The 133049-nt window shown below is 37.8% G+C and overlaps 1 protein-coding gene across 4 annotated transcripts; it reads right to left on the reverse strand.

Annotated features, from left to right (window-relative positions):
- Positions 1–42316: 42316 nt before the first annotated feature.
- On the reverse strand, positions 42317–109348 carry ABCA8 (ATP binding cassette subfamily A member 8). Of its 4 annotated transcripts, XM_046676180.1 has the most exons (39): positions 109205–109348; positions 102305–102406; positions 100989–101193; positions 97676–97840; positions 93006–93109; positions 92120–92346; positions 90345–90486; positions 89841–90026; positions 88701–88848; positions 85721–85889; positions 83867–83925; positions 83046–83156; positions 82073–82248; positions 81489–81608; positions 81112–81250; positions 80169–80259; positions 77055–77194; positions 73327–73446; positions 68309–68507; positions 66803–66969; positions 64769–64902; positions 64094–64231; positions 61405–61512; positions 57293–57466; positions 56978–57091; positions 54967–55086; positions 53694–53759; positions 53151–53242; positions 51936–52056; positions 51168–51285; positions 50372–50463; positions 48310–48470; positions 47766–47841; positions 47599–47693; positions 46540–46659; positions 46186–46326; positions 44716–44795; positions 43347–43402; positions 42317–43216 (listed from the first exon to the last, which is right to left on the reverse strand). In XM_046676180.1, exons 2-39 carry the CDS (start codon positions 102398–102400, stop codon positions 43118–43120), a joined length of 4869 nt encoding a protein of 1622 aa, XP_046532136.1. In that variant the 5' UTR covers positions 102401–102406; positions 109205–109348; the 3' UTR covers positions 42317–43117. The 4 variants fall into 4 exon arrangements, 2 of the variants coding, with proteins under 2 accessions (XP_046532136.1, XP_046532137.1); XM_046676181.1 differs by lacking the exon at positions 53694–53759; XR_006890663.1 differs by lacking the exon at positions 44716–44795 and having other exon boundaries at positions 43143–43216.
- Between the last annotated feature and the right edge of the window lie 23701 nt (positions 109349–133049).

Below are 133049 nucleotides of genomic sequence, written 5' to 3' on the forward strand. Positions count from 1 at the left end.
AATTCCAGCTGTGAGTATGTGTAGCTGCAGCCATGATTTTGATGCCAACTGCGAGGGGTCAGAATCTCATTCTAACAAACCCCAAGGAACTCTTAAATTATCATGACGGCTTTTCTATATAGAATTCTGAAGCTTCAGATTATGTTCCAGTGAGGGTGTCATTGACCAAGATGGACACATCTTTTAGGCAGACAGAGATTTTGGCTGTAATGGCATTTGGTTAATGGAATGTGGCTTGCAGAGATCTTGCAACATCGAGTCTTGGGACTGAAGATGGATAATGCGATGACAGGATCAGTTAATGGCCCACTTTGGGGGAGGAAAGCACGCTTTCCTCCAGAGAGTGTCTGTCTGTACTCCATGGACATACCAGACTCAAAAAAATGCTAAAAATTCCATCATTTCCACAAAGGGAATTCAGACATTAAAATGAGTGGCATTTAGAGGTTTTATTTTTGCTCAGCAATGGATAAGCTGGGTTTTTTTCACCTTAATTAAAAGTCAGGCTCTGTAGAGCTTTCATGGGGGTCCCTCAATTTTTGAACTACCTCTCCTCTCTTAGATTTGATAAATGTTAATTATCCAAAGATTTAATTAGGATCAATATTTGTGACGAGCTCCCTCCATCTCTCCTGATAAAAGAATTGTCACTGGAGAAAAGTTAATATGTGAGGCCTCCTTGTCCTTGGGGTTCAGAACAAAAGGTCCCACACAGACAGATCCTTTGAATAGGTTAAGGGGTTATTGCTGCTCTGAGCTGCTGTGTTTTGTATGAAACAAGCGTGAATTGTCCTGGCCCATGTGAGAGTCTGGAATGGAATTTAGTGTCACCCCTCAGGGAGATAGGAGTTGGATTTCCATGTAATGAAGATTGCCCATCTGTGACCAAATGCCAGTTCTAAGGATGCAGCCTTCCTAGAGAAGGGACTGGTTGTTCCCTTGGCATGAATAAAGCCCATGCTGTGTTTGCGTGGCATCGTGTGCCAGTTTCCAGCAGCACTGAGGGGACTTGAGCATACCACCGTAGGACGGTATCCAAGACACCAGTGGCCAGCGTTGTGTGACCATTCTGTGAGCACGGTGGCTTTAAACACTGGGTGGAAAAGGTACAGCAGAATGCGGAGCCAGGGATATTTTTCACATAAAGCAAAGGAAGCTCCTGTCCCTCTGAGACTTGTCCCTTTGGCATGGATACTTTTTTTCTATTCTGTTTATCCTGCTCACTTATTTGCTCATTGCAAGTGGTTTAAGGACAATAAACATCTGAGTGGAATTTATTCTGATTACAGTATTGAATTCCTGCTAGAAAACACAGAATTACAGCTTCAATAAACTCCTGCTGCGGAGTAAGTACTCATTATCTTTATTCAAGGTACCGTAAGACACCAGGTCCTGGTGTGCACACACGAATGCAGGAGGTCGCCCCTGCCATTTGACACTGAAAGCAGCAGGAATAACAGTTCTATTCTCCAGCTGAGTATAAACATAATAGCAATTTGCACTAAAATGTACATTTACCCCTTCAAGCCCCTGCCCCAGCAGGTGAGGTTACTAAAGAAACAAACGTGCTCTGAACATGTAGCACATTATTTTAGAAAAAGGATCCTCACAGATGCAAATGTAAACACAGACCCATACTGTGGCTGAGACAAAGTGAATCCTCATTGTACCCACTAGCATCTTTCCCCCAGGGATGCATGCAGTACCAAAATCTCCTTTCCAGCCTGTTTGAAAAACAAAGCCCAAGACCTATTCTTTGCTGATCATATTAGATCTTAAATCCTGACTACCATTGATTTTTAACACACAGCTCAGAGGTAGTCACGTTATCTTCATGCAAGTCTTTTTTTTTATGCTTTGGAATTTTATATTCCATGCTAGAATTCACTGCTCTAATGCCACATGGGGCTAGGTTTAATGTTTACAATCTGTCCACCTTACTACATACAGCTTGAAATGCTTTCCTCTCTTGTTTTGTTCTATTTTTCTCCATTTAACTCAAATGGATTTATGAAATTAAATCAAAGCAAATTAAAGGCACCTGACAATGAAAAAATACATTTGAGGCAGTCAGCAAGCAGTAATGTCTATGATGGTATGTCAGTAGCAATGAGGTTTCCACAGTAAAACCTTTAAGTGTCCACGGATTGCCATGAATTGTTCTTCAAATTTTGGGTGATGATGCTGGTGATATTTTCACTAACATTTATTGAGTGCCTACCAGGAGGCAAATACATACTAATAATAGGCTTTCTGGTTTTTCTTTCACTTAACTGTGATTCAATTATACGGTAGGTACTCTTATCAGCCATATATTCCACATGAGGAGACTGAGGCTGGACAGCTACAGGGACTTGAGCTAAATTGTCCAGGGAGTAAATGACTGGGCCAGGTAGCCTGACATGAGGGCCTGACCTCTTAACCACTGATTCCTTAGGCGTTTATCTTACTCTATAGTTTATAAAATGCTCTCTTCTCTTACTATGCACTTCACGAAAGATGATGTTTGGCATTTTGTAAGCAAATATTGGTGACCAGAAACCACATAAGTATTTACCATTTAAACAATTACAGAAAATGAATCATTCCAATAAGCTGTTAACAGACCTCTAGATGAGTTTCATCTGTGAAGGACTGTGGCTAATGACAGAACTCCTTGCCAGGTCCTCCTGCAGCACATGGGTAAAGTACATAAGTCTGTGCCAACATTCTGCAGCTGCCTTTGCCTGGATGGCAGGATACCAGAACTGGACTGAAGCTCATGAATGTGAAAGCAACATTGGCTTGTTAATGTTTTCTGGAACTTAAAGTCATTCAATGGCAATTGCATTTGAGGATGTGAGTGGGCAGACTAGGTTAGGTTAATCTTTGGCTCCATGTTCGGAAGTATGTCTTTCTTCCTTCCCTTTATTTTTTTAAAAGCATAGTGGAAACTTTTGGAGCCAAACGGCCCTCTATTCATCTCCAGCTCAGGCACTTATGAGCTGTCTACTTTCCTTCTTTGAGCCTTAGTTTTCTCATTTGCAAAACTTGGAATTACTCAACCACCTCACTAAGCCATCAAAGAATAGGACAGGACAGTTCCTGGTGTATTAGTTGTGTTTCTTACTTCTGCTTTTCCTAAAAAACACTTTCTTGATGGGAATTCTAAATAGCATACCCATTTCTTTCAAAAGAGGACCATTTAATTAAACATCTACTGAGCATCCACTGAGTGTCAGACAATGGAGTTATGGAGAATGCAATAGTCAACTGAGAGGGACACAGGAATCAGAGTAGCTCAGATCATGTCCCCAGCGTGCAAAGTGCAGTGGGAGCCCAGAGGATGGGGTTGAACCGTGCCTGAGGGATCATGGATGCCTCTTCCAGTGTGAATCATGGAGAATGGGCTGCTGTTGGCAGAAGGATGAGAAGAAGATGAGGATAAGAGAGAAGAGGCATCCAGGTGAAGGGGACCGGCGTGAGCAAATACCCAGAGGTGTGAAGCAGTACGTTGTGTGCCGGGAACTATGGTGGCTGGAGATGCACATTATTGTCACATTCCTACAACACTATGAAAGTGCTACCCCCATAGCAAATAATGCCAAAATATGATCATACAATACAGACAAATGAGTAGGCAGCACCCAAAGGTGGATCTTCAGCCAAAAGAGAGGGTATGGAGAATGAAGATAGACTTCATCAGAGAGAAATAAGCAGAGTATACATGAAGTTGAACATTAGGTTTGAGACATACAAGTTTGCCAGCAATGGGAACTGACACCAGGCCAAAGAGCACCCCATTAGGGTAGCCACGATGGTGCCCAGTAAATCAAGTTTCATCATCTCAAGTTGCATGTCTAGTCTTTAATGTAGCGTTCCAACATGAGGATTAGCTCATCTTGAGGCTAAGTGTCAGCTGTGAAGTCCCGGAACTTGGCGTAAGCAAACAGGTTTAAAGTGGACCCGTAAAGATCCTAATGCCTGCCCCAGGGAGGCCAAGGAGGTTGCAGAGCCAGCCCTACTACAAGCTGGTACTCCTAATGAGAGGGGGAAGCTTCCTATCATTGGCCGTGTGGGGAATGCAGGGTTTGTGGTGAGGGTCTTTTCCTTATTCTCTCCCCTCATTAAAGCAAGAATGGCAGAGGGTCGCCAAGAGAATCTTCAGTAAAGAAGAGGAGATGGGAAGATGCTGGTGAGGAGTGAGTACCCGCATTCCATTCCCTAATTGGATTTCTGCTTAGACACTGTATTTGCTGATCTATTCCTGGCAAGGAGAGAATTGGAGAGAGCTGGCAGGTAGGGGGAGGCGTGAGAGAGGAGCATCTGCACTCCCATCCATGTCGTGTCAAATACGCACAGAGTTTCTGTGGGTCATGTGGTGGGCCACGAAGGAAGGTAACTGGATTTGCACCATCTTGACTCCTCAAAGGCTTGTCCTCGTGAAGAGGGATCACCAGCAGCATGAGGCTGTGGATTCACTGCTCAAGGCAGAAGTTGGGTTGCAAGTTACATCTCGTACGTTAGGGAACTGGGCAATGGGGAGAGTCCTACACGGAACTCACTTAGGTTTCAAAAGAGATCCAGCTTTTGAAAACCTGCCTCTCAGACAGCAATGAGGGACAATGTTGGCAAGAGATGCATCCACAGTCAACCGAATGAGGTCTATAGCAGCAGTTGTTTAAGTAAAGACACTTATGCCCATCCATCTCGGTCCTTCCCTTCCCAAGCATTGAGTAGTCAAAATCCTAGTTCTGTTCTGTGTTTGGGTTTGAGGATTTTAAAGCTTGTAAAAGGAAAGGATAGATGACTGGAGGAGTTCATATTCAAAGATGGGAATAAGTTCGACAAGGATGAAGGACTGGAAATGGGACTCTCATGTCAGACCCCATGCACCACCGTATGGTACAGCCTGGGACACTCACTGTGGGTTGAGTCAGGACGAATTTGTCCTGATGTGCCCGGAACTTTCCCATTTTTAAATCTCAAAGTCCTATGTCCTTGGAACACCCTCAGTCTTGGGCAATCCTGGACGGTTGATCGCCCAATTTGTCAGCAATCCTAGAGTGACCCCTGCCAGAGACAGCTTTACCACTCCGAGTCTGACATCTTCTATGGCTCAAAACGGGCCAAAGACATCAGCTTATATAACAATAGCATGTGGGCCACTGGACTCTACACTGCAAAATGCATAATTAAGAAGTGAGAGGAAGTACTTTTTGGCTATTTATCTCTAAAGTTTAAAAACGTATCAACAGCTGCAGGAAATCAGGAACTAATACCAAACATCACATGTGCCTAAAATGTCCAGGCTAGAAGAAATGTCTAAAATTCTAAGTTCAACAGAGAGACCCTGTGACCAGAAGCAAGGCAGGTGGACTCATTTGCAGTCGCTGGGCGGTTTCTTGAACTAGTCCTCATTTGATAAGTAAGACATTTCATTTGTTGCCTTGTGATTAATATTTTTGAGACTCAAATGAGGCCTTGAACAATACTAAATGTTCTGTGAAGCAAGAGGAACGCCAATAGCTTCTGACTTTTTTTCTCTCCTTTCTTCTTCATTTCAAAACAAACATGTTGATTTTGCTCCAAGATTAAAAGCAGATGACTGAGTAATGTGAGAGGAGGGAAACATAAAAATATCAGGAGAAAATGAATGAGTAATTGTCAGGCAGCGAGGGGCAAAGGGGGTGAGAGAACAAATAACGAAGCCTAACTCTGCAGGACGTTAATTTACAAACATCGTTTATATTTTTTTGCACACAGAGTTAGAAGGAGAAAGGGAAGAAAAGTGGGTGAAGAAAAGGTAAAAGCAGAGAGAAAGAGCCTCAATAAAGTATCTAGCGCCCCGTCTCTCTGGAATTTAAATATATGGTAGTTGGGACAATCAGAGCCCAAATAGGAACAAGGGGCAAGCCAAAATGCTTTTCCCACATGCCACGTTGTTATCAATAATAGTAAGTGGCTGATTTTGTGTCGTTATTTCCATTAACATTGTAAACAGAAGGCTTTCGTTTTAAAAAATAGAAGGTTTTGAGGGTTGTGTATTTCCCTTGTTCGTAGTTCATAGGCCACTGGACAAATTTATCTGCCTGAGAAATCTTGAAGGAAAACAAAAATTTTAGCTGTACTCTTTGCCATCTTCTTTTCTTTCATAAACTAGACTTGAAAAGAAAATGACAACATACGTGTCTTGGGCTTGGAGCACGTTCTTGGGCTTGGAGCACGTTCTATAGTGACACCTGAGGCTGTCCACTCTATTTCATCTTTCCGCCTCTCCAGACTTTACTTAAACTCATCACACTAAGAAAAACATAATAAGTCAAAGTTACAAAGGGCAGCTGTTCCACAGATCTAGTCCTGTTGCTGGACAGAGCATGCTGGGAAAACCGTGTTTCGGCATCTTTACCACTTCCCCAAACGGTAGACATTGGGTAACACCCTTAGGTCCTCAGGGCTGTGATCTTGTTATGGGTTCTGCTGCAGGTGATGTTAGCCACATTCTGCCTTCCTACAACTGAGTATTCTATTGTTCTCTACTACATTAGCTGACTAATGCTATATTCCAAGATGAAATCAAAGTCAACCTTTAAATTCCATGCCAAAGGAAGAAATAACTTAATTCCAGGGTTGTTTCTGGAAATAAAGCTTTCTTTTGGTAATCTTGATGTGTCTCAGGGTTTCTGACAGTGAGCGTTGGAATAAAAAGGACATCAAAAGAGTATTACTAGATTTAAGAATACGTGATTGGATTAAAAGTTTATTTTTTTCTAAAATTTTTAAAAAAGAAAGACAAATGAGTAACTTCCACAACGGCCTTTCCACAGTAAGATATAATATTGAGTGCTTTTTAAAAAATAAAACTTCTTTCTCTCTTTGAGAGTAAAATTTAAGCACATGCATTATTGATTTATGTTTTGGAAGACAGCATATGTCCATGCCCCAGAGCTTCTTTCTTCCTCAGATGGAAATTCCTTCTCCTGAGTAGTTCTTGAGTACAGTGTGGGTCATTATGGATTCTGGCTGCAAAAGAGTACAGAACAGTCCAGTAAAAATATGTTAAAAAATGTACTAGCCAACATAATAGTTCCCTGTCCTTTGTTTCCAAGTCACTCAGAATGACCAGAAGGCCAGAGCCTGGATCTCTACCCAACATGTTATCTGATTCATAGATGAGATCCTAATGTTAAAAGTTTGCAGTGCTTAGCTCAAAAATGAAGACCCCACTGATGTGCTTGGAAAAGTCTTGGAGGTAAAAATGCTCCATGGCATTTAAAAAAAAGATTCAAGTGACAAATGCAACAAAAAGAAGAAACATGAATAATCCCGTTCTAAGCCACTTGCCTTTGGGTGGATTTGAGTGAGGGTCATGGAGCCCCTGGGCTGGCAATGCGTTGTTTGATAAGTTTCAGGGCTTTGCAAACAAGTCAGCATCAAGCTATGACTCAATGCACAGTGAATTATTTAGAACCTTTAGAATTGGAGACTAACCGCCAGGAGACTAGTCCATATTTGCAACCAAGTGGCCAGGCCATCCAAACAGCACAGAACCACAGCTTCCACCACCAATGTGGGACATTCCATTTAATACAAGGGGACCACCACCCCAAGAATTTGCCTGTGTTCTTTCCTAGGGCTTACATAATTCAAGCTTCTATGCAGGGCAGGGGGCGTTATCCTGCATCATTTTATTTAAGTTGAGGACTTTTTCTTCTTTGAATGTGCAGAGCAGCCGAAGAGAGCACAAATGCTTAAGGTTGACAGAAGAGGGAGCACTTGAAACTTTGTCATTACAAAACCCATGGTTTTCCCTTTATATAATAAGCCTTTGTCTATTTTTCAAAACCAGCTCTTTCTACAGCTGCACGTAGAACCAGATGTTCTCGCTGGGAGCTTTGGACCTAGAAAGCCCTCTGAGGCCCCAAGCGCATGTTGTTTCCAGAACGCCCACCTACTCTCTCCCTTTCCATATTGTTTACACTGAACAATCCATTATTCTTACCACCATGCAACGTGGAAGTCTGTGTAGTTTCTTCAGGCTAGAAAAAATAAACACGAGCAAGCTAGAAATAAGACCATGGAGGTAGGTGAAGCTGATAAATCCAAAAGCAAGAAAAGAAACAACCTAGGAAGAAGCTGGAGAAAAAGATGGAGGAAGTGTTTACACTTTGTGAAGATAATTGGCCGAAAAGTTAAAAAACAAAACACAAAATAGAACCCCCAAACCCTAACTATTATGTATTTTATTTCCATTATCTTCAACATTAGATTTGATGGGCTTTATTTGTCCATCAAGGCAACTTATTTTCATCTTGTAGGTGCAAACTGAAAGGGAAAATGAGGCAATGAAGGACCCAGGTCTCAGCTCATGCATCTTTACTACTAGGTTGAGCCACACGAAATCGCCAATATTTGACTGTTTCTGACCTACAGAAATGGTAATTTCATATGGTTCTACCAAATATACTTATGAATGAGACAAGATTGGGTACAGATTAGTCCCATATGTCACAAATTGATCCCAACCAGTTTTGTTATTACAGTGATCAACTTCTTTCTGGTAAATATCATAATGAAGGCTGTGTTTTGGTCTCCGGACCAAATCTGCCCTATCTTGTATGGCATATGAGCTGAGTGATTTTTATATATTTAATGGTTGTAGAAAAAAAAGACTATGCAACTGAGACCACGTGTGGCCTGAAACGCCTAAAATATTTATGATCTGACCCTTTACAGAAAAAGTGTGTGACCAATAGAGTCCCCAGGAGAACCCAGTACACACACGGCTTTATTTTATCTTGTTTTGCCTTATTTTTTGCTCTTATGATAATCACAACCTGATATCTATTGAGAACTAACCATGTGTCAGGCACCATTCTAACAACCTGTGTATTAATCTATTTAATCCTAACGAAACACTCTCAGTAGGTACTATTCTTATCCCCATGTTACACAGCTGGGAAAAGCTGGAATGGTGGATTTGAACCCAAGGACTCAACTCTGCTGATGTAAAATGTAATACGATTTCCTTCTCCTGGGGTGGTTTCAGACTTTGGTCACCTCTCATTCTGACAAACTACATGCTAGTGGTTTGTAAAGTGGGAGCTATGGAAGGGAGAGAAATTAATTTACTAAGCAAATGAAGTATTTTTATTCTTTTGAATTTCTGTTGCTCTGCCAAAGTATTTTATTTAGTGTTTAATTCAGCCATTGAACAAATATTTATTAGATGAATGTCTTAGGTATTTGGGAGTTTTAGGCTGTTTCGATCCTCATTGCATCAAGAAAACAAAGTTAAAAGCAAAAAACAAAAAGAAAGAAAATCAAGAGGTTAGGAAAGTGGTTATCTTAGGTAACTCCTTACTCCCGGAGGATGGTTAGGAGTCTTCTCATTACGTATTCTGGTAATTAATGGATCATTTAATGCATTCAGTTAGCATTAACCTGCCTTTAGCCTACTTCTGTGTGTACTTTCCAAAAAGGATGAGAGAGTAAGCACATGAGCCATCCAAAGAACTATTGGATGAGATCTGGATGAATTAAACATGATAATCAGGAGGCCTCTCAGATACCTTTTGCTGGACCCATAGTCAACCTGGAACTTTGCCAGTATGAGATTTTAGATAGAAGGGAGTGGCTGAGTTATGTTTGGAACATGATCAAAATGTTGTACTTTCTTCTAATATTTTTATAATTTGTGTTTTTTTGTGTGTATAGTTTTGTAAGGAATCTGGGGTTTTTATTTCTGAAAAAGTGGGAGGTAGAAATCTATACTTACATTCCCAACAATTTTTGAAATGGAACTCTTCAAGACAATTTCTCAAGCACCATTTATTAACCATTCTATCTTTTCCTGACAAAAAAAATACTCATATTTGTGTAGAAATAAGAAAGAGAATGTTCATAACACTTGCATTTATAATAAGAAAATATAGAACTTAATTTAAATGTCTATCACTATTGATAACCGAAAAGAGCAGCTTTACAAGGCAAAATGAATTTTTAAAGAAAAAGAGGCTTTTACTTAGAATTGCAATTCTAGGAACACAGATCTGAGGGAAAAACTCAGATGTGCCCCCCCTACCCCCGCCCCGAGGCAGAAGAGGCAGGTGGTTATGAAGGCAAAGGCCACAAGTCTGCGTAAGCTGTTTTGAACAATTAATGATTGGTTCTGGCCTAGGGCCAGATAGCCTGTCAGCGAATGACTGGCCCTTAGATTGTCTCTAAACAGCCTGTGTGCCCTGGAAAGAAGAAGTGCTCCAGCTGTGTTCCAGGATGCAGTCAGCAGTTCCAGGAAGCCTAGTGTCTGCAGAAGCATCATCCACGCAGGCGTCTTACTTCCTCAATGGTTTCTGGCCTAGTTCCATGAGCTGTGGCTGGAGTGACCCCATGACATCAGCCCCCTGGTCATCTCTGGCCTCAGTCATTTTTCTTTAACACTACTTAGATGTGTTTTCCTTGTATATATACTGCTTTGTCTCTGCAAAGGGTTTTGAATCTGTACCTTGATACTTTAATCAATTTGAGAGAATTCTCTGCTTGTCTTTCTTCAGATACTGTTTCTGCTTCATTCAGTCACTCTTTGCCTTCTGGGATTCCAATTATATGTATGTTAGACCGTTTGACTACATCACATGTATTTCTTGTGCTCTATTCCGTCTTTCTTTTTTTCTTTCTTTTTGTGCTTAGTTTGGATATTTTCTGACGAGTTGTCTGTGAGTTCACTAGTTCTGTTTTCTTCTGTTTCTAATCTGTTGTTAAACACATGCAATGAGTTATTAATTTCAGATATTATATTTTTTATTCATAAAATATTTGATTTTAAAAATAAATCCCAATTCTTTGTATAGTTGTCTACCTTACTTATCTATTCTTTATTTTCTTTTCCAGTTTAGGATGGATATTAAGGTCCTTGTCTGCTAACTTCAGTATCTCAATTTCCTGAGGTTCCAGTTCACTTGTCAGCTATTTCTCTTAGTTTATAGTCAACTGATTCTCTTTTATCATTGACTGGATGATAAATTATAGGGGTTCTGCAAGATTTTTCCCTTCAAAGAGGGAATTTTCTTTTGGTAGCACATAGAGAACCAGCAGTTCACCTTGATCATGAGCTTTGCAACAGCTTATCTACTTAAGTTTTGCCTTTCTGGTTTTCAACAGAAAGTGCAAGGTGTTCACTTTAAGTTGGCAGACTTTGCAAGTATAGGATAGCTGCTGAAATATCTGTCAGCAATTTAGCCCCCCTCTGCTGTTTTTCACTAGGTTTCTTGGAGTTTCAGTCCACACATAGGCAGTATAGGTTTATACCAACTATTTCAGGTGTATTTGTGTGCATAAGTTGGGATTCACAGTTTGTAGTTCTCTCCTCTCCAGGATTAATTTCCAGCCACTATTGAAACCATGAACTCTGAGCTCCATCTGCTAAATTCAGTATGACTGCTACTTTCTGCTTAGGCTCTATTCCCAGAATTGGAAAGTATTGGAAATTTCCCTTAGGAGAGAAGCTGGATAAATATGGAGCTTGCTTAGTGTGTGTCCCTTCTTTCAAGGGTTATATCCTATCCAATTTTTGTGTGCTTTGGTTGTTCTCCACTGCCTTTGAATATTATCCCCCAAGTTTTATAGTTGTTATCATCAGGAGGGTCACTCTGACATAAAGCTATTTTGTCATGATTGGAACTGGCACACACCTCCTTGGATTTAAGTTGTGCATTGCATTCAGAAGAGCAAGACAGGACTTTAAAATTTGACATGATAAATTATGTAATGATTCATATAAATAAGGAAAATTACTATATTTTGTGTTGGAATAAGCTTCAGATTCCCAAGTGGATTCCATTTGCGTATGTATGAAAGGCTGAAAAGCATATGGCTTGTGGACTTTTGATTCCTGTGGCAGGAAAGAGCACTACAGGGCAGCAACCTGTCCCTAGTACAGTCTGTGTGTATTTGTAAGAGAGAATGTTGACACTTAAAAGCTGCCTTCAAATCTGCAGGCATAACACTTTTGTAATCCTCATCCTGTTGGAATGTGTTTCCAGCAAGTGCTTGCCAAGAAGCTTGAGTCAGATTCTCAGAAGACTGAGATATTTGATGCCACCCAGGTGGCTGGAAGTAGAAAGCACATTATTTCTCTATTAGCACAGGGCCATTGAACGGGAAACTTCTAGAAGCATTCTGGAATTGGAAGTCCATGGATATTTTAAAAATTAGACCAAAAGATGGCACTCTTTGAAAATTCAGCTTGGCAAATGACAGGAAAAAATACAGAAAGGTGTTCTTTATGTCAATTCCAGAAATTTAATGCAGAGTTGGGAAAAGAGTAGCATTTTAGTAATGACCTTAAATGACATCTTGCTGGTTTGAGGGATTTTCGTTGTTGTTGAATTGTTTTCAGTTTTGAAAACAAATCTTGAAAACAAAGAAATTGGCAAAGAAATCTCGTGTACTTTCTGGGAAAGTTGGAGACATTTTACAATGTTCTAAAGAAAGTTTCAGACAAAGCTTTTTTTGTTGATGTAAATAACGGATGGAATCAGAGGTGCTTTTTTTCATTCTTTCTTTACTAGGTAAGAATAGCTACTGGCCAAAGAGGCAGGAAGTAAAATAAGGCTCTCAGCCCTGAGACATCCTGCACCAATGTTATATGTAGGTGTAATTGACCCTCTAATACCTAGCATTAAGGCTAATTAGTTCTTCCCATCATGAACCAAGAGTGCCCAGTATAAGAATTTAATTAAAATCCTGCTATGTTTAGAAGTTGTAACATGTGGGAATATCTTTTACTATAACCCAGATGGTATTCATATTCTGCATCCATATCTTGAAAGTATGATAGGTCTAAAACACAGGAACACAAAATTTAACATTTGCTTGGGTTGCTATTATAGATAATTGGAAAATTCCTTTCTGTTTTCCACATTTCCATATTCCTAGCCTTAAGGATGCTCTTGGTTGACTTGAGATGATTTCTCATGAAAGAGTCTCATCTATTAGGGCACTTCTGCCTCTCCAACCATTTTTCTGGGGCCCAAGATAAAACAAAAAATTTAATATGCTGCTCCCAAATTTTGGGAACCCACCATCTCAGCTTATAGTCTTTAGAACTCCTTCTCTGTTCTAGGAATCCCCCTGGCTTTGCTTGGAATATTATCAGCATACTGAGAAAGAGAATCTTAGTTTCACTATTATTCCTTCTCCAAATTAATTCCTGTCCCTTGACCCATATACCTATATTTGTTTGTTGTCAGGAAGCAAAGATTTATTTGCTCATGGCCTGCGGTATGTGTTGTTGAGATAGATGGGAGCAAGATATCTTATGAAGAAAGCAAAATGGAAGAGATCGGGCAGATACTTGGTCATTGATTCCAAGGACAAGGATAAGAAAACAAATGCTGTGAAATAAAAGAAAGTTCAAAGTTGAGAGTGGAAGGCAGAGCTTGGAGGAATTCTCTGGACTCTAGGAACATTTTATAGATTTTTATAAGTTGCCTGGTGCCTTACATACAGGGAGGAAGTTCTCAAGGGCTATTGTCTGGCTTGAGGTGGGAAGGTTAGAGTGGTGACAAGATCAGTTCATGTCCATATTTTACCACAGGTTTATTGTAAAGACAGAATTTGATGGACAATAGGATGAGGAATACATTTTTTTCTTTCCCATGAATATCAGGCAATTTTCTGAGTCTCTGGTTACTGTCTAACCATTTCCAACTATTTTTGCTCAGATATCAAAAGAGTTCAGTTGTCCATCCTTGAGACTTACAGTTTATCATTCACTCCACAGTGAGAATGCCCCTTTCAAGATATATGCCAGCATGACCCTTCAGTGACTCTCCACCCCACTCCAAGTACAACTCAACGTGCTTACAAGTGCATTATCCTCCTGCAATTTCTCTGACTTTATCTTCTACATTTCTCTCAACAGCTCCATTTCAGTGCCACTGGCCATCTTTTTGTTACTTGCACACGCCAGGCATGCACCCATGACAGCAGCTTTCCCTGGCCCTTGTTTCTTCTGCCTGGAAGATTTTTCCATATGGTTAATTTCCTCACCTTCTTCAAGTCTTGGCCCAGATCACACTTGATGAGGTCTACTCTAAGCACTCCACTTAAAAGACCCATTTACTCTCTCTTTGCCCTTCATTCTCAATCCTCCTTACTCTGCTTCACGGTTTCCCTTCATACATTTCTCACTGTGCAAGACAACATGAGTGGAGCCATATTAAAGTAGAGCCGGAGAAGCCATTTCAGAGGAACTGCCTTGCATGTCCTGTTTTCTTTATCTTCCAAACTGGACCAAACCACCAACATTTCAAGAAATCAGTAAGGACAAGAATATCCTATTTGTACGGATGGATAAAACTGCACTTTGCTGATGACTGAATCTCAAGCCCATCAATGAAGTATGAACCTAGCCTTACTTCATCTAGCACCAATGAACTCTCCTTTAATACAACTCACCTCATGCTCCTTTATCTCTCATAAAAACCCTGAACAGCTCTCCTATAATCAGAACGTATTTTGGGTTTCTACCCAAATATGTGTCTCCCAGATTACAATTATAATTGCCCAAATAAATATCTGCTGTTTAAATTGTAGTGATTTTTTCCTCCATCAACATCATCATCTAAGTTACCCTTTACCTAGTATGCTTATTATTAATTGACTGAAATAATTAAAAAATGATAGCAATAATTATTGTTTGTTCCATTGGAAGGAATCATTTTAGGTGAAGGGATAACTTACTTTGAAGTTTATGTCTTTTTGACTATTTACAAGAGGGTAAAGGGTCCGAATTGTTTTACATAACAGATAAACAGGAAAGACAGTTTCTGAGTGGCCAGAGTCTGCCTATAGTGAAAAACAGAACATTACTGTGGGAGCTGGAGAGAACAGTGACTCTCAAACTTGAGCAAGTGAGTGTATTTTGGCCCAGGAGAGAAAATCATTATCTAGTTTTGAACTGAAAATGAGCTTAGAGATAATACTGTGATATCTGAATTTTAAAAATCAAGAGATCAACATGTTCCATCCTCTGCAGTCACATGAAGCAATATGCATGTTTGTTCCAACAGCAGGGGCCTCTGGGACCAATCTCCTGGGTTGGAATTCTGGCTCTGTTTTCACAAACTGTGTATATGGATGCTGTTGGTACCCACCTTGATCTCTTCTTCTCTGAGCTAGTGTGCTCATCTCCCAACGACTGTAAGTTTTATTTGCTACTGGCTCACAGCCTCACAGCCACTCTCTTCTCCCAAGAATTATCTTTGGCCAAATGAGAGCCACCTCCACCCACCTGGGACAGCTAGCAAGCAGTGAGCAACTGACGAGGTACAAAAGACCAGCACGCTTGCCTCAGAGGGCACCAAGTCTGAGAGCAATTCATTCTCCAGAGCTCCTCTTGGAGGAGGCTAAACCTGTTCTCCAGCCTAGACCACTCCTCGCGTAGTTTTCCCCGCTTCTCTGTGCGTCTTCCCTTGCTCCCTGTAGAGAGTTTAGCTAAGCTACTCCATGGTATTGATGGCTTGGCATCCATTTTGTTTTGTTTGGCCAAGAAGCTGATACTAGCCCCCTCATGCAAATGTATACCCTAGATAACAGCCTGCAGAATCACGAGCAAATGTGACTTCCTGATACAACTTCCCCACCAGCTCTGTCGTGATCAAGTCTCCCCTGCCTTCCCCTTGTGAAGCTTACCTCAACCTCTCTTACTTTGTTTGAATTCACCAATCTGGCCTTAGCCTGGGAACCCCAAAGGAATCCATCCATGGACCCTAATAAAGGCACGTGCCCCGGGTCCTGTCACTCTTTGTCTGCTTTCTGCTTCCACCTCCTGGTGCGCCCCCTCCAGGCATGCAGTGTACTTCTTCCAGGACCTGTGAGTCAAAATTCTCTGTTGCAATTTCTCTTACAGTCTGTTATTGAATTGCAACTCACTATCTGGCTCGCTGAGCTCCACTTAAATGTTAATTTAATAGTCATACCAATTGGTGTCATGAACAGCATGGTAGAGTTGTGCTTGCAATTGGCCGTGGAGAATTGCCTTTTAGCTGGGAATGGCTGACTGGCTCTCCCAGGTGGGTAGCTATATCTGAGAGGGGTCTGCCGCTTACCCAGAATGCCTACCCAGAATGCTGCAGAAGCTACGCATCCCAAAGAGCAAGCACTGAGTGAAACAACTGGCCTTCTCACGAACCTCCGAGCATCGCTCATCGCAGCTGGTTTGAGGTGCCGCCTGTGCGTCTGCTGCCTGCTAACGCCCCACGGAGGGTGAACCCCCGCAGCGGTGTTAGACTTCAGCTGTATGTTCAGACTCTAAGCACTGATCTGGTTGCCAAGATTTTCTCCAGGTCCCACGGCGTTGGTTAATGGCCGAGACAAGTGAGTGACAAGCCCTGCCCAAGTGTGGGCTACTGGACAAAGATGGCGGGTGATGCCCTTAGAAGGAAGAGGAGGAGACTCCCCCTTCCTGGGCAGGGCCATCAGGACTTCAAGTCCTAACCAGGACGCCAGGGGCACCCGCGCTCGGAGAAGTCGTGGCTCCTCACAAAGGCAAGTGCAGCGGAGCGTTGTTGCGCATACCTTGCTGCTGACGCACCTCCTCTCTTGACCCTACGAAATATTGTAGGTCCCAACCCTGACGTATGGTGTCCCGATATAAACAGTCTGAGCACCTACTGCCAGTGCTACCTAAAACACCCAAGGGAGTCCGCAAGCTCCTCACTAAACCTAAAATGCCCCTGCAAGCGGCCTGGGCGCTGCTCAGAGCTGCGGTACCAAGAGGCCGGAGCGCTGGGTCCACACGCTGGGGTCGGGGGCCAGCCCCAACCCTCCCGCGCCCTTGCACTGGGGGGGCCGACCCCAATGCTAGTGAGGTCGATTGGGACCCCCTGCACAGTGAAGCGGCCTCTTACGATCCGGCCACTGGGGACATCCACCGCAGATCGTTCTGGTAACAATTCCAAAGGTCAAATCAGTGAGAAATAATAGAGGAATTAGAAACCAAAACTCGAAACTTTATACTTTCAAGATTCAACATATTTTAGAAGTCTTTGTATGGCAGGAGGGAGACAAAAGGGCCAACTGACTGTTGAGAAGGTTCGATACTGGCTCTGGGCTACTCCTCACCACCACGGAGAAGAGGCAACTACTAGCTGTATTCCCAAAGTTCCCCAAATGCATAACCTTGAAAAGACCCCCAGAACCTCAAGGCCAAATTCTTGAGAGACACAGGTGACCCTGACCCCCCCACCCACGAGGAGCCGCCGCAGGACCCATACCATCGAATCTATCAGAATCAAAGGAAAGGCAACTGCTGTGGGTGTTCCCAACGCCACAGTCAAGGCTTCCAGTGACGAGGGACAGTCCAAACCCAAAGGTGTGAGCGCACACAAACACACGCATGCACACATCACCCACAAAGGGCAGGGGGTATTGAACATCCAGAGTAAGACCATCTAGGTCTTCGAAGCTTTCGACTGCATCTTTGAGCCAGACACTTTGCACAACATAAAAAGGCCCCCTTTCACCAAACCACTAACTCTGGGCCATGCTTCAAGCTGTTTACCCTTCTCTTTCCAAGTCTTCCAGCTTCTGACTTTCCTGCTCTTTCTTCTATTTGATTCTTTGGACTCGTATACTCATCTCTTTTCCTGGTGACAAACTATAATTTAGAATTATATATATACAATTATACTTATATGATTATATTATAAATTACATTATTTATAATATATTTAGTATATATATACAATATAAATATATATAATTGCAATTATATATGTTAGATATATATGAAATACATAATATAATTATAAAATATCAAATATTTATATATAATTATATATCTATAAGTATTTATTATATAATATTGTATATAGTTATATATAAATATATAATTATTTATAATTATCATTATATGAATATATTTTTATATATAATTATAATTATATGAATATAAATAAATAATTATATCTAACTTATTAATTATATAAAAATATATTGCCTATATGTATTATTACATATTATATTATATTATATATGTAATTATAAATTGTGATTTGTCATCAGGAAAAGAGGATAAGTACCAAGTCTAAAGAATGACATCACATATATATTATATATAAATATGTATTTATAAAATCTTAACATGATATGCATAAAGCAAGGATTACTTTTATCTGCTTCTTAGAAATTTGATAGAATTTATCCCTAAAAGTATCTGGACCTGGGGCTTTTTGGATATAAAGAATTCAATTATTATTTTAATATCATTAATATTATTGTTCTATGCAATTTGTTATATTATTTGTTGTGTGTGTTAAAATTTGGTATTTTAGATAATTTTTTAAAAAATTTATTTATTTAATCTAGGGTTTCATCCTCTTTTGTTTATTTTGTTCATTAGCGTTACCTCAGTATGACTCATACATATTTTATTTTTTTACTGTCGATTAATCTTACCATTTCTATGTTCTCTCCTGAAAGAGAGAAGCATCTTGGTGTCCTTCCAGCTGTCTCTGGTCTCTCCTCCTCCTCTCCCTTGTCGGCACCCTGAATTTAGTTCTGCAACGTTATGAATAAACTTGTTGGAGTGAGGCGGGTTACTGCTTCCTTAAACAAAGCGAGATCGCGCTACGTTATTGGCTGAATCTTACTCCTGATATCTTTTTGCTTCCTCCAGCATTATTTTTCTCTTCTGGTCTAATACTTCCTCCAAGAATGTTTCAAGACAGTGTGTATTTGGTAGACTTTGAAAGGTCTTGGATGCCTGAGAATATCTTTATTTCAATGTCACACTGAAATGACAGTTTAGCTGGTATAAAATTCTAGCTTCAGAGTTCTTTCTGTTCAATGCAACGAAAATATCACCCCCTTCTTATTTCATGTCCAGTATTCCTATTGAAAAGATCTTTAATAATATGATCTTTACACTCTTGTGGTTGGTCTGCTTTTCCTCTTTCAATGCTTTAAAATTTCCTTTTCGTATTTGATGTTCTGAAATTTCATGACAATTTTGTGTTTAACTGTGGCTTCATTTTTCATATCTGTCCTGTTTACTGCTTTATGCACTTTAATTTTGAATCTTACGTCTCTTTAATTCTAGAAAATGTCAGTTAGAACTTCTTCAAATATTTTCTCCTAGCCGTTTATTTTTTTCCTTCTTATGAGTACCCAATTACATTATTTTGACACTTTTCATCTTACAAATCTCTCAAGTTGCATTTTATTTATTTTTCTGTGTTATTCTTTTCTGGGGCCTTGGGAGAGAGTTTCTTGACTTGACTCACTGTTTTTCAGCTGAATCTCTGCTGGAGTTCTGGAAGCTGGAAGTCTGAGATCAGAGTACTAGCGTGATTGGGCTCTGGTGAGGACCCTCTTCTTGACTTTTGGAAAGCCACCTTCTCTCTCTGTGCTCATGTGGCCTTTCCTTGCTGTCTGCTTGTGGGAAGACAGAGAGAGAGACAGAGAGAGAGAGACAGAGAGATCTCTTTCTCTTCTTATCAGGCTGCCAGTTCTATCTGCTTAGGACACCACCTTATGACTTCATTTAACCCTAATTACTTCCTAAAAGTCCCATCTCCAAATACAGTCACATTAGGGGTTAGAGCTTCCACATATAAATCTTAGGGGGGCACAATTCAGCCCATAGCACTATCTTTTATAACACACGCAATAACAAATAGTAAATATCTTTAAAAATCACGCTATATTAATTCTAACTCCTCTTAAACAGTGCTATAGATCTGCCGAGTGTCATTATTTTGAAATTTGACATATTTAGTATTGGGTTGTTTTTTCTCTTAAAGATCACAACTTCAGATGTTCTTGCAGTTACTGCTGATTTGTAACAGTGAAACTAGGTCGTGGGAGGAGAAAATAATGCTTATCTTTGTATTTTCTAGGGCAGAGTTCGTGCATTACAAATCGCAATATCTGTGCAACATCTGTGAATCTCAGGAAATGTGAAGAGATTTGAAATTAAACTATATACAAGTGTGGCTCTGTCACTTAGCTTTTGACCATAGGAAAAATTTTAGCAAAACTGGTTGAGCTGAGCCTCAGTTTACTTGTCTTTAAGGGAGAAATACTACTGTTTCTTTTTTTTTTTTACGATTAGCACCTGAGCTAACATCTGTTGCCAATCTTCTTTTTTTTTCTTCTTCTTCTCCCTAAAGCCCCCCAGTACATAGTTGTATATTCTAGTTGTAGGTCCTTCTGGTTGTGCTATGTGGGACACCATCTCAGCGTGGCTTGATGAGCGGTGCCATGTCTGCGCCCAGAATCTGAACTGGCAAAACTCTGGGCCGCCACAGCAAAGCACGCAAACTTAACTGCTTGGCCACGGGGCCAGCCCCAGAAATACTACTCTTGCTTATCGGGTGATGTTGGTAATCAAGTCATATATGGATACTCAATAAAACATAAAATATTTTACATATCAATTGACAGAAGTAGGACTCCTATTCCCGGTATCAAGAAAAGCTAAAGAAAGTGTTCTAATTGTGTTTCATTCCTTCACCCTTTATAAGACTTTTGTCCCTCTCAAATTCAAACACAGAGGCTACACTACTTTTTGTTAAAGTGTTGCCATTTAGAGGGTTTAATGAGCTAGACTCTGGGAACTGAGCTAATAGCTTGTTACAACCTGTTGCATCAGTTTAGCTTTTTAGTGTTCTCTTGAACTTTTAGAAGTGAAAAAAAAAATCTTTTTAGGTAGAAAATTTAAATCTAATATTTTTTATAAAATGAACTGATCCTTCATTAAAATTGGGTCTCACAGAATCTCAGCTCTACAATAACTTCAGAAGAATGACTATCAAAATGAGGGAAAAGAGGTAGCAAGTAGCTATCCTAGATTGAGCACATACTATGTGTGTTCCAGACATTTTACATAGACATCTAAAAATTTTTAAAATTGTGGATAGATACTCATAACACAAAATTTGCCATCTCAGCCTTTTTTTAAAAAAATTTTCGGTGAGGAAGATTGGCCCTGACTTCCTCTCTTTTTGCTTGAGGGAGATTGTCACTGAGCTAACAACTATGCCCATCTCCCTCTATTTTGTTTGTGGGACACTGCCACAGCATGGCTTGATGAGCGGCGTGTAGGTCCACGCCCAGGATCCAAACCCATGAACCCTGGGCTGCCAAAGTAGAGCATGCATACTTAACCACTACAGCGCCAGGCCAGCCCCCATCTCAACCATTTTTAAGTGTACGTTCAGTGATATTAAGTTCGTTCACGTTATTGTGCAACCGTCACCACCATCCATCTGCAGAACTCTTTTCTTCTTGCAAAACTGAAATTCCACACCCATTAAATGCTAACTCCTCATTCCCATTTTGAAGTGGAGGGGATTTGGGAAGCCAGGCAATCTGAGACTGGCTCCTTTATAGCTTTGTGACCCTGAGTAAATCCCATAACCTTGCCAAGCCTTGGTTTCCTCTTAAATCCTACTCACCTACTGGGTTACTACGGGACTCAAATAAAAAGCTGCAGTGGGAGCTCTTGTGAATCCTAATATTCTTTACACACAGTGTCTGTCGAAGCAGAGAGCAATATGTAGCTGTGTGCAATGCTTGCAATGGACCAAACAAGGGGCTTGTCTAGCAGAATCTAAACTTCACTGTCCAACAGGTCACAGCTCACAACTTGTCTGTTGTATTCCTACTGGTGCAGAGATTTAAGACACTGGTTGATTGATTTTTCCATAATAGTAAGTCAGTGTTCGCAGAAGATTAGTAACTTAACCAAGATCAAACACGTCAACAAATAAGAGGCGTAAACTGCAAGAGAAGCCAAAAGTTTATTTAGGGTCTTAGGAATTGCAATTCAGGGAGCACAGATTCAAGTAGAAACCCAAATAGTGTTCTGCTAGAGAGTAAAAGTCAGGGATTTTTAGAGGCATAAAGGGGAGATTGTATTACAAAGAATTTTAATTGGAGTTGGAGGCAGAGAGCGAGCTTTGGCTAAACATTGATTGACTATTGATTCTAACTGTAGAAAGTCCATGATCTTTGGTCTTTTTGATCGGGCTGTCCATACTCCTGCTGACTTCTCAAACAAGTGCTTGTAAAACAGTTGCCATTCCGGCCCAGTCCAAAAGCTTGGCTCAGTCCAAGGTTCAAGACAACAAAGCAGTTTCTCTGGAAAGGCAGCTCTTACTCCATTTAAAATGATTCCATTATGGTCAGTTTTGACATACAACTAGTAATTAGCCCAGCTGGGATTAAAAGCTAGGTTTGCCTAACATCAAACCCATGGCCAACCCAATACCCCAAGCTCCCTGAGCACTCACCAAACCCTGAGTGGATATAGAAAACCCAGTCCTTCTTAATTTCCTCACAATTGTATCAAGAAGACAAATTATAGATACTTAGTGCAAACCAAGGAAGAGAGCAGAACACTATACCATCAAATGTTTCACTGCCCAGTACCAGCAAGTGTGCCGTCAATGACAATTTAAGGAAGAAAAATGCACTGTGAGCCAGGCAGAACTGACGAAACTTTTTTATAGGTAGTTAGATATTTGAGATTGACTTTGAAGAAAATGTACAACTTGGGTGGGGAAAAGAAAAAGATAACCTAGTTACGGAGAAGCCAAAGAGTGTAGTCATTCTCCAGCAATATTAAGGAATGTTTTCTCTGAGTCTGTAACAAAGCTAAAGCAGAAAATATGATTCTTATGCTAATGAGGTTTTAATCCAGATAAGGAAAGAAAAAACAGTTTTTCAGAAACAATTCAGGATCCCATTACATCACTGAATATGTTTCTTGGATGAATAAAGTCCATTTCTTAGTTGCACCACTCTGAAAAAAGGCAGTTCTGGTCCTAGAACAACCTTCTAAAGATAATTACTATAATAACTACGGTGATAATATGGCCTCAAAATCCCCCCTAAGATAGATGTCACATATCCCCCACTTTCCTACCTCCGTTCTTCAACCACAGCCACTTGGGAAACACTTTTTGAGCTTTAAGTATAGAAGGACTTTCAAAATGTTGCTTTGATTTGCTTAACTAAGAAGCCAAAGAAGCTTGTTCTGCTTAAGAAAAGGACAATCAGAGCTTGAGTGAGAACTTGAGGGCTCAAAGTGGGAGCCAGAGAGCTGAGATGGCTGTGGCGACAATATGGTCAAATGAGAGTTAATCCTGTATAAGATCATTTTCAGTGCCCCTTTTAATTGATTTTTTGCATTTCTTCTTTTACCTGCGTAATTTCACAGCATCCATCCTTCAAGAGCTGTTGTCTGTGTTGTCTGCTCAATCAAGCGTCTTCTCCAACAGCATTTAATATTCATCAACATCTGCCTGAGACACAAAGACAAGGCCACATTCAGGACCTCAGTTGGGTTAAATTTGGGCTGCACAAGTTTAAAGGAGTCAATAAATGAGGATTATTATTGAAACAATTCATGATTGCCACATTTAGAACATGCAACTGTCAAAGATGGGTAGGTGGCAATAAGTACAGAGGATGCTGATACCGGGAAGGTTGGTCACGTAGGGGAGGAAGAAATTTTCCTCTACCCTTCTAGGTTCTTCTGGCTGGTCTAAGAATTAAATTGACATGAGACAGAACAACAGGAGACAATCAAAGTGTGTATACATGGGAGAAACCCAGGTGAACTGAGTAACTTGCCAAAATGGCCAAAGCCAATATCTTAAATACTATCTTCAGCTAAAGACAAGAGCGGATGTTGAGGTAGAGGTTTGGGAATTCAAAGGAGAGAAGGGCAATTCATAGGAAAATGGAAAAGCAAATGTTTGGTAAGCAAATGTTTGGTAAACAAATGTTTGCCATGCCTTGCAGAGACAATGGGACACGAGAGGATTTTGATCAAACGGGTCTTGCTAGGTTCCTCCCTGTCCACCACCACGCCTAGGTCATTTTATACTATAGTTACCTGTGGTGATAGCTCCTTCTTGGAACAGGTCTTCTATCTTAAATTCTTTTAGGTAGTTAGGGGGAGGTCAAAGCTTCTTCCTGAGTCTTTTGTTCTTAAAAATAGTCAAGCCAAAGAGACACATTTTGGGGTATCAAATTCTGCTCCCCTACAGTCACATGCATTTTAGAACAGAGTAACAGCAAAGGAAAAATGCTTTTCCTTAAGGGATGCTCCAAGAAAATCGGACAATCATTTTGTTCAACTGCCCTGTTTAATCAGTGTGACATGAATTTGGATTTAGAAACTTTTGAGTGGCGAAAGCGGCTGAAGATGTAGGTTTACTCATCACTTCTATGGAACACTGAGAAGCAAAATTAACAGAAGGACCAGACCTCTGATGTTTCTAGCAAATGTTAATGAGGGATTTTTCAACAGCTGCAGGAAGTCAACAACTTAATAAGAAACATTGTAAATATTTAATCTGTCCAGGGTGACCACAACACTAAATTCCCACATCAACAGAGAGATGAACAAAATGTTTTCTGATTTAAGCAACAAGAGTCCAAGCAGATGCTAGCCTTTTCCTTCCAAAACGGTTCAGAAATTTAGGGCTCAGTGCCAAGATGAGGCTACTCTTGGTTGCATATCAATTTAGTCAGATGTCAGAGGCCAAGTAGTTCATTTATTTCTTGCAAGATGGAGGCAATTTTAATCATAATTGATTTCCGAATCCAATGAGACAGTCACAGAATCTTATGCTCTCCATGTTCCTCCTTCTCTTAAACAAGTGCTTAATCGTACTTCAAATCTCAAATGTAACTGGATTCAAATTTTAATAGAGAACATTAATTGTGGACAGAGTGAGTGGTAAGTATTTTCTGTGCAACAAAGTGTCAGGTGGTATGAGCTTAGAGATACAAAGGAAAAAGTGTAAGTTAATGAGAAAATTAATAAAATTGGGATTGATTATCTTATCATAATTGAAATGAGTGTATTTTATGGGACTGGTAGGTAACTTATTAGCCAAAAACTGGAGATAAAACTTAAAAATGATCATACCTGGTAGTAAAATTATTTTACTTATCTGCCCTGAATGCTTTGGTGACTTTTTTTTTGATCCTAGGTTATTAGTCCTCAAAAGTATTTGTACAACTTTTAAATTCACTTTTTCTTTTAACTTAGATTGGGAATTATAAAATTTTATTTAATAAGATAGCCTGTAATAAGATCCATACTCTCCTTCAATATTATGGCCAGTTAGGAGAGAGAGATGGTGGAGGGTATAGAGAGGAAAGGCTCTCAAGAAGAACTATTTAGCCCCTTCTCTTTTGCTTCCACAGCACACTAGACACACATTAATTATAATATCTACTATATTTTATTGGAGTCATCGAATTTGTTTCTATCTCTCCCGTTCAGCTGAGTTTCTTGAGGGTAGAGAGTGTCTTATTCATTTTTGTATCCCCAGAACTTAGCCTATGCTAGTGACCCAATAAAAATTAACTGAATAAATGAAGTAAATGGTTGAAACACTGAAGAAGTAGAAACAATGGTCTATGTACATATAAGCATAAATAGAAAGAGCCAAGATTTCATGGAATGAGAAACTCATAAAAATTCCTTGATATGTTACAGACTTTTAAAATTGTGTTGTGATTTTGCAAAAATAGGAATAGTTGATATTTGTATATTGTATAAAGACTAAGATTACTTTTGTTGTTGTTGTTAGGAAGATTCACCCTGAGCTGACATCTGTTGTCCATCCTGATCTCTTTTTGCTTGAGGAATATTAGCCCAGAGCCAACATCTGTGCCAGGCTTCCTCTACTTTGCACGTGGGATGCCTCCACAGCGTGGCTGATGAATGGGGTAGGTCTGCACCCGGATCTGAACCTGCAAACCCAGGCCACGAAAGTGGAGCGTGGGGAACTTTAACCACTTGGCCACGGAGCCAGCCCCTAAGATTACTTTGTATGATGTAGTTTCCCACTCCAAGATTTGTTAAGGGCCTCCTGAAATTTAAGGCTTTGTATGGGACCACAGCGTTTATCCTAGTCCATGGCAAGGGGTACCCAATGATTGTTAATTCTCTGCCTTTCTGGGCCTCCATTTCATATTTGGATACTGAAATTAAATCATTAAATATATAATTGGACAATTAAAATTGGTAAATAGTTTCAAGTAACCATACTGATTTGTAAAGTTATTAAAAATTAAGTGGATATTTTTAATAGCTAAGCACTAATTCTTTAAAAGAAGTTTATCTTCTTCTCATGATGTTTGCACTTATTTATCTGCATTTAAGTACTACTTAACTTTGAACTCACTAATATTGGTCATATAAATCTCTGCCAGATAAATTTTGATATTTAAGGAAATTTTTAAAAATAAAGGACCTCAACAACCAATGCCACTGAGAACAAAAGAGTGTGTGAATTTCTTGATTGGTTGAAATTTATTTTTTGGTATCCTGTATAACTGTAAACAATAGATTCCTTTCATAAAAAATATTCAAAGGAAAGGAAATAGTCAATTACTTTCAATGTTATTTTATAGTTATTCAAGAATTGCCAGAGAGGTTTATATGTTCATCACAAATGGTGAAAGAAAAGTACTCAACTTACAGTTTGCCTATTTTCATTCCATAAACTCACAATAGAATTGACACATGGCTGAAGATTAGATATATATGTGTGTGTGTGTATAATTTTTGTCTACTCTATGTTAATTCCCTGGTTGGTTACATTCTTTGTTGAAACATTACGCTGTTTCTGTTTCATGTCATATATCTGAGTTCTTTACACTTTACTTAGATCCAACCAGAGAAAAATAAGTGTAAATAAACACTATTGCAAGGATCTTTATTCCACAGATCCAGGGTATGCCTACGAGTTACTTCATGTACACATCTAGAGATCTTTCTCATGATTATATTAAAAACCTAAAATATCTGTTATCCTAATTGTCCAGGCAATATGTATAAATGGAACACATAAAGTTGCACGTTATGTTTTAAGTATTTCTCATTTTGGAGGACATTTGATTCATTTACTTGTTCTTGGTTAGTGGTGCCTTTTAATGTTCTTTGGAGGGATGTGTTGTTTGAGGGAGGTGTTAAAATTAATAAAGGAAACCTTGACTAAAATTGGAGTTGGGAGGGCCTGTAGAGGGAGCACTCACACCCTATTACTCCTCATCAATTACCCCAAGCAGGAAGACATAGATTACAGACTCCAACAGGAAGATGTCAGTTACAGATTCCAACAGGAAGAGACTTACCTTGCTGTCTCAAACAGGAAGTACAACTACTCCAGCAGAAGGAAAGAAGATTTCCTTCTTGCCCAGCAACAAGCCCAGTCAATGGAAAATGCCACAGCTCAGTCTGTTGAGAAGCTGTTGTCACTTGAACTTTACTTTCCTCCAATGAACTTTCATTTCTTCCTGGCTGATGACTTCCTTTCCTTGTCCCCCTCTCTTTGCTATAAAAGACTTCCATGCTGTGTAACCCCTCGAAGTATCTCTCTGCCTGCCACATGCAATGCTGCCTAATACAGGAATAGTTTAACAAAGCCAATTAGATCTTCAAATTTACTCAGTTGAATTTTTTTTTTTAACAGAGGAGAATAAACTAGTTGATAAAGTATGAAATTTCTCTTTAGTATTTCTTCTCTTTTCCTTTCCTCTGTTCATGTTTTGTTCTCACTACAATAAATTCGTGAAGATTATTTACATATATACACGCATTTATATATACACATGTATAAATACACATGTAATACATACATGTAACTTCTGTGAACCAAGTGTCAACCTTCACTCAATATTCTTTGGTTTTATGGATCATATTCTTCTAGATTATTTTAGAAAGAGGGATTTATTAGGAAAGGGACATTTTGCTACATTCCACCCCTTGGCTGCCCCTTCTTACATACTCTCTCCTTCCCTTAATGAAACTCTCGAAATGTTCTCACCCAATGTGATGCAGCATCTCATGTATAATTTAAGATGCAGCAAGTAGGCCTTGATCTCTGGTCTCTACATGTCTCAAACTGCATTTATCTCTGAGTTGAGAACCATGTCTGTGGGCGGCTCCAAGCTTTCCTCTCCTTAGCTTAACCATCAGAAGGCAAATAGAATCCTGAGTTTCAATTCTAGTCATCAGACTGATGAATTTAAGTGTCCTCTCTTGGGTCTTAAACTCACTGCTTTGGACTAACTGCTGTGGAGAGAGGGGTGAAGTAGATGATTGGCCTGGCGCGCCAGAGTACAATACAACTCCACAGTTGCCATCGGGGAGATGGAATTCCTTTGAGAAAAAGGGTGTGGGTAAAGAATAAAAGGGGAAAAGATGCTGAGAAAATAAAAATAACAGCTGTCTGCTATCGTCTGTATTTGTCTCACTTAAGTTTAGAATATTATGGTGATAAAACTCTCTTTGCAATTGTAAAGAAAAAACTTTTAAATATTTATAATCTAAAAGACAAAATGAGAATTCTTTTTTGGGGGGGACCCAGAAACTTTTGATGGATTTTAAATACTTAAAAAATAATAGCATTTGATATTGTAAAATATTATTTATATTTTACTAAAAATAAAGTTCCTCTATGAATCACACACTAATACAGCCTGGAACAAATCATTAAAACCTGAAGAACCAGTCTAACATTTGGTCATGCTAATGTGGTCTCTTTATAGTCCAGAATTCAAATTATTTCAAAATAAACAGAGAGCCCAAATTCTTTTTTTTTCCTGAGGAAGATTCACCCTGCACTAGCATCTGTTGCCAATCTTCGTCTTTTTGTATGTGAGCCACTGCAACAGCATGGCCACTGATAGATGAATGGTGTAGGTCCACACCCGGGAACTGAACCTGGGCTGCTGAAGTGGAGCACTGGGCCACTGGGACTGGCCCAAGAGCCCAAATTCTTGAAGCTAACACAATGCTTAGATCATATCTCTATGGACACAGAACACAAGTTTAATTTAAAAAAATGCATTTACCTGTAGCAGCTCTCATCTCAGAAATCAATACCCTTTTGATCAGGAACCATGCTCATGTCCTCAGGAAGACCAGCTATTGAAATTATTCTTTGTCTAGTTACATGGTAGTAAAGATTATGTTTGATATGAACTCGATTGCTTTAATTATAATCTATTTTTAAAATGTCATTATTGACATACTAACCAGGGTGAATGTATTTGATTAAAATACTATGTCTGATACAAAGGAGGATTTTTTTTTTTTTTTAGTATGAATAGCTTTCTAATGATATCCATTGCCACAATTGACAGGAAATACCACACTACTAGGTCTTCCTAGCTCATTTCTCTCCTATCTGTGTATCCCAATAGACACTACGTTTAAATCTGTGCCCTTGTGTTACTTGAGTCCTTTTGGCATGAAGAATTCCAATGATGAGGAATTCTCTGAGAATTTTCACTTTGGGAGTAGAAGGCAGGGGCAGACACGTGGCAGAGAGTGTGAGATATTGGGGATGCTAGAGCCAGAGATGCTAGCAGGCAAGGCTTGGTACATGCCAGGTCAACACGCTCAGGTCAGAAAGTGATTATAATGAGCTGCTTCTCAGAGAAAGCAAGGTTGGAACATCCCCGATGAACCAAACAACCCTCGATAAATCAGACCTAACTTAGCTAAAAGGAAAGAGAATTAGGCTGGAAAGAGAAATAATGACAAAGCTTAGTGACTTTAATGGTGAAGAATTTATCACTAATGTAGCCTAAACAACCCACTTATGTGGAGAACAGATGTGGCTTCTTTTAAGTACCAGATGAGGTAAAAAGCTTGCAGGAAGATGTTTTCAGGACTGGTCTATTAGAAATGCGGTTTTAGTCCCAGTACATCCCTCCACCTCAGTCTTGTTTTAGCACCCATTCCCCTCTTTTCTCTAAAATTCCCCAGCCGTGTTTCATGAACACTGCTGGCCCAAATGGAAGGTGTTGTGCAGGGTGAACCTTTCTAAAAAGTCATCTATCATTTGGCCCTGGGATCCTGGTACCCACCCCTGCTAAGTGTGGAGCTCCATATCACCCCCACTCTTTCTTACAGTCCTTTCTGATCCACAGTTTGGGGTAAGTTTCCTTTTTCAATGTGTTCTTGGTAGCTTTCATTTTTTTCAGGAATTCTTCACAGTTTCTGATTCAGCAAGTGTCTCTCTCTTTTTTTTCATACTCATTATACATTTATTTTCATAATCTTTGAGGATTTGGAGTGGGAGGGAAGGATATATTTATCTTGAAACAGAAATCTCCCATTTAAGTTTGAGATACCAAACAAAAGGAAACCAAATATCAGTCTTCTTCCATTCTCCCCTCCCCACTTATACAAGACTCACCACTTTCTAGTATATTTGAGAAAGAATGGGCACATTGCTCTACACAAAGACTTTACTGAAGTGTTGGGATAACCAAGAAAAGTAGTGTGAGGTCCCCTTATCCTCCTGTTTAAGCAAAATGTTGAGTGTGTATGGGAGGAGTTCTTCAAGTCATCACTGGATGGGATGATGAAAACTGGATTTATCCTGCACCAAAGTCTCAAGAATAAGCAAAAGGATAACATGTACTTTATTTTAATTGATTTCTAAAAAGATATTTATGTAACAGCCCAAGTGGTTTTTCTTCCAGCACTTATCAAAGATAAATAGGTTCAGATCTGAGCCAATTTTTCTGACTTGTAAAAGACGCAAAATAAGTCATACTCAGTTTTTAATGATATGACAACTGAGTTTACCAGTTAGTAAGTTTAAAGTAAACTGTATTGAGAAGATTTTCTTTTATTGGTCTCGAATATTTAATCCAAAGTTTGTGAAATTTCAGATTCCCCTCTTGACCTTGAATAGCTTCACTTGGCCAACTATCCAAACTGTAGAACATCCCTTGCTCAAGAAAGTGCTCAATGTTTGGCTCAAAAATGTGGAGACTCTGCAAGTTTGGACTTGAGAGAAAAAGAAGGAAAAGCCCCAGGGTACAGCTTAAATAGAAAGTTGAAATCCGATAAAATTTTTGGTGATTCTGGAGAGTCTCAACTAGGTTGTCACTGTGTCATTAAAGAGTGGCTCAGGACTAGAACAAAGTGGCCATCAATCTTGTTAACATACAGGAAGTTATTTGAAATCTTTGGGATGCTTCAAAAGCAACAGCAAAGTGGCTTACAAATACAACAAAGTTGATACCATCAGCTGTTCACTGAGGTCCTTTGGTCACCATGTTGGGAACTATCCATTAACCTAAGGAATCAACCACCAGTATGATTTTGTTACTCTTTTCCCCATCACACAACAAAAACTAAAGAAAGATATTAAACTAGAAAGATTTCTGAGATTAAGAGCTCAGGTTTAGTGAATTTATTTTGATCCAGGATATTTTTATATGGGTATAGAAGAAAATCTTATATGGAGTCCAAATATTTAAAATATTTAAATTTAAGATAGATGATAGTCAATGAGAATCAAGAAGAATATGGAGATCCTAGAGTAGTGAAAGAAAACAACCCACAACAAAGAATAGAACAAGAAAGTCTTGTAATAAATCTGATTTTTTTAATGTATCACTGAGTGATCTTTCTCCTCATACTTTCGCAGCTGCTGATCTTCCAGATGTTGTCTCCTGTGAAGATTTGTGTTTTGAGGAGTACATGTTCCTTCCATGACGAATCCATCTTTTCCATTCCCTGAAGCATTACTTGCTCAAAGCAAGCCATTTTTCTAATCTTCATCCAATCTTTCTTAAATTTAGTACAACTCTTTCAAAGATTAAATTGTGCAACTGATAAAGTGTAAGTCTTGGCAGAAGGCAGAATTTGGCTACACACTATGACGCCAAATGGACCAATCTTCCCTCTCATCCCACCCAATACGATGCTCCAGCTTGAGTCTTTGAACCCAGGGGAAGTGAGGTAAAGATAAAGGGATAGTAGAGACAGTCTTCATGGTGGCACTGCTGGGAGTGCAGCAGCAGTGATAGCATTGAGAATCCCAGTGGCTGTGACCATTGCTGTTGGTATCGACAGTCTTGCAGTAGCGGTGCTGGTATTGTGACCCTGAACTAGATCCTTGAAGTGTGATGTTAGTCGTATTTTCCTACTGTCTAGTTTCTTCTGGTTCCTGACCACTTTCTGAGACTAGGTCTTTGGTTTTTCCAAAGTTTCTGTGAGTTCCTCAATATCTTTACAATAAAGCCTTTCACAGGTGCCAGGTTTGACTTCTATTATTTAAACCAAGACTGTTACATTATCTGCAAAACAATTCCTTGAGGCTGTGGTTTGTGAGTGGGATCCTTCTTGAGTTTCTGATGGTGGCACAAAGCTATGTATGTACTTTCCATGGGTTATTATATAGATTAGTTGGCTTATCTCTGCAGAAAGATGTCAGAGAGAAAAGGAGATCAAATGCGTCAGTGTGATTCATTATCTGAATCCAGGTCCTTTTTCTATGAACTACATCGTTTGGTTAAAGGGCATTCAGAAAGGCAGAGGGGTATGTGTCTGTTGAATCTTGCTGGCTTCAATCAGGAACTCTTCAGATTTAAACCCTTCTCTGCCTCTTTCTCCCCAGTGAATACATTTCCACATGATACACTGTTAGAAATTCCTCTCTGAAGGGTGAAAACTCTGTCTTGCCTTGTTTTGTGTGTCTCTATTGAATATATTTTTTTATGGTACATGCCCATCACGACTCACCTATAGCTTCTGCTGCTTGGGTAGCCATGATATATAATAAATGATTCTGTCCCTTGTCCCCAAGTGCCCTAAAGCCATCTGAAAACCAGTGTTGTACTGGAGCAGCGGGAGCAGTGGGCCACATGACAGAGGAAAGCAGATGTGTAGACTGTTGCTGACTTCTTAGGGTTCTCCCTAGCATCCTGCACTTTGGACATCAGACAATGATTTGGGCAGAGATTGTGCTCAGGTACTTTGAGCCTTAAGGTTTCCTCCTGCTGCTGCCTGAACTGTGTGAGTGAAAGAAGTCCTAACAAGCTGTCAAGTCTCCCTTAGTTTCACAATTTTGCCAGGATATCATGGCAATCTTTGGTTTGTAGACAGTTATGCACATGCGGTGAGTTTATTCTCTTGATATTTCTATGGTGTACTGACTTCTAGGATCCCTGCATTCCATTGCTCCCTGCCCTGAGTGGAGTTTCCTGCTGCTGCTGCTGGCAGTAGACTTGTGGGTCTCTGTTGCCAGCTGTAAACTGAGTTCAGCATCTCCTTTCATGGGTGATGCTATAGGTTCTGCTGCCTGAGTGTGAAAGGAAGGGAACGTTTCCAGGCACGGATGTCACAAACTCACCACTGTTTTATCAGATAAGTAGCACTTTTTTAAGAGGGAAATCTTCACAATTTATTGTCTTCTTTCCATCATTTTTCAGTACCTTAAAATGATTGTTTTAAACAGTTTTGTCCGGTTTTATACTTGCTTTCTGTGAAGGGGAGTTATCTGAGCGCCCCACGCAGCTTTCCCTGGAAGCCCTCCAGCTGCTCTTCAGAATGTGAAACAAGATAAGGGAATTTTTATGGCAGTTCAACTTCTCGTATACCAGTGTTTAATTTTTTTTACAGAAAAAATAAAACTTTTCTTAATAGAATGTCACCGCTATGGAGTTATTTTCTTACCTACCTACAGGGACTATTTTTTATTTCCCTTTTGTTTTCTGGAATGTTCCAGACTGATACATCTCTCTCTCCCAGAGGTCTTTGCAGCTACAGTATTTTTAAGTGTCCATTTATTGTGAAATCTGGCTGACCAGATTAGATTAATTCCTTTGAGATACAGCTGCAGCCATTTTTAACGGTGAAAAATAATTCAGTTCCCTTTTAAATCCATTTGCAGAAATAGTTCTTATTTTACATGTGCCTACGTTTTTATCCATCCTTTTCCTCCTCTCACTGCGTGTTTCCTTGGTATTGTTGTTTTAGTTTTTGTGTTTTTTTTTTTTTTTGACCCTTTTCCTAATAGTCTGTCTGTATTTTGTTTTTATTGTAAGCTATCTCACCTCCTTTTATCACTGTTAGATGGTATGAATAATAAATGAGAACATTACATTCAAATAATTTGATTATTTTCTTTTAAAATCCTTGCACCTTAAGCTAAGAGGCACATTCATTATAAGGCAACTAAAAATCCATTGAATAACCCACATTATGCTTTCTGCATCTGATACTTAGAAAAATCTCAAGAGAATAAGTAACTGAGAAGGGACAAATAAACCCCTCAACCCTTGTTTCTCAGTCTTTCAAAACCCAAGTTCCTTTTAAACTAGCAAAATACTCTCACTGTGCTATTGATGTTCAGTGAAATGTAAAGCAAACAAAATATAATAACCTTGTTTAATTTGAGGATACCTCAACCTATCAGTTTAATATCTTTGAACGCCACTGGAGGAGGAAGTCAGAGTTCTAATATTCTCCCTTAGAACACTCCCCTACTTCTATTTTAATTCACAAATGTAATTAGAAGCTCTGAGAAAAAGAAGCTAGCCAAGTTGAATTTGTAGCATCAAAGTCCTAAATGCAACATGGGTACATCGGGAAAGATGGAAAATCCAGATCCCTACCTGCTTAAGTGACCTGTGACACTGCTACTCACTCTATAGTTACCTGTTATTACAACCAAAAGGTAAGGAAACATTATCAGACTAAGTCCTTTAAATTCCATGCCAAGGAGCTTTTGGAGCATACAATTGAGCAGTATGGTTTAATAAAAATAAAAACAAAAGGAGTATTATTTTTGAGGCCCTGTTTTAATCAGAAGTCACTTGCATGGTGATTTTGAGTGGAGGAGAAATAATGCTATCGTGGTCTTACCTTAAATTGGGCTATTTGTGGCAATTACTCTTCCTCATTAGTTTTAAAGTCTCCAAAAACAGCTTAACAGAACTTCTCTGCTTCCTTTTATTCAAACTTCTCAAACATTTGTCCTTCTAGAGTTCCAGCAAGTTTTTATTAACTGCACAAAATGGCAGCAGATCAGCTCCCTCCCCCTCCAATCCAGGGTCCCTTGGCACCATTCTTCTCGTCCCAGAACTCATTTCCTTCTTTGTGTTCTTTGCCAATGTCTTCTTTCTGTCCTGCTTGGATTTCTTAAAGATGCCAGCCTCTTCAACTTTCTGAAACACAGAACATACTTTCTTCATAACTTCCCATTTTTTGACTAGTAGATATGCAGCATAGAGTTTCAGAAACCACATACAAATAGCAATCTCCCTGTATTTGTTTTTAAGTATCGCTGCTATTCAAAATCCCTCTTCAGAGAAAACAAAGGAAATGGCTATTCATAAAGGAAACCACAGAGCTTACAACAAGCACAGACTGGATGTGACATTCCTTAGACAGCTGCAACTAAATGCCTAGCAGCTGTGGCTTGCATTTTGCAACAAATCCAATAAAATATTGAATGGCCACAAACCATGGCCATGGCCATTATGAAAAAAATGGTCCAATATCCTTGGGTTCAGGGCGCAGATCTGAAAATAAGTGACTCTGGGAACTTTGTTTGCTCCCCTTTCCAGTACCCCCCCCTCCTCCAATTCTCTAGGCAGTTAAAATAATTATCTTATTTGTTCGTTGGCCTTGGCCTTCTCCAAATTGGAATGGCAACTGGATTAGGTAGTTTCACAACTCCATACCAATCCACCTGCGTTTCATAATTCCCCTTAATGACTTGACATATTCTTCTTTATCCTGTAGGACCTAAGTTCAAGGAAACCTACCCTTGAAGTTTTCTGTGCTTCCAACTCTGTACTCACTACCAGAAAGAGCCGAGGGTCAATTATTCTACTCTGCTACCGTTCTGATTTTATGTAATTATGTTTGCATTGCATTTATTATGTTTTCATTCTAGATGCACTGGAATGATCATGGGGTTTTGGAACCATGTAGACTTGGGTTCAAATTCAAGCTCTGCTAACTGTATGATCATAGCTGAGTTACTCAATCTCTGCAGCTCAGGTTCCTCACCCGTAAAGTGGTAATAATTGATGAGGATTTTTAGGCTGCTTAATTTTAAAATGGTTTATGATGAGGATTTTTAGGCTGATTACTTTTGAAACTGCAGATGAGAAGCAGGCTCCGAGGACTGGAATTTTGCTTGCCCTTTTGAGAGACATTTGCATTTGTGAAGGAAGTGGGGGATGAGCTTGTAGGGACCTGAAATTGGCCACCCCAAGGTATGTCTCTGGCATCAGGATTGTTTTGGGCTGATTGCTTTCGATAAACTGGGACAGGGAAGGAGGCTCTGGGGAATGGAAAAGGTGCCTCCCTCTCTGTACCAGGAAGAAGAAGAGAGATGACCTTATCCCTAAAAATTCTTAATGGGGAAGGCAAGAACTTCAGTTGGTTGCTGTCTGGCAATCTCATGTAACTGGTTTAGGGTGGTGGCGTCTAACCTTTCTAACCTTTACTTAATCCGATTTGATTCTTGTCTAAAAGTCATGGGATCACCCAATGACCAGACCCCACCTGCACTGATACCATTTTAACTTTTTTTCATGTTCTTTCCTTTGTCTTGTAAAGAGATGAATCATATACCTATGCCTTAAATTTAGCCCTAACCCTCAGCGGGGGCAGCAGCAGGAGCTCTGACTGCCCGTGGGTCTTGTCCCCACACACCAGCTCTGCCTGCCCATGGGTCCTGTCCCCATGCTATTCTACTCTCTAAATAAAAGAGCACTACTGCCAGATCTTAAGAGTCTAAGAAATCTTTCTTTCGACTCCTCGGCTCACCGACCCCGCATCAATAATTATCCTTTTAAGATTGTATATAGGATATTCTTAGTTAATAACATTATTTAGACGCTTAATTAATAGCATTTGTATAGATGCTTAATTAATTAAGGAGCATCCTCTTCTCTCCCCTTCCTGATAGAGTCTTACTTATTCTGATATTCCTGTACCTGTGTCAGTGTTTGGCACATAAGGAGTTCAGGAGTATATAGTTATTGAGGAAATGAATGAGACTTCTCCATGAGGGTGGATTATACATCATGTATTTTTCATCTTGAAAAGAGCAAACCACCCGTCTCAAATTTGATCTGTTTTCCTAGTCATTGATTTTGTGTTATCCATTTGTAGTTCAGTTTTCCAGATTTCTTTGGATCTCAGAAGCTCACAGATTGTAACTAGAAGAATCAGTCACTATTGCTCAACTGTCCACAGCCCTTTGGTCAAACAAAGCTCAGGTTATTTTCAGTCACATGTCTTATTTTGAAGTAAGAGCAATTTTTCTCAAATAATCTTTCCCTTACTCTTTTAGTTATTCTCCATTACTTGGAATATTTATTTGACACTTATTGAGCATCTACTATGTGTTGGGAACTGGGAACATGAAGACAAGTTGTTACTGAACCAAAGTGGGTCCACTTCCTGGTGAGTTGAAATCAGAGACTTCACCAGAAGTAGTGACACAAAGTAAAATTTATTTACAGCAAATAGAAGACCAACCAAGTCTTGGTTCTCCCCGAGCATGGGGACAGCAGGAGCCTTTTATTTCGGATGGGGAATAAATATTCAAAAGGGAGAAGTGTGTATTCACTTGTGCAGGCTGGGTTGGAAAACATGCTTCTACATACATTGCATGTTACAGTAATAAGGCCTAAGCTCCTCCTGGGGGCAGAGATCTTAGCATTAAAATAAAGTCACAGGTGATTTTAGGTCAACTCATGGCTCATCGCAGGTGCTGCTCTTGCAGTGGGGCTCAGTCTTGTTCAGGATGGTTGGTGATTGCATCTCTTAACATAACAAAAAAAAAATCCAATTTGGAGAAAGATTTAAATGTTTCCAAAACCTCCTTTGAGTTCCTCAGGGAAATTAGCTGGCAACAAAATGAGACATAGCCTTTCCTCTCTGAAGGGGAGCAAAATATACCACCTCAAAATATGTCTCTTTAGTATAGGCATTATTTTGAGCTGGCTATTTTTAAGACACCGTAGACACAGGAGAAGCTCTGAAAACTGAGTAGAAGTTACCCTTTTGTAAGGTAAATTTACATTTATAAGGGAAATCTCCATTTGTAAGGATGTCTCCTATTCTGTACCAGGAAGAGGAGGATGACTAAATCTCTGGAAACTCTTATTAATAGAGAAGGCTTGGAATTAAATCTGCATAACAATCATACCCTTGTTTCCTGTGCTTTTCCTGAAAACCTCCCATAACTGACTCTCCCCTGACCTCAACATCTTTGTTATTTTTAGCTGGAGATGGTATTTAAGGTGATGGCTTGGGCTATTTTGGGGAGTTACTCAGTTTTTCTGGGTCTCTCCCATGTATGTAGGAAGTATACACGTTATCAAACTTCTGTTTGTTTTTCTCCTGTTAATTTGTCTTTCTATTACAGAGGGGCCTCAGTCAAGAACCTAGAAGGGTAGAGGGAAAATTATTTTTTTCCACTATACCTCAAAAAGCAATAGTCTCATGGGGAAAAAAATTTAGTGACAGATTACTACATTTCACGTTGGTAAGTTCTAGAACAGAGAGAAGCAGGGGTTGTATTTAGTTAATTAATTCAATAATTGCTTAACAGTTGCCTCTTATAGGACAAGCACTGTTCCAGTCCATGGGAGAATAGTGATTAACAGGAAAGATTAGACTCCTTCACTCACAAAGGTTGCCTTTAACTGGGGGCAGACAGATCATCCACAAATAAATACATAAATGAGATAATTTCAGAAGAATAAAGCAGGGCGAATAATGAGAGTGACTGAGAGCTACTTTAGATTGGGTGCTCAGGGTGACAGTTTTGAAGAGGAGATATCTGAACTGAGACCTGAAGGACAATCAGAAGCCAAGTAGGTGAATATCTAGTGGAAGGAGGTTTTGGCAGAAGGAAAAGCAGATGCAAAATTACTATGTAGGAGGAATTTTAGTGTGTTCAAGGAATAGAAAGAAGGTCCACGTGGCTGGAGTCGCAGAGAGGTAGGAAGAGGCCACATCATATAAGGATGTGTAAGCTTGAATAAGGAATTTGAATTTTATATTTGGGCAGTGGTAGATTTTAAAAGATGGGTGACAAAATATGATTTGTGGCCCTGTATGTAAAATGAAATACAGGGTGCAAATTGGATGCAGGAAAAACAATGTGGAGGCTAATGCAGAAATCTGGTGAGAGCCAATGGCAGCTCAGAGTATGGTTGGAGCACTACATGGAAACAAGTGGATGGATTTGGGGTACAATTTGGAGGTAAAGTAGTAGTACCATTGGATCAGCTGATGGGAGGGAGGAAAAAAGAGAAATCAAGGATGGCCCCTAGGGTGGCAACTGCAGTGTTGCTATTTACTGAGATGGAGCAGGTCAAGGGAAATATTAGGAGCTCTATTTTGGACTAGTTTTGTTTGTGTGGGGGATAAGAATTGGCCACCTCAAAACGTGTCTCTTTGGCTTAATTATTTTTAAGGACAAAAGACTCTGAAAGAAACTTTGGCCTTTCCCCTAACTGCCTAAAAGAATTTAAGATAAAAGATCTGTCCCCAGGACAGGCCATCATCATAGATCATCTGGGTATAATAGACCAGGAGGATCCTTGTTTAGCCCATTTTTATCAAAGTTCTCTCTCTCTGGTCACATTATCTATAGATGGCCCAGCAAATATTTGGTTATTAAACATTTGCTTTTCTATCTCCACATAAATTGCCTTCCTCTTCTTGGAAGTCCCAAAGCACTACCCCCAACATCCTCCTTTGTTTTTAGCTGAAGATGGTATTTAAGGTGGTGGCTTTGGCACTTTTGGTGAGTTACTCAGTTTTCCTGGGTTTCTCCCCTGTATACATGTTATTAAACTTTGTTTGATTTTCTCCTGTTATTCTATCTCACATCAGTTTAATTCTTAGACCAGCCAGAAGGACCTACAGGGTTGAGGAATAGTTCCTTTCCTACATTTGCAGTGACAACTGCACGTTCAACTGGAGAAATTAAGCAAGTGGTTGGGTATATGAGTGGAGCTTAAGGGAAAGGCCAGGGCTGAAGATATTTGAAAGTTTTGTTGCCTTTGAAAGATTGGATTCCCACATTTATTCCACTCTCTTTCCTGTGTTCTTTCCAGTATTATAGATTCTGGAAATCTAAACTGCTACAGTCTCCTCTCCTTCATTTTAGGACCACCCCAACTAGTCCGGGGAGTCAGATTTCAAATAACCAAGATAATAAGAATTCCTAGCACATTTTATGCTTTGTCTTCATCAGTTCTCTGGTGGCAGCAGGGCAGCGTCAGCCTACTTAGAACATGGATACAAGATACTTCTCAATTTCCAAACCAAGACTTAAATCCCTCAGGTTCACAAAGATTAAGATCTCAACTCTAGAATCTCTATTTAATTTGTTTCATGTATTTTTTTCTTGGATGTGAAGAGAAGGATGAAGACACAATCTTAAATTCCCAGAAAAAAGCAATGAAATTCTGGAATTTATTAAAAGAATATTGACCCTCCCCTTCTTTCAAAATGTTACTCCTCCCTCTTTATTCTGTGATGGTAATGGTCCGGCTTCTCCCCTCAATCTTGTCACAGCTGCAGATGTCTTCCTTGTGTTAAGCAGACAAAGGATGTCTCTTGAGACACTCGTCTCCCGCCATCTTAAAGGCATTGCATATTTTCGCTCTTCCCTTCAGCATCTCTTGCTCAACATAATATATTACTTGGCCTCTCTGGGATCTTGGAAGACTGTCCCTTTTTCGTTTTTTCTTTTTAATTGTGGAAAAGTCCTGCCCCGTAGTTTTAATTCAACAAAGTCTTGGAAAAGATTTTGAAAGTGGCATCAACTTGGATAGAAGGAAAGGAAGCAAACATGTGAGCAGAAGAGGAATCAAAAGCACAGAAACTGGAACAAGAGGGAGCCTGAGACAGGGAGAAAGAAGCCATGTTTCCTTGACATTGTACATCTGGTTGAAAATAAACATGTTGGTTCATTAACCAGGAGTATTGTTTCTACCATCCCAATCTATTTACTTTAATTGAACATTTTCCTTGAATACAATTTTGTATGCTCTCTACACAACCAGAGAACAAGCAACACAAAGGAGGCTAAAAGAATATTATAGAATATAAGTGAGATTAGGAGAAAAAGAAGAATGGATAGAATAAGATTGAACATAAGGAGCAAAAATAATTATCTTTCACACAGCAGTATGTTTCCTGTCTTCCGTGGCCTAGAAATTTAACTGGCTGTGACATATTGGGGGTGAAATCTCAGAGCTAATCTGTGCTTTTAGTTCCAGATTTTTCTCATTGACTTCAGAAATGTCAACATCTGCCACTGGTTGTCAAACATTTCATAGTTCACTATGCTCTGTGTAGTACCAGATTAGCGACAACAAATTTCATTTGCTAATATATCAGGTGAAGCCAACACCAGCTTTTGGTCCCATGTGAAGCCACATGAAGAGTTGGGCAGGTTTTCCTAGCAAAAGAGCAGATACAAAACTTAAGCTCAAGTTTGACTCAGTTGTCAGTTTCATTTTTCCAAAGACCTTGTTGTCTGTGATATCAAACTGGTCCAATCCATAGGCTTATTAAAAAGCCACTTGGGTGCTAAAATTATGCTTGCCCAGGTTATCTCTCCCATTGACCTGCCAAATCACTTCAAATAAAAAAACTGAGCTAGTTTGTATTATTTCTTTGGGTTACAATGTGAAGTCCTTAATTAAAATAAGTCTGTTCAGTGTATTATTTACAGACGTCTCAGCTGACCCTTAGGAAATGAGGTGAAAACAGGTATGTTTTGATGTGTCCTTGAGAAGTGAGGGGATATGAATAAGAAGGGAGCTGTCCAGGGTATGGGAAAGCTTCTTGGAGTCACTGGGTACTGGCAACAGCCAGGCAACAGTTTGGTGCTTTTGTCACTTTTGGTTGTCATGGTAACCCCATTTTATAGATGAGGAAACAAGTCTGCATCGATAGTAAATGGTAGATCCAAGATTGAATTTAGAGCAAGCTCTAAATCACTGTGCCATACAGCAGCATTGACTGAAGGTAGGACCCGAGTTTCAATTATCTTTTTGTTCCCACGCAAGATGAATAAAGAGATCTCGCAAGATCCTGGGTTTGGAAGGGAGTCGGGGAAGAGTGCTCTCCAGAGCAGAATTTTCTGAGATGTTAAGAATTTTCCCAAGGCTGGGAGGGTCAGGGATTCCACAAGGGAAAAAAGGGTATACAAAGAACTAGCAGGGAAAGCATCTCCAGAACTCAGAAAATCTTGATTGATTACATTTTATACATGATAATCACAACTGGTATTTTTAGAAGATTGTTCTAGGAGATATCTCTGCTTGCCACCACTGTTTACTTCCTTAGTCACAGTGTGATGCTTTCTTCCTTTACATTTTGGTAGCACATTGATTAAAGCAGCAAACTAGCTCTTATCTTAGAAATTATTTTCAATTAGATTTCAATGAATTTGAAATAGGAGCCTGAGTCAAGAAAAAGACAAATGAAATAGAAAGCATATTTCAAAAGTACACATATGAGATTTATTGTGCATTTTCCACCAACTTGGTCATTTGACCTGTTACCACATTGTCAACTTTCTGAGACTAAGTGGCAAATATCCACAAAAGATCAGTTACAGTACAGGCATCTCTAAAGCCTAGATTTAAATACAATGAAAATGGAACTCTGTTGGTTTACAGAAATAAAAATAGTACAATAAATTTCTAATAGCAAGTTTTTAGTTTTCCAGACTATGTCTGTATTATTGATAATGTTACCAGTGGATATGTTATCAAATACATTGATATTAGATATTATGGCCAATGATGTTTTAATGTTTTTAGCCATAAGAAAATACTATTTCAAAGAGTATAATATTTTTGGACATGGTCACTTAAATTCTTGTTAAAATATCAGCTTTACAAAGTATGAGATTTGCAGAAGAGTAAATATATAGACTTCTTAGTCTGGGTTAGAAAAAATATTTTAAGGTTTTGATAAAAAACAAAATTTGTTTGTCATACTCAGAAAATGAAACAATCTTATAAAAGTAAATTTATTTATTCTCCATTTTACAGAAAAATGGAATCAGGGTGATGTCCAGAGATATGGAAGTTGCGACCAAGAGATGGACTCAGCCAAGTGTCTCTGTCCATGCTGTCACTGCATTTGCCCAAGACTCGCTCCTTCTCTCCACCACATGAAGAACCATGTCAGTATTTACAATATAGTTCCTAAAAATACAACATTGATGCTATAAAAATAAATGTCTTAAAAAACAACCACAAGCTTGAATGGAAACATAGGGTATTTTGAGCCTTAAGCCTCTTCCTGCATGAGGAGCTTCCACTTCACTGAGCGGGGAAGTTGCTCATCAAAGTCCTCCAGCTCCTGGTCCTTGGACAGCTCCAGGAAAACCTGAAAGGGGGCAAGAAATCAAAAGAGAGGATGTCACACTGCCTCCTGTAACTCCAAGCAAGTGCAAAGCATGTGCACATATTATACACTTATGGTCCATGGATGATATAAATCACTAAAACTGACCCACCTGCTCCAGAGTGGACTGCGAGAGGCTGTAGTCCTCCAGGTGGAAGCTCTGTTTAACTGTGTAAGGATGGATGTACATTAGGGCTTCATATACTTTTATATCCAGATGATCTTAGAAGTCAGCATACAGTACAAATAACAATTCTTTAAAAAATCTTAATAGGTTAAGAGAATAATCCTTCATGGTTTGAGTACAGCATTCAGTTAAAATACACCAATGCATTCACCTAGGTTTGGGGAGAAAGATGCTTGTGTTTTGCTTGGATGCTGCACAAGTTTTGAGCTCTCTATTTAAGGGAGGAAATGGTGCTGAGAAGGCTCCCTTCCCTGCAGGTGAGTCAGTGTTTTTGCCCACTCAGCACAGGAAGAGGTGGCAGGAAGACTCATTTTGGAAAGGGCCGCATCAGAAGATTATAGGGAAAGACATCTGTGGTTTTCTAGGGAGCAGACAGCCTCACCGGGCTCTTTCCAGAAACCATTGCAGCTTGCTCCAAATTGGGTTGAAAGCCCTTGTCCTCGACCAAAATAGACTGGGAAGTGTAGTTAGAGCCCTGATAGGAGCCCAGCAGACTGGAAATAGGCCACTAACAGTTCCAGGCCAGTACTGGCCACAGTGCCAATCCAGGGAGTGCTGTGAGTGACCACATGGCTCAATGGCCTAGAACGCTGAGGTGCTCAGCTCAGAGAATGGAAAGAAGGCATGTTGCTGTGACCAGGGACACTCAGAACAGGAGTAAGAAGAGTCTTCTGGAACCGGGAGACTTGAATCTCTTCCTCAAGGAAGGTGACAAGCAAGTGAAGCTATCCTGAGCAGTGGCAATGAAGAGAGTATAGAGAGGCAGTCCTGGCCAGCGCAGTCCAGAGTAGCAGAGTGAACGGGCTCGGATGGCAGGAAAACATGAGCCAGGTGAGGGCAGAGGCAGGGTGGCCGGTTTTAAAGTCAGCAGACCCAAGAAGATGGTTTTAATGACCAGACAAGAGGTCAGTTTCTTAATCTACAGCCTAAGGCAATAAAATGATATGCAAGTCCACATGAAATTTAATTTTAAATATGTATGCATTAATGTTCCAAAAGAAAGTATTCTCCTTAATTGCATATATAACTGAATTTTGACTCAGGTTGTACCAATATAATTATATATACACACAAATACATGGAACAACTTCACAAAGCAAAGTTCAAAATCACTCCCCTCCACTCCAGAATCCCTCCATCTCCTTGATTTTGTGCTCCTAAAATTCAATTTGGGACTTTGACTTTCAAATTTAACACACTGTGTCACATTGCATTTTCTCCATGTGGATGGATTGTTTGATGATTTGGAATTATCTGCTTTCCAGGATCTTATTTCAAAGCTTATGGCTCTTACCCCTCTCTAATTTGAGGAAAGCTTGGGCCAAAGGTCGTACGTCTTCCACTGGCAACTTATAGACCATCAGAGACGAGTACCTGGGAGGACAGCAGGGGAGAGTAAGGCTGATGTCACCTGCAGCTAATGTGAACTGACGGCAAACATCTTTCTAGTCCTTATTTCTGTAAATAAGAGTCGGTTTGGTGTAGGTGAGCCACCTAGGCTGAATCCAGAATAAAAAAGAGGACGTTTACCAGGAGAACTGAGGGACCGGAGAGTAAGACTCAGGCATTTCAGCGTCCTCAGCTCCTTGGATGGAGATGAGCAGGTGCATTGCAGAGGAAATTTTGAGATTTGCCAAAGTCACCTTCCACCTTATTTTCTAAGCTGAACACTTGCTCCTCGACGTCCTCCTCCAACCAGGCATGGACACCATAAAGGTTCTTAGTTTCCCAACTCGGGTGGAAATCTACCTCTCTCCTCCAGAGAATTCATACCTCTCCCACTTTTCCCCATCCTACTCAACCTGCTTTCCTAATATAGGATAATATAATTGAGTCTCTGAGGAGGAGACCAGAAATCTCCAGGAATTCAGCACCAAATAATGTTCAGCAACGTAATTTTTAAAGATAATTTGTTTCTCAGATGTTTGTCTTTCCATCATTTTACAATCAGGAAAATTTAGATTTCATTTCATTAGATACTATTTCATACATTTCTGGCACCGTCCTCCTCCAGTTTGCTCATTGCCTGTGCCTTTGTGACATATTCCTATTCAGTCATGGGCTGCACATTGAGTTACATACCGTACAGCATTGATGCTTACATGCCACTGTAGAAATATATTTCCCACCCTGTCATTAAGACTTATTTCTCTTTACTATCTGTTTCTCCCCTAACTCCTAAATCATCTGCCTTCTGCAGTAAATTCTAGGTATGAAAAATGATCCTAAAAGTTAATCTTTGATTCTTACTGTATTAATTTCATGAGAAATGTGCTTTGCCAGACTCTATATAAAAGTGGAAATATCAATAGATTTACAATAAAACAATCAGATTTACATCCTAGTTCTGCACTTGTTAGCTCCATCATGTGATCTAACCTGCCCGCTATCAATTTCCTATTCTTAAAGATAATAATAAATTCCATTTATTAAGGAATAAAAGCCAGACTCCCACAATGCTTTTCTGAAGTCATCTCATTTTTCTGGAATAACAGTATCTACTTTGGAAAGTCTTGGTGAGCATAAAATACGATAACACGAGACCAAGACAGTACCTGGCACATAGTAGGACCACAACTATGCTACATCAGCTTTTACATCAGCTCTCTCTTCCCTAGTTTACTTCCTGCAGTATCCAACAAGCCATTTCTTTCTTTTAGGTTTCCTTTTGGGCTAAATGTGGACTCGAATGGCTGCAAATCAATGAAACTGACAGGGAAAAGCTGACATTTGGTATCAGATCAAAACCAGCAACCATCTTCACCTTTCCTGCCGAGCCGCCTGGGGGAAGAGCCTCAGAATTTCGCTATGGAGGGTCTCCCCTTGCTCGGGGGTCTTCACCTTCATCTCCAGTAGGTAATCCTTGCCAAATTTGCTTTTCAGGTGTTGGATGGAACCGATACATCTGGGGATAAGAAGGGGATGAGGTCATAACACAAGAGAGAAAAAGACACAGAATGCAATGCTTGAGACTTGATTTGCTGCTAGCTTTGTCTCAAGGGTCTCCCTGTGAGCCCCAGCTGCTGTAGCTCCAGCTGCATAGTAATCTCTCTGTCCACAGACAAACTCTTCCAGCTGTGCACCTGGTGGTCAAGTGTGAACTTGAACGAGCACCCACCTCAGCCTTCCAGACACCATGATGGCCACACGGTCACACACGGCCTCAGCCTCTGCCATGTAATGGGTGGTCAAGAGGGCACCCCTCTCCGTGTTTCTAAAGGTGGCCCGGATCGCCTGCCTAAATTGTCAAGAGAATATTGGCAATTTAGGAAGTCTTCTAATTAATCAGAAATGGATAGAGAAAATAATTTTTAACCAGCATAAATGTGAACAATTAGCAAAAAGAGATTAAGCAAGGGAGAACTCAAGAGGGCAAGTGGATGAGGAAGGGCAAGCCAGGTGAGAGCTGTTAAACTGGAGGCAGGCATTGGAAGAGGGGCATTTACAGAGCATGAGGTAGTCATGCATTGCTTAATGACCGGGATACGTTCTGAGAAGCAATTTCATCCTCGTACAAATATCATAGAGTGTACTTACACAAATGTAGGTGATGTAACCTACTACACACCTAGGCTATATGGTACTAATCTTATAGAACCACCATTGTCTACATGGTCTGTAATTGGCCAAAATGTCGCTATGTGAAGCATGATTGTATATATTACGAGGATGTGTTGAAAGACAAATGCTGAGCAAGAGATGTTTGTAAAAAGACTGTGCAAAGGGGAACAGAATGACACAGACTTCAACAACAGAGTTGTTATAACCTAATAGGAAGAAAATAAACAATAAACATACATGGCAACATCCAGATACCTCTCCCTGCCCCCACCTTTACAACCTCATGAGAATTACCCTTCTCACATGCAGCGTTGGATGCTACCTGATTGTGATACAGACATACACAGAGCTACCTAAAGGATCATTTGAGCAATTACGATACTCAGAGTGAGTACATTTGGGCCCTGATAATGATTCTTTTTCCTGTAATGAGAAATGCTTAAGAAATATTACCAGGGAAAGATATTTTTCCCCCAAATACTGGTTTTACTTATGATGCTGAGATTTTTTTTCCCCACATGAAGAAGCAGTGTAACCGACAAGTTTTACAAGAGTAAAACAATTCAGTTTTCCCACGAAGTGTCCATACAGGCCCTGACGGGGTAGCGCCCCTCACCACATTTGCTGCTGCCCCTCGGGGTCCATCCCCGTGGACGGCTCGTCCAGAAGCACCACCGAGGGGTTTCCCAGGATGCTCAGCGCAAAGCACAGCTGGAACGAGAGGAACAGCGCATGTGGCACCCATCGCGGGGTGTGCAGAGTAACACTGAGCCCTGCCCCTACCTTCCTCTTTATTCCCTCCGATAGGGCCTTCGCCGGAAGCTTCAGCTGGTCCTGGAGCTTGAGCGCGTCCACCAACCTGAAAAACCAATGGAGCGTTACAGGCTTCTTGACAACGAGGAAAGTCGACGGGAGACGGGGCCACGCAGGACAAGAAAGCGGAGCAGAGCTCAGAAATGCGGTTCTGAACTCAGACGCCGGGCCAGCTTAAAAACGACTGGTCTGATGCCCTCGAAAAGATAGTTTTTCCTTTTAAAAGAATATAAGCACATTCCATGATGTCCAAATAGGAGTCCTATGATAGTTTATACTCAAATTTTAGGGTTTTTGATAAATTTTACCAATGAATATATTTTTTTCCTTCCATATTTAATATGAGAAAAAACCCCTAACACTTTGAAATCAAGGAAACCAGTTTCTAGTTGCAAATCTACCCCATGTGGTCTGGGTCAAGCGTTCAGAGTCTCTGGTCCTGAGTTTCCCGTGAAGGTCGTCACCCCATTGGTCTCCCGGCCCCTCAGGTAGAGAAGAGGTGTGGCTCCCGCACCCTGTGATGGCGACTGCGGCGTCCCGTCTCCTCAGGCCTTTCACGGCGGCGAACACCTCCAGATGCTCCTTCACCGTCAGGTTGGGCCACAGCGCGTTCTCCTGAGGACAGTACCCCAGGAACCCGAGGGCGTCCCCTCCGCTGCTCCCTTTCAGTAGCACCTGCAGAGGAAAGTCACACTCAGATCCTGCGCGCTTATTTCAGCCCCTGCATATTTCAATGACATCTTTCTTCCTGCAAACCTAGCAAAACTAGAGAATCTCCAGGCCCTAATAGAGTTTAATAATCTGCAATCATTTTGCATTGGAAAAGGTTGTCAGAGAGTAAATACCTGAAAACAAGTGTGTACACAACCTAACCTAAGCTGAAAAATCCAACATCTCACAAAGGTGATGTCTTGCCATCACGGCCAATAGTTTATACCCAATTTTTCCATCTCTGTCAGAAAGAAGTACGTTAATTACTCACTACTTAACTGCACTCACTGATCAAACGTGTTCTGAGAAGCGCCTGTGTACCGAGTGCTCTGCTGCCTGCTGTGGATACAGTGAGGGACGGGAGAGCCAGCACACCTGTTACTTGGAGTTTTCATTCTACTAAGCGATCAGGCAATACACACGGAGAGAAACGGGTAAATAGAACACAGATGGTAAGCGGGACTGTAATGGAAGTATTTAGGAGGCTGGGGTGGAGAACAGCAGGGGAAGTGACTTTAGGTAGGGTGATTACAGAAGCCTGTCTGCGGAGGAGTCCCTTCAGCAGGAGAGCCGGAAGGCACCTGCAGTGGAGGAGCCCTGAGGAAAGGAATGTGGGGCGGAGCAAAGAGCCTGAGTAGAGCCGGGTGGAGGATGAAGCTGGACGTGTCCTTAGACTTGAGGCAAAGGCAGGGGGCTTGGAGGAGAGCGAAGGAGAAGGACCGACGTGTGGCAGAAGGGACATGGAAATCAGCTCCTGCAGCTGCCTGCAGGACAAATGGGAGAGGTTTCCTTCCAGCCATAGTGCTGTGAGAAGTCGTTGAAAGTATTTAAGCGGGACAATGACATCATTTATAGAGATCACACTGGCTGATCTGATTAAAGGTGATTTCATGACACCCCAATAGTTGGTTTTATAATTCAGATCTTACTTTTTCAAATATTTCATTCTAATATATCAATAAACAGTTAACTCCTTTTTGCCTATGCTTAATGAGGAACAAAATATTGATTAAGGGTCTGGGTCGTGATTGAAATGGAGGGTGGTCTTAACTGAACTAAGAGGTCCAGTTAGGGTCGGCTGAGCCACCAACATCACTAAGAGGCCCGCTTCATGAACACCTGCTCTCACCTTGGCTTCAGAGGGACTGTGAATATCTGTTTTCTCCTCCCTCGTTAGTGGGATATGTGTGGATCATGTTCCTGGTGGTCTTTTCCCTTCTGGGCTTGACCACCAACCCCCTTCTCATGGTGTAGTTCCACAGACCTCTGCCTTATATTCTGTTCTCCACTTCCCCTGGACATACTTTCCAAAGGAGTTCTTAAGGTTTTCTTTTTTCTGCCACAGAATTTGGGAAAATAATATTTTCTCTATACCTCATCTGAGGTCTTTTACTCTTTGTCTGGCCTCCTTATATGGTTGAATTGCATGGACAATTCCTGTTGACTTCATATCCCTATGTTCCAGTACCTAAGTACTTTGTAAAGGACAATGAATATAATTGCTTAATAAAGTTTTATTTAAAAAACATTTTTATTCAAGATTAAAGCATTACATACTGGGAAGACAATATTCATTGAAAGTGCAAATCCATATATTTTATGGTACTATAAAGAAGATTTGTAGGATTGATTTCTGATCTGATACTGGACATACCCTCTAAATGCCTTTGAAGGCATGAATAACTATCCCCTTCCAGTGATTAATTTTTGTGTCTATTAGTGTGATAATTTGAGAATGGATTATTCTATTGCATTAATCACTTCAATCACCCAATAATTAAATGGCATTTTGCTGTTTACAAACTTTTAACATCTTATAAATTTGAGTGCTACTAGATAATGAATTTTCCTCATAATTCACCTACCTGTCCGGCGGTTGGTTTTGTGTCTCCAGTTATCACTTTAATGGACGTACTTTTACCAGCTCCATTGTGTCCTAATAATCCTAAAACCTCACCTGGAAGAAAATGGTTACACTTAATATTAATTGATTTTAATAGTAAAATTAAGAACAAAGCATACTCTGAAGTCTCCCTGTGTGATAAGTGTTGTGCCATGTGTTGTATATATAGCATCTCATTTAATTGTCACAACCGCACACCACTCCCCGCCCTGCTCCTAAGAGGTGGTTATCATAATCCCTTCCTACATATTTGGGGACAGAAGCTCTCAGGGATGAGGTTAGTCACCCAAGGTCACACAGCTGAGAAGTGGAAAAGTCACTCTTGGAAGCCAAGTGTGTCAGACTCTGTCTCCTGTGATCCTAAGCACTGTGCCATGATGACACAAAGTAAGGTCATCTAACATCTGTTGCTCAAGCCTTCAGAATGTGCTGGCACATCCCCAGTTAGCCCCCTTGTGAAAAATAATGAACATTAGGAAATCAGTCGTGTTCATTGAATAGAAATGTTGTGGTTTCAATGGTGCATTTTAATAGAGCTCTTATAGTTCCCATGTAGATGTGACTATGTCCCTATCCACGGGGAGAGTTAATTAATTTCATTTACAAATGAGACATGTAAAAGAAGCTGTCAAGGTCATCCTGCTGATGAGTCTGTGTGTGAACCAAGAGGTGGTGTTCAGAGCTGTATGGTTCTTGTCAAGACCCATAAAGCTCTGAGGAGGCCCTGAGCCAACAGTGGAAGAGCCATGGTGTCCAACCTTTTCTAACACAGAAAGAGACATTTTTTGTGGCTATTTTCTTCTTGCTCTTGGAAAAGCAGCGTTTCCTCTTCCCTGCATACTCCTTACGTAGACAGCTGGCAAGAATGACTGGTTTCTGCAAATGACAAGTAAATCGTGTCAGACCTTAATTCTCTTCCTTAATTTTGAAAAAGCTGTATCCTCCCTCTGGGTTGGCCCCTCACAGCACAAGCCATGCATCAAAGAAGACCTTCTACCAAGTGACAGGCTTATTGGCCTTTCTCCCATCCTGGCGCTTATTTTTGGACAGAAGAGACCGTCATTTTCCTCTCCTACAAAGGCAGTTGTTCAGGAGCACATTATTTTATGCAGCCTGACTGTCTTTCAGAGCAGGAGCATGGAGACTCAGAGCATCATTGAATCATCCTCAAAGGACACAACTGCCTGCTGTGGCCGGGCCTTTGCCCTGAATTTTGTAGAGTACACTTTCTCCAAGAAGCAGTGCTGTTTCTAAAATTCACAAGTTCTTTCCTGGCTTTTGCAATTTCAATTGCACTCCACTTTTTTTTTTTTTTTTTTGCTTAAGAAAGACAAAGTGAGTTAACATGACTTTTAATCTGCTCATTTAGATGTGAAAAATGATGACTATCTACGGAAATAAAGTAGTGATCCTCATGTGTTTGGATTAAAGAAACTCAAAATCATTTGCGAATTAGACTTGTAGACCAGCCACTTTAACTGACAAATATTTGTGGTGTTTAATGAAATAACTACTTTGTGTTTTACCTCGTCAAAGTTTGTGGAAGTCAAAGCATTTGCTGTTCTCTCTCTTTCCATCTGAACATCTTCATCCTCCCCTTCTGGCTCTTCTGGATTTTGATGCACTTTGCTACTTCTTGGAGAAATTCTAGAGTCAAAACCATCCATTAATAATTGGTTTTGGGTTTTCATTCCTGAATCAAAAATACTGCGTTCTTTGAATCTTATACTTGAGTAGATTGGGGAACTAATAAATTATCATCATCTCCCATCTCCTCCTTTCCCAACCTCCTTGCTCCTGTCAAGGATACTACTATGTTTAGTGACCATTGCTTCTTACACATCTTTCATTCTACTCATCTATAGAAAAATTAGTTTGGTTGATATCAACGGATAACTTAGTATCTGTTATCTGACAAAGAATTTTTATATCATAGCTTAACAAAGTAATTTTTCTGGGAACCCTAGCTTTGACACCAACGTGGAGAGAAGAGGCCAGAATATTTGAAATCAGGTTGGTTTCAGAAAATACAAGTTAGAAGCTTGATTTCTTATTAAGCCTGGGCATTTCTTTGGAGCGCGTCAGATTCACTCTTTCTCTTCCTTTCTAAGTCTGGTGCTTCAGACCTGGAATATATCTCATTCTACTCTCTCTTCTCTCAATCTAATCTCCAATACTGATCTTAGAAAATTTCTTAAAGGTCTACTTTCATCTTGAAAGTCTCCCATCCAACTATTTGTAACAGTTAAGGATGAAACTGATGTAGTGTGAGAGACACAGAGGGAATACGATTCTTATGGTTGTGTCCTTGCACGGTGCAAAAAATGTCCCAGCTTTTAAGTCCCATTAATAACTGAACAGTCTATGATCCATCAGTTAGGCTTCCCTCTACCACAGGAAAAGAGCACAGTTATTGCTATCTTTGGTTTATTGATCATTCTAGTCTCCCTTCCGGGATCATCAGCATGCCTTCAACTGCCAATCTATTCAAACTGCTATGTAAACTGAACTAGCCAGTGTTCCACTGCAGTATTCAATATTTCATGTCTGTTTCGTCCAGTAGGTTACAAACTTCTTTGATTTAGGTATGTAGATGTCTATTATTTATATTCACACGTGGTTCCTACCCTAGTCTATCCTAGCATGTGGCACCTCTTTGTCAATGGATTTGTTTACACATTAAAAAATATTTTAAAATATTGATCCCTGAAATAAAAGAATCCAATTTGATTTCTCCCAACCTAAAGAAGGGATCCTCTCTCATTGTTTTCTTTCCAAACTTCCATTCCAGGCATCGAAGAATGAGAAGAAAGATGATAAAATGAAGGAAAGGCTAGGAATAAAGAAAGAGATGCACACTTAGAAACACTGAAAGAAAATTTTTTGACATCAGAAGTGAATTAGGAATAATTGGACTTCTACAAAAGATATATTTGGCAAAATCATTACAAAGTTCTAATCATCTATTTGTCAAATTATGAAACTATCAAATTCATTTCAATCTTGTTTATAGCAACATTGGCAACAAATATGATTATGTGATACCATTACTTTATGTCATTTCCTTTAATAGTTGTACAGTGTTCTTAAAATTGGGGAAGCATATTATCTGGTCAGTAGATATTTATAAAATGATTTCTTCCATATTTTACAAATATTTTATTTGCATGGGCTACAGATATCTATAGATCCGCCTTAATAAAAAGTTTCACCATGTGTACAGGAATTAAAATGGTTTAGTACGGCAAAAACACAATAATTTTTAAAGAAGAGTACGTTCTTACAATTAGGAATACCAGAAAGGGCTCTACACCTCTTGGTTCTTCACTAAAGAAAGAAAGCACAAAAAGCTGCAAAAGGAAAGACAATGTTAAATAGGAAGTTTTTTTGCTTTGTGAATTTTTATCCATATGAATGCGAATTGGGCCATTGAACAGCTTTACCAACATATCTGCCCACTTCACCAATTTCATGAGTATCAGGTCAGTAGCCAGCCCTGGTGGTCCAGCGGTTAAGATTTGGCACTCTCACTTCTATGGCCTGGGTTCGATTCCTGGGCAGGGAACCACATCACCCATCTGTCACCTGGCAGCTGTGTGTTTCTGTGAAGCTGAAAGCTATGCCATCGGTATTTCAAATACTAGCAGGGTCACCCATGGTGGACAGGTTTCATCAGAGGTTCCAGACTAAGACAGAGTAGGAAGAAGGACCTGGCCACCCACTTCTGAAAAAATTGGCCATGAAAACCCTGTGAAGAGCAGTGGAATATTGTTTGATATAGCACCAGAAGCTGAAAGGATGGGTGCAAAAAGACTAAGCTGACCTCAGCTCTGCTGTACACAGGGAACTCGAGGGCATTAACAAACCAGGTAAGTGTGTATACCAAAATGTATATGACGGGCTGCCTTCCTCCCAAGGTCTATGAGTCACTGTGCTTTTATTTGAAGCAATAGAATTTAGCAATTATTCCTCATCTGGTAAGAGAATCTTGGGGATCTGTGCTAGCCTCCCCAAATAGTGAGAGAGGGGCAGAGTTTGTCCTTATCACACAGAGCTTCACACACCTTCCTGTGCCCCGTGGCCCTTTCATTGGGCCCCTTCTTTCTTTCCCTTCCCCAAAGATACCTCTTCTCTCATGGACTGTACCATCCTTCCTTTTGCGGAAGTATAGGTATCAGGCAGCTAGAAAAAAGGGATTTTATTCATACTGAGTGCTTCTCTAGAACCTTGAAATCCCAAAGATTAGGGACATTGCATTTCCCTCCTTCTAAAGTTGAGCATGCCCAGGACGGAGTAAGGCCTAGAATGAGTTAAAGGCTGCTCTATTTCTCACTACCCATGACCCTTCCTTCCCACATATTAACCGGGGCCAAGTTCTCTATTACAGTTCAGCTGGAACACATTGTCCCATCTGGGAGAATTTCAGTTGGAATCCATGAAGTAGAAATCTTCAGATGTCATGCATATTCAACATGTTGTAGATCCCCAGCCCTAAGTAAAGCTTTCACAATTGGTCATGAGGTCCAGGACACTGGGACAGATGGTGGCATCACTTACGTGAAAAGATAAGAACACACAGCCGATTAATGTGGCTTGTGGTATTAAAAAGGTGATGCTATACAGTGCAACATGTCCATAGTTATCCAACAGTAATCCAGCCACAGAGAAGACGGTGATCTGAGGAAAATACAAATATGTATGTTAACCACTCCACATTTCAATATGTGTTCCAAATTGAGAAGGTTCATCTTGGATATTTTCCTAATTCCAACTCCAACTCAAAACCAAGTTGAAATCAGCATATCTCCATTGACATTTTCTTCTAGTGACTTAGCCAAATTCCTTTGACGTGGAGTATCAGGAATGAGACATTACTGGATAAATCTAGGATCTGATATATAGAATATTTTAATTAAAGGAAAGAAAAAAGGTGGTGTAAATTGCTTTTGGAGGTAAAATTCAGAATAATAGATATGCAATAATCATAGGGAAAAATTGAAATTGATATCTAATAGGAATAAAATAAAAGCAGCAACAAAAGTATACTTTTGTTAACTTTACCAATTGATAAATATAAGCATTTAACAATCTGGAGTGGCTTAAGGAGAAGTACTAAAACACAAAATTCAGGGATAAGAGTAAGTTATTGGCACACCTCAAACTCTCAGACTTTTCTTCTAAATCATTGCAATGACGTCCTAAAAGTTTTTGCATTTCTAATTTGTCTGTATTAGAAACCATCACTTTTATAGCTTTCAGAATATTCTTCCTAAAACTGTACCTCTGATAATATTTCTTTTCTGAACCATGAGTGCCCGTGGCTTCCTACAGCCTGGAGAATAAATTCTTGAGCACATCTTGAAGGTTAGCCATGGTGTCAACCATTATTTTCACCATAAGTAGGACCAAGCCCAGGCTGTATCTTGTTTTTCATCCATATCCATGCCAGATTATTATCAGTTCCTAAGTCTGGACTTTCTTCCCTCTGGGTTTCTGTTTACCCATTATTTTCTATTTGCATCATTCTTCTTCTCTAGCTGTCGAAATCTTACTCTTCTTCAGGTTTCACTTCCTAAAGGAAATCTCTGCTCTCATTTTCATGAACAAATCTCTCTTTTCTCTGGTTTTCATAGACCTCTTTATTACTCAGTTGTACAATAGACTTTTTTTTTTAAAGATTTTATTTTTTTCCTTTTTCTCCCCAAAGCCCCCCGGTACATAGTTGTATATTCTTCGTTGTGGGTCCTTCTTGTTGTGGCATGTGGGACGCTGCCTCAGCGTGGTTTGATGAACAGTGCCACGTCCGCGCCCAGGATTCTAACCAACGAAACACTGGGCCGCCTGCAGCAGAGTGCGTGAACTTAACCACTTGGCCACGGGGCCAGCCCCAGTTGTACAATAGACTTTTAAAGATGGATGATATCTCCACAATCTTTTCCTTTTCACTTTGTTTTAATAGGTGCCTGCTTACTTATCTGTTTACCCTCTGAGAGTCCTTCCAGGGTTGAAACTGTCTATTTTTTCTCCTTTATCAATCTTAGCTGGTGACACATTGTTGGAAGCCAACAAATGTTTGTTGAATCAATTATTTTTTGGCATCCTGAAATGATGGGAAATTAGAATAGATATTCATAAATCACATGTATTTTCTCTCCTAATTTAGATAAAATAAGTGTTGCTTTACGGAATTAATTCTGAGGAGAGAGTCTGAAGAAGTAGTTTCTAGTTTTAACTATGCTAGTGACAGTATTTGTAATCTTGTATAACTTCATGGAGGTCTTTGGGCTTATTTCTTTTACAGTAAAAGGAAGACGTAGATGGTTTCCAGGTTTCCCTCTAGTAAATATTTTATAGTTTTAGAAACAATTTGGCTACTTTTGAAGAAAGACTAGGGTAGAAATAGGAAGAGAAAAAGATGCAGATTTTGAAAAGGATCTGTACATGAGGAAAACAAAATATTTTAGAGTGCAATATTAATTTATCATTCTACAAAGGGTAAATTTTAAAATGTTAGGTCAGAATTGTATATCGAATATACAAAATAAATGGTCACAAGAAACATACTTACAATATAGAAGCAAAAAGACCAAATGCCACTATTTTTTCTCCCCTTGCGGAAAATGAATGAAATCACATATGTCAAGAAGATAAGAGACGTGGCATAACCAACAGCACACGGGATCTGAAATCACCAGGAATGCTAAGTTTAGTTAAAGATAAATGCAATCTAGGATAACATTTAGGATCCAAAACATTGTTATAGCACAGGGTTTTATAGCTGTTTGATTCATGAAAATGTGAATATCAATGAAAACAGTTTGCCTCTTCAAGTTTTCTAATTAAATCATGCAATGATATTTGTTCTATGAATATTGTCACTTACTTGTATAATCCGATTTACAAATTTAAATATAGTCTCTTGGAGGTTTAAGGCATAGTCCATTAAATACATAAAAAGGAAGAACAAGCAGTACATTGGAACATCCACCAGCGCCTGTCCAAACCAGTAAGCAGAAGGGAAGAGCCCCGAAATCCGTAGCTGGGACCAAGCTTTGCTCTGATTGGGAAACAACAAAGATACAAAGTGATATTTCAATTTGAGATTTAAGAAAATGTGAATTATATAAGAAAATAAACAAAATCTTCATTTCTAATAATTCTGCATCATGGCTGCAAATGTTAATCTGGACCAAGGGATATGGATAGATACAATCATAGATGATCAGTTTGCTGATTTAATTAATGACACTGCTGTTCATCACACACCTGGTAGAAATATGTGAAAGAAGACTTCAAAAAAATCAAAGCGATAATACTGCAGTAAACAAAACAGTGATTAATGATTTATGGGGGTGGGGTGGGAGAGTTTATCTATTGTGCAAATTAATAAACAGAAACCTCATTAAAATGGAGTCAAGAGGCCAGAAAGGGGAGCTCTCATCCCTACCTTGATAGCAGAGCCCAACAGGAAGAAGAGAGATTTCCTCTTCTTGACCAGCAAGAAGGTCAGCTAATGAGAGGCTGTCACAACTCAACCAATGAAAAACCACTACACTTCCAACTCCCAGTCTCCTCCAATGGACTCTTTGTTTACAATACCCATCCCAACTTCCTCTTCCCCTATGTGAAAGAGTTTTTCCTCCCTTCACTGCTAGGGACTTGCTTGAGACTTGCCATGGTTGCAGATGGGGAATTGCAAGTCTTTGCTGATCTCAAATAAACCCATTTTGGCTGGAGAAATTACTGGCTGTCTATTTGTTAATGGTCAACAGTATCTAATCAGCTAACTCCCCATCAGAGTGATTCCACTTTGACTCAATATGAAGCGCTCTCTCCTCCTCTTTCTCTCTCTCTGCATATACATAAAATTGCTTTATGCTTTTAATCTAAATAAATGATGTGTGAGGGTAGTTTTACTGAAATATATGTTCAAATACTTATTACCCATCCAAATATTTATGTATATGTACATAAATATAAACACATCCATAAATATACACATATTTTATATTCCTTGTCATTCTTTGCTTAAACATACTAAATTACATATTTTAAAACGACTTATCAAGTGATATGGTTTTGGGCACAAATCATACGTTAAACCATTCTAATAATTTTGAATGTATTTTTTCTTTTAAAACATACTTAAATTAGTTTGCGGATGGCCTCTGATTAGCTAAATGATGCTCATGTCTGAGACGTAATTTGACCTAAGGATTCATATCAAAGTATCCCAACATAGGTCCATTCAGATAGTACAACTGGCAAGGATTTGGTGATTGACTCGATATGTGAGTGAAGCTATGAGAGGATTGAAGGATGGTTTTAGGTTAACGACAGGATAATTAAGTACATAGTCCTGCAACTTATGGAGACAGAAAATATGAAAGGGGAAACACATTTAGGAATACTATAAACTCAGTTTTGGAAACATGAAGTTTGAGAATCTGTGATGCCACCAGTGAAAACACTGAGAAGGGAGTTTGGATGAGTATGGGAGGTGAAATTAGAGATCTGGGGTACAGTCAAACCTGTGAATGACCAATAGATAGAGGGGATTTCAAGCCTTAGGGTTAGGTGAGCTTGCCTACGAGAGAATGACATCTAACACAAAAAGAGAGCCAAGGGTTGAGACCTGAGAATTTCTCAAAATTTAGAGATGATATTGAGGAATAAGAAACTCCAAAGGAGACAGACAGAGAGACAGTGGCCAAAGTGTTAGGAGAAACATAGTGAAATTGCGGCATCCCATGGGCCAAAGATAGAACGCGCTCATGTCTCCTAGGGGAGAAGTTTTTAAGTTTGGGCTATGTTATTGCCAGAATGACTGACAGTTAGCTCAGGTCGGTAAATGGCATTTTCCAAGATTCCTGGAGGTTCCACGCTAGAAAGAGAACATTATATGGATGGTACTGTTTTCCCTTGGGCAACAGAATTACTTTGGACAGGAAAGAAGTGACACAGATGAAGATGGTACTGAGTAAACAGAAATGCTTAGGCAAGGTTTCATGGATTTTGAGTAATAAAGTTACAAAAATGGAGCCCTTAAAGGATAGTCTATCAAAATTTATAAGTAAAGCTAACGCAAGTTGACCTGCATTGACTAGTCATATCAATTCACACCCTATGATTACCACTCAAAATTTGTCGCCACTTCAGAACTATTGAATCAGAATCTTCATTTTAACAAGGTGCTCCAATAACTTGTAGATACATTAAAGATTCATTTGGATTAATGAAAGAGTGTCTGTGAATGAAAATTTATAGATTGTCAAACATTGGAATTTTCAATTAACTTTTTTGAAATATAATTTTCAAACAATAAAAAGTACTGATATTAAGTATACAGTTGCATGAATTCAACAAATGCATATATTGCTGTATCACAATCATAATCAAGCTATAGAACATTTCCATCACCCCCCAAAATTTCCCATGCTTCTTTGCAGTCAATAGCCTTTATCGCTGGTTACAAGAAACCATAGGTCTGCTTTGTGTCATTATGGATTAGTTCTAGCTTTCTGAGCATTTCCTATAAATTAAAGCATTCAGTATTTACTCTTTTGTGCCTGTCTTCATTCCCTCAGTGTAATGGTCTGAAGCTCATCCATGTGATGCATTTTTATTAATTGTTCCTTTTGTATTGCTGAGTAGTATGCCATTACATGCTGTAGTAGAATTTGCTTATTAATTCACAGCTTGATGGACATTTGGGTTGTTTCAGGTTGTTGGCTATTATGAATAGAGGTGCTGAGAACACTAATGCACAAGTCCGTATATGAGAAGATGTTTCCTTTTCTCTTAGGTAAACACTCAGGAGAGGAATTGCTGAGTCATAGACTACATGTAATTTTAACCTTATAGAAAGAGTCAAATTGTTTTGCAAAGTGATTGTACAATTTACATTCCCACCAGCAATGCATTAGAGTTCTAGTTTCTCCACATCCTCACAAACTCTTGGTATTGTCAGTCATTTTAACATTATTCATTTTATTTGCTGTGTGTAAAGGTATCTCAGTGGGGTTGTTTTCTGGATTACTCATGACATCAACCATCTTTTCATAGGAGTATTTTCCATCTGTACGTTTTCTTTGGTGAAGTATCTGTTCAAATATTTTGCCCATCTTTAAAATTAGGCTATCTTCTATAAGTGAGGTATAAGAGTTCCTATCTTCCTGATACAAATCTTTTGTTAGATATATAAATATCGTGAATACTCTTCTCCCAGCCCGTAGTTCTTTATTTTCTTACTGGTGTTTTACAAAGAACAAAAGATTTTAACTTCAAGTTATCATTTTGTTTTATAATATATGCTTCCTCTGTCCCATCTAAGAAATATTTGTCTGCCACGAGATCTATGATTCATTTCAAAATAATTTTGTGTATGCTGTGAGGTGAGTGTTGAGAACATTTTTTTTCATAACAATATCAAGTTGTTTCAGTACAATTTGCTGAAAAGTCGGACCTTGCCCCATTTGAATTCTCCAGCAGTTATATTGAAAACCACCTGATGATGTCTATGTGGGTTTATATCTGAAATGTCTGTTCCATTTCAGGTATCTATATGATTATCCTTAATTAATACAACTCATTCTTTTTGTTTTAAAGATTGGCACCTGAGCTAACATCTGTTGCCAATCTTTTTTTTCTTTCCTCTTCTTCTCCCCAAAGCCCCCCAGTGCATAGTTGTATATTCTAGTTGTGAGTGCCTCTTTCCCACTTTGTTTTTCTTTTTCAAAGTTATCTTGACTATTCTGGGTTCTTCTGTATCCATATAAATTTTAGAATTATTCTCTATCAGTAATGTATTTTATTTATCTAGACATTTATATTTCCATTTATAAAACTTCCTTTTATTTTTATAACTTAGGATTTACATCTGAATTGGCTGCTCGATTAAACATGTATAAATAGCTTCATGAAAAATCCTGTAATTATATTACCTTCAGCTTCTAATTATACAAACTAACAAGAGTTTCAGCTACTCATTGTTACCTTATAATCATCAATGCTGCTCATGGCAATATAAGGAGCACAACAGGATGACAAAACCAACCAGAAAATGGTATGTCCCAGGAATTCAAGTGGATTAACCTGGTCGTCCTGAAAATGCAAAGAACAGGATGAGCTGAATGAAGAAATTCAAAATTCATTTTCTGGAATACATTTTTAAAAATATACAACCAATTATATATAATCCTGCCTTAGGTCCCCTTTGAGGTTCCCAAACTCTTTCATTATCCATCCGGTTTTGAAGCTTGACTTTTGGCTTTATATTCAAATTTACGGATAAGAAAAGTGATTCAGAGCCAGCCCTGATGTTCTAGCGGTTAAAGTTTGGTGTGCTCTGCTCTGGCAGCCCAGGTTTGGTTCCCAGGCATGGAATCACACCACTCGTCTGTCAGCAGCCGTGTTGTGGCGGTGGCTCACAGAAGAACTAGAAGGATTTACAACTAGAACATACAACTACGTACTGGGGCTTTGCAGAGGAAAGAAAAAAAGAGGAATGTTGGCAACAGATGTTAGTGCAAGGCAAATCTTTCCCAGCAAAAAAGAAAAAAAGAAAGTGATTCAAAGAAGTTGAATGAATTACTAATATTACAAAGTTGGAAAGTAATAAGAATAAGATTTTTCGTTTTCTTACCTAGTGACTCTAAAATTTATTCTGATGCTAAATAATAAATAATGATAATTCACAGTTGAAATATTCAATTTCCTAAATGACCTTCAATTATTTCATATGTGATAGCTTGACTCAAAAATCATATCAGATGTTTTTTGCGCACAGTGATAATAAGTTATATTTTAGGTATACCATAAGCCATATAAATACTAGTTGAGGATTCAAAAGTAAAGAAGAGGCTCTCTAAGGGGAAGTGAAATTGCCAAGGAAAACCTGTGCCCTTAGTTATGCTTATTGTGGCTCCTGTTTGTGACAATCTTTAAGGATAGAAGATTCACAGACTGTCTTGGAAGCAGTCCCCATGTTACTTTCATGATTCACATAGTTGTTTGATGAAGCACATTACTGAAAAAGTCATAATTAGAGCCAGAATGGTCATCAGAGAGACCTTTGCTAACCACAGAAACATGAGATTTAAGCTTATTGTCAGAATCTTTCCAGAACATCCTGTGTGCTGGGTAGGTTCAATGCTCAGTGGTAAATTAATTGACTTTGGGCAGGACAGAAGCATGGTCTGAAACTACAAAAGTCTCTTACTTGAGCAAGGAGTAGGTAAATTAGAGTAGAATATAAAATGAGTTGCTGGATATAGTAAAGTTAATATGGGCACATAAATACCGGGTCAACTGAGCTGGTTGGTGTCAGACTCAGTCTAGCTAAAACAGGGAGTTTTTACGGATGGAAGCCCAAGGCAATTTGCTCAATGGTTGTATCCTGCCCTCAGACACCAGAAAATTGAAAAGACCTTCACAGGTATATAGGAGGTTAATTAAATGAACCAGAGCATATATTCTTAATTAATACTTGATGGATGACTAAAACTTTTTGCTTTAATGATTAAGTTTTTTACACACTCTGACTGAAAGTAATTTTTGTTTCCTGAGCACATAAAGAGGTATGTAACAAAAATGTAACTCAAGCTCTTGCTGGAGCATATGAAAATAATGATGGGTACATGGCCCGTTTTATATGCCAGTGGATAAATGGCTATTAGCCATTTATATTATCATAAATCCCTAGAGTTGAGTGGGATATAGATAATTTGCTGACCTCTGACATTCATTTAAGGATTTAACAAATAAGTCATTTAGTGCTTCTTTTTTTTTTTTTTTCCTTTTTCTCCCCAAAGCCCCCCAGTCCACAGTTGTGTATTTTTAGTTGTGGGTCCTTCTAGTTGTAGTATGTGGGATGCTGCCTCAGCATGGCCTGATGAGCGGTGCCATGTCCGTGCCCGGGATCCAAACCAGCGAAACCCTGGGCTGCTGAAGCAGAGCGCATGAACTTAACCACTCAGCCATGAGGCTGGCCCCTCATTTACTGCTTCTTAAGTGCCAGAACCTATTCTAGGTAGGGGGCAATATGTGTTAAAAATATATCGTCCCTGTGCTCCAAGAACTCTCTAAGAGAGAGAAATATATTTAGGAAAAAATCAGAAAGGAATAATTACAAACTCTGATAGGTATTCTGGTCTTCAAACTTAAAGGGCTGTACATGTTCCAATAACCTGGGCCTTTTTCAAGGAATAAGGCTTTTTGCCCAAATGTATGGAAAAGTTGGTTTGGTAGGTCTAGGGTAGGCCCAAGGAATTAATATTTCTGACAAGGAGCTAGAGTAATTCTAACATAACCAATCTGCAATTCCAGCCTGAACTCTGTCCTAAATTGTTTTCTTTTGTAGCATTTCTAAAAGTAATAATAATAAGGTTTCTATTTCTTTCTTTTTTTGGTTCTTTCCTTCTTTCTTTCACTCTTTTTGTGCTAGTCATAGTGCTGCATAGGATTTCACTTTCATTGTCTCTGAAAAATATTTTGTCATTTCTATTTTACATTAAAAAGATTTAAGCTCTGAAAAGTGGACTGATTTTCCAAAGCCACAGAGCTAGCGTGAATCAAATATTAATTTATTATACAGTGCTTTACTCGTAAGAATAAGATTCTAACACTTGAAAGAGTGATCTGGGAGATTCCTGATGGAGGAGAGTCTATAAGTTTCTATACTTACCTCCCAAAATGTACTTCTGTCAGTTTGGATATGCGCTGACGGATTAACCATTCCAAGTAGCGCATTGCTAACAATATCCATAAGAACTGGGAAGCAATTCAGTCTTTTGGTATTGCATGCTAATGAAAAGCTGTAATTCTATAATATAAAATGTATGATTATAAATTCTCAATGATCTATTTTTTTAAAGAGGTCAAACTTCAATATTTTAATTAAGAAGTCATGTGTTAAAAATGTCATCAAACAATCAAAACAAAAAACAAGTATTGTGTAAATAAAACGAAACATGCATATAGGCTGTATCTGATTTTCAGGACACCAGGTGTCTGGCTTCAGGCTAGAATCAAGTGTTAGTATTGTTTAAGAAGAAAATAGAAGTTTCAGAATATATGTACTATAAAAGCCTTGGGAGGAAATATGAATTCTTCGGACTTAAATATGCACTTGACAGGGGGTATTGTATAGAATTTATTTTGCTAATACACACCGTTTGTGTTGGTAGACAATGACTGATATACAAATTATTTATCATACTAATGAATATAATTTACCAAATAATAAATGAAAGCAGTATTTGTTTTTCATTTTGTTTCATCAATTGGAGACCTGAGTATATTGATATTATATGAACTTTCCATATCTTTGGGAAAAATTATTAAATAGAGACCAGCGTACCTTTTCATTACCAGACACAGTGATGGCTCCATTATAAGATGGGTCATCTGTGCCATTTCTAGTTCCAAATGTATCCACTTCCAAAGCTATGTTCTGATGCTCCACAGGATGTATAAAGTCATCAATGCTTGCCCCTAATTTGCAGTTAAATATATCAGGTATCACAAAACTAAGAAAATCAATGTCAAGTTGTGCAGTGAAATGATAATAAACGTCATTACATAATACTTACTGTAATATGGACTGTCAGGATATTTTTCCACATGATAACATGCTCACTACTGTGAATTAAAAATCTCTCCACTTCTCATGGAGTTTACTTTGTAATGTTTGTTTGCTTACCATTACTGCTTATGTAAAAGTCTTTTTTGGCACCCTATGGTATTTGGGACAAAATTTTTTCCCTAGAATCTTGCAATGAATGGCTGTAACAGTAAGGATTTAATGACACAGATAATTTATACGAAATAACCACCAAATTTGCTAAATCTCACTTCACTACTGCTAGATTATTAATTGATTTTCAAAATATTTCTTGATACAGGAAGACAACTTGGAACACTGGAAGGCACTTCAGCACTACACTTGAGGGGCAGCAAAATCACCAACAAAAAGCACAAAAATGTGAAAAATGTGGCACTAAATAGACTGCAGAGAGGAGATTTGTTTGAAGTGTGAGAAACGAATCAAGAAGGCAAGGTATTGCCTTGTTCTACCTCAGCTGGAAATGTGTGTCTCAGGTAACTCAAAATGTTCACTTTTCTGAACGTGTCTGTGAATGACCACGAAAGTGCCACGAGTATTGGTTTTGGCGTTACAAATAAATTTTAGTGAGTAGCCAAGTTGGCAAATACATAATCTGTGAATAATGAGAATCTATTGCACCTGATAGACGACTTCTATCTAGAATATGTAAAGAACACTCAGAACTCAATAAAAAAGACATACAAGCCATTTTTTAAATGGCCAAAAAAGGGGACATTTCTCCAAAGAAGATAGCTATACAACTGGTCAGTAAGCACATGAAATGATGCTCAACATCATTATCCATTAGCAAAATGCAAATTAAACCACAATATACTACTTGACACATAGTAGGATGGGTACGATAAAAAAGACAGAAAATAACAAGTGTTGGTGAAAATGTGTAGAAATTTTAACCCTCACAAATTGCTAGTGTAAAAGTAAATTGGTGCAGTCACTTTAAAAATGTTTGACAGTTTCTCAAAAGGTTAAACGCAGTCTCCATATGATCCAACAATGCTACTCCTAGGTTTATGTCCCAAAGAAATGGAAAAAATGTCCACACAAAAAGTTGTACGTGGACATCTATCGCAGCATTATTCATAATGTCAATTGTTGGAAAAAACCAAAATATCTATCCTCTTATGACTAATAAATAAAATGTGGTATATCCGTACAATAGAATATTATTCAACAATTAAAAAAATGAAATATTGATACATGCTACACCATAGATGAACCTTAAAAACATCATGCTAAGTCAAAGAAATCAGTCACAAAAGATCATATATTGTATGATTCTACTTATCTTAAATGTCCAGAGTAGCAAACCCATAGACAGAAAGTAAATTTGTGTTTGCTTAGAGCTGGGGGCAGAGTGAATGGGGGTGACTACTAATGAATATGGAATTTCTTTTTGAGATGAAAATATGCTAAAATGAATTGTAGTGAGGGTTACACAATTCTGTGAATACACTAAAAACCATTGAATTGTACATTCTAAGTGAATAAATTGTATGGCAAGTGGCTTACGTCTCAAGCTGTAAAAATGTTTGTTGGTATAAACTCTTTCATTTTCCAAACTGCCACCAGATCATTTATTTCTCCTTGACAAATACTTTCCTAATTCTTGCTCCATTTTAGGCTTGTATTCTTCATCTCCAAGCCTCATAAATCATTTTTAACACATGCTGAAGTCAAAAGCTCGTTTTTCTCTCTTATGTTTATGTTTTCTAAGTAATGCTCTGAACAGTGAACGTATTTGGAATGGAGTATTCATCATATTATTACCTGTTTTATTGATGATTAATAATTGAGAGAGAGGAGCATGGGGTTGTTGTCCAGGAGCAAGGAAGTATAAATGAGGAGAAAGTTCCCACGTGTAACTGTTTTGATATATTTTCATGACGATATACTCCAAAAGAAGAGGGCAAAATCCGACTCCTAGAATCAATAGCCTACACAGAAGAAAAGTGCCAATGAAAATGCAGTCATTTCCTAACCTTTTAAGACTGTCTGAACAGGTTATAATTTAATAATATCAAGAAATCATGAAAATTAAACATAAAGCCTTCTGACTCATTTCTTGAGCATTTTGCCCTGTTCCTACCTCTAAATTAGAGATGATGCAATGTAGATTTATCCTTTGTTCATTTCTCTTGCTGCTCTCTGGCCATTTGCTATCCCACACAATTTCATGGGATACGTGTCCTTTAATTCTATTTTCAGATTCTGCCTCTCTCCTGGGATTCCAGTGTTATGCTCTCCCTTTCGGCTGATTAATTCATCAACACTTTATACTCAATTTTCTTCATGTCAAGTCCTTCACTTCACATAGTCCCTATTCCTATTAGTGATTGTATGATTTCTTTAGTCTCCAGGCTCAAAATTTCAATTTTTATTCTACTGTATTCTTGATTTGAAATGTCAGAAATTTTTAGTGTAGTTTCACTATATCTTAGTGAAACTTCCAGTCCTCATTTCTAATTTTACAATATTACATCCTGTCTGAATTCTTGCTAAATGACTGGCATCTCTCAGATGCTGTTACACACTGTTGCCAAATTAACATTAAAGATTTTTCATAAGGCATAGTAATCTCCTTATCAAAGATTCTCAATGAATTCTCATTACTTATTTATTTAGCAAGTATTTATTAAGATTCTATTATGTGCCAAGCCTCCTATCTCTTTGATGCTTACTTAAAGTATTCATCGAGAAGGCACTGATTGACAGCCAAAGTACCGTGGACAGCAGGGAGCTAGTGAGAGGAGATATGGTTCTTAAGAGCAAGGATAGTGCCCATCAAGCACACAGTAGGTTTGGTGAGTAAGCTACCATTACTTAAGAGGGCTGGAGGGAACCATGACATCTAGGTAAGAGCAAGTAGGATATACTCAGACAGGACATCCAGGGAAGAGTCAGTAGCATAAGTATATAGCATCTACAATAGGGCATCGGCATATGGATACTGGGAAAAAAGTTCCCCATTCCAAGGTTTCTGTCACCTACAACAGTGGAAAATTTGAAAGAGAGGGAATATTATGGGAAAACATATTACACCAACTTACATTACATTTCTGCTAACATTAACTCTGAAATGTTATAAATTCCACCTGCTAGTCTGCTGATAGGTAACTACTTGGACCATTGACTAGACTGGGTATTATACTTTACCCAATTTTGTAGATGCAGAAATTTATTTTTATTTTATGTTTGTTTTCTCTCATTTTTACACCTTAGATTTATTTTTTTAACGCATTGACTGAAAAAAATCTATGGCACTCTGATACTCACAGTGATAAAAGAGCTTTTCTTTCATGCTTTAACTTTAACAAGCGAACCCTTGCAATTGTGCAGATTTGCTGTCTCCAGAGAGCCATGCCCTCGAGTGTCGTTCTCAACTCATTAAGTGAAGAGAGAACTTGTTCCATCTCAACAAGCCTTTCTGTGTCTCCAGCTCTTTCTGCTTGTACTTCTCCCAAAACAGCAATATCTGCAAAACAAAAAGTAAACAATTTATAAAATCCCACTTCAAAGGTACTTTATTGAGCTTACTTTAGGAGTTTGTTTTATCAAGGATATCATGGTTAGTGTCTTCTGCATAACTGGAGGCATCATGCAGTGTTATTGGCTGCTGCCCTGAACTAGAAAAATAGATGAAAGATTCATTTCTTGGACAAAAGGAGTAGAAAGGTGATCTCAGACAATTTGGATACAGACGATACGTTAAAGAGGTTAAGATAAATATGCAAGATCATTATAGCGTCTAGGTGTGACTCAGAAATTTGGTAAAGGAAACAATTATGTGTTCACCTAGAGAAACAAGCTACAAATGACATGCAACAAATTGGAGGTTAACTGTAAATTGTTGTTACTGGAAGGGTTTCTAATCTATTCACATCACGTGAGGCTGCACTCTTTTGTATATCCTCTACAATCTCTAGACACTCAGGATCTTGTCCATTGTATGATGCTAAAATAAGACTGATATCAAACCTCAAAAAACACACACCCATAAATGTACATGCTTCACCATAGACACGAAAACATTCCATTCCAGTTATGAATAAAGAGTTTACATAAGACAATGGTCAACAGTATATTAAAAGAACAATTCAAGGATCTTTTGCTTCCAATTGGTTGCAAGAGACTGTCATCTCTCTTACCAAAAGAATAAATAACAGCTATTTTTAATCCATCAGATAGATGAGGGCATAAAGCCAAAAAGAATAACTTTCATAAAGGGAAGCGCCCTTCCTAGAGGGGATGATGCCTTTGGCTGCTTTCATCTTTATGGGCATGGCAGAAGGAGGAGAGAACAATTTTAGACATGAATAAAGAGAAAGAAACTCAGATTAAACAAACTCTTATGGTCACATGTGGGGTGGCATGACTGACTAGAGTCACATCGTGCCCAACTCACAAAATGAGTTTACACTGTCTACCAATTCTTTCCCGTGAGAACTTCCTCAAGTGCATGGGAATGGTACACCAAAGGCTTGAGACAGGAAGGAAAAGCTGAGAGAGATCCACACTAAGATACATACGGTCTTTACTTTTGCAAGACATCATCAAGGTGCATGGGGCCTTCCTTGGTGAAGAAAGTCCACCAAGGTCGGTCACTGGATAAGTGAGTAGAGAGAGATGCTGAGGTAGAATGGACCTTGGCTGGGTACAACACATTGACATGCTAAAGTATGGGTGTAAGGTTGTGAGGTGGTGAGATCTCCCATGGCATGGTCAGCTATGGTCAAGAGTGGAGAGTCATGTTAACTTCCTACTAGTAAATAAACCAAAAATCTTAAAAAACTAATAAACCAAAAATGGTAGCAGGCTGAAAAATCAGGGAGATATCTTCTGTTGTTGATAAATTTGGCAGTGGGGTTGTATAAAATAGAGAGTTCTCTAGAATTTTACCTGTGCTAGAATATTAAGTCATGCTGAAGGGAAAGGCCTGATCCTTCCTTGAAAACATTTGTACCTGAGAATCAACTAAATCTAACAAAAGCTGTGCAAAATCCTAGACACTTGCTCAACACAAATTAGATCAATTCCAGTCATCCACGTCAGCAGCTTGACAGAGTAAGAATCATGCCATTTTCTGGACTTTGCTTATTTCAGTGTTTTACTGATTTTTTTTATGACAATGCCAAGCATACAATAAAAGTTACAAAACATATGAAGAAGCAGAAAAATGTAATTCATATGGGAGAAGAAAAAATCAGTCGCTGATATGGGTCATCAGCGCACATTTGGACCATGTTAGAATTAACAAACATGGGTTTAAAAATAACTATGATAAATATGTTATAAGATGTTATGGGAAAGATGGATAATATGAGTGAGCATATGGAGAATTTCAACAGAGAAACTGAAATTATAAAAAAGAAGAAATGGTAATGTTAGAATGGAAAAATACAATATCAGAAATGAGGAGTTTATTTCTTGGGCTTAAAACAGACTGAACACAAAAGAAGAAGGTATCTGTGACCATGAAGACAGGTAAATAGATGTTACCCAATTTCTAACACAAAGATAAATAAAGGATGAACAACCTAAATAGAGTATCTGAGATCTGTGAGTCAATATAAAATGTCTAACAAACATATAACTGGAGTACCAGAAAGAGAGACGAAAGGGAATGAGATGAAGGGAGAAATATAGAGAAAAAAATTTCCAAAATTGACATAAAATATTAACCCACAGATCCAAAAATTTGAAGAATCCCAAGTAATACAAAAAAGCACAAACTCATGAAGCTACAAATTCCTATAAATCAGGGAAAAACAAAAGTCTGAAAAATAGATAAAAACAGACACATTACATAAAGGAGAATAGTGATATGGATAATGGCTAACTGCATATCAAAATAAATAGAGTCTAGAAAAAAAATGGAATTATATTGCATACTGAAAGGCCAGCAGACACACATCTGTCAACTTAGAATTCTACATTCTTTATAGAACTCTATATCAAACAAAAGTATCTTCCAATTATTAAAGAAAAATACAAAATAAAGACATTTTCACACAGTTCAAACCTGAAATAATTCGTCTCTGGCAATCATGGATTACAAAAAATGCCAAAGGATGTCCTTTAGGATAAAGGTGGACTATACCAGATAAAAGGTGAGATCTGAAAGAAAGAGTTAAAAGTCCCAGAAATGGATATAAATGGGTAAATATAATAGAACATTAAAATCTGTCTCTCTGTTTCTCTCTCTGTCTCATACATATATTTGAAGCACACATAATTATAAAGTATAAAAAGATGTATAACATATGTGGAAGTCAAATACATGAAAACAAACTCATAGAAAAGAAAAGACACAAATAGAAGTGCATTTATTTGAAGGTGTTTACATTTTGTGTGAAATAGTATAATAATGTTGGAGTATAGACTATTAAGTAAGGATTCCTATTGAAATTTATATGGTGACTATGAAAAAATAATAGAAAAAGTACAGCTAAAAAGGCAATATGGAAAGAAAATGGTTTGCTAATAATGAACAAGAGATGGCAGGAAGAAACAAGGGAGCAAAGAACAGATGGAACCACAATGGCAGATTTAAACATAATTACAACAATAACCACATTAAAATTAAAATTAAAACCACACTAAACACATCATTTATAAGAAACATTGTAAAAATGTATTAAAAAGTAAAATTCAGCTATATGCTATTTACAAGAAATGCATTTTCATTTAAAGGAGCAAGCAGAATTGAAAATTTTTTTAAAGCGGCAAACACGAATCACATTAAAGTTAAAGCAGCTGTGTTAATTACCAGACAGATTGGGTTTCAGGATAACTGCCATTACCACGGTGTAAAAGGGGTCTTTCATAAGGCAATTCGTCAAGAAGACCTGCTAATCCTAAATGTGTGTGTGCTTAATAACAGAGATTCATAGTATATGGAGTAAAAACTCACCTAACTGAAAGGAGAAAATGATAAATCACCACCCATCTAGCATTATAGTTGGAAACGTTAATATCCCTCACTTGTGATTGACAGAAAAATGTAGGCCAAAAAAAAATCAGTTAGGCCATAGAATATATGAACAACACTATCATCCAATTTAACCAAATTGACATTTATACAACTCTCCACATGACAACTGAAGTTCTGTAAATACATACTGTTTATGTATATAGTTCTATAAACACACACATACATATATGCATTTATATGTAAGAACATATATACATATAAATGTTTTCAAATGGACAAGAAATATTTACCAAAACAGAGCAAATGCTGGTTCAACAAGTCCCAATAAATTTAAAGGATCTTAAATTATAGGTTATGTTTCATGACTACACTAAAAATTTTAATGTCAAAAACAATAATATCTAGGAAATCCACAATGTTTGTACATTGAACAACACATTTGTAAATCACCAAGTATGACGATAATGTCTCATCAAATAGGGCATATCATTAAAGATATAAAAACGGGTTAAAATAACCAAATAGAAAATTTGCAGTTGAAAAGTACAATAACAAAAAAAATGCACTGAAAAGTAAAAGCTCAACAGATTTCAACTGGTGGAAGAAAGAATCAGTGAACATGACAAAAGATAAATTGGAACTATTAAGTCTAAGAAACAGAAAGAAAAAAGAACAAAGAAAAATGAAGTCTCAGAGAAATGTGAGACACTATCAAGCATGCTAACACACTCCCACATACATGAGAGTTTCAGGAGAGCATAGAGAGAAAGAGTGAAAAAGTATTGAAGAAATAATGGCTAAAATCTTCCCAAATTTGATGGAAAACACTAAATTACCCATATAACAAGCTCAACAATCTCCAAGTAGGATGCATGTAAGATCAACACCTAAAGACGTCATCGTCAAACTGTCAAAAGCCAAAGACAAAAAGAGAATCTTGAAAGCAGCAAGAGAAAAACAACTCATCATACACAGGAGATCCTCAATAAGATCTAAAGCTGACTTCTCATTAGAAATCACGGAAGCCTGCAGGCAGTGAGAGGACATAGTCAAAGTCTTGAAGAGAGATTTAAAATAAATGTTTTGTCTGAAATTGCTCTTGGAAAACAAGTTAAGATGAGGGGCAGTGAGTCTTGAATGGAAGAAAATGGGCCATCTTAATAAAAAGGCAATATTGGCAGTAGAGGTAACAAATGCGACAGGGATGCATTTCATCTTTATATACGCTTATCTAAGAATGGCCTTAATCATGGAACCCCACGTTTTCTAATCACATCTTTGGAACAGTGTCTTATTGAAATATATACTGCACTAGGCGTTATGAATACTTTTCCATGATAATTTTCAAGCATTTTTTTACCTGATTCATCTATAGTTGATTTTCCTTCTAGTTTCAGGAACACCTCATTTAAGGTTGTCATGGAAACACCGTAATTCTCAATTCCCAGGCCAAGACAACTATCAAGATGTTGACAAAGTTCTAGAGAACAGTACATAGTAGCAAGTCAAACCACAAAAATCACAAGTGAATTGAGGATAACTTTTTGACTAAAAAGCACAAATATATGAAATTATGCTTGTGATATGTCAGACATTTTTAAAGATAACATTTCATAATAAATAGTCTTATTCTTCAGATTTTATGCACTTTTTAAATTTTATATCGTTACAGCCCAAACATTAACTTCTTTGGATCAAATATTAATTTATATTTCTATTAAAATGTCATTTTAGTTTTTTCTGGCATGTTTTTAAAATTTAATTAAGGTAGAACTTCAGATTTTTTTACCTCTAAGCCTAATTAATTGAAGATTTTTTTCCAGAGAACAGATACAAATGGGAGCCAGTTTTGCTTTAACCAACAAAAAGGAGAGACCTAACTTTTTGAAAATTAGACTGTTCAAAACGTTTGTTAGTTCACAAAATATCTGCCAAAGGAAGGACATAGGCTATAAATCATGTTTTTACTTATGCTTTTGACTATGGAAGAAGAAATTCACAAGATCTCATAGACAGAGAATGAGGAATGGACTCAGAGAATTTTCCTGGAATAGTAGTGAATTTTGATATCAACTCCATCTGGCAACTCCGTATCCATTCATTCTTTAATTCATTCATCAAAAACACTTTTGCATCAGTCATTGTTCTTTTTTTTTTTAAAGTTTGGCACCTAAGCTAACAACTATTGCCAATCTTCTTTTTTTTTCTTTTCTTCTTCTTCTTCGCAAAGCCCCCCAATACATAGTTGTATATTGTAGTTGTAGGTCCTTTTCGTTGTGCTATGTGGGACACCACCTCAGCAGGCCTGATGAGTGGTGCCATGTCCTCGCCCAGGATCTGAACTGGTAAAACCCTGGGCCACCAAAGTGGATCATGAGAACTTAACCACTTGGCCACAAGGCTGGGGCCCATTGTTCTTAAAACAATGAACAATGTCCCTGCCTGCAAGCATTTGAATGATAATGGTTAATTAAATGAAGCTTAAATAAAAATTTAATTTAAAATCTTAGTATAATTATAGAAGTCCTGAGGTTTCAACCTGGAGCTTCTCCCTGGGCAAAAGGGTAGATTAAAAGCTTTCTGTCTTGACTGGAGCACTGCATACAGAAAAGGAGAAAAGAAGTAAGATTCAAACCACCAACGAATATTGTGTCATTCTTCATTTTACCTAAATTTTACAAACCTCCTCTAAATTATAACTACTATTAAAACACATTAATTAGAGTTCAGTTAACACTTTGCCTGAGGACTCTAAGGAATACTTGTGTTGTCACCATAAAGTGTATATTTGAATGATTCTCGGGGATAATTTATCTTTGCAAAGTTGTTTGGACTGCTCATTGTGGACCCTCATTATGCCCCACTGCCCGGGAGCAGCTTCTCTGAATGAAAAATATACTTAGCAAACTTTTTTAATTGAATTTTTTATTTTGAGATAATTTTAGATTCATATGCAGTTGTAAAAGATAACACAGAGAGATCTGTACACTTTCCTCAGTTTTCCCCAATGGCAATATCTTAAAAAGCCAGAGTGCAGTATCACAACCAGGGCAGTGACATTAACACAGCCAAGACATAGAACATTTCCATGCTGTCCATTTGTAGTCACATCCATGTCTCTCCTGACCCCATCTTCTCCTAACCCATGGCAACTATTAACTTGTTCTCCATTTCTATAATTTTCTTATGTCAAGAATGTTATATAAATTGAATCATCCACTATGTAACCTTCTGGGATTGGCTTTTTCCACTCAGCATATTTCTCTAAATATCCATCCAGGTTATTACATATACCAGTCAGTAGCTTATTTCTTTTTATTGTTGAGTAGTATTGCATGTCATGGATGTACTATAATTTATTTACCCATCCACTTGTTAAGAGGCATCTGGGTGGTCTCAGATTTTGTCTATTCCCGATAAAGCTGTTGTACACATTCATCTATGGGTTTTTGTGTTAACATGTTTTCATACCTCTAGGATAAATGCCCAAGAGTGCAATTACTCAGTTGTATGGTAGTTAAGAAACTGCAAACTCTTTTCCAAAGTGGCTGTGCCATTTTACAGTCTCACCAGCAGTGTTTGAGTGATTCATTTTCTTTACATCCTGGTCAACATTTGATATTATCTGTCTGTTTCAAAAAAAATGTTTAGCCATTCTAATAAGTATGCAGTGATATCTCATAGTGGTTTTAATTTGCATTTCCCTAATGATGCATAACGTTGACCATCTTTTCATGTGCTTGTTTGTCATCTGTATATCTTCCTCAGTAAAATGTCTCTTCGTATCTTTCACTCATTTCACTGTTGGACTTTTTGTTTTTTTACAGTTGAGTTTTCAGAGTTCTTTACATATTCTGGATATCAGTCATTTGTGAGATACACAGTTTGCAGATACTTTCTGCCAGTCCGTCACTTGTCTTTTCTTTCTCTTAACAGGATCTTTCGCAAGGCAAAAGGTTTTAATTTTGATGAAGTACAATTTTCAATTTTTTCCTATTGTGGATTGTGATTTTAGTGTTAAGTCTAAGAACTCCTCTAGTCATAGATCCTGAAGATTTTCTCCTATTTATTTTCAAAAATTTTTATGGTTTTACATTTTATATTTAAGTCCACAAATTATATTGAGTTAATTTCTGTACAAAGCACAAGACTTAGGTGAAGCTTCATTTTTATGCCTGAATCTACCCGCTCCATAACCATTTGTTGAAAAGGCTCTCTTTCCTCCACTGAATTGTTTTTCCACTTTTGTCAAAAATCAGTTAGGCATATTTGTGTGGGTCTATTTCTGGATTCTTCATTCCGTTCTACCTATGTGTCTATCACTCTGTCAATAGCACACACTCTTGATTATTAGAGGTTGTATAATGTTACAGCTCACTCCTACGGTTCACCACAGAGTGACCTGACAAAAACTACAGCTGCCTGCTTCTCCCTGGGGAGCCAAAGAGTTGGCAGAATCCCCCAGGAGACCCCAGGCTGATAGGTGGGGGTCTTCTCCTGTACAAAGCCAGTTTGTGAAGCCTGGGAGAGGTGCTGGCTCTACCTAATGCACAGACATCAACACACAGAGTCGAGGAAAATGAAAAAATCATCAAAGATGTTTTGAACAAAAGAACATAACGAATCTCCAAAAACTGACCCTAATGAAATGCAGCTATATGATTAACCTGATGGAGAATTCAAAATAGCTGTCATAAAGTAAAACTTTCATGTATTGGCCTGAAAAGCCTGAAAGTTATCACAAAAGGCTTGTCAAGAGAAGAAACAGCCATATCTTGGGGCTGTTTGACATAACGGTTAAGCCAGAGGTTTTCACTTACTTGTGTTCATGCACAGTTGTGAACGCTAGAATATTCTCCTACATACTACAAAGGGAATGAAGGACCAAAAAAGCTTCCTAAAATGTCCAGGCATTAGAATATAGGATTTCTCACTATAGATAAAATAACCAGTTACTGTACTATTCTTTGCATCACATTTCAAATACCTGAACACATTATAAGCTCTCAATAAATGTTGCTCTCAATAATTGTCATTATTTTTGAATATTTTTTATGTATTTTGTTTCATGGTGTTCATGTACCTTACCTGGAAATTTATTTGTTCTTTCTAAGGGCAATGTATAAACAAGCTTTCCTTCACTTTCTGCTGATAATTTGGCATCAGGGATGTGCTGTTTAACAAGTGATGTTATATTTTCCTGAATGCAGATTTCATTCAACTGCAAGCTGGTTAAAAAAAGAAGATGCATGTTATCTGACATAGTCTCCAATAGCATGAAGAACACGCTAGTCTCTATGGGACAAAGAAAAATCAATTAAAATCTAATGCATGAAATTGGCCATCTAAACATCAAATAAGGGGAAAAAATCAGATCATATAAATGTGACAGAAGAAGAGAAAGAATGAGCTCATCTGAATTAGTGGTCAGTTTGCCCAGAGATGATGCCCAGAGAAGGTCAATATTAACTCAGGCCTTTAGGGGGAGAATAGCTACAGAGTAGAGATACCAGGGGCACAACACTGCAAGGATCAGGACTCTACAAGATTGAAAATGTTGAAGATTTTTCAAAGGCGGTTTAAGTTGGCTAAATAGGATTGTTGTATTGGGCAAAACAGCAGACTTTTGATACGCATAGGCACAAAACAGTTTCAGTTACTCAATTTGGTCATTCAATGCAAACTTATTAACTTCTTAGTATGTAACAAAAATTACCCTAAGTGCTGAGGGTACAATGGTGAATAAAACAGCATTGTCCTGCTCTCATGGAGTTGACTGTCTAATGGGGAAAACAGGAAGAAAACAAGTAAACAGATAGATAAATAAAATAATTACCAATAGTAGTAAGTGCTATGAAGGAAACGGGGTTAAAGATAGAAATTAATTACGGATGAATGTGGGTTTGGGTTGGTGGGATCACTAATTTTTGCTTTCACTGCAGTGCTAACTCCAGAACTTTAATTAAGAACCAAGTATCATTGAGAAAATCAGCCATGTAGAAAATCATCAACATAGGAAAACAAAAAAATCTATTAATCATGGTTAAAAAGTATGCAGTAGATAAAATATCAGTAGTGATTTGGCTCCAAAACTTGGTTTTGCCACTTGAAATGTGTTATTTAACCTATCTGAACAGTTTCTTCATTAGTAAAGTGGAATAATGATTCCTAACATTTAGGGTTGCTCTAAGAACTGAATAATAGTGATGCTAGCACTTAGCAAGTCTTTAAAAAATGGTTATTTTATTTGACCAAATGCTTACGTCAAAATTATCCTATTTACTTGTAAGATATTATGGACAAACGAGAATATATGCCATCTTCAGAAGCAGTAAAAATCACTGAGGGAACGAAGCAAAAAAAATATCAGAATTGTTCCCCATGATGATGCTGTCCCCTGAAATAAAAACAATTGAAGAAATATTTCTTGGCCACTTCTAAGACCTTGTTCTGAGTGCCTGAGAGGTCTGCATGAGCAGTACATGTGTCCTTCCCTGAGGAGGTTATAGCCTGGAAGTGGAGATCAGCAAAGTCTTTCTGTAAATGGCTAGATAGTAAATATTTTAGGCTTTGCAGACCAGCAGATGTCTGTTGCAACTATTCGACACTGCCGCTGCAACGTGGAAGCAGCCATAGCCAATATGTAAACAAATGGGAATGGCTGTGTTCCAATCAAACTTTATTTACAAAAACAGGAAGTGGGCTGGATTTGGCGCACAGGCCATAGTTTGCTGACCCTGATTTAGAAGAAGAAAGAAAGAAATTACACAAATTACTGTCTAGGAGCCCATGAAGAGACTCATGAATTGGGCAGGGATCCTGACCAGCATTTTTTATTTTGAGAACATGTTATGTTGCCATGTAGGGCCTTATCATTTATTTTTCTGTAAACTTTACTTGCAACTGGTAATTATTATTCCCACTTTATAAGTGATAAAACTGAGTTTCAGAGAGTTTAATTAATTTCCCAGAAGAGATTCAAACAAAGTGCCTTAGGAAATCAAAATATTGGGACAATACACAGAGCTGGAAGATTAATAAAATCTTCATGAGGTAGGCTTCAAATAACTCTTTAGGACTTGAACAAGTGGAAATGGGTTCAAGAAAACTGCCAGCCTCAGGAAATAAACTCAAACAATGGGAAATGTAGGTCATGATATGGCATGCGCAAGGAACAATGGATATTTCATTTTAACGGAGGGTTTTGAATTGGGTAAAGGCAAATGGTATGGGGGTCATGATAGGGTGGGCCACACCAGCATTACTTGGCTACGGAGTTTGGACTCTGGAAGGTAAAATGGAACCTTGAAGTTTTTTTGTTTGCTATGTGTTATTGTTCTCATAGTATAGATAGTATAAATCAAAGTAGATAGTATAAATCAGAGCTGTAGTATACAGTGTAGAGAGTATAAATCAGAGCTGTAGTTTAGAACTGAGTCACGTATAAATTAAAAAGTAATTTAAAACACGGATTTGGATACCTGACTTTGAAGTTAAAAATATCCCAGTTCAATTCCTAACTCGACCACTTATGAATCTAGGGAGCCTGTAATTTCATGTACAGAGTAAAAGTAACAACAGTTCCTATCTCAAAAAATGGAAGATCTAAAGAAAATAATGTTAAGTATCTGAATCTCTCAATAAATAACAGCAAAAATATGCTACTATTCAAAATAATGATAAAAATAAAATGAAGAGGATGGAAATGAGAGGAAGAACAAGAAAGAAGAGGAGGAATTAGGAGAAGTAGAAGCAAGGACTCTACTTAAGGAATTACTTTAACACCCTGGGTGAGAGACGATGAAGGTGTGAAATATGATGTGTCAGTTGAGAAAGCTCCCTTAATACATAGCTCCCTTAACAAACAATGTGTTGTGGGTATATTTTCTATCACATTTAAAAAAATGTTTCTGTTAAGCTGTCATATGTTTTCAGTCTCTAATATGTACCAATTAATATCTTTGCTTAATATATACCAACTCCATATATATATATACATACATGTGTGTATATATATTATGGATATAAATGGATGCATGTCTCCATATAGATGTATACACATACACAATATGTTTATAGGTACATACAAACATCTGTGTATAATAATAAGGGGTTGTCTTGCGTGTTGTAATGTGTTGCTTCAAGCATCACGCCTTATTTGAGCCCAGTTCCCATTTTCCCAGTCTTCTCGAGTGGCTGTACCTTAAGTGGTATCCAATCCCCCATTTCTTCTTTAGAAACAGAGAAGAGCCTGCACACTTCAGTTTCCCTCTGGAGAGAAACACTTTCCTATCTGAAAAGGAAGAAGCAAAGAAGAAAGTTTGTTAAGATGTTGCCCATTTTTCTCAAGAAAAAGGTAATTATCTAGATGATCCAGCTCTAGTTCAGGAGCTTCTACATTTTCAAATACAGGGCTAATAAAGACTCACTGAGGGCCGGCCCTATGGCTGAGTGGTTAAGTTCATGCACTCTGCTTCTGCGGCCTAAGGTTTCGCCGGTTTGGACCCCGGGCACCTACCTAGCAAGGCTCATGAAGCCATGCTGAGGTGACATCCCACATAGCAAAACTAGAAGGACCTACAACTAGAATATACAACTATGTACTGGGGGGTTTTGGGGAAAAGAAGGAAGAGAAAAAAGATTGGCGACAGATGTTAGGTCAGGGTCAGTCTTTAAAAAAAGGTCATCGAAACAGACATATTTTAATCTTATTTATATACTTTAAGCTATTACTTTGCCATCCAACCAGTCAGGGAGGATGTGGATATATCTTCTAATATGGAGAATCATCATACTATACATTTTAATGTATCAAATATCAAAATTATTTGAATATTTCAAGTTGATTGACCTCAATTTTGAGTAAAAGAATTAATGTTTTAGAATACAGACTTTTAGTAGAATACAGAATGAGTTTCTGGGCAGACTATGCCCCTGTGTAATCAAATGACACAAATTGTAGGAGATGCGTGGAAATGGTTGGGAGTAAGACTCTCCGGACTCAGTTCATATCGTTACGAGTGTTCAGATTGCCAGATACATCTAGATGATCAGATGACAAAATGCAGCTGCTCAGAATCCCAATCCATATTTCTCAAATCTCACAAAGTCCTCATGATGATACTGAAAGGAAGCCAGCAATTACCAGCCAAGATGTCAGCCTCATCCATGAACTGGGTACTGAAGAGGATCACACGGTCCGTTTTCCGCTCCTTCAGGAGGTTCCAAACTTGGTGCCTTGAAAAGGGATCCAATCCAGCAGTTGGTTCATCCAACAGGAAAATCTACAGAGGAGGGATGTATACAAAGGGGGTTTCCAGTAAGGTGCAGTTCTTCCAGAAAGCAAAGAAAGCTTATTATTTATAGTTAAAAGGGTACTGTGGTTAGGATTTTGTTCTTATATTTAATGTTCTGTGGTAAACATTTTATCACAGAGATCCTTTGCAAATAAAAGGTTTGAACTACCCCCAAAAGTTTCGTTTTTAAAAATTTGAATTCATCTGTAAATTTAGTTGGACTTACCTGAGGATCTCCTAAAATGGCAATCCCAAAGGTTAGTTTTCTTTTCTGTCCACCACTTAAGTTTTGAGCAAGGATGTTCTGAATATTTTGCATTTCCAATTCCAGCAAAACTCTTTGTATCTAATCAGACGACAACATTTATGTCACAAACCAAGATTTCTCTCTTCTTTTATTTTTAAATTTGAAAATACGGGGTTATAAAGTGTAATGGTTAAAAGCCTGGATACTGAGTCAGACTGCCTGCATTTGAATACCACTCCACCTTAACTAGCTGCAGAATCTTGGTCAAGTTACTTTCTCTCTTGAACCTCAGTTTCCATATGTGTAAAGTGGGCATAATGATGGTACTCACCTCATAGGGTTGTCATGAGGAATAAGTGAATTATTATATTTAAACTTAAGGATAATCTTCAGCACATTGTAAGTGATATGTCAATGTTAGATATTATGTAAATTAGTTTTTTTGTCCAACATTTATGCAAACATTTTCACAAAAATAATTTAATGAAAGCATAAAAACTCAGTGTAAATAGAGTTATCAATCTCATTTTGACCAATATGATAGTTCTAACACACTTACATACCTCTTTATTCAGTTCACGTGGCTGAATCCCCTTTATTTTAGCAAACAGCCTGAGATTTTCTCTCACGGTGAGGAAATCAAATTGCAGGTTGGATTGTGGACAAACTCCAGTGAGCTTGCTAATATTTTCTAGGTCAGCCATTTCTGAATGTCTATTATTATAGATGGTGACTGAACCTATAACAAAGATTAAGAGTTAACATCAGGATAATGCTTAAATTAGGATCTTTCTAAAAGAGAAACCACTATATGTTTATTAATTACATTTTAGATATACGATTTTATCTTCAAGGCTTATTCAGTTCAGGTATTATGAGTTTCCATTTTAGTTGTGCGGTATATTTAAAAAAAAAAGTCCCGTCTACAACTTTCCCACTGAGATGTAGTCTATTTATCCACCCCTCACATTTAGGCTCAGCTATTTGACAAACAGAATCTGAGCAAATGTGATACAGGCAGAAGCTATGAAGTGCCTCCACACTGAGATTTGCCCTCTCTGCTTCTGGCATCACGGAGATTACTGGGTGAAGAGTCCCAGACTAGCCTCCCAGAAGATGAAAATCCATGTCAGCAGACAGGTGCAGCAGTTCTAACTGAAGCCCCATATGTGGCAGTGAGGCCGTGCTAAAACATCCCACCCCAGCCACTTTCGTACAGACACAAAAACTGCCAGCCAATCTGCAGAATCATGAGAAATAATAAAACATTTTTATTTTAAGCCATTAATTTCAGGGATGCTTGTCATGCAGCCAAAGACAACAGACACAAGTTGGAATGCCAAATGGCAACTAATAACCACGAAAATAATTATCACGAAATACTCAAATTCCATATATGCCAATTAAATATTACATAAATCTATAGAATTAACTTCCATTTTTCCTTAGTTATCTATGTTTGTGATTAATGATAAGAAAGACTTTATATTAACCGCTGATTTATTTGTCAACTTGACTTTGGATCAAACCTCTTACCTTTGGTGGGAACAGATAAACCACTAAGAATGTTTAGCAGTGTTGACTTTCCAGCTCCACTGTGACCAAGTATGGCAGTGATTTGGCCTTCATATATGTCAAATACCAGGTCTAGGAAGAAAAAAGGAAAGAGAAAGGATGGGAGAAAGGAAAGAAGGAAAAGAAGTACGGAGGTAGGAAGGAAAACAATACTACAAACAGCATTTTATTATAGAGCTAATGAATTGTCTTTTTATTTCCTTGAATGGTCATAGTTTTTGAAATATAGATATACTGGGTTGTTAAATTCAAAATAAAATACCCTTTCATCAATTTATATGTGTATCCTGTTTTGAAATCTTGAAATTACTTGGTTTAAAGGCAGGGAACACGTCTTATACTCCTAGGTTCATTGACATTGCCTGGCATATGGTGGGTGGGTGTTAATATGTATTAACAGGAAGGATAGATTAATAGTTCAGTAAACTATCATGTGGCTAAAAATCCTTTGAGGTAAATGACTTTTTTGCACAAAAGGAGAACATACGATATCTACAACAGCTTTGGAATCACAGAAGAAACATTTGAGTTCATAGAAAAAACTCCAGAATATGCTTAGGTTACCTCAATATTACACAGTACAACTTTCAAATACATATAATTCTAAGACATATTCAATATTTTCTAATTTTTATGCAGTAGAAGTAATATCTTGGAAGGTAAATTTTATCATGTGGCTCAGACAACTCATTTCAAATCTGAAATACCACCAGTAAATGCTCACCAAAAGCAAAAAATTGAAGTAAAATCAGGAAATCAATATAGTAACTTTTTTTTTTTACCTTTCAAAGCTTCTATTTTATCAGACTTTCTTTTATATTCTTTAGTAACATTTCTTATTCTGAAAAAAAAGAAAAGATACTTCAAGGTATAACAATTTTCTTCAGTTTGTAATTCTAGGTGTGGTTGACAGGACTGGATGGATCTTATCTTCAGGCTACGGGAAGATCTGAGCTTTCCCTCTCAAGACGCAGTCGTGCTTGTGTGAGAGAATCAGCTAGAATACTGCTTCCCAGCCCTGGCTGCACATTAGCGTCACCTGAGGAGTTTTAAAAAAGTACTGACACTTGGAACCCATCACCAGTCTTCTGATTCTGAAGACTGGGATGTAGCCTGACATTAATACTGAGAACCAGGATCACCTCTAAACTGCAAAGTTAGAGAAGGTAGGCTAAGAGGTAGCATGGGCATTCAATACTGAAAGGCTCATGTGAATTTCTGGTGCAGGTGGGAAGTACCTGGTTATCTGGAGTCAAGGTCTCCAGAGGTTGGTTAAGAGGTAGAAGAGCGGAGTAAGGAAGAGAAGCAGATCATAATAGTGAGAGCATGGGTTTTACAGTCCTACCTAACTGAGCTCATCCCATCTATACCACTTAGTAGCTCTGTTACCTTAACCAATGTACTTATTCCAGGTAAATTTCAGCTTTCACAATCTGAAAACTTGAAGTGCTTTAGGGCTGTGTTGAAGAGTGAATAAAATGTTTCATCTTGTATGCATAGTGCATGGTTTATGGTAAATATTCAATCAACATAAGATGATATCGGTGAGATGATGATTATGGTAATATAAAGGAATAGAATTATCATATGCTGGGTGCTGTCGTAGATCTGGAATCCTAAGCACTTTATCTGTTTTATTCTGCCACATAAATATATAATCCATAAGATGTATCAAATTTATGTTTCTTATTTTGTCATCTCCTATTCATCAAATGATTCAGGCTCCATTCATATTGAACTGTTTCACTAGATTTTCTCATCTCTGTTTTAATCCCATTTACCATCATTCCATAGCACTTATAGTTCGGTGAGGTGCTAAAGAGATAGGAGAAAAACAATAAGAAACACATAAATATATCAAATAAAGCCATTGCCTTGCTCCAAGCTGCTTTACTAGAGGTTAAACCTAGCTTAAGTCATAGGAAAACATAAATACAGAAGGTAAATATGGAACAGGCTAAAACGAAAAATGAAACAGGCTCTAGGAGTAATCTGAGACAGTTCACAGAGGACTGACATGTGCTGGTCATTGATGGATGAGTAAGATTTGAACAGTCAGGGACCCTGAAGATTTTCTTCCTATTTTCTTATTTGGATGTAAAAGTTACTGGCACCAAACAAAACATCTATTTTGTTGTCAAGCAGAATGAAGATATGCATGACTCTAAGAGGCACGTCTTCCTCAATTCCCTTTGTATCTATCTCTAGGTCTTGTCTCCCTCTTCCCTACTCAGTGAATAGAAGAGGAAAGAGAAATTTAAAAAATGGAGAGAAAAAAATATGTTGTATAATAAATGAGGTAGGATCAAAGAGTGAATAAGTGAGATCAGGCAAAGAAATGACTGAAGCCAGGGATAGAGAAGAGAAACAACAGACAGAAGATTGAGAATCCCCACAAGGGTTTTGTTGAATTATCTTTGCTGGTGAAATCTGAGTTTGTATTTAATGTAAATGTTAACAATATAAGACAACAAGGGCTAAAAGAATTTTTCTTTAAACTTGAAGTGTGAAGTGATAGACGTACATGGACCAGGTTGGGGGGGAACTCTCTATAGGGCACAAAAGAGAGTTTTGCTTGCTTCAGGTGCTATTAGCTTCTCAGTCATTAGCCTGATCTCCACTTGTGTCCTTGTTACCTGATGGCTTCTTTCCCATGGAATTCTGGAGACATTGGTTCAAAAGAGTCATTAGATGAAGGATCAGAATCTATTTCATCTTCGAGAGCCACATGATCAGCTTTTTGTTGTCGGGACCAAAAGGAGGACTTCAGGAAAAACAGGGGTGAATATCGATGTCCATATTCATCTACACAACCAGGAGATAATTAAATATTGTGTCAATCACCACTTCAAGGGAGAGAGTCACCCTAATGCAGCATAGCAATGCAAACCCTTGTTGATAAACTTGAACATGTGGTTAACACAAGGTAAGGTACATGTTTTGTTTGATATGTATAGCTTCATAAGGAAAAAAATCACTAAGATGTCTCCATTATAATAATTGTCCCTATAGGAAAAAATGAATTTGTGATTTTAAAAACTTCAGGAGGAACTTAAATAAATGTTCAGACTTTTCTTAACCTCAAGAAAGCCAAATATTGGAATATAAATGCAAGATATGCCAAGCATGCCAAATTCTATCTAGGAGTTCAAGTGTCATTACACCGGCAAAAGAAGAAGAAATTGAGAAGTGACTATTGGATAAATAAATAAAACAAGTATTTCAAGAGAAGATAGAATAGCATTTAACAAGAATAAATAAAACACTGTAAGAAAAGGAGACAATGGGGCAAAAGAATTTATTGAAACTTAACATAGAGTGGAATTTTTTAAAAAGCTACTTTGTATTTATGCTTTTCTCATCCCCAAATAATGACATTCCTCTGAAGCAAATTTATGATCTGCTTTAAAAACATATTAGCCATAGACCTTTTCCTGGAAACTAATCCAAAGTGTATTTGCACTTAATGATCACTTTCTGTTTTCCTATGTGTTGGGAAAAATTATGAAATGGAAGAAGTATATTTCTCTAATATTCTGCAACTGACCTCCATTGTAAGATCGATCGATTTTCAAACTTTTGCGTATTTTTCACATGTTCAGTCATTCATTTATGCAATAAAGATTTACTGAACATCCTCTATATGCCTGGCACATGGTTTACTATTAGTTAATACTCATCTCTTGCCCTTGATTAAGAAAACTGGCAAATAAAAGTATGTACTATACTGGATATATTCTACGACCAGATTTACTGTTACCTGATTCTGTCAATTTTATCCAGTTAATTTTCCTTTCTGTCATTCGTATTTCTTGTCTTTAAAATTTTGAACAAAGTCATCTTGTTCAAATTCAGGTTTAAATTCTGGCTTAATGAATAGATAATACAAATAACTCCGTACAATAAATGTATGAGCCAAGAATTGTAGATACTGGCATCTATTATTCTGGACTTTTCTAAAAGACAGTCATTGTTCTTAAGGGATTATCTAAAACCAACATGATCAATTCACTGCTTCAAGACATTGCTCTGCATCTTTATTCTCATTCTCCCCTTCTTCCCTTTCTACAAGTGTTTGGTCATTGACTTCTTTTTTTCCACCTACTCAATACGAGTATTTCATTAGAGGTTTTCACAATTTTTCCAGCTTTATTGAAGTACGATTGACAAAAATTGTATATATGCCAGGTGTACAATGTGATGTTTTTGATTTTTTATGCCTTGGGAAATATTACCACCATCAAGCTAATTAACATATCCATCACCTCACAAAATTACTGTTTTTCTGTGTGTGTTGAATACACTTGAGATCTGCTATCATAGAAAATTTCAAGCATACAATACATTATTACTAACTACAGTCATCATGCTATACGTTAGGCCTTCAGAACTTATTCATCTTATAACTGAAAGTTTGTGCCCCTTGACAAAGATCTCCCATTTCTTCCATCCAGCCCCCAGCCCCTGGTAACCAATATTCTGCTCGCTATTAAGTTCGTTCAGCTTTTTCAGATGCCATATATAAATAAGTGAGATCATGCAGTACTGTCTTTGTGTGTCTAGCTTATTTTACTCAGCATAATGGCCTCTAGTTTCATCCATGTTGTCACAAATGGCGGGATTTCCTTCTTTTTTAAGGCTGAATAATATTCCATTGTATATATGTATACTACATATTCTTTATCCATTCATCCATCAACAAACACTTAGATTGTTTCCATATCTTAGCTACTGTGAATAATGCTGCAATGAACATGGGAGTTCAGATATCTCTTTGAGATAGTGACTTTATTTCCTTTGGATATATATCCAGAAGTGGGATTGCTGGATTACATGGTATAATGAAGGATCCTTGGCATACAGTTTTGAACAGGAAATGCAGAGGTGAAAGACACAGCCCCAACTTTGATTAAAAGGAGGGAGAAAAAAGATGAACCAGCATTTCGGCCACAGTATTTACTGAGTGCCTGGTGTGTATCAGACACTGAGGTGGGTGCTTGGGGCACATCTGTGAACAAAACAGATCCTTGCTTTTGTAGAACTCCTGTTCTTTTACGTTGCAAGGTGATAAAAATGAAAATTTATGGTCTATTGACTTTCTTATTCTCAAACCCTGGGAAGATTTTTAAAAACACAAATGTCCTGGTCCCACCACTGATTAATCAAATCAGAATCTCTCGGGGCTGAGCTGGGCTTGGTATTTATTTAAAGTTCTCCAGGGGGTTCTGAAGTACAGCTAGGGCTCAGAATCACTGAGCTAAACAGTCAGGCAAAAGCAGCTATAAATTTCCATGATTAAACACCAGGCCAGACCCATTTAGGAACTAGCTTTCTAAGCACCTCTTAAAAAAGAAACAAGCCATAAACTTAGAGTAGAGTAAAGTTCAAACAAAGGTTAGTGATTGAATAAACAAAATTCAGGCTTTAGTTCTGATCAGTCAAGAAGCAAGAGAGAAATAAAGATCGGCTTTGGCTGGTGGCAACGATCTGGTTCATTTCCTTCCTGTTGTTGTACAAAGTAGTTCTTAAAATATAAATAGCATGAGTGTTAGGAGATTCACTTTAGGACATAAAATGCTTAAAATGATGTTTGATTTTAATTGTATCATTACTCACTTGGCAAAATTTTGTCAAAATACATCGTCAATGCCAGATAGAGGAAAATATCAACAGCCAACATGAAATTTGTTGCTATTATTAGATTTGATAAGTCTGATGGATCAGGAAATGCATTAGAATTCAAATCATAGTCCAAGTGTAAAAGCTGAAAATTAAAAAGTAATTAGAGAAAGTTAGGTTTATGGTAAATTTTAAACAGGTTTAGCATAAAAATAAAACAACTACTTTTTTGCCAAATACCGGGAATACAAAATTAAATGAGACTGCCTACTTTACAATTCTCAAATCTATTGGAAGGCATGGGCATGTGACCAACTATAATGCAATTTAGTAATTGCTATGATTAAAATATGTTCCAAATGAAATTGAAGCATTAGGAGAAGGTAGGGAAGTATGGGAAAAGATGATATTCGAGCTTGATCTTCAATAAATTTTTACCAACTAGGCCACAGCAGAAAAGCATGATGCTCCCTGAAAATGGCTGCATGAGAGAGAATTTATGATCTTGAAAAAACCACTGGTGTGTTTAAGGAAAACCAGTGGAAAAAGTGGGCAGGTGCATAATGTTCAAGTTAATGAATGCTTTATAATTAATAATCCTTTTGTCAAGCACTAAATAATTGATACATAATGATTGGCATTACCATTTAATAGGAGGGATGGCAAATTGAGTTCAATGTGAGAATCAGATAAAGAGAATGACATTTTATGAACAGAAATGTAAGTTACCAATCAATTAATGTGTTTTCAAGGTGTTTTTAACTTTTAATTTTCTTTTCTTTTACTTTATGGTTTTTACAATCGTGTGTGCTGTTCAGTTACTAAGTCAAAATACAAACTGGAATAGTTATTTAGCATTAGATTTGCATCATCAAGTCCTAATAGCCAAAGAAAACACTTAATATTCTCTTTGAAGAATTATATATTGATCCCCCATTTTTTCACTTAATAAATGACTTTCTTGCCGGACTGAATACTTCCAAAGCTTTTAAACGTTCATCTTTGCAAACTCACAATAGTCTTCACTAGGGTTTAAACTTTACAACACTGAACATGGAAATGACTACAGATGACTGAATATCAGAGAGGAAAGATGTTTCAGAAATGTCATTAATAAACAATTAGGTTGCTTCTCACCTGGGACATTCCAAGCGTGAAGGCAAAGGGACTAAAAAGACTTAACATCCACTCCAAGGAGGCAGGGAGGTTCCTGTACAATGCCATGAATCCCAGACTCCCCCAAAAGACAGTGAGAAGGAATACGACCAGGCCAGTGAGGAAAGATTTCTTTATCAAGACGCTCATTAGAAAAGCCAAAGCTATCTAAAATGAGAGAAGATCCAGTTGGTTTATGCTTCTCTAAGAATGATTATTAGCATAATGAAATAAGGAATTCAATATACAAAATTAGAGTTATATTATTATTTTGTATATGAAATGCAAAGCTATGTTCTGCAAATTGCGCTACAAATTGATATTAGGGAACACCACAAATCAAATTATACCAGTCTACAGATTTTATCATGCAAACAGGGCAGAGAGAGAAGAAAAGGGAAATGTAGAATTATAACCTAATTGGAAGCCAACACTTGATCCTTAGGATAAGAGTTGGATGGAAAGAGATTTAATTCACCAACTCACCAAAGACAATCCATAGAGCAGAAAGAGGGTGAAGACCACCATGACGCCAGTCAGGATGACAAACTGGACAGATTTTATAACGAGCGTCAAGAAAAAGGCCATGATGAAGATGAAACTAGCATAGAGCAAACCCCAGGAGAGCCTAATGTGGAAACAAAATGTTGTTTTAGTATTTCACATTCCATCGAAACGGAGGACGTAGAATGGATTCTAGCATCGGTCATTCAGTAGATATTTACTGAGTGTTTAGGATATGTAAATATGAGGTAAATGTTTTGAGAAGAATTCTTTAGGAATTAGAAATATTCTTTTGCTTAAAATTAATTCCAGAAATACACACACACACACACACACACACACACACACACACTCATCACTGTGAAAAAAAGGAAAAGAAGACTTCTGGTCTGATAGATTTTGCTTCAAACATTTTCTCTGCTATGTTCTTACTCTGTGACCTCGGGGAAACTCTGTAACCTCTCTAAGTTCTCTTTTTGCTCTTTTATTAGGTACTAGAAATACTACTACAGTGAGGACTCACAGAGGTCATGACTATGTGGGACCCTGTCCTAGTACATGGTAAACTCTCTGTGAGTCTCAAATCCTGTTCTCCTCTCTGGGGCTCTCTGGGAGCTCAGAGCTTCATGAATTTCCCTGGAGACAAAAAAAAAAAAAAAAAAAAAATTCTCCCTTATGTGTAAGTCTGTCGCATCTTTTTCCAAAAGCTGTTTTCATCTTTCTCTGGATGTGTACATCAAATGGTCTACATACTTGTCTTAATGCCACTCATTTTCAGCTAAGAAAGCATAGTTCACTTTCCTTTCTTCAATTCCTTTATCTTGTTTATTAATATTTTTACAAGGGGATAATGAAATAATGAAAAACAGCAGCAAAACCAACAAAATGATAGCTGACACATATAACAATTACTCTAAGATAGAGAATGTTTTAAAACCTTAGGAAATATTAAATCATTTTATTCTCACAATAGCCTTAAGCGGAAATACCATTATTTTCCTCATTTTACAGACAAAGAAGCTACTGAACAAGGATGGTAAGTAACTATGTTTCAAGTCTACGCATTTTGGCTCTAGAGTCTAGCTTTCACTGCTCTGCTATACTTACCGCCAGTATTAATTAAATAAAAAGTCAATATTGGTGTCTAGGATTTTCTTCCAGACTCCTAATTAGTTGCCATATGCATATCTCACCTGGCTCCCCAGCCTCTCTGTTATTGTACTTCCTCCTCACTGTAAACATCCCCTCCATGCCCTTTCAGTCAATTATTCACAAGTTCTCACACAGGACCTTGTCTATACTTGGAATCACTCAACCTTACCCAGACCCTATTTACAATCCTGTACAATAAGCTTATTCCCACAAATATACCATCATGAATGTTCCTCAGTCTCAGTAGAGCTCCTGATGCTTGACCTCTTTTTCCCCTTTCAGTGCTGTCCTGGCTTGAATTCCACTTCTATTTGTCTTAGACACCAAAGTCTACCATTTCTACCACACTCTTACCAGTAGACTCAGTGGCCATTCCTCATTGTCCCTGCTTCACAATCACCCAGCAAAACCCAAACCTGATGTTTTTTCTTCAGCCACAGAAGCATAGTAATACCTAGCCCTAGCCTGGCAAGCATTTCACCAAGGACCATTTATTCCATTCATAGAGAAAAGTTAGAAAATCATTGGGTTTGAATAATGATACTTGAAGAAGCCCACTTTTCATGAATTCCTAGATATATTTATTTCTACCACACTTTACTCACCAGAATGCTGAATCTCGAAGACCCATCATTGTCATCATGCGCTTCATCCTTTTCCTCTCTCTTGTAACATTAACAGATGCATAGTAAGTAAACGGGGAAAAGGAAATAATGCAGAAGAAAACAAAGAAATCCGTAAAGACTCCTCCTTGACTAACGAAGGGATATATCTTCATATTTTTTCCAGTAACTGACATCAGTTTCTCCATCACTGAGTGATTTGTTGTGATCTGAAGAAAGATATTATAAACAAAATTTGCATATTAATGGTGGCATGCTATTTTCTTTCAGTCCTCTCTTTCCCTATGAACACATAAAAGGCCTGCCTGGATCTGATGCCAGCCTAACTTTTTGCTTCTGTATTCTGCCACTGGTTCACTTGGCGCCTTGACTCCAGGCATTCTGAGATACTCACAATTCTCAAATTTTACTACATGTTTTATCACCTCTCTGAATAACATTATCTTACAATTTGCTTGAAAGGCCTTGATGACCTTATAAATACGACAAACCTCTTATCACAAGCTTCAATTTTAAATGTTATTATAATTCTTCCATGGCATTCTAGACTGAGAAGCTTTTAATTATTTACCTATAAGGACTTTATTTATACCTTCGTGACAGCCTACTTCTCCTATTCTAATGATTTTCTTATTATATGCCTGGCTTCTTGACAAGGCTGAGTCCTTGGAGGAGAAAATTTCTCTTCTATTTAGATCTATATCCCCTATGGCATATAGCAACTTAAGTAAACTTTGCTGTAAAGAAACTAGCCAGTAAATGAAAGAATAAGGCTACCCATTTATATTTCCTCCCATGAAACTTTAGATGCTGCTAATGCCATTCATCTGCGTTGAACAGCAGTTTGCACTGGACAGTTCGTACTCACTTCTATAATAGCAGCATTAATGGCAGCTTGAAGAGCCACGAAACCTTTCTTCCAGAATTCTGAAACTTCACAGTCAATATCTTCAATCGTTTCATAACAATGAGCTTTAAGAAAAGAAGAAAACAGTAACTATCACTATGGATTATTTCAGTCCTGATTATACGAAACAGTGGACTTTACAATGGCCCCAAATTCCAAATGTTCTTATTTTGATGCAAAGCCTGTGCAAACATAGATTATAGTGATGAGTCTCAAAGTGAAGTGGGCAGAGCACTCTTAGAGAACGTTCTGCATTCAATTATAATGCGCACTCTAAGCTTTCTCACATTGTCTTCCGGGCTCCCTCGCCAATGAAGAATTTTGTTGCGCTCTCCTCTTTTCTGGTTTTGTATTGTGAAAACAATATCTTTTTATGTTTTTCAAAACTTAGCAAGGCCTAATATGGATTAAGAAACGCTAAAGTAAAGCTTTGTTTAACGTTAAATATAACACAGGCAAAATGTAAGTTTGGATGAAATAACTCACTATGTTTAAATCATGTCAATCACAGCATCTTTTGAAGACAAAAGTTTACTTATTAATAAAAAGGCCTATCAGTCCACGGAGGATTAAACTACACTAAAGAGATATTGTTTAATATGACAAACTAAAATGGAGTACAGGAATTAAATGCATGTTTCATTAAAATTTTAAAAATAATTTAGAACTATTTTAGATATACAAATGATATAACAACATAATAAACACACATGAACCTATGATCGAATTATAAACATAAATAAATCATTACGAATACAGCTGGAACCTCCTATATAGTGTCTATGCTCTTATGCTTTCCCCAGCCCCAAGCCCCTAACTAGCTAACTGCTTTCCTGGACTTCATGTTTATATATAAGCCTTTACACTTTTATTATGTATCTCTAAACTACATATATAACTTAAAAAATTTTAAGCTGTATTTAAATCTGATAATGCATTATATTCATCACTCTGCATTTTGCTTCTTTTGTTCTATGACTTTGAAAATTATATAAATGGCCCTTTCGTCTTCTTGTTACGATTGTACAGACTCCCGTTGCATGAACGTGATTCAATGTATTATCCACTCTCCTGTTCACAATAATTTGGTTGGTTCCTTTTTCTTTTCACTATTACAAAAAAAAAGCTGCTGCTATGAAAAATCTTTATATATGTTTTCTCATGAATAAGAGCACATCAGTGAGGACAGTCTACGATATGCTATGCTGTGTAACAAACAATCCCCAAATCTCAAGGGCTTATCACAGAAAAAGTCTATTTCTCATTCAGGCTACAAATTTAGCTTAAGTTTTTGGAAGGAGGAGTGGGGGCACCCTCCATCCCACACCATACTAAAGGTCCCAAGATGATGGAGTTTCCTCCAACAGGTAGCTGCACTATCTCTTCGGCATGACTACCTAGCTTGCAGAGGCAGGTGAAGAAAAGTGGTAGAGAACTCACATCTACTTTTCAATGCCTTGAGTCTAGGTATCTGATTAGAGCTACAAACTGGATCACTCTATGACCTCAGGAAGGAGAAGAAAGTAGGCTGCCAGTCTTTGACACAAGCATGAGACTTTCACTGAGAAGATTCTTATGATGCTGGGTTATAGGTTATGGCCATCTTCAACTTAAAAATAAAATTTCTCACTTTTTGTGGATTTGAAAACGTTTTGTAATGGTGGATTCTCTGCTACATATCTTTGTCAAAACTTTGTGTTGTTCTGTTTATTATCTTTTGCCAATCTGATAAATGTGATATCAGATGTGGTTTCAAAATGAGTTTCCCTGATTGTTAATGCAGGTAAGTGTCTCTCTATGTGTTTACTCTTAATCTGTATTTTTCCTTTCACGAAATTCCTATTTATAACTTTTCATGACTTTCCTGTTTCTACACCTTTTTCTTATTTATTCAAAGGAAATCTTTAAATATTCTAGATATTAAACCTTTTGTTAGTTTTATTTGTTGTTAATATCTCATTGTTTTGCCTTTACTTTTCACTGTCTCTATGGCATCTTATTTATTTATTTACTTATTTATTTTTTGCTGAAGAAGATTTTCCCTGAGCTAACATTCACACCAGTCTTCCTCTATTTTGTATGTGGGTCGCTGCCAAAGCACGGTTGACTAATGGTGTTGGTCCATGCCCAGGATCTGAGCCCATGAACCCAGGCTGCTGAAAAGGAGTATGCCAAACTTGACCACCATGCCACAGGGTGGCCCCCTCTATGGCATCTTTTGATAAAGAGAATTACTTAATTTTGATCTAGTTGAATTTATTAATCTTTTCTTTTATAGTTTACATATTTTTTGTTTTGTTTAAGAAATTCTTTTCTATCCCACAGTTATAAAGATATTCTGCTATATTGACTTATAGAAGGTTTATAGGCTTGTTTTTATCATTTAATTCTTTACCTGGATTGATTCTTTCCTGTGAGATAATTTCATTTTGTTCTTTATGAGAGACAATTTTCCCATCACTGGTCTGCAGTGTCTTCTCAGTCACATGTTACTTTTCATGTTTATGTGAGAACTTTTCAAGATTCTCTCGTCTGCTTCATTGATCTATCTGTCTATTACTATGGCAATAGCATACTGTCTTCATTACTTATAACTTCATTCTTTTTAAAGAGCATCTGGGCTATTCTGTGCCCCTTACAAAGGTAAATTTTAGAATGAATATGTCAATTTATATGAAAAGATCTATTATGATTTTGATTGAAAGTACAATAGACCCCTGAAGAAATCTGGGCAGAATTCACTTCTGCGTTAAGCAGAATTCTAAAAATAACCCCTGTTGACTCTTGCCCATGTGTAGTACCGACTCACCTTTGTATGTGGGTGGAACCTGTGACTATGGTGAGATTTCTCCCATGACTGTGTTATGTTATAAGATACAATTGACCTTAGGTAGGGGGATTATCCAAGCGGGCTAATCTAATCACACAAACTCTTTAAAAGCAGTTTTCTCCAGCTGTTAGCAGCAGAAGAAGTCAGAGAGATTTAAAGGAAGAAAGAGATTCAATTTAGCCATTGCTGACTTTGAAGATGGAGCAGTTCATATGCAAAAATCAGAGAGTGGTTTCTAATTACTGAGAACAATCCCCACTGACAGTCGGGGAAGAAATGAGGATCTCAGTCCTACAGCTGCAAGGACCTGAATTCAGTTAACAACATGAATGAGCTTGGAAGTGGAATCTTCCCAAGAGCCTCAAGATAAAACTCAGCCTGGTCAATACCTTTATTTCAGCCTCTGAGACCCTAAGCAGAGACCTGGTCAAGCCTGCCCACAGTTCTCACCTACAGAGCTGTGGGCTAACCGTTGAGTGTTATTTTAAGGTGCTAAGTTTGTGATAATTTGTTAGACAGCTGTAGAAAACTAATGCAACATCTGTAAGATATAAATCTCTAGCAATGTGGCATACTCTTCCATTTATTTGGATCTTTTAAATTTGTTTTATACTTTTTCATAATAGTGATCTTATTTTTCTTAGAGATTTTTTCCTCCTACGTAAATTTTTAGTTGCTATCATCTACTTATTGTTTAGTCAGATAGTTGAGTGTATCTTTTAACAACTGTATTTTCCAACTAATTATTACTAACATTTCCTGTTTTTTATGGTAGTTTTCCCTTTCTTGTATTTTGGATTCTTCTATTCTTTAGCATTTTAGACATGCTTATTTTATGTTCTCAGTTTTATAATTCCACTGGGAGAGATGCATCCTGCTTTGTTAGTTTTCCTGACTCTGATTTATGGCACCTTGTTTTCACATATTGGACTGTAAATATATATGCAGAGATATTTTATCTTTGTGGCCTGAGTTGAGGTTGTATTTTTTATGGAACATTTATAATCTCTTCTGCTTGGCACCCAAGTGCCTGGCCAACCCAGGATCACTTTATTTATATTTATAGTTGGGGTTTCCCAGACTGGGCAGGTAAGTTGAATAAAATTCTAAACTCAAGGGAAGGTGAGCCAAGAGCTACAAATTCTCAAAGGGGAATTATCTTTTTGTCATCCAGAGCTCATGGTAAGACAAATAGGCTTCCTTTGGGTCTTCCTCTTCCAATAGGTGATTTTTTTTTCCTTCTACTCTTTCACTGAGTACACAGCCTCTCCAGGTTCCAAAGTGATACAAGAAACTTCACTTCGTGTAAACCCAAGATCTTCTGACCTGTCCTCATATAGCTACTAAAACCCAAACTTCTTGGTTACTGAGATTGACAAAATCAAACACAATTAATAATAATTGGCCTGGATATGTTGCCTTCTTTGTTTTGGGCCCTTGGGAATTTTCTTTACTTTCAAGTGAGCTCACTCAGACATTTAAGGGAAAGTTTGTTCTATTTTATCCATGAACAATTTTATTTTCCTTTAACAATAATAGATTACATATAATATATATGTATATATGCGTGTGTATATATAACTGTAAATGTATATATAACTATGTACAACAACCATATAATACAGTATGTTAATATACCCAAAAAAAATCAACGCACATTTTTCAAATGTATTGATGGGCCTGTTGACATCACCATAGCAGATAAGGGTTTATAAATTTGCTGCACTAACATCTATTGCCACATATGGCTTATAACATAATTGAAATAGAGAGTAGTGGAATTGCGTAGCTGGAAAGTTACCTGTATGGTCCCTGTGTTCCTTCTTTGTTGGTATTCTGTGTCCCAGCAAGAATTTCAAATGATATGAGAATGTGTTAGTAAAGATGACTCTTACTATTTCCTCAGGATAATTTGCTGTTAATTCTTTGATACTTTCTTCATCAGGCAGTCCCAAGACTTCTCTGTCTGCCATTACAGGAAGGGAATATCATTGTTAGTAAATTACTAGGAGACTAACTTCAAGTTTTATGTTCAATTGCTTATACTAGAGTTCCTTATGGAAATACAACAAAATCAAGTATTAACTATGAGTTAGTCACGGAATGAAGGTTGGGGAGAGAAATTTCTAAAGTTCTGTCTAGATACAATCAGAAATAATACATTAAAATTAGTTATTTTATTTTCATATGTTGCAGTTATTGAACTGATTTCAATCACATATGATATCATACCATACCAATTAAATTATGCACAGAAGAATTAGCATTACAATAAATCTAAAATGGCAGTAAAAAATATATATATGTATTTAAATCACTAGACACTGGTTTGTTTCAGGTGGAAATAACTATATAACTTCATTTTCCTTTAACAACCCTGACAGTATGGTTAATATACTGAAAAAAAAGAAAATTTATAAAATATGTCAAGTAATTATGTTGATATCACTAAAATAATCTTCTTTTTTGCAGCTATTGTGTTCAACGCCATATAGATGTATTATTAAGACTGAAAAAATGAGAAGGAATACAAGAAAAGCTCTAGGTTGGGGTGGGAATATTGAAGATAAAAGTGGAGGGAATAGGTAGCATGTATTTTGATAGAAATTTTTTTTTTATGGACTCTATTCCTCAAATCTGTGCAATCATGAGTAATTCACTTAACATTTGTGCCTCAGTTTCCATATTTGTAAAATAAACTTAGTGATATATACTATTAGTAGTACAGAGTACAGAAAAACATAATAGAGAATAATATTATTGTTGCAGAATAATATTCCATTACCATAGAATAAAGCCTCTGTAAAAATCTAGCACATGGTAGCATTTAATGAATATTTATTACCATAATGGTAATTACTTTATTTGTAAAACAAAAATAATAACACGTTCATTGTGAACATAAACTCTATGTAAAGATCTTGCACGGTAGTGACTTAATGAATATTTATTATAACAATTGCTTGTGACTTTTAATGCGGGTGTTGTTGAAAAACACAAGTTTATGACATGGGGACCCTCAGGAGGACATCTGTGAAACAGAGGGTGAGAGCAAACATGTCTCAGGACAGACTGGGACCGTGGATCTTAGGTGGACAGGTCAGATCAGGTTACCATCTTGAACCAGAAGTGGAGTCAGTCTTTGTAGGCAAGATGCATAGTGCAGACGTTCGGATTCAAGTGGAAATAATGGTGTGATGGTTGGTGAGGTCATGTGGGAAAGTAAGTTTGGGATGCTTACATTCACCTGGCCTAGTAGTGTGCAGTGAAGCATAGACAGGAAGGAGGAGTCCAACATAGTCTGGAAACTGTGGCCATAGAGACTCCGAAAAGCAAGTGCCTGAATACTGACTACAGAGAGGTGGACTTCTGGATCCTGGAGCCAGTTAAGTGGTCAGAATCTAAGCGCAAAATTGATGGCTACCTAGGCTGGAGTGGAATTATGAACAGAGGTTGACAAAAAAGAAGAGACAGTATATAGACTTCCAGTGCCTGGGTGGAGGAGGATCCACAGGTTCTCCTTACAATAATATTCTTGATAGGGAATTATGGTGCTTAAAATTAATACTGGGTACCGTCTAAGTCATGTTTTTATATTATTTTTTAAAATTGAGATGTAATTCACATGCCACAAAATTCATTCTTTTTAACCACACAACTTCACGGTTTTTAGTGTATTCGCAAAATTGTGCAAGCTCCAAGATTCCTTTAAATTATAACTCAGCTCAATTTACGGAGCAATGACCATAGATTACCCTTTGAAGTATGCATTTATATTCGTAAAGAATGACTATTGTTTTTATTTGCCTGGCATCCAGTCCTTCTAGTAAATACCCTAAAATTAATGCAGAAAGCAGAATGCAAACCACGGGGTTTGGATGTGGTTCATAAAGTGACCTGGGAACCCAACTAATGGGCAATGACAATACTCGATACCCCTATCCAATGATATTAGTTCTTGGTGGACCAAGACCAAGACTAACCCAAAGTAGGCCATTTTTTCCAATGGGTATAATCTCTGAAATTATTTTGAACTCTTGGGAAGGATCTGTACTCCTTCCACTGTAGTTGCTTATGTGGTAAAGCATAAATCTGGCGAATTTGCAGACCAACTCTGCCTCTGTTTAGGGAGAGTCCATCTGTGAATGAAGCCAGCATACAATACTATAGATTTGGGAAGTATAGGCATAGGTCTTCCTCTATTGTCAACACACCTCCATCCAGTTGTGCGTTAATACTTTTTTCCTTTAAGCTAGACAAAAGATGCTCCTTTTCCTTAAGACAAGTTGCATTGGGATTCTCTCACTCTCAATGGATATATTCATGAAAAATATAGTATTGCAATCTTACTTTGAATATGATGATAAGGAGGCTTCGAGAAGTCAATGATTTGCAAAACATATGCTGACACAGTTGCAGAACTAATTCTAATCAAATGTTCTCTGACTCTAAGCCCAGTTCTCTTGCCTCTGCACTAGGCTGCGTCTGCTCTAATTTCAGAAAATTGTTACAGAAGTGATCTTGACAGTAATAACGCTCTGCTCAGTTTTCATTGATAAGTACCTTCACACTGAAGGTTGAAAATCTGAGGCACAGAATACTCATCAGTAGCATCTTCAAATATAGTAAGACAATCTTTTTGGTAGTAAAAGCTGGGGATAAAATTCCTATAATTAAATTCAAGAAAAGACTGGTTGTTTTTTGTCTATAATAACAAGCAAATACTACAGCAACAGTCTCATTCTAGTAACAATGCTTCCATGGCTACAAGTCAACAAATCACTAAACACTTCTGCTTTGTAAAATCTATCAGTCTGTGTATTCCATGCTTCCCTAAACCCTGTGCAAGATCAGCAGATTTCCTTGTTGAGAGACTATGCAATCAATGCAAGTGGTAATCTTTTGCTTGGCAGGAAACGTATTCAATTTTGCTTAGATATTAGGTGATGGCCTCCTACTTCCAACAAAGGGAAAGTATATTCACATTTCACATAATGTAGAAATTGTGAAAGTTGGCATGGTTTATCAACTGAAATGAAAATTAAATGCATTTGCAAGTCAAATGAGCCAAACATTGACATCAGAAATTCCTGTTAGGTTTCTAGAAAACTCACCTTTCATGAAGGAGGCTGAAGCTACTTTATTCATTATCTGTTGGGTTGTGTTGGTGACAGGTGTGTATGCAATAGCAAATTTAGATTCGTTAAATGAATCTACCCGTCCCAGGTCCATGGTAGGCAGTGAAGAAAAGTCATTAAGTTGATGATTATTAGGGTATAGGTACAAACAAAGTAGTAGGAGCAACGAGTTCAACCATTCCTACAAAATCCAAGAGAAAGAATAAAGAAAATTATGATTTCAAATTAGTCATCCACAATCATTTGGTCATACCGTTTGTCTCATTGTTCACTTTTCTAATTTCAATATATCCCACATTATGGACTGTTTAAAATATGTACAGCACAGAATTCAGCAGTCTGGGTGATTCCAATGAGCTATTAAAAGGAACTCAAATTTATTGATCCACAACCAGTATAAAGCAGGCACTGATCATAAAAATATGAGAAGCAACAGTGGCAAGCTGTCCTAAATTATTATCAGCTCACATTACTATGATGACCTACTCCCACTGTATTTAATTCTGCTGAAAGCTTGTGTGTTACAAGAGACAGTTCCAAGGACTTTCTCACTTCTTAATAATATATTGGTTACATGCCAAGATTTGGGTATCAGAAACTCAGCAGAATTCAGGCGACCTTAAAAATATTGTCTTGGTTAGTTATCAATACTGGTCACTTGAAAACTTCCAATAAGAAATCATTCTGTTTCCTAAATTCGTGATTGTAGAAAAAAATTCACAATATGTATACAGTAAAATTCCAATTTGGTTAAAAATACTACTTAGCTATATCTATCTTATTTTCAAAAGATACCAAAGTTTAACGAGGATTTTTGTTATATGGTCAGGTTATAAGAGCTAATGCTAATTTCTCTTGGCACTAATTACATTTCGAAATTTTCTACCATTTTTGAAGACAATGATTTATTTTGAAAAAGAGAAAGAGATCCAAAAAAGAAAATGCCAGAAAATGTATTTCTGTGGGTTGATGTATTCACCATATCTTCAGAATACCAGTGTCTTAACCAAAGAAACTATAAGTGGGAAAACTAATAAAAGGTATGACCATTGACTTTTAAAACATTTATTGGATTCTCTTTTGCTGACCAGTTCAGTGGTTTTAGACCTCAATTTATGAGCTTGTCTCAATGAAAACAACTTCAGAGAGATTTGTGGTCTGAGGAACAGCTTCTTTTGTTGCATAAAAGTGTTTTATTGTTCTGGAGAGGAGATAAACAAAGTGTAGATACCTTGCAAGGAATATAGATTTCCCCATCATAAATATAAAGAGACATAGATGTCGAATCATACCAGTAAGGGCTCCCTTTTCATTCTCCATTTTTTAAGAAAGTTCTTGCATAGTAAGGCCCAGGTTTGTTGACACACGCTTATCTCTCTCTTACTCATTTTTCCCTGTTTAATAAGAAATCAAGAGAGAAGATGAAGTAAATATGAAGGTCTTAATGAGAAGAAATATTCTGCAAACACAAAAGAGTAACCTGATAACGCCAGCGTTCCTAATGAATGCTTAGAATCTGACTGTTTCAAAGTTAGCATTTTATTACTCCCCTGTCTCCCTTTTCCCCCTACTTCCAAACTCTTTACTCCATCATTTTTTTGTCATGCACTGTGCCAATTATCAATTTATTATCTCTCAGCTCCAATTTCACTTTTGGCAGCCTGCTCTCTGAAAATGGATCTGGTCCCTTTAAATATTTTTCTTTGCCAGCTGGCATGATGTAAAGCTTTGTCAGTAGAGAGGATTGGAGACACATTGCAGGAAGAGGTTCTCCTTCCTGGGATCAGAGTGGTTCATTGTCCGTTCCCAGAGAATGTATGTTTTTCCCACTGCTCAGGCCAAATGGTTTTCTCCAGTGCAAAGTGCCTGGATGGGGCAGGTTTCATCGTGTGTTTTCTCCAGGTCTTGACTCAGGGAGCAGTAGTGTATTTAGGAGCCCCAGAAAGCTTGAGCCTTTTCCCCAGAGCTTTGTTTCTCTCAGCTCTCCTATTGCAAAGACAGTGCACTCCAGTTCTTGTGCCCATAGCTTACCATTCGGGCTTCTCTTCAGTCAGTGGGCTGCAACCACACCTTATTCAAACAGACCTTCTTCAACACCTTATCTTCCCATCTGAGTTTGTTCGTCCCTCAGCCTAGGATGCCCTTTTGAGTTCTCAGTTTATCTTTATACTTATTCTCCTGTCATTGTTTAATAATTCTATACATTAAGTTCTCTCTATTTAAAATATAGAGTGGTTTCTGTCTCCTGATTGCACCCGGACCAATACATACACACACCCCTCTTAGCTTCCACAAATAAATACATCCATGTACGCTAACTTAACATCGCTATTATATTTAGCTTGTTAAAGAACCTGAATAAATGGTCAGTTTTAGGAATTAGTCTATCTAAGACATTTCAATGGGATCTTTGCTATTTCCAGAAGTCATTGAACTCTATACTGATTTGTTGTGGGAAGACTCAAAAAAATTTCCCCCATGGAGAAAACCCCTTAATTTTCACTTTCTTTCTATGAAAAATTAGAATGTTAAGATAGAAAACTCACCAGACTTTAGAACGTGGCAGATTATAAAGAGGATTATACTTTTAAATGATATTTATTTCTTGGTCCCATCTTTGAGAATGTATTTATGTTTGCCAAAAAGAGGCATTGGAGAGTCACCAGGAACATATATATATATATATATTCTCAAAATCATTGCAGCAATTTGTATTATTGTAAAAAGTATATGAAAATTCATCTTCCCTATATCCTCACCAATGTTTGATATTGCCATTTTCTATTATTTCCTAGATTCTCCTTTCATTTACGATGCATAAAGTCTCAAGAAAACGTTGCTACCCTCCTAACAGTGAGAGAAAACCAGAAAAACTATAACTTTTCTTGAGCCCACCAAAGAGCTGAGATCACAAGGCAACCAGCTGAACCGAATTTCAAATGGTGAAAGTCTCCTCCAAGGATAGATGGGACCCAACAACACTTTCTCTTTTGGTAAATATGGGAGGAAGACATGGCCACTGAAAAAGCAGGCAAGAAGAAAACAGCTGAAATGTTAATGAATCCTTAAAGGCTGAGTGTGGACTAGCCGTGTATACTAGCATGATCGTTTACAATCCCTGGGAGTCTTGGCACAAGGGGACTCCACACTTATTTGCCAACCCTTCTTCGTTACGTCACACTTGGTAGTCATAAAAAAGATGGAGGCAAAGCAAGAGACCTGAGAGACTCCTCTGTGGCTCACAGGCCACAAAACCTGCCCACTTCTCAGAATATATTTTCCTAAGAGCAAAATCTGTGGCCTTCTTGTGGAGGGACAGAAATCCCACACAAAGACCTGCTGTTGCATCATGGGGAGGGGTTGAAGCAACAGCCAACTGCTGCTGGTGGGGGATACCATCTGTAAATGCTCCTACCCCTACCTCTACTCCTGTTCCAGACACTTATACCGCTGCTAAGGGATGGGTAGAAGCAAACGACCAACCTCCCTGGGAGAGAGGAAAGAAACTACCTTCTCCTTGACACAACCCTTGCACCGTATAAAAAGTAACAGCCGTCTCCCACTGAAAATGGGGTGGGAAAGCTTCCTGCCCCCATTCCCGAGCAAAGATAAGTTGCTGCTGAGGTTTGCTGCAGGGGCCTAACATTGATACAAAGCAGAGATAGGCTATCACCGAAGGAGGGAAAGGAAGCTCTCATAGATTCAAGACCTCCCAACACATACAAGGATAGACTGTGTAATAGGCCACAAAACAAGTCTTAGCAAATTTAAGGTGATTGGAATCATACCAAGTATCTTTTCTCGCCACAATGTTATGAAAGTAGAAATCAACAACAAGAGAAAAGCTGGAAAATTTACAAATATGTGGAAACTAAATAAAACATTCCTGAATAACCAATGGGCCAAAGAAGAACTCAAAAGGAAAATCAACAAATATCTCAAAACAAATGAAAATGGAAACACAACACACGGGAAGGTGAAAAAGTAGTTCTAAAAGGGAAGTGTATAGTGATAAATGCATATATTAAGAAAAAAATAGAAAACAAAAAAAAGAAATATCTCAAAAAAATAACCTAACTTTACACCTCAAGGAGCTAGAAAAAGAACAAACTCAGCCCAGTGTTATCAGAAGAAAAAAAATAACAAAGATCAGAGCTAAAATGAATGAAATAGAGATCAGAAACCCAATAGAAAACATCAAGAAAACTGAGAGCTGGCTTTTTGAAAAGATAAACTAAATTGACAAAACCTTTGCTGGAGTAAGAAAAAAAGAGAGAAGACCCAAGTAAATAAGATAAGAAATGAAAAGGGAGACATTACAACTGATACTACAGAAGCACAAAATACGTCATCTCAATAGATGCAGAAAAGGCGTTTGACAAAATATGATGTCCTTTCACAATAAAAACTCTCAATAAATTAGATATAGAAGGAACATACCTCAACAAAATAAAGACAATATGTGGCAAGCCCACAGCTAACATCATACTCAAAGGTGAAAAGTTGAAAGCTTTAAGATCAGGAACAAGACAAGGGTGCCCATTCTCACCACTCTTATTCAACACCGCGACCCCAATTCTTCACCTCTACTTGTGTCCACACCTTTTGTCTAGCAACTTTGGAGTTCCTTCCACAAAGGGGGACTACAAGTTTGACCAGTAGAAGGAGGTGAGAGTAATGATGTGCCTCTTCTGAGCCTAGACCTTACAAGGCTTTGAGTGTGTCTGCTTGCTCCTGTGGCTCTGCCATAGTTATAAGAGCATAACTGGGATGGCTTCTGGAGGATGAAAGCCTCCTGAAACAGAACTAAGTCATCTCAGTTTAGAGTAGGATACATCAGATGATAACCAGCCAGGCCCCAGAGATGTGAACAAGCTTATCTAGGATCAGCAGAGCCTCGTAGGAGCCACCCCCCACGTATCCCAGCTATAAATGCTTATTGTGGTATGTTATTTGTTGCATTTTTCTTTTTTTGCTACGCAATGTAAATGCAACAATAGACCACAGATATATTGCTTTAGATTTTCTATTTAGCGTCTACAATATTGATGTTTCTTTGGTTGTTGCAATGTTTTATTTTTGATTTCCAACTTAACCATGCTGTGGTCAGAGGAGCTACTGGTCTGTAAGATATTGCTTCTTTGAAATTCCTGGAGACTTCCTTGGTGCTGCAGCATATTTTAGTATTTGGAAATATTGCATGTATGCTTGAAATACACATACAAGATGCTTTAGTTTGTTTTGTCCATATGAATTTAATTTTTAAAATTGTGTTCTTTGAATCTTCAGCATCCTTTCTAATATTATATTTACAAGATCAATAATTTCGTGATAGAATTCTATTAAAATTTTACACTCTGATAACAAGTTTGCCAATTTCTTATTGTATTTCTGTGGGGTTTTAGTACATGAATTTAAACTGGTTACATGAGTTCAAAGTAAGTGGTTAGGTGCATAAAACATTGCTCTATTGATTGTGTTTTAATGGTAGGTTGCTTCATTTCTGATAAGAGCATGGAGACGTGAAGTCTCTTTAGCTTAATATTTGCCTAACATAGCTTTACCCATCCTCTTATTTTTAACCTTCTGCTAAATTTTTAAATGTTTGTTTAATGCATGGAAAATTCATAGTTGCTTTATTTTTAGATATCCAAACTGATGGATACCATTTTTAAGAGGTGAAGGTAACCAGGTATAAATTTTTGTTTGGGATAATCTTTCATTGTGTTTTATTCTCATGTTAAACCTGCTTTTTCTTTGCTTCTAGTTTTGTACGTATTCTTATCCTCTATTGGACTTTATCCTTTTCTTCCCCCCGCCCCCATGTTTTCTTTACTGTCACAAAGATATAGGAGATATTTATATCCTTTAATGGTTACTCTTAAATTTTGGACTTGTCTGGGGAACTTTTTTTTAATGAAAACTTATCATCATTTATTTTCCCTATCCTCTTCATACAACCAAAGACTTTCTAGATACTTTACTTCTCTGCTGAATTCCAACTCTGAGCATTCTGGTTATTATTATATGGAAATACGGCTCAATCTTTAGTTTAAGGCATAAAGTAAATTTATTTTTACCACCTGTGGTTAATTAGATTTGCCAATAGATTGTACAGGTTACTGTGATACATTTGAGCTTGTGCTTGCGATGGAGGGTAGAAACTCCACCTGACTTGGGCTTGGATAGGCTTTAGCTGGATTAAGAACCCTTTGCCTTGTGTGTGGACTAGTTCACTGTGAAAACATACTATGTACTTTGCCTAAAATTGCCTGCAGAGAGCAGCATTATTCTTCCATAGACATTGCACCAGCAAACAGAGTGAGAGTAGAGCAGTTGACCACACCCTTCCCCTGGTAGAAGCAGCAAATCATAGTTTTAGTATATGCAGCTTTGGACAAAGAGCATATACATGAGTGTGTACGTGTGAACTTGATGGTGGTGGTGATGATTTAGTAAGGGAATTTATATAGAGATTTTATTGCAACAAAGACTCTTCTGAAATACCTCCCAGAAAGAGATGCCTTCTTGCATAACAATAATACTACCACTTTCCACAGCCCTAATCAACCAGTGCTACACAAATATGGTTTGCTGAGCCTCTCCTGAAAACTGTGAGGCTTGAGTGCTCTTGAAAGGACTTCACTGAAGGAGGAAATAGTGTATCTAAGCTGAATTATGGAAAGTAAGGGGATTCTGGAACAATCATCAGTTTTCTGGGAAGCATGCCAGGGATGTGACTTGGAAGAATAGGTCAAGACTTTTGAGCATAGAGCCAGCAGCTCTGCCATGAATTTGGCTCTTAAGTCCTGAATTTGGAGCAACTGGTCCCCTCCCTCTATGTGTATGTCTTGTTAGCCAGCGATAAAAACCACATGGTTGCCATGAACTCCTGTGTAGTGGTAGGGAGTGGGTGTGCCGCTGCCTGAAGCTCTCATTCCACTCACAGAAGAGGATGATGCTCAGGGCTGTACTATTTCCTAGAGGCAAAACTCAAGTAAGGTGTCCAGAAGCCATTTCAAACAGGAGGCATATTAGCCGCTACGGCCTTGCTAGAGAGCATTGCTAGAGGAAGAACCTACACATGGCTGCTCCCTGAGGCTGCAGGGCAAGTCTAGGTAGAAGCCGACTGAACAAAGAGGTCAGAAAACCCATGGCGTGATAGTTGGAGGGAGGAAGACAGTTCCAAGAAAGAAAGCATGAGGTCATGTTGTCCAGGGAGAGGGGGCTGAGGATCCCCAAAGGTTGTTCCTAGTGCAGAGAATTCAGCATAGACACTTTTAAAGGTACACGGCTGTACAGGAGCGTAAGCTGGCCAAGAGGGTGATCTCCTTACTGTGGAATTAGCCACAGACCAATGAAAGCATGGAAACTTTGGTCTGGCTCCAACTCCTTAGATTTTCCGTTGTAAAATTAGTATTGCTTACTTTGCTTTTCCTTAATTCATGTAGGTTCTGTAGTTTATCAAAAGACTAATAACCACATGAATTCCTTTTTATACATGTAATAAATAGTCTCAAATTATAATGACTATGATTTTTCTCCTCTCATATGGCTGTTAAATTCAGAACAAATGCTAACACTATAGGAACATGGAAGTTCTGTTTACCACAAATAATGTGCATTTGAAATAATATCGTGATAAGGAAAAGCCACATATTTCACATTCTGATTCAATACATGTTGTGCGCAGAGGAAAAGATCCTGGAAAGCATCTTATACTTCCAAAATTCTTATAGCCTGAGAGTGAGAGATAGGGGCAGTAAAAAATATTTCTGTAAATGCTTTCGTAAACAGTTCTCAAAGCCAGAAAAAAAAAAGGCCCCAAATTATTCTGCAATAGAAGTAAATCACTATAACTTCAAAAATAACCCAGATTTACAAATCAATTCTCAAGACTCTCAGGTCTTCACAACCAATTTCTTAGCAAATTTCAGTTATTCCTACACTCAATTCCTGGCTTAAAACCATTTAATAGTTGCATAATTTTTTAAAACTTGTGTTTTAACTCAACTCTTTCATCTTTATAATGTTAAACATCAGGTATCCAAAAACATCAAAATAGCCCATTACTCAAAATAATTTCCCCACAGATGGTTTGAATTCAATTCCTAAAGCCTCATTCACAATTTTGTGATATAAATAAAAAGAAAACTCCCAAAATAAATCAGAGAAAAATATAATGAACTTACTTTTGAGAAACTTGAAGCAAGGAATCTAGAAGCACAGTTTCTCCACTGGTCTCCTTAATTATAAGAAAACAATTCACATTTTTTCCTGGTCCATATCTCTAGAATTTGCTTTAACTGTTTGACTTTTGTGAAAAGTTCCTGTGAAGACTGCTTTCAGAAGAGAAGCTATGATCTCAAGTCTGTTGGCCCTGCCAAACTGCACATTCACGTGATCACTCTTGGACTGTTTGTCTGTTATTGACATTCAGCCAGTTCCTGAGGAGCAGTGGCATTTGTACTTGGTTGCCTGGCCATATCATCTTATAGAGAGCAATCTTATGGGGAAAATGCAGTATACATAAACTTTTCTCTATTATATCCAGTATGATTGTGGCTAATATCAAAATTTAAAGCACTGTCTTTAAACCATGACAAAGTAAACTGTTTAATCAGAGAAAAGCTCTTCTCTCTACACAGAGCTCTAGACTGCCTGAATGACATTCTCACTTTGATAATCAGGATTTTCATTTCTCTGTTTATCACTTTTATTAAGTTCAGAACATTTTCCGTTCTCCCTTGAGACTTCCTTTTTGGCCCATAAATTATTTAGAAGTGTGTTGCTTGATTCCCAAGTGTCTGGAGATTTTCCTGTAATCTTTGGGTACTGATTTCTAGTTTAAGTCTATTGTGGTCAGAAAATTTATTTTGTATATAAATTTGTTTTATGATCCAGGGTATGATCTATTTTGGAGAATATTCCATATGCACTTGAAAACAGGTATATTCTCCCACTGAGTGAGTAGAGTATTGTATAAATATCTATGACATCTAGTTGGTTGATGGTGTTGTTTAATTTTTCTATATTTTTGCTAATTTTCTGTCCACTAGTTCTGTTGATTACTGAGAGAGGACTATTGAAGATTTTAACAAGAATTGGAGATTTTTCTATATTTGCTTTCAGATCTAACAGATTTTGCCTTGTGTAATTTGAAGCTGTGGTGTTAGATGCATACACATACAGGATTGTTATGTCTTCTTGGAGAATTGACCTTATAATCATTATGCAATGTCCGTCTTTATCCCTGGTAACTTTCTGTGCTCTGAGGAGAACATAGCCATTAACGCAATATAGCCATTCCTACTTTCTTTTGATTAGTGTTTTCATGGTATATTTTTTCTATCCTTCTATTTTCAACTACCTATACCTTTATATTTGAATTGAACTTCTGTTAGGCAACCTATAGCAGAATCACTTTTTTTTTTATTGTTTTGTTTAAATCCAATCTGACAATGTCTTTTAATTGGTGTGTTTAGACCAGTTACATTTAATGTGACTATTGATATTTTTGGATTCAGGTCAGCCATTTTGTTATTTGTTTTCTGTTTGTTCTCTCTAGTTTTCATTCTTCTGTTCCCCATTTCCTGCCTTCTTTTGGGTTATTTGAACACTTTTTAGTATTCCACTTTAATTTACCCATTCCGTTTTTAAACTATACATGTTTGTATAGCTATTTTAGTGATTGCTCCAGAAATTACCAAAACACACTTAACTTTACACAGTCCACCTAGAAGCAATGTTTTACCACATAAGTGGAATGTAGAAATCTTACCATCATATAGGGGCAAAATAGATAGGCAGCCTACTAGGTGCTGCTTAATACCTAGAACCATAAAAATTCCAGAATGTAGAGTAAGAGGCTGAGGGCAATCACCATCACCCCAATAAAAAGTTATTATCCCTTGTTCCCATGCCTGAGTTAATTTTTATAACCAGAATCTATTGTCTGAGGAAGTGGCTGGAAGGAAGGATCCTGCAACATCTTGACAAGTATTTACTATGAGGTTTCCCCAGTCCTTACTCAAAGCTACCTATAGCCATTTACTTGGATGACTGTGTACTGGAGAAAGAAAAATCTTCAGACAAGGGCTGTTTGGCATAGGGTCTAAGTGAATATTGATACCTAGAAAACCAAAATGTCACTCTGGCCCCACTCTTAGAATGGGGGTATGGAGCCAAAGGAATAAGTGGAGTTTTAGTTAAAATCTAACTTCATGTGGTCCCACTGGATCTAAGAACATACCTACTGTTAATTTCTCTATCACCAAGTATATCGTTAGAATTGAATGTACTTAGTATTTGGAATAACCTCCACATGGGGTCCTTGGTCTGTGGTGTAAGAACTCGCATAATGGGGAAGGGGAAGTGGACATCTCCGACAAATCCTTCAACCTGAGCTCCAGCCAAGACATTTAATCAAGAACAATATTGCATCTTGAGGAGGGAGAAAGTAGAGACCTTTAATATCATAAAGAATACAAAAGGAGTGGTACCTATCTCATATTCATTTAATTTGTCAGTCTCATCCCTCCAGAAACCAGATGGATTCTGGAGAATGAGCAGAGTGTTGTAAGCTCAAACAGGTAGTGATCCCAAGCACCACTGCTTTGTCAGACATGATATTTCTTCTTAGAGTAGGTCCATGATATTCAACCAATGATTAGCCAGATGCCTTCTTTTCTATTCTGATTAGAAAAGAGTATGAAAAACAGTTCACCTTCAGGTAAACTACACAATAATATTCTTTTATAGTTTTGCATCAGGGCTATGTTAACTTTCCTGCTTCTGTTATAGCCTTAAGAGATCTGGACTGCCAGGACTTCCCACAGAACATCATAGTGATGCATCAATGACATCATGCTGATCAGTCAGGACAAGTGAGAGATGACTAGTACACCAATAACCTTGGTAAGACACACAAGCTACAGAGAGTAAGAGAGAAATCCTGTAAAGATTCTGGAACCCATCACTTCAGTGAAGGTTTTATGGGTCCAGTGGTCAGGAGTGCTCCGCTTATCTCCTCTAAAGTAAAGGACAAATTACCACGTCTTGCATCTCCTATCAATAAGAAGAAAGAACACTATCTGGTATGTCTCTTTGGATTCTGGAGGCCACACATTCAACACCTAGTAATATTACTCCAGCCCACACACTGCCTGACAGAGAAGGACGCCATCACTGAGTGGGACCTGGAGCAGAAAGGGACTTCACAGCAGGTCCAGCGTGTACTGCAGTCTTGCCACTTTAGCCTTACAATCTACACACCATATGGTATTAGAGGTGTCAAGGGCATGGAAATTCTGGTAAAAATGAGAATAGTTTATTGTATGGGATTCTTGTTCTTGAAGAATAGACTAGAGAGTTACTGGGTTGTGACCTCTTTACCAATGAAGATTTTAGGAATTATTAAAAAGCCACTTTGTTTAGTCAACTTCACACATTGTACAGTGTTACTTATGGCATTCTGCTTCTAAAGATAATTACTGTAAAGAACTTTACAGTTTAAAAAAGCTTCCACTTGCAGTTTCTCATTTCAATCCCATATAATCTAGTGGTTAAGTAGGATTAAGAGGACACTAGACTCAGTAGGCTTATGGAATTTCCTCTCAGCCATGTACCCGGAAAGAAGCCAACCCAATCTCAGATGACCTGGGTTTCCAAATTCCAACCTCTTTCCCGAATGACACAAAGGGTTAGCCTTCTGCTTTAGCCAATTGATAATTGAAGATTATGCTCTAAATTGATCACCTGTTTTATGTTTTTTGGTTTTGTTTTTATTTTTATCATAAACCTGAAAGAGGTCTAGGAAATAACTGGAATTAATATTTAATTTTTATGTTTGGCAGATAGTATAACAATCAGGCCAGAATCCAACATGGACCTAAATGAGAGCTGTAATGCTTTTAAAGTATAGTACCTGTACACTTACCAGTTTGACCAGGTACAAAGGTAACTATTCATCTACCAGCTATCTATCATCTATCTATTATCTCTCTAGCTAGCTATCCATTATTTATTATCTATCAATTATTTCTCTATTAATTTATCTGTCTATATATCTATCATCTATTATCTATCTAGCTATTTATCCATCATTTATTGTGTATCTATAATCTGTCTATCTTCTATCATCTATTTACCTATCCATTATCTATCTATCTATCTATCTACCTATCTATCTATCTACCTATCTCTGCATCCATCTATATGTATCTCTCTATCCATCCACCTCTCTGACTTGGCTATGACTGGGTGATCTGCTCAGTCAATGCCATCCCTGCCTTTACCCTGGAACTTGCTCTTCTTTTGGCATGAAGACTCATTTCAGCATTCTGTGTAAAATATAACATGAGTCCCATGATAGCTTATACCACATGATTGGGATAATTATAACAATTATACTTTTAATTAAATATTAAGGCATAATATTAACGCTACAAAAATAATTCTCTTACAAAACAGTAGAGGCTTAAACAGCATGGTAAGGCATTTTGTATCTTTGCTATAATTAAATTTTCAGAAATCACATTAGTCAGTGTATACTGCAATTCATTTGCTTTGGTTCTCTGTTTTCTCATGCATAAATGATTTACAGATGATTGAGCAACTCAGTTTTGAGTCCTGTGCCCTTTTACAAATGTTAACAGACCTATGAACTTGGAATAGAAGTTTTTTAGGTGTTTCTAACGTAGCAGATTGTGTCAGATCTAATGTCTACTACAACAACTATAAAAAAGCCAGGTAAATTCCATACCAGAAAACATACAAGCCAATAGCCAATGAAGCCACATTGTTGTAGTAGGGAAAGAAATTAATCCACTTAGACTTCTAACCAAGGAAAAATATCTACCAAAAACGAAGACAAAATAAACACTTCTCAGGAAAACAAAAAGAGCTGAGAGAGTTTGGTGTACTGCAAAAAAAAAAAAAAATAGTTGTTAAGGATATGTATTGTCAAACCCTAGAGCAGCCACTAAAAATAAACAAATAAGAGATGTAGCTAATATAGCAATAGTATAGATAAAGTGGAATACTAAAAGTATAAAATCAGTAAAAAAATTACAAGAACAGAGACAAAAGATAAGAGTGAGTAGATGGGAAATAAAAAAAATATGGTAGCTCTCAACCAACCATTTCAATAATTACACCAAATACAAATTATCAAAACACTAACTATAAGAGAGATTTCCAGACTTAATTTTAAAAGTGTGACATAAATATATGCTACCAACAAAAAAAGAAAGCCCACTTTAAATTTAAAGACTCAAAGATGAAAACTAAAACAATGGGCAAAGATATACCATGGAAACACTACTCATGGGAAGTCTGGAATGGCTATATTAATAGGACACAAACTAGACTTCAGGACAAGAATTATTGCCGGAGATAAAGAAGAATATTTCATAATAATATAGGGGTTAATTCTTTCAAAGATATGATAAATCTAAATTTATACAGGCCTAATAACAGAACTTTAAAACTCATGAATGAAAAACAGAACTGAAGAGATCAATTAACAAATCTTCACTTATACTTGGAGATTTCAACATTTTTATCTCAGTCATTGATAAAATGATTAGACAAAAAGTAAGCATATAGGAGATTTGAACAATACAATCAAGCTGAACTAATTGTCCCTTATTGAACATTCCAGGCAAAAAAAAAAAAAAAAAGGTTAAAAAAAATAAATGAACATAGATATTCACCATGATAGATTTATATTGAACCATAAAACAAATCTCAATAAATTTAGTGAATTAAAAATATTTTTTTTTAAAGATTTTTATTTTTTCCTTTTTCTCCCCAAAGCCCCTCAGTACATAATTGTATATTCTTCGTTGTGGGTCCTTCTAGTTGTAGCATGTGGGACGCTGCCTCAGCGTGGTTTGATGAGCAGTGCCATGTCCGTGTCCAGGATTCGAACCAACGAAACACTGGGCCACCTGCAGCGGAGCGCACAGACTTGACCACTCGGCCACGGGGCCAGCCCCAAATTAAAAATATTTTTAAAATGCACTTTGACCAAAAGGGAATTAAGTTGAAATTAATAATAGGGATATATCTGGGAAATTCCCAAAGAACTGGAAATTAGACACCATACTTCTAATAATTCTTATTTCAAAGAAAATATTAAAAAGAAAGATATTCTGAAATAATAAAAATGAAATGCAACATATCAAAATTTGTTGGAAGCAGCTAACAGTACTTAGAAGACTATTTATTGTTTTATGTCCTAATATAAGAAGAGAAAAATCTAAAATTAATCATCTAAGCTCCCACCTTGTGTAACTAGAAAAATAGGAGCAAATTAAACAAAGAGTAAGTAGGTGAAAGAAAAGTAGATGAAAATAAAGATAAAGGCTAGAATAAAAAAATAAAGAAAAAACAATGGAGAAATTCAATGAAACTAGAAGCTAGTTCTTTGGAAAGACTAATAATATTGCTCACTTCTAGCTAAACTTATCATGAAGAAAAACAACAGAAGACACAAATTTCTGATAGCAGGAATGAAAGAGTGGCAAAAATATATCAGGTAATTGGAGATTAGAAATCATATGTAGCAATAACTGATGTCAGGAAAAATTATAATTCAAAGAAAAAGAGTTAAATATATAAAGAATTTATAACAATTATGATATCTCTTCACCAAAAACCCAGCAACCACTTTTATAAAACAAAAATTACAGACATGCAAGATAACATAAACAGGAGCACTATAATAGTGGGGTACTTTAACACACCACCTTCAGTGCAAGACAGAGGAACTGGACAAGACATAGTGAGGATATAGAAGGTCTGAACAGCATAATTAAGAAGGTACTATACATAGATATAGATACATAAAAATATAGTTATTATATATAGCTCTATCTATTTAAAAATAATCAACAAGGTAATATATATATAATTCAGGAGGTGTGTGTTTTTATTTTGCATATGTACAAGTATTCTTGCAACTTTTCTGTAAGTCTGAATTTATGTCAATATAAATAACTTTACACTGTGATAATAGAGCATACACCTTCTTTAACACACATGAACCAGTCAGAAATATTGATGCTATATTAGGTCACAAAAACAATCACTAAGTTCTATATAAAATAAAAATGTTATAAACAACATTATCAAAAAATAATACAGTAAAAGTAGGAATTAGTAGCAAAATTTAAAAAGGCATTCCACTTGGAAATTGAATAACCTTGTATTAAACATCTCTTGAGTGGAAAGGGAAATAAAAACTGAAGTTGAAATTTTATAAAATATAATGATAATAAGATACTACATATTTAAATAAGTAAACTTCATGGCCTTAAATACTGTTGGTTCACAAACTTAGGAGATTTTTGGGTGAAATCTGAAACAGGCCCCCATGAAAGAGGGCAAGGTGAGACCAAAGAGAGAGGAAGACTACTCCAACTGGTAGGTGGCAGGTTTAACAAACAAAGGAATTTACACATGAGGCTTGTCTTGGGCAACCACAAGATGAGCATATCTCCACAGCCACCTGCCAGAATCTTAGAAATTTATACAGAGGCCCTAATGGGATTCAGTAGCATAAAGCATCCAGACAGTCTCAACAACACATTGCTCTCTCAAGGCACTGTCCTTGAAAATGGCTCCCACTGTGGGAACAGTGGGCAGAATGTACTTTCCAAGGACAGTGGAGAGGGTAAGGAGGCTCTGATTGCCTGGGCTAGCTTAAGGGTCAATGGGTGGTCATGTCTTCTTGATGACCTCTTTCAAGAAATACTTTTCATCAGAAAAAAGTAAAGAATAAAAATTAAATTTCCAGCATAGAAAGCTAGAAAAATAATAACAAAATAAGCCAGAAAGAAAGCCAAAACAAAGAGACAAAAGAATGAAAAGCAAAAATTAATGAGTGGAAAATAGAAAAACAGTAGATCTAATTAATCAAACTACACTCTTTTCTAAATAAATATTTAAAAATATGCAAACCATTAGCTAATTTAATCATTTTGGGCCTAAAAGGAAATAAAATTAAATTTATTAAAATGAAAGAATTTTTAAAATATAAGGATGAATGTGTGCAGGTATATAGATGTATATAGATATGTGTATGTGTTTCTATAAACGTTTGGAAATTATATAATGCAATCCTAAATAAGAAATGAGGCAAAAAGATAACAAAATGGAAAATCAGAAAATATTATTCCTTAATGATAATGAAAATACAACATATCAAGCTTGTTACTATATCTAAAGTAAATATTAGAGGGCAATTTATAGCTCCAATGCATATATTAAAAAAGAAAAAAGGTTGCAAATCAGTGATTGAAGTTTCTATCTTAGGAAGCTAGATAGAGAACAGCAAATTTAACCCAATAGAGAAAGATAGTAGCCCCAAAGAGAAAAACCAATGGGGCCAGAATTTCATTCTTTAAAAAAAATAGTAAAAACTGACAATCGAGGGAGGACTGACATCAGCAACATGGCAGAGTGAGTTCTTCCCTTAGTCTCTCTCCCCTAAAATACAACAAAAAGGACACTCATAAACCAACAGAGGGCATTCACACAACACAACACATGCCTGAGAGATCCACACAGCCATATGTCTGAAGGTGGGGGTGCTGGACCCCTCCCTGGAGGCAGTTGAAGGAGGTAAGGGGATCTCCTCTCTCTCCTGAGTGGCAGCAAACTAGGGTGTGGGACCTCACGTGGCAGCTGGTGTGGGACTCTGAAAGGAGAAGAGGGAAAACACAGCCCTCTGTGGGAACACTTGGCCTCCATGCCTGTGGGAATGCTGCACACTGAGATGGCTAATCAATGGTGGGAGCATCCACACCAAACCGAGAATCCAAGGTGGGCAGACAGTGCATGCAGAGAGGAGGCATGTGGGGCTGTGCATGGGAAAGAAAGAGCCTCTCCCTGCCTCTTGTCTGATGTACCAGCTCAGCTGGTCAGCCAGAGCAGGGAGTCCCCACCAGAGCACCAGCAAATACGTGTGTGAAGCAGCAGCAGCCAACGGGCAAATGCAGAGGGGCCTGTAGGCATAGCTTCCAATGGACAGGCACATGTGCCAGGGCTTGCAGAGGGCTCATAAAACACAGCTCCTACTCCCCCACCCCCCCACAGTAGGGACAGGTGGAATCTGCCACCAGATTTTACCACTATGTGATGGCAAAAGTCCACCCCATCAAAGAGCATGAAGAAGTGTATTAACACTCCAGACCAGAAGGAAAATGACAAGTACCCAGAAATCAATCCTGAAGTCACAGAAATTTGCAATCTAAATGATAGAGACTTCAAAATAATAATGATAAAGAAACTCAACTAGTTATAAGAAAACATAAATACAGCTTAATGATCTCAGGAATAAAATTAACGAACAGAGTTAATTCTTCACAAAAGAGATTGAAACTATTTAAAAAACTCAATCAGAAATGTTGGAGATGAAAAACACAATGAATGAGATAAAGAAAAATCTGGAGACCTTAAAAAACAGCTATTATAGAGGACATAGTAATTTAGAGTACAGAAATATAGAAATGCTACAGATAGAGGAGGAGAGAGAACTAAGACTAAAAACAAATTAAGAAATCCTTTGAGAAATATCCAACTCAATAGGAAATGCAACATAAAAATTATAAGTATTCCACAGGGAAAAGAGAGGGAGAAAGGAGCAGAGAGCTTGCTCAAAGAAATAATTGCTGAGAACTTCCTAAACTTGGGGATGGGTTCAGGATTTACAAATAACCGAAGCTAATAGAATGCTCAAATTCATCAATGCTAAAAGAACTTCTCCAAGGCATATAATAGTAAAAATGGAAAAAGTTAATCATAAAGAAAAAATATTAGGAGCAGTAAGGCAGAAGAAAATAACCTACAAGGGAAATCCTATCAGGCTTCCAGCAGATTTCTTGGCAGAAACACTACAGGCTAGGAGAGAATGGAATGATATATTCAAAATACTGAAAGACAAAAACTTTCAGCCAAGAATACTCTATCCAGTGAAACTTTCCTTCAGATATGATGCAGAGATAAAAGCTTTCCCAGACAAACAATAGCTGAGGGAGTTCATGGCCGCTAGACCTCCCCTACAAGAAATAATTAAAGATGTCCTCACACCAGCAACAAAAAGGCAAAAGTCTACAAAGCTATGAGCAAGGAGATAAATAGACTGACATGATTAGAAACCTGCAGCTCTCTACCAGAATAGGGAGGCACAGACTCAATTACAACTTAAAAGAGAAGGGGAAAGAAAGCGTCAAAAGTAATGATAAACACTTCAACTTACCCACAAACACACAATATTAAGAAACAGAACAATTTGTAACAGAATTACTGAGAAGGGGAGAGGAAAGGGAAAGAACCTGCCTAGGTTAGTGGAGACAAGATGCTATGAGAAAATGGACTATCTCATCTCCAGTATCTTTCATAGAATCCTCGCAGTAACCACTAAAAAGAAATCAGAGCAGAGCCATGATTCACAAAAAGAGAGAAAACTTAGAAAACCCCCTCAGAAAACCATCAAAATTAAATGGCAGTCAGAAATACAAAGGAAGAGAAATAATGGAAACATAGAACAACCAGAAAACAAGAGAAAAAGTGGCAGCATTAAGCCCTCTTATATCAGTAAGCACTCTAAATGTAAATAGACTGAATTCTCCAATCAAAAGACATCAAGTAGCTGGATGGATTAAAAAGCAAGACCTAACAATGTGCTGCCTCCAGGAAACCCATCTCAGCTGCAAAGACAAACATAGGCTTAGAGCGAAGGGATCGAAGAAAATACTCCAAGCTAATGGTCAACAAAACAAATCAGATGTTGACATACTTTTATCAGACAAAGCAGACTTCAAGTTAAAAAAGAAAATGAGAGACAAAGAGGGGCAGTACATAATGATAAAAGGGACATTCCACCAAGAGGACGTAACACTTATTAATATACACCCACCTAAAACAGAGGCACAGAAGTACACAAAGCAATTACTAACAGACCTAAAGGGAGAAATTAACAGCAACACAAAAATAGTAGGGGACCTCAACACCCCACTCACATCAATGGATAGATCATCCAGACAAAATGTCAACAAGGAAATAGTAGATTTAAATGAAACATTTGATCACATGGACTTAATAGGTATATATGGAACATTCCATCTGAAAACAGTGGGATATACATTCTTCTTAAGTGCACATGGAAACGTAGGAATAAACCTAACCAAAGAGATGAAAGACCTATACATTGAAAACTACTAGACATTATTGAAAGAAATTGAAGAAGACGTAAAGAAATGGAAAGATATTCCATGTTCATGGGTCGGAAGAATAAACATAGTTAAAATGTCCATGCTACCCAAAGCAATCTATAGATTCATTGCAATCCCAATTAGAATCCCAATGACATTCTTCCCAGAAATAGAACAAAGAATCCAAAAATTTAAATGTAACAACAAAAGACTCCAAATAGCCAAAGCAATCCTGAGAAAAAAGAGCAAAGCTGGAGGCATCACAATCCCTGATTTCAAAACATACTACAAAGCTATAGTAATCAAAACAACATGGTACTGATACAAAGACAGACACACAGATCAGTGGATCAGAATTGAAAGTCCAGAAATAAAACCACAGATCTATGGACAGTTAATCTTTGACAAAGGAGCCAAGAACACACAATGGAGAAAGGAAAGTCTCTTCAACAAATGGTGTTGGGAAAACTGGACAGCCACATGCAAAAGAATGAAAGCAGACCATTATCTTGTACCATACAGAAAAGTTAACTCAAAGTGGATTAAAGATTTGAATGTAAGACCTGAAACCATAAAACTCCTAGAAGAAAGTATAGGCAGTACACTCTTTGACATTGGTCTTAGCAACATCTTTTTGAATACCATGTCTACTCAGGCAAGGGAAACAAAAGAAAAATTTAACAAATGAGGCTACATCAGACCAAAAAGCTTCTGCAAAGCAAAGGAACCCATTAAAAAACAGAAAGACAACCCACCAACTGGGAGAAAATGTTTGCAAATCATTTATCAGAGAAGGGATTGATCTCCAAAGTATATAAAGAACCCATACAACTCAGTAACAACAAAAAAAACAAACAACCCTATCAAAAAATGGGCAGAGGATTTGCACAGACATTGTTTCAAGGAAGATATACAAATGACCAATAAACACATGAAATGATGTTCAATCTCAGTAATAGGGAAGTGCAAATCAAAGCTACAATGAAATATCACCTTACACTGGTCAGAATGGCTATAATAACCAAGACAAAAACCAACAAATGTTGAAGAGGATGTGGAAATGGAACACTCATACACTGCTGGTGGGAATGCAAACTGGTGCAGCCACTATGGAAAACAGTATGGAGATTTCTCAAAAAATTAAAAATAGAAATATAATATGACCCAGCTATCCCACTACTGGGTATCTACCCAAAGAACTTGAAATCAACAATTCAAAGAGACTCATGCAGGGGCTGTCCCCGTGGCCGAGTGGTTAGGTTCACGCACTCCGCTGCTGGTGGCCCAGTGTTTCGTTGGTTCGAATCCTGGGCGCGGACATGGCACTGCTCATCAAGCCACGCTGAGGTGGCGTCCCACATGCCACAACTGGAGGGACCCACAACGGAGAGTGTACAGCTGTGTGCTGGGGGGCTTTGGGGAGAAAAAGGAAAAAAATAAAATCTTAAAAAAAAAAAAAGAGACTCATGCACCCCTATGTTCATTGCAGCATTATTCACAATAGCCAAGCTGTGGAAGCAACCCAAGCGCCCTTCTACAGATGAATGGATAAAGGAGATGTGATATGTATATATACAATGGAATACTACTCAGCCATGAAAAACAAAAATTGTCCCATTTGCAACAATACGGATGGACCTTGAGGGTATGATGTTAAGCAAAATAAGCTAGACAGAGAAAGACAAAGACTGCATGACTTCACTTATGTGTGGAAGATAACAAATACATGGATAAAGAGAACATATTAGCGGCTACCAGAGGGGAAAAGGTTGGGAGGGTGGGCAAAAGGGACAAAGGGGCACATATGTATGGTGATGGATAAAAATTTGACAACTGGGTGTGAGCACAGTGAAGTGTATTCAGGAATTGATAAACAATAATGTACACCCAAAATTACACAAGGTTATAAACCATTATAATCCCAATGAAATTACTGAAAAAAAACCCAGTCACACACACACAAAATAATGTGCAAATGGCCAATAAACATTAAAAAAAAAACTAGAATGAGATATCACCTTACACTCTTTAGAACGGCTATAATCACCAAGACAAAAAATAACAAATATTGGAGTGGACGTGGAGAAAAGGGAACCCTCATACACTGCTGGTGGGAATGCAAACTGGTGCAGCCACTATAGAAAACAGTATGGAGATTTCTCAAAAAATTAAAAATACAACTACCATATGACCCACCCATCCTACTATTGGGTATTTATCCAAAGAACTTGAAATCAACAATTCAAAGAGACTCATGCACCCCTATGTTCATTGCAGCACTGTTTACAATAGCCAAGACATGGAAGCAACCCAAGTGCCCATCTACTGATGATTGGATAAAAAAGATGTGGTATATATATACAATAGAATACTACCCAGCCATAAAAAAAGACAAAATTGTCCCATTTGCATCAACATAGATGGACCTTGAGGGTATTATGTTAAGCAAATTAAGCCAGACAGAGAAAGGCAAGCACCACATGATTTCACTCATATGTGGATGATAAACAAACACCTGCACGAAGAGAACAGATTAGTGGTTACTGGTGAGGAAGAGGGTTGGGGGCTGGGCATAAGGGATAAAGGGGCACATATATATGGTGACTGATAAATAACAATGTACAACTGAAATTTAACAATGTTATTAACTACTATGGCTTCCATAAAATAATTTAAAAAATTGATCATCTACTAGTAGGGCTAAGAAAATAAAAGAATACAAAACAAATTATCTGTATCATCAATGAAAAAAACTTTTCTTTATAATGAGAGCATTATGAACTACTCTATCTCAATAAATTTGAAAATTTTGATTAAATGGGAAATCCTTAAAAACTCAACTTGTCAAAAGTAACACGAAGAAATAAAAAATCTAACAATCCTCTATCAACTTAAGTTATTGAATTTGTAATCATAAGCCTTTCCTTGGAGGGGAGGAGGGAAAAATCCAGGTATGGATGGCAAATTTTTCTAAATATTTAAGGAAGAATTAGTACACTCTTACACAAACTTTTCGGAGACTGGAAGAAGGAATACTTAGGTGAAGAGTTACCTTACTGTTGGACTGAACAGCTCCATGTTTATCTTCAGGGACCCTGGAAGCTGACTACTGACCCTTGGCTAAGAGAAGACATGATGGGCCAGCTAGTAATTTACAATGTTCTGCTTAAAGTTTGAAACTCTCTTGCCAGTGCCTAAGGGCGACCTTGTCTTCATTGTTTCTAGATGTATAGACTGATGATTTACATCTCATTTAACCAGTTACACAGCCTGGATTGGCTACACCACAAGTGGGGTATAAAACATCCTGCTATTTATCTTACCTGGACTTATCTGAAACCAATATTCCTTGCACATATCTTGGTGGCTGATAATTAAAAAATAACGAGTAACCTGTGAAACTGAAAAAGGGCCCTAGGGAGTTCTGGAAGTGTCTCAGGCCCCTGATGCTTTCTCTGCACTTTTTTTCTCCTGCTATACCTCACAGCCCTGGTGGTCTAGTGGTTAAGATTTGGTGCTCTCACTGTTGCGGCCTGGGTTTTCTTCTCGGTCAGGGAACCACACCACCTGTTTGTCAGTTGTCATACAGTGGCAGCTGCCTGTTGCTGTGATGCTGAAAGCTACGCCACTGGTGTTTCAAATACCAGCAGGGTCACCCATGGTAGACAGGTTTCAGCGGAGCTTCCAGACTAAGACCACCTAGGAAGAAGGACCTGGCCACCCACTTCCGAAAAAATTGGCCATGAAAACTCTCTGAATAGCAGCGGAGCATTGTCTGATATAGCGCTGGAGGGTGGGGGGATGGAGCAAAAAGACTGGGCAGGGTTCCACTCTGCTGTACACGGGGTCACTGGGAGTTGGAATCGACTCAATGGCACTAACAAGAAGAACCTTACATAAGTACATCCGAAGAGTCTTGTGAGTTCTTTCAATTATCTGATCATATAAAATTTATGGAATTGGCCTGTGTATAAGATTTTTTAAATTACCCTTGACTCTAAAGTTTTAATAATGGCTGTGGCTTTGGGAACAATTGCTGTCCGCTGGGTTTCGTGGCCATCCTTGGGGGAAGGTTGCTAACGTGCTTCGGTCATTGACAAAAAGAAAATATATCTGTGGGATTCGGAATTGGTACATCTGAGGCCAAGGATGAGTTACATGGACATTATAAAAGAAATTCACACTGAAAGGAGATCGGACAAGAAAATGATACCTTGGCTGCTTTTGGTTCTTTCATCAAAAATGGAAGAACTAAGAACAAGCCGGAGGCTGCCAGAGTTGCTGAGTTATGGCTGGTGATTCAGTCTACAAGGGAGGCACAAAACATCATAAGGGAGTTTGGTGACTATCTCTTTTGATAGGAATATGGTCCCCATCCAATCAATAATCATCAAAAAGATTATCTAGGGAGAGAGAATCAAGAGACTACCTAAACACGGGGAACTGCATCACAGAGGAAGGCCACTCTGTGAGCCAGCATCAGGAGCTCCCCCTTGACCCTTTATGGAAATGGATTTTGCACATGGATACCAAGGAACTGCTTCCTTGCATTAGATAGACCCAAGTGGAAGGGAAAGCTTGATCTTGACCAGAGCAAGACTCTCAGTTAGAAGCAGAAGTATGCATAAAGGGACAAAGTCCCAATCATCAATCTGTTAAACAGGGTAAATGTGAGGTTATATAAAATACGATGAAAAAGGGAATTGTACAACTCCAGTTGTATATATGAAATGGAATACTCCTGAGGCTGCTGAAATGTTGAGAATGCAAGCAACTTTAGACTTGTTAAATAATGATTCTACAGTTTCTTATTCTATGTCTTTAATTCAATTGATGACTGATGCTATGATACAGGAACTTCAACTGCTTGGGCTCCTCGTAGGGCTGTTATTGTTAGGGGGACCAGATGATGTGAGGGAAGTTGTTGCAGACCCCCTCACCCAGCTACCACAAATGTGACTGAATAATGAGGGGGGAAACATAGAGTTATTCAGAAGAAAGAAAATAAGAATGAAAGTTTAGAAAAACATCCTTGGGACAATTAAGTTAGGTAGTGTTCAGATGGTTAATTAAAAATGGCAATGAGGACTGGCTCTGCTGCCTAGTGGTTAAGTTTGGCATGCTCCACTTCAGCAGCCCAGGGTTTGGTTCTTGGGCACGGACCTACACTACTCGTCAGCAGCTGTGCTATGGCGGTGAACTACATACAAAATAGAGGAAGATTGGCACAGATGTTAGCTCAGGGCGAATCTTCCTCAGAAAAAAAAATGGCATGCAAATGGAGGAGATAGATGAGGTAACTGAGGGGAAGTAGCTTCCCCTCAAGCCTAGACTCTGTCTCAACAGTGTCCTTTTTAAAGTAAGTACAGGTTTAGTGTTTCCATTAACACATTTTCATACATTTGTATTCGAATACAAATACTATAGGATTCTCTATAGTATTTAGCCACTTAAGTACACCAATAAATACCAATCTTCAGAAATTGGTTTATCTAACACAATGTAAGCGGTATTTATTAATTCTGGTAGAAGTCATTTCATTTTCACTAATTTGGTGTGGGGGAACTACCACATGCCCTCTTCTCTGGGAGGAAAGCATGGTCTTCACTTTCCTTCTTTGAAAACATTGCAGTATTGAAACAGAAAACTTACCAGAATTTTGGCCCTGGATAATTCTGTGCTTTTTGACAATGTAAAGAGGATTATATCAAGAATAACATGAACTCCTTGTGCACATGTATGAGACTATGTCTAGATGATGTACCTAGAAAAGGAATTGCTGGGTTATTGGCTAGGGAAGATGCATGTGTGAAGATGTGAGTATGTGCGTGTGTGCGCACATCCATCCATATCTCCAAAAGATTTTATTTATATTCCCATCTGAATTATACGAGAATTCATATTCCTACATCCACTGCAATGCTGGATATTGCCATTCTTTCTGCCTATCTGAAGAGGGTATATGGTTTTTCACTGCTTTTTGAGTCCATATTCTCATGCTTTCCAGAAAAGTTAAACACATTCTCATTTGGATTCTTCTTTTGGGGAATTATCATTCTGTACTATCTGCACTCTTTCCTATTTGACTTTCAAAACTAATGTATTTATAGGAGTTCTTTATTTACTCTGGATATTCTTTTTTTCCATCTTCTCTCTTTCAGACACCTTTCTGTAGACATTTGCTAGCTATTTAACATTTTTCATCTTAACTTTATCGTTTCTTTTACTATGCTGAAGTTTTAATTTTGTTATAATAAAATGTTACAATTTTTACTGTATGATTATGTGTGTATGTGTGTCCTGTTTTAGAAATACTTTGCTATTTCAACCCTATTTTAGAAGACAAAATACATTCTTCCACATTTTCTTCTAACAGTTCTGAAGTTTTATTTGTCATATTTCTTTAATCCACCTCCAGTCTTTTTGTGTGTAAGGCACAAGGCAGGGATCTGTTTTCCTTCTGCATTTGTCAAGCTATCACAACACCATTTACTTAATAGTTTTCTTTTCTCATGGATTTTTGGTGCTTCCTTCTCATTTTCAGGCTTTGTATTCTTAGTATGAGTCTCTTTATGTATCCTTTCCACACTGTCTTAATTATAGAGCTTTATAAGAAGTCTTGATAAATGATTCCTTTACCCCTTTCTTTAAAAATTATCCTGGCTGCTCTGGGACTTTGCCCTCTGTGGTTGATGATGTTAGCTCTTCAATAAAAAGCATTTCTTTTAAGTTTATTGTTGTTATTTTCCCCTTTTCTTTCCCAAGCACATACCTACTTTCCATTTCATAGTCTATTTGTAGTCAAGTGTGGCTGTGAAACTCTGATCTTGACAGGGGAATGTGAGCAGAAGTGATATGAGCCAAAAAAACAAGGCGTTTAAGAACTGGGTTTGCCCAACGGATCTTCTTTCCCCAGATACCAAAGGTGATGACAGAGCCAACAGATGGGTGGGTTTGGTTCTCTAACTCACCACTGAAGGAAAGGTATTCATTGACCAGGCATAGCCACCTGGGATTCTTTTGCAAAGAAGAATAATCTTCTCTTCGTGTGAGCCATTACACTCTTTTGAGTTGATTTGTCATTGCAGCCTAACATGTCCTAATACACCTTTCCACATCTTCCAGATCTTAACATCTTAGAAACATTTTGACAAGAAACATCTTGGAAAGCTTTCAGTGAAGACTCATCTTATTCCATTAGTGTTTAATCCTTACATTTTGGACATTTCTTTCATAACTATACGTCAGTCTATCAAAGTCTAACATTATTTACTATCTCTATTATCTTGGTTTACAAGAAAGAAACTTTAATATACCTTAACTCTCTGTGGAATTTCTAACCTCCATCATCCTTGTGATTGCTGTATGGAATTTTAGTTTCATCTCCTCTGCTTGTAATACACAAGAGTAGATGTTTTATTACAATCATGAGTTGATTAGATGCACGAATGGATGTCATCTGTTACCATGAAAAGGCTATGATATGCTTGAGGAGATGCAAAGAGTCTGCCCCTGAAACTGAGTATCTGGATAGGCTTTAGCTGTATTAGAAAACCATGACTTGTTGACCTGTCTTCTTTAGCTTTCTGTCATTGATCATCTGGGAGAATCAAAATAGTGTGGATTATAAAATTAGTGGTTATAATCTGAGTTGGGCAAACATACCAAAGAAAAGTGGGTTGAGCATGTTTGGGTAGGAAAAACTGGAGTTGGGAGAAATGGTATTTACTATTTTGGAGCTTAGCTAGTAGCAAGATTGGGGATGCAGATAGATTAGAATATGAGCCAGACTAGGTATATATCCTCCTGCATAATCTTCCCTGATGAGACTCCTTGTTGCAATAGGCACCATCCCCAGCCACTGTATATTGTGCTCTTAGACAATATTACTCAAGGCATGGTCGGTTTCTGGCCAGTGAATAAATAGTAAAGAAAGTGAGAGTATGCTTTAGAAACTTTTGTAGCAACCTCACAGTACATGTTTTTGTATTTTAAAAAAGTATTAGTCTTCAGATTAAAAGTAAAATGGTCCTTCACCATGGATAGTTTGAGAGATACTGCTGTATAATGTCCTGGGAGGATAAGATTTGTCCAGATGTTGATAACCTGTTGGGTTGTGGTGGAGCTGGTTAAAATAGGGACATAGGGATTACTGGGAAAGGGGTTGCTGACAGTAGACTGCAGGACTTGTCGTGGAGACTCTTGGCATTTGGCAGGTTCAGTCATCCTGCCCGGAGATAAAGCAACCACTGTAATTTCCAAGAATGGGATACAAATTGCTACTTCTGATTTTTTATTGTTTGTGTATGTGTGTATGCATACGCATGTATGGGTTGTTAGCTTTGCTTTTGACCAATTGGCTATAGATCAGAGGTTCCCACGACCCCCTACATCCTTGGTTTTGATTAATTTGCTAGAACATCTCACATAACTCAGAGAAACATTTTTCTTACCAGACCACTGGTTTATTATAAAAGGATATAATTCAGGAGCAGCTAGATAGAAGACATGCCTAGGGCAAGATATATGGGAAGGGATTCAAAAGGGATTTTATGCCCTCTCCGAGAACGTCATTCTCCCCAAGTCTCCATGTGTTCACCAGTCCAGAAGCTCTCTGGACCCCATCCTTTTGGGGTTTTATGTCTTCACATAGACATGATTGATTAAATCATTGGCCATTTTCTCTTGATTCAACCTCTAGCCTCTCTCCCTTCTCCGGAAGTCAGGAAGTTGAACTGAAAGTTCTAACCCTTTAATCACATGGTTGGGTCTTCTGGCAACTGGCCTCCATCCTGAGGCACTGGTCCAAAAGTCACCTCATTAACGTAACAAAAGACATCTTTATTAATTAGGGAATTCCGAGGGTTCTAAGAGCTCTGTGTCAGAAATGTGGACAAAGACTAAATTTATATTTCTTATTATAAATCATAACATCACCAACAGAAACCCCAAAAAAGAAGCTTTTTTTCTCCCAGAAAGAGAAGCTTTAGTGTGTAATCAAATATCACATCTTTCCATAGCCTCAATCAACAAATCTCGCACAAATATGATTTTCTGTGCCTCATATGTAAACTGTGGGAACTTAAGTGCTCACAAAAGGTGTTAACTGCATAAGAAAGTAAATTTCTTAATCTGAATTACCAAAAATAAAAAAACATTATTTTAAAAGGAACATTAGTTTTCTGGAAAGCATGCTGGGGACATCACCTGTATAAATGGATCAAGACTTTTAGACAAAAAGACTTTAGAGTTTTCATTGTGCATCAGTCTTGCTTTATAAATGAGTTCATTACACCGCCCCTCATGCTTACTTTCCATTTTCATTCCCTGATTCGTGTATGTTTTTTAGCTCCTATCTGAATAAAAAGCAGCAACAACATAGACATGTATTAAGAATTTTGTAGTTTGCTTCTAACTTAATCTAACTGTAAAGATTCTGGTTTTTCTCCTATCATGCTGGTGATAACGTCAGAAGAAAACTTTTACTATTCACCATGAATGCAAAACTGTTTACTACAAACTATTCTGAACAGCAAAGGATGTGGATTTGAAATAATACCACTGTAAAGAAAAATACTATATATTACTCAATCTGATTCAACACATTATACTCAAGGAGTGAAAAACACAAGAAAGCATTATTCATTTAAAAATATAAGTCTGAGAGCAAGGCAGAGACAAAAACATTTTTCTAAATGGTATTGGTGAAAAAATATCAAAGTTAGAGAAAGTATATCCAAAATGCCTGCAGATTGTTATGCAATAAAAGATGCAAAAAATACATCTATATGTATTTCTTTCTGCAACTCAGACTTGTAAATGTATTCACAAGATTTACTTAAGTTCCTCATGATCAATCCATTAGCAAATTTCTGAGTTATTCACACACTCGTTTTTTGTCTTAACATGATAAAATAGTTGCAAACTTTTTAAAATTACTAACCCAGCCCTTATTTTCTGTGGAATATAAATCAACAGCTACTCATAAACATTAAATTATTATTTTTAAAAATAATTTCTCCAGAGATGTCTGGCATTTAGCATATGGGAATCTTATTTGTAGTTGTGTGATACAAACAAAACAGAAAAGAAAAATAAACCCAAACTTAAATTTTGGGAAAGTAACCTAGAAACTCAGTTTATCCCTGGGTCTCATTATTTTTGGGAAAACCTGTTCACATTTCTTCCCGGTCCCTGCTTTATGATTGAACTGTTTGCCTGCTTTGAAAATTTCCATTAAGACTGCTTTCAGGGAGGAGATCGTGATGGCATTTCTTTTGGCCTGAGAACACTGAATTATGTGATTGCTCTTGAACAAGTTGCTTTTTTATTGACATCCATCCAGTTCCCGTGGCAGAGAAGTGTCGGTTCTAATTGTTTGGCTGTCTGTATCATATTATAAAGAAGTATCTCACAGAGGGAAGCTAATATTTGTAAATGTTCTCTTCTATGCCTCAGCAGGAAGTGGCTGATTACAAAAAGTCAAACACTATCTTTACACAGTAAAAAAATAAAGAGCTTAGTCAGAGAAAAGCCTTTCCTCTCTACTCCAGGGTTCTGGACTTTCTGGATGAGTTGACTCGGGTCATCTAATCAGGTTTTGAACATTTTAAAAAGCAAATTCTTGATTCGTCTCCACTTCCTGTATCACATCTTCTTTCCCCATTTTTTGTATCTCAGGAAGTAGCACCACCTTCCTTTTACTCAAGGTATAAAATATGTATGAGAAATCTCCTTCTCTCTCCTTCCCTCCCTCCTCCAATAGCCCCCTCACAACCAATCCATCAGCACATCTTACTCATCAACTTTAGTTCCAAAGTGTATTCCAATCTATTCTCTGTCTCCATATCCATTGCACCCACCCTACTCCAAGCCTCTATCATCTCTCAATTGGTATTACTATGTATTGAGCATCTTTTCATGTTCTTATTATTGGCTGTTTGTACAGCTTCTTTGGGGAAATGCTTATTTAGATCCTTTTTAATCTGGATGCCTTTTGTTTTCTATCCTTGTCTAATCACTCTGGCTAGAATCTCCAGAACAATGTTGAATAGAAGCAGTAAGAGTAGACATATTTATCTTTTTCCTGATCTTAGAGGAAAGCATTCAGTCTTTCACCACAAGTATGATCTTAGCTGTGGGTTTTTCATAGACACAATTTATCAGGTTGAGGAAGCTCTCTTCTATTTCCAGCTTCATGAGCATTTTTATCACGAAAGGTTGTTGTATTTTGTCAAATGCTTTTTCTGGGTCAATTGAGATGATCATGTGGTTTTTATTTTTTATTTTATGGATACTGTATATTACTTTGATTGATTTTTGGATATTAAGCCAAATTTGCATTCCTGGGATAGATCCCACTTAGCCATGGTGTATAATGTTTTTCATTTGTTACTGGATTATGTTTGATAGAATTTTGTTGAGGATTTTTGCATCTATATTTATAGGAGACATTGGTTGTAGTTTTCTTGTCCTGTGATGTCTTTGGTTTTGGTATCAGCGTAATACTGGCCTCATAGAATGAGTTGGGAAACATTCCCTCCACTTCTTGTTTTGGAAGAGTTTAGTATTAAACTCTTAATTGAAGAATTAATATTGAATAATTGGTATTGATTCTTATTTAAATATATGGTAGCATTTACCAGCGAAGTCATTTGGGCCTGAGTTTTTAATTTTCTTTTTTGAGGACGATTAGCCCTGAGCTAACATCTGTGGCCAATCTTCCTCTTTGCTGAGGAAGACTGGCCCTGAGCTAACATCTGTGCCCATCTTCCTCTACTTTATATGTGGGACGCCTGCCACAGCATGGCTTGACAAGTGGTGCATAGGTCTGTACCCAGGATGCAAGCTGGCAAATCCCGGGCGACCAAAGCAGAACCTTCAAACTTAACTGCCGCACCACCAGGCCAGCCCTATGGGCCTGAGATTTTTTTTTAAATTACTATTTCAATTTCTTTACTTGTTACAGTTCTATTCAAATTTTCTACTTCTTCTTCAGTCAGTTTTGCTAATTTGTGACTTTCTATGAATTTTCCCATTTCATCTAAGTTCTCTGATTTGTACGCATACAGATGTTCATAATATTCCCTTATACAGTCATGTGCCGCATAATGACATTTTGGTCAAGAACAGACCACATATTCAATGGTGGTCTCATTAGATTAGTACTCTATAGCCTAGGCGTGTAGTAGGCTATAACATCTAGATCTGTGTAAGTACACTCTGCGATGTTCACACAACAACAAAATGATCTAAGATACATTACTTTTTTTCCTGAGGAAGATTATCCCTGAGCTAACATCTGTGCCAATCTTCCTCCACTTTATATGTGGGTCACTGTCACATCATGGCTGATGAGTGGTGTAGGTCCACACCCAGGATCCAAACCCACAAACCCAGGCTACTGAAGCAGAGTGCAGCAAACTTAACCACTACAACATGGGGCCAGCCCCAAGGCACGTTTTTTAGAATGTATCCCCCTTGTTAAGTGATACATGATCATAGTCATTTTATTTCTGTAACGAAATAGCAATATCCCTCCTGCCTCCTTCTGTAAAAAACTACTACCTACCTCTCAGACAACAATACCACCTCCACATTTGCTGGTGCTCCTGCAGAATTTCCCAAGATGACTATAGTCCCATGGTATAGTGACAGGTGGAGAAATGTACAAAAGTAACCTTCGCCTCATTATAATGCTAAGATCACTGCCCCAGTAGAAGCTTAAGCCTTGTTAGTGTAATACGTGTTGCATGTGAAAGCATGTTTTCAAACTACACCTGTGCAAGCTTATACTCACCTCTACATGTGATGACAA

Source organism: Equus quagga, chromosome 11, assembly GCF_021613505.1.
Source record: "Equus quagga isolate Etosha38 chromosome 11, UCLA_HA_Equagga_1.0, whole genome shotgun sequence".
Lineage (NCBI taxonomy): Eukaryota > Metazoa > Chordata > Mammalia > Perissodactyla > Equidae > Equus > Equus quagga.

Bases quoted from the DNA above. Each gene is read 5' to 3' on its own strand.
- ABCA8 (XM_046676180.1), bottom strand. From the start codon at position 102,400: ATGAGTAAGAGAGAGATAAGCGTGTGTCAACAAACCTGGGCCTTACTA. The intron at 68,508-73,326 runs GTAAAAAAATGC...TTTGTTTTGCAG, and splicing joins ATCAACTATAGATGAATCAG to ATATTGCTGTTTTGGGAGAA. The intron at 61,513-64,093 runs GTAAGTATAGAA...TTGCATTTTCAG, and splicing joins ACAGAAGTACATTTTGGGAG to GACGACCAGGTTAATCCACT.